Raw genomic sequence first — 144,179 nt, forward strand, 5'->3', positions numbered from 1 at the left:
AATTTTATTAAGTAAAAGTTAATCTATGTTTTAAAAAAAATAGTAAATTAATCCATGTAGCTTCAGGTAATAGCCCTCCAAACCACTGCCCTATTTTTAAGGGTAATTTTGAATGATATTGAAAGTTTTTGCCTAGCATCTCTTAACTATTTCTAAGTGCACTGGTCTAGAATGTATGTGAAAAATCTGGCCTCATTTATTAGGCTCTGCTAAATAACTTTGCTTTTATCAATCATTAATACCTGAGTTTCAATTGGCATTTGAGTTAACAAAGATATGAAGGCAAAAACTCTGGGTAGGTAGGTCGGCTACAGGGGTCCAGGAAGGTGAACATATAAAATAGTCAAAAAGCAACTCTCTTAGGAAGACAGATATCCTTTCTCTGGGCAGAACTGTAGAATGTGATCACACTGGACAGTGGTCAGGTCACCCAAGCCATGCCATCTTATAAGGCTCTTCAGGAGATGGCAGATGACCTTCTCCAAGACCCATATTCTCTTCTCTCTCCATGTGGCATAATGTAGTGGTCAAGCCCATGGGCTCTGCAGCCAGACTCACATCTGAGCTGTATGACCTTACTTAAGGTACATTTTTTTTGTTTATGCATTTCTGCCCCATTAAAATGTAGCTTTCATTGGGTCAAATGGCAGTTCCATTTTTAATTTTCTGAGGAACCTCCATACTGTTTTCCATGGTGGGCTGCCCCAGTCTGCATTCCCACCAGCAGTGTACCAGGGCTCCCCTTTCTCCACACCGTCGCCAGCACTTGTCATTCGTTGATTTGTTGATGGCAGTCATTCTGACAGGTGTGAAGTGATACCTCACTGTGGTTTGAATTTGCATCTCTCTGATGATTAGTGATGTTGAACATTTTTTCATATGTCTGTTGGCCATCTGTATGTCCTCTTTGGAGAAGTGTTTATTCAGGTCCTTTGCCCATTTTTTAAAAATTGGATCATTTGTCTTCCTCTTGTTGAGCTGTATGAGTTCTTTGTATATTTTGGAAATTAACCCCTTATCAGATGTATCATTGGGAAATATGTTCTCCCATAATGAGGAACTGCCATTTGACCCAGTGATCCCACTTCTAGGAATATATCCTAAGAATCCTGTAACACCAATCAGAAAGAATATATGCACCTCTATGTTCATAGCAGCACAATTAACAATAGTTAAGATCTAGAAACAGCCCAAGTGCCCACCAGTGGATGAGTGGATAAAAAAGCTATGGGACATTTACACCATGGAATACTACGCAGCTGTAAAGAAGAAGGGTATCTTACGCTTTGGGACAGCATGGGTGGACCTGAGGAATATTACGTTAAGTGAAATAAGCCAGGCAGAGAAAGACAAACATCACATGATCTCACTTATACATGGAATCTAAGGAACAAAATTAATTGACAAACAAGACAGGACCACAGACATGGAAGCATGAAACAGACTGACAGATCTCAGAGGGAAGGTGGGAAGAGGAGCGGAAGAGATCAAACAAAAAACTTATAAGCATATATGCATAACTCATGGACCCAGACAAAAAGGCTGTGGTCCGTTTACACAGTGGAACACTAGGCAGCTGTGAAAAAGAAGGGCCTCTTACAGAAGATAGGTGAAGGCCTGGGGTGGGGTGAGAGATGGCAGGGGGGGCAAGGGGGAGGATGGGGGACATCTATAATACTCTCAATAATAAAATAAATTTAAAAAAATTTTTAAAAATGTAGCTTTCACGAGGATGGGAACTTTCTTCAGTTCACGGTCATAGAAGAGAGCCTATGCATAGTAGGTGCTCAGTGTTTACTGAGTGAATGAAGTGTTGAACCTCTCTGGGCCTCGTTTTCTCGTTTGTGAAATGAGGACAGTAACGGCACATATATATAGGCGGCAGCCAGGGTCAGCACGCAGGAGCAGGGCTCACCTCGCCAAGGGGTCCCTCATGTTCTTCCCGTTCAGGGGAGAGCGTGGTTTCAGGGCGTGCAGCTGCTGACAGGGGGACAGGGGAAGCAACCGCAGGTGGCTCCTGTTAGTTGCTGTTTAATCGTGTTTACTTGGAAATTCACTCCCCTCTTTCAAGGAGATTTGATCATACAGATGTCCCTTTCGCTCTTATTTTTGTTGTCATAGGCCAGCCACTTATGTTTAATGAAAACTAAAATGACTCAAATAAAATGTGATGGGGAAGGAAGAGAGATGGAAGCAAAACTTTTCAGTTACATTTTGCAGCTCTCATTTGACTTGCACAACTTGGGTGGGAAAATATTTTTAGAAGTCAGTATGCTCAGTTACAAAATAAGTGTGTAAACACTGGTATCCTCCCTGCAGAGGGCTGTGTTCAGTTGGAAAAAAAAATAATGGAAATGTTTTGGCAAAAGCAAAACTAAATATGAAACACCAATGAATAAATGGAGCAGGAAATATGGAGCAGGAAGGCTTATGAAGACTCCTCTGCAACATTACTTAGAGACAGAAAATAATTAAATGAAGAGAAACACTTTATTTCTGGATGAGAAGATTCATTGTTATAAATACTCCCAAATTTAATTTATAAATTTAATGTGAAATTTTCCACAGTATTTTTCCTTGGACCTATTTAAAATAATTTAAAGCATCACTTTTTAGACTAAACTTATAAGAATAACTCTGGCCGGGTGCTCAGTAGGTTAGGGCATCATCCCCATACACCAAGGTTGTGGGTTCGATCCCCAGTCAGGGCACATACAAGAAGCAACCAATAAATGCATAAATAAGCGGAACAAAAAAATTGATGTTTTTCTCTCTCTCTTCTTCTGTCTTAAAAAAAAAAAAAATCAATAAAGAATATCCCATATAATTTAGAAGAACAGAATATGGTTAAGGAAGGACTTGTCCTATCAATTATTTACCAAAACATATTATAAAGCTATAACACTTAAGTGTAATAAATAAGTCTGCAAGTTATGACCTTCTAAATTTATTTCATGGCCTATTAAGGGTCATGAACTGCACTTTGAAAAACACTGGCATATAGATATCAAAAATGGGCAATTTGGTTAAATCTATTTCAGTATAATCATAATACAGAATACATACAGTTATTAAAAATAATGTGGTAGAACTATATTTGTTGGCATGGACAGGTTTGACAATATATTGGTAACTAAAAATTTTTACTAGAATTACCCCATTTTTAAAGAACAACAACAACAACAAAGAAAGCAGATATATATGCAGACAAAAACCATGGACAGATAAATGCCAATATGTTACTAAGAGTTATAGCCCAATTTTCTTTAGCTTAAACCTTATTTCCAATTTTTTACTATTTTAGATAATTTTATGATTACTAACTTCATGAAAAAAACATTTTCCAAATTTCTGATGATGCCTTTGGGATAGAGTCCTAGAAGTAAAATTACCTTAATAAGCATTTTTAAAGCTACATCACAAAGTTATTTTCTAAAAGGGTTGTAGCAATTTTCATTCCTACCAGCAATGTATGAATGGCCACTTTCTTTACCCTTACTTGCATTAGGGACCTCATTTTAAAAAATGAGTAGATACAAATATTAAAACAATATTTCCTCTTTTGATAGGTTAAAATTTGTTCACTGTTGTTTAAGTTTGTATTTCTTTTATTACCAGTGTGGTTAAACAGCTTTCTGTATGTTAGTCATTTGTATTTCTTCTTCTCTGTATTGTTGCAAATACTTTCTGCCTGGATCATTTCCTTTTGAGTAATAACGAACATTAACACCATGATGATTACTATGACACAACTTTTTTCAATCCTAGAGAATAAACTATTACATAATCTCATATCAAAACTCAGGGTCTAAAATCTCCCAGCTAAAGTCCTACCTCGTCCTAAAATGAAAAAAAACTTTTAAGATATCTAAGGACTTATGTGCCCTTAATTTATTATAATTTATTATAATCATTCATTGCCAAAGACATTTTTCATCTATCCTTAATATTGCAAATATAACTCTTAAATTTTCTTTCTCCACATCTAAATGTGCCCCCCAAAGTAATTTAACTAATATGTTGGGCCATTATTTTAACAAATTTTATTTACACAGCATAAAATTTCCTTATGAACAACATTAACTATAAATAAATTAAATTGCTTAGAAAAAGATTGTACTGTGTCCAACAAACCTAAAAAAAAAAGTAGTCGACACTAATTCTTGGTTTATTTTCAGCAATCATCAGAGCTATCATGGAACTTTCAGGACATACTTATAATGCCATAGTGAAGGCCGTCACCATTTTATTTACACGAGTTGGATATTTTATTAAATAAAAACACTTTAGATCAGTGTTTTCCAAATTGTGAGTGGGTCATGAAATAAGTAGGTCAGGCTGGCTTTAAAAGAAGAAGAAGAAGGAGAAGGAGAAGGAGAAGGAGAAGGAGAAGGAGAAGGAGAAGGAGAAGGAGAAGGAGAAGGAGAAGGAGAAGGAGAAGGAGAAGGAGAAGGAGAAGGAGGAGAAGGAGAAGAAGAAGGAGGAGAAGGAGAAGAAGAAGAAGAAGAAGAAGACGAAGGGGAGGGGAGGGGAGGGGAGGGGAGGGGAGGGGAGGGGAGGGGAGGGGAGGGGAGGGGAGGGGAGGGGAGGGGAGGGGAGGGGAGGGGAGGGGAGGGGAGGGGAGGGGAGGGGAAAAAAAGAACACTGTGTGTAATAAAGGTATTACTTCATATGATATGCCAGGTCGCTATGTCTAATGAATCCATACATGGGCTGTGGTCTAATAGAGTTAGAAGCACACGACTTTACATAATAGCCAGTGTTCTTCTCATTTGGAAAAAAAAAAACAAACCTTAATTAACTCTATCTTCACCCCAACAATTAATTACAGGCATGCCTGGGAGATACTGCAGGTTTAGCTGCAGACCACCGCAATAAAGTATCGCAGGAAAGCGAGTGGTAATCTTTTTGCTGCTGGTGGGTCTTGCCTTCAATTTGTAAAAAACTCCAACCTCTGTGAAGCACAATAAAGTAAGTTTTGGCTGTACTCTCCATTAATAAATTTAAATTTGTTTTAAAGAGGATTACTTATTTGCTGCTACCATGTGCTGGGCACTGTTCTAGGCACTGAGGACACGCTGCTAGTGAACTGAGACCCCTGCTCTCGCGGGGCTCCCACAGAGCACGAAGACAGGCGATGCTCAGCGTCAGGGGCTCTACAGGGACCGCGGGGAGGGTAAAGGGGGGCCAGGGACTCAGGTGCAGTTTTAGACAGAACAGTCAGAGAAGGCACGATGAAGAAAGGGACACTTGAGCAGAGTTCAACATTTGATTTTTTTTAAAATGTTTGCCATTGATTTTTTAGAGAGAAACATCGATGTGAGAGAGAAACATCTATTGGCCTTCTCCTGCACTTGCCCCAACCTGGGATGGAACCTGCCACCTTTCGGTGTACAGGGCGACGCTCAGCCAACTGAGCCACACCAGACAGGGCAATTAGAGTTCTTGATCTAGCATTTTTAAATGTTATTTTAAATTTAAATAACATCACAATCAATAAGTGAACAGTTGCTGAGAATAAAGAGTATAAACTATTTTAATTTCCTAGTATGATGTGTAATTTTTGTTCATTTATATATTTAGTCATTTGCTCAAAAATGTTTATTTTGTTTCTACCAAAGGCTGGCCACTGTATTGAGCCCTGGGGATCGATTGAACTGAGAAAAAGATAAACTTAGGTCTTGCTCTGAGAAGTGTCCAGTCTACTGCGGTATTCAAAAAGAAGACACAGGCAAGGGCAATCACACTGTGATAAATAAATAATGGGGGAGTACAGGTTGTAATTCCCTTCTTAGGGGATCAGGAAGAGCTTCCCAGAGGAGTGATAACTAAATTGAGATATAGAGAGTGAAATAAAATTACTGTAAGTTTCAAATTTTTTAACTCACTCTCATCTAAAATCATAGTTGAGGCCACAGGCATTGCAGTGGTGCTTAATGAGAAATTGTGAGTTGGGATGCAAATGCTTTACTTCACATAGCACTGGCTTAGCTGTTACCCTCTTTAAGAGAATACAGAAGGAGGTTAGAAAATGCTCACATACCTGTTTCCATTACATTTAAGTCTATAATGATATTTTTATCTTGTAATCATAAAGTTAGGTTTCTGTCTGTTTACTGAGAAAGGCAATAGGTGTTCCTGCAATATCTGGAGGTGTGTTTTCATAGTTCGAGGGGCTGCTAATCCCTAACCTGAGACTATGGATGTTTGCACTGCAGGACTACATGCAGCATATTAGGATGTCATTGAGGAGAACCTTGTTTCCTCACTCGAGGTTGCAAACTGTTTGTCCTGGGAGGTTTAACTAGCTCACCGACCTTGTGATAATTAACCAGAAAGACCTCATGGATACAGTTATAATGAACTCAACCAGTATAAAAGACTGTGGGTTTTCCCGGCATAGGATAATATCTGAAACTTTTCCTCCTTGCGAAGGTTGTGCAAATAAAAGTAAATAGGTGAGGCTAAACCAATTACAGTAATTTTAAGCACAACCCAAATCCTATTCTTCCACAGAAGTCAGCACTCGAGGTGGAGCAGAGGAGTGTAGTCAAGTGTCCAGATCATGGGAGCTGAGCACCACGCAGGCCCTGGAGGCCGCACAGGCAAGTTCTTCTCAGGCAGCGTCGTTCAGACATGGAGCTTCCAGGGAAAGGTGGAGAGTTCAATAGGTGAGTGAGGTTTCCCTCCCCAATGTAATCTACTATTGCAATACCTCCCCGGGGTGGCGTTTCACAACCACCGCCATCTAATTTTTATCAAAAGTATTTATTGTTCTCTCAAATAGTATATATTCTACCCTTTGTTTTTCTACATCCCCCGCCCCCATTAGAATGTAAACTCATAGAGAACAGGACTTTGGTCTATTTTGCTTACTAACACCCCCAAATAAGAATGGAGATGAAAAACTGATTGGAGTTTCAAGAATGAGGCTTATTAACTTTGACCCTCACTCTAGGTCCAACGTGATATGGGTGGATTATTTGCTGAGTCTCCACCCTCTACCCTCATATTAGTATTTTTAAGTACTTCCTTAAGTACTTTTGGGATGGTCAAAAATTTCCCCAAGAAGAGTCTTGAAGTTTCCTACCTGGAGGGTAAGGTCTGGCAAACTGTCAGATTCTGGGAGCTTAGCAAGGAGAAGGTGGGAGTTTCTGCATTCTATGTATTTTTTATCAACTTTTCCACATTGGTTTGTAGACTCTTGAGAGCAAATCCATGTCCAAGTTAGCTCAGCTCAAGAAACAGAAGCAGCCTGACCGGCGTGGCTCAGCGGTTGAGCATCGACCTAGGATCTAGGAGATCGAAGTTTGATTCCCAGTCAGGGCACATGCCCGGGTTGCAGGCTCCATCCCCAGTCGGGGGCGTGCAGGAGGCAGCCGATCAATGCCTCTCTCATCATGGATGTTTCCGTCTTTCTCTCCCTTCCTCTCTCTGAAATCAATACAAATACATTTAAAAAAAAAAGGAATAGAAGCAAAACGCTTTATCTGTCCTGCCTTTTAATCTATGCTTCCAACTTTTGCCAGTTCCCTTTGACAGTCTCTCTTTGGCCCCATTTATCAACTCGAACATTACGCTATATCTGCTCACTTACCTTAGGTCTTTAACATGTCCCCTGTGCATCTCCCATCTGAGAAATCCCCTCTCATCTTTGCTTGTCCTTCTATGCCCCAACTAGTCACGCCTTCTCTCCTTACATACCTATAGGACCTGTCCTATATTTATTTATTTCCTTTACACAAAGCAAGCAGAAGCCTGATACAATGAGTCACATGTATTTCTGATCAAAGAGGACGAGGTAGAGGGAAGGGGAAGCAAGGGAAACTACCGGAAGGCCAGGAGCATTTTGAGAATGTTTATGGGAACTTGGTGGATTTCCTTTACTCTACCACATGTATATAAAGATTCCAGCTGAGTTTACATGAACTTGATGAACTTCATTTCTCCATGAAGTCATATTGGCAAGAAAAGTGGTCTTCAAAATCAAGTCCTCATTGCCAAACCTTCTATTAATCCTTCTGGTTCCAAGCTACCATGCGCAAATGAGCTGCAAAGACAAGTCAAGTTCAGTAGTTAGCCAGAGTTTACCAAAGGGGACCCTGCAGCTCTCAGATAGATGATGATACCTCCCTCAAACAGAATAACATTCACCTAATGATGGTTTCATTTGCTTTTTTTAACCTGGTAGCCAAAACACTAATTTGCTGTTGGTAATGATGGAGAAATTTTATTCAGAATTCTTCTGGGGGACAGCACTGCACTTGTTTCAAAGGCATGTCTTGGTAAGGCCTTTGGGAGTATCAAACAAAAGACTAGAAACCCATGTGTTCAATGACAAATGAACTGATAAATAAAGTGTAGTCTGTACGTACAATGGAATATTATTCAGCCTTAAGAAGGGAGGCTGAATTACAGTAATTTTAAGCCCAACCCAAGTCCCATTATTCCACAGAAGGCAGCACGCGAGGTGGAGCGGAGGAGTCTAGTCTAGTGTCCAGATCATGGGAGATGAGCACTGCGCAGGCCCTGGAGGCCAACACAAGCAAATTCTGATACATGCTATGACATGGATGAACCTTGACAACATTATACTAAGTTAAATAAGCGAGTCACAAAAGATAAATACTGTATGATTCCACTTGCCTGACAGGGTATAGTAAAAATCAAGATAAGTAGGCCAAAAAGAATGTTTTATTCATCCGTCCATCCATCCATCCATCCATCCAATTCATCCATCCATTCATTTGATATGCTTTCTTACTGGGAACCTAGGCTTAGGAGATTCTGATTGCATAGGTCTACAGTGAGCCCATTAATCTGTATCTCTTAAATGATCCTCAAGTATTTATGATGATCAGATAGGTCTGGGAACCACAAGACTAGAGGGAAAACATTAAAATTTTGCATGGGCTAGTCAATATTTGAGACTAATATTCTGAGGTGATTCTGAAGCTCTTACTAAAAGAATTCCAAGTTTAAAATAGAAGACCCTTGTCAGGAGAAATCCTTACACAAGAAAATTTTTTATAATTCTATTTTCTCTTACTTGAAGATTACAATTACACAAGCACCTTAATTTCCTCCCTCAGTTGTTACAGGGAACCAGTATGCTTACTTCTTCTTACCTGTTCTGCAGGTAGGAAAAGAATGGCTAGTTCCCCTAAACAAGCCATACTTAGAGGATCTAAAATAAAGATGTAGGCAGGGTCAGCTTCCTGAGCCCAAGACCTCATTAGTCACATAGGGCCCACGCTTAGATGAGCCCTGAGATGGGATTAATGCTCTGCTGTTGCCATCTTAAAATTTTAAATAATTTTTAAACAAGGGGCCCTGCATTCCCATTTTACCCAGGGCCCTGTAAATCTAGACGGTCCAGGACTTAGGTCACTGATTCCAAAACGCAATATTCTAGGGTCACCTGGAGGAAAGGTCATGTGAGTAAAGCGGTACTGTCCCTTTTATTCAAGATTCAACATGCTACTTTGTACACAATTTTCACATTGGTTTGGCCATGTAGCTTTGCAAAACTAACAAGAGTATCCACAATTTAAAGAGAATTTAGAGCACAGAATAAATAGTTATAACCAAGTCTCGGAGAGAAATCCTCACAAAGACGAATATAATTTTCTCATAAATATTTACAAGTTTTAAATTCTTGGACATTAGTCACTCCATTTATTTTGATGTTTCCTTGTGAATGAAGTCCATCCAGTGGCTACATCTTATTGGGAAAAATCTGTGAAGCTGATGCAGACAGAAGAACCAAGAATGCCAAAAATAAATGTTTCCAACTTGAGCCAGAGAATGAATCACTTGTGCATTCATATGGTATAGAAAATGTGGTCCCTTTTTCCAGTTTTATAAGGCCAACACCTATCAGAAGCATTAATGCTTATGTTTACCAACTTAGACTAGGTCTCAAAAGCCATAAAAGGGCCGTTCATGGAAATGAACAAAGAATGCATTTGTATCTTTATCTGAGAATGCTTGCCAGAGTCCATACCAAATTAGCAGAGTAACATTTACTTTACATTGGTATGTTTTGGTGAATTTTATAAACCCTGATGCTAACTGACTTTTGCATGTAAAGTAGAGACATAAACTGATGCTGGGAAAGAACACTGGCTATGGGAGAACTGAAATATTTGTGCCTACTTATTAAACATGATCATTCTTTCTCACCAGAAATCACCATGGAGTCGGCTTTCTCAAAAGACACTGAGGTCCAAAGTGTGGGTTTTACTTCTAACTTATCCCTAACAATGCTAGCACATGGAAAGTACCCAGAAAATCTTCTCTCCACCTCCTCTCCATTTTAAGCCTCTCAGGGAACAACCTCCTTTCTCTGGCTAATTTTTCACGCAGATCTGTCCTGACTGGGCAGTGCTTCCAGGCAGCCAACTTTTCGTGTTCTCTCTTTCAGACTTCCACTATAATTTCTTTGTTCCAGGTCCCACGCCCTCTGATTTCATTCCCAAGATGAAAATAATCTAATGACCCATTTGGACTCATGTTTTAAAGAATTAGTAGGTAATATTTTTACAATAACAATCATATATCAAGACAGTGGCCAATGGAGTGACTCTAAAAGTTAAAATTTCTGCCTGGGCAGTTGGGATTTTGAAACATCTTTGAGTCTCATAATTTAGATGGCAGTCTATGGACGGGATTGGCTCTTTCAAAAAGGTACTTATTCATTTCTTTATTTAATCATCAAACATGTAATAAGGCCTGAGCCTGTGCCAGGGCATACAACATCAAACAAGATGATCAGGTTCTTATTCTCATGAAGGTTACATCCTAGGCATGTGGAGAGAGTGTCTACAAAAAATAAAAATAAATATTTAGTAGTGCTATGATGAAAATAATATTGAAAAAATAAGTCATGGTGATGTGAAAAGAAGTGACTACTAGGGTGTGCAACACTCTAGAAGAACATGTCTGGCACAGGGGAAGAGTTAGTGTAGAGGCCAGAAGATGAGAGGCAGCTCTGTGTGCTCAAGGCTATCTGGCCAGAATGTAGGATGCCCAAGGGAGATGAAGGGAGAGAGGGTAGGCAGGGGCCAGTTTGCATGGGATTTGGGGGACCAGGGAGAGTTTATGGATTTTTCAAATGTATCTTTATTGATTTCAGAGAGAGGAAGGAAGAAGGAGAGATAGAAACATCCATGATGAGAGAGTCATTGATCGGCTGCCTCCTGCACGCCCCCTGCTGGGGATCGAGCCCACAACCCGGGCATGTGCCCCGACTGGGAATCGAATTGAGATTTCCTGGCTCCTAGGTCGATGCTCAACTGCTGAGCCACATCCGGCTGGGCTGGATTTTATTCTGAGTGTGACTAGAAGCCACTGGAGTGCTTTAAGCAAGGGCACAACATGTTCTGCTTATGTTTTAAAACAACCCTCTGGCATCTGAGTTGTGACTAGACTATGGATGCCCGAGAGGAAGCAAGGAGGGCAATGAGGACTGAGATACGGCGCTTAGGCCAGGACGGCACCAGCACAGGTGCGAGCAGAGAAAGGATATGTCTTGCAGATAGAGTCCATAGACTTACTGATGTATTACACAGGGTGGGGAGGAAAGGAAAGAGAGGCATCGAGGACGAGGTCTGGGTTTTTGGTTTGAGTAACTGAATGTGTGGCGGTGTCATTTCCTGAGATGGAAAAGCTGGGGCGGGGGACGTTTGGTGAAACAGGTTTGGAGGGGGAAATCGTGGGTAATATTTTTTAGGTGTTAAGTCTGAGATGTCTGTTAGGCATCCAAGTAGAACTGTCAAGTGAGCATTTAGATGTGTGGGTCTGGAGCACAGAGGAGAGGCCAGGGATAAAAATGTAAATTGGAGAGTTGTTGACCGACAGGGGGAAGTTAAAGCCACGGGGCCGGGTGGGATTATCTGAAGCGGAGGGTGAGCGGAGAAGATGAGGCGTGAAGAACGCCACCACTAAAGAGATAAGCAGAGCAGGCAGCGAGAGTCACCGAAAAGGATAACATTCTGGACTGTGTGTGTCAGAAGCCAAGAGAGGGTAGCGTTTCAGGGAGACAGTGTGGAAACTGTCCCACATGCTGCGGGGAGGCTGCACACGATGCAGACAGACGTGTGAGCCCTGGAGGCCGCTGGCAACCTTGACAGGGCAGTTTCAGAGTGAGGGGATTGAAGAAAGATGGGGTGTGTCCCCCCAAAATATAAACACAAGTTAACAGCTGATAGCTCAATTTTGAAAATAAAGTGTGCTTTAATAAACACTGCCTTTATAATTAGTCAAAGTGTGTGTATACATTTGGGGGGCATACCCTACATATGCCACACTCTTCAAGACACCCAAAGCTGTGCTGGCCTAGGAACACACGGCGTTCTCAAAGGTTTTTAAGGTTTTTTTCTAAACTACGTGGCACACAGAAAGCACACAACAAAAAAATGCTGTGAAGTTTTCATTGCCACCTACCTAGCTCATAAATCTTGAGATGTCCTGAAAGAGTTCCTAAATAACCAGTATTAATGATTTTATGGGGTAGCTCTCCAAGACACCATGAAGAAAAAACTAATAAAAGCACCTGTAAAAAGCCTAACAAAAATAGAAAACCTGACTGGGAGTAACTCATGCCTGATGAATGTCTACGTTGTAACGCTAACAAAGCTACTGTAAACACATGGTATTGACGTCTGTGGTTACGGCATTCCCAGTACATCAAATCCCACAACTGATAAAACTCTGTCTACAATTGTGACAGGCTTTTATTTCACTTGTCACAAAGCTCTACTGAAATTGTATCATGTTCCATTTAATTCAACAATTGTCTTTATTGAGCAGATAATATAGAGAAGGGGTTGCCCTTGCTGCTAAAGGGGACACAGATGAGTCACAGGTAGTCTCTGCCTTCAAAACACTAACAGAACTGTCTCTACCACCAGGCTGCCACCCAACAGCGGCAGGGGCCGAGTTTGTCTGTAGAACGAGGCACTTGTCTTAGTGCATTCAGGCTACCATAGACTGGATGGCTCATAAACAACAGAAATTTGGTTCTCACAGTTCTGGGGGCTGGGAAGTCCAGGAACACGGTGTCAGCGGACTTGGTGCTTGGTAAGGGCTTTCTCCGTTCACAGCCAGCCATCTTCTGGCTGTGTCCTCACAGGGGCAAGGGAGCTCTGCAGGGCCTGTCTTATAACAGCATGAATCCCATTCATGACAGATCCACAGGCCCCACCTCTTAATACCATCACCTTTGGCATGAGGTTTTCAATATATGAATTTTTAGTGAGGGACACAAGCATTCAGACCAGGGCAGCACCCAAATCAACATTTCTGAACAAATGAATGACTTCAAAATAGAGAAAAATTAGTATATCTGGCACATCATAGTAGGTGTTCAATAGATATTTATTGAACAAATATCTTAGGATATATTACAAAACAAGTAGGGAAAGCATAAAGGGATACAGGCTTAGGATTGTCAGAAAAGATTCTTGAAAAGATTGTGGCTTCTGAAAGAGGTCTTGAAGGCTAGATAGAACTCTAACAGGGAGAGTTAGAAGGAAAGATATTCTAAGCATGGAAACAGAAATGTTCCTTTACGATTTTTAACCACAAAAGACAACCATTTAAAGATTGAATCAGGTGGAGTATGCTGCTTTGTTATCCGACACTGAGCCGAACATTCTGTAGGGCAACGTGTAGCAATGCCCTGAGCTGTCTCACAGTGAGAACTTAACAGGAAAACCTGTTTTCTATACCTAATACCTACCTCCCCCACCTGACCTTATCTTCTTGAGAAATAGTGGTTTTGGTTAGGTCACCTATAAATTTTAGATGAAGATAATCAGTCATCCAACCTCAGCCGTGCAAGTGGACCAGGGTATTCCACAGGTAGCAGAGCTCAAGCCTCGTGTCCTTCTGACCCACCCTCAAGCACAGGTGAGGTGTATACGGTTAGGGAAGCAAGTGGTTTTCCTCCCTCCCTCCCTTCGTGGGAAGCAGGCTGGCATCGAGGACACCTGCAGGGCTGGCTGGCAAGAGGGGACCCCCATGGACTCTTACGCTGTTTTCCTTTTCCCAACAATGTGAAGGATGCACAGACTCTGGGAAGTGTGAAAAGATTATAAATACGACAAACTCGGGGAAAGTCTCTCTCCTCTCTTCGGCTGGTGCTCTGCCTCAGAAATATCCCAGATGTGTGTTTGAAAGAGGGGAGAGAAGTGGGCAGAGCCAGCTTCGTGGGTGCAGGGACCTGGACAATCACTCGGAGCCCTTGGTTTAATGCCATAGTTTCACTGTTTTGAAATTCTCCATCATTTTTCAACATGGGACATCACATCTTCATTTTGTACCAGGCCTACAAATAGTGTAGCGAGCCCTGGAGTGGGGAGGTGGCAAGAACTATCTTTCAGGGGAAAGCAAGCTCAAGCCTGACTGTCACTGGGCCTTCAACTGGTGCTTCTTGACCAGTTTCTGGTCAAATACTTTCTTTTCCCAAGTATGTCAGAATAGAGGGAGCTTAGACTCACTAATCTGGGTCTGAGGGAAAAGCAGGAAACAGCTCTCCTCAATTGTGACGTTTCTTTGAAGTTTCATTAAAAATTTTTTTTTAAATTTATCTTTATTGTTGAAAATATTACATATGTCCCCCTTTTTTCCCTTTGACTCCCTCCACCCCGATCCCGCCCCCTCCCCAGGCCTTTCCCGCACTATTGTCTGTCCATGGACTTTGCATATATGCTTATATGAAGGCTTATGTTTTATCCTAAAGGAAAAAAAAGTGATATTTGCATGCTGTTCTATATTGTATCTGTTGGATACATTTAAAAAATAAGATAGACTTTCCCCTCCCCAAAAAGTAGTTAAGTAAGACTGACTTCAAGAAAATACACCCTGTTTATCTCTTGGGCATGAGGGTCTTCTGGCTGCCAAATAACCTCCATGCTGTGTCAGTGGGGGCACCCAGGGCCAGGGGCAGTGAGGCCAAGGTCCAGTGCAGCAAATCCCCACTCCCGGGTCTCCAGCTTCTTCCCTGCCTCACGCGGTCCCCTTGGCCTTCACTGGCACGTTATGTAACTCATGGAGCCTGATTCCTTTTCTTCTGCTCTCCTTCCTTTTCCTCTCCCAGTACAGAAAGTCACATTTGCTTGCCAGAACACACCCCTAAAATTGCTTTATATTTCCTCTCTCAGTTTAGAGGCGCCCTGTCCTCACAGTCAGACTAGTTGGCTTCAGGGTAGGCCTCCTGGCTCCTGGTGGGGCTCTGCTCTCCCGGGCTCTACACCACCTCCCAGCCTCCATCCCTCTTCCCTGCTTTGGACACAAGGTTTATTGGTGATGGGCGGGGGGGGGGGGGGGTAGTGGCAGGGCCAATATTCAGCATATGCAATGGGAGCTCTAATAATGGCAATCATCAGACTCTTTCTTACCTCTCAGGTTTGTACATGTAGTGCCTTCTTAGAATGCTCAAGGACTCCTACCTGTCCTCAGGTCTCAGTTTAGATGCCACTTCCTCTGGGGCTCCTTCCTTGGTATAACCACCCCCCGCCCCCGATCACCACCAAGACTAAGCCAGTCCTCCCATCCTACACCTTATTCCCCACATAGGAATCCTTACCACGCCATACTTACCACATTCTTGCTAATTTGCCTGTACCCTCCCCCCAACCCCAATGTGGTCAGGACAGGGACTTGCTTGCCCTGTTCTCCACTGTATTCCTAAAACCTGGCAGCTCCCTCCACCCCCTCCATCCCAAATTATTGAATGCTGTTGAAGGCTAGACATTCAGTGATTTTCATTTATTATCTCACTACAGTCCTAGAAGGTAAGGATTAGTATTCCCATTTAACAGATGGGGAAAGTAAGGTTTAGAGAGATTAAGTTGCCCAAGGTCACATAGTTGGAAGTGGTGTCATCAGGTTGTTGGACATTAAAGAATTTATGTTTAATTCCCTGCACCAGTTGGAGCTCAGTCAGAGAAGCAGTACCACTAGGAATGGCATAGATTTGTTTTAGGAATCGGACCTTGAAGCAACAATTTTTGGAGCTTATTGAGTGGCCCTTTGTAAGGCTATTGATCCCAATCAGTCACGGGGGGCCTGCAATCGCAGGGTAGGTGGTCGGGAAGGAAAGATGGACATGAAGTGGGAGAGAGCAAGGACGACCTGGAGCCTGCGGGGACCAGCTGGTATTTGGAGAATTGCTTAGTGGTGATGAAGAACAAGCCCCCTGTAAAAAGTGGGGGTTCAGGACCTCTTTAGATGGGGAGCAGCTGTTAGAGTTGTAGGGAATGTAGGGGTGCTAGAAATGGGTAGAACACATGACAGTGTACATCTGTTTAAAAAAATGAAACTACTCATTATCTCAATATCGTTTCTAAAGTGTGTAAAGAAATGTAATAAAAACTATATGAGAATGTAAAATAAAACATACTATTCTCTCTGCCAGGACCTTCTACCCTTCAGGTTTCACTTGAAACAGACACATCTTCAAAAAGCCTTCTCTGACCTCCACTCGCGCCCACCCCAACCCGAACAGCATCCTCTGCCTCGGTTACTCTGTCCCATAATATCCTGCCATTTCCTTTCTTAATACACATCAAAATGCTAATTGAGTGGTTGTTTCTCTCGGAGCCTTCCCAAAGGGCATTTGACCTCTACTAAAATGAAGGAGGTTTCTCCTTTCCACCACGGTATTTACAGTGTTTAACATATCACTGGATGTTTAATAATTACTGACAGATTGACTAAACAAATCAATCATGAGGAGACAAAATAATTTGTTTTGGGTGCTGCCTGAGTATATTTATAATTTCATTTGGCAGAGGTTTGTTGAATGGACATGATTTAGGCTGTTCTCAAAAGGATCACTGAAAAAAACAAACAAAAAACAAAACAAAAACACACACAAAAGGATCGTTGAAAAGAAAGTGATTCAATGACCTTACAAGTATCAACTACAGCATTCCCCCTTATCCACCGTTTTGCTTCCTGCAGCGTCCGTTACCTGCAGTCAACCACGGTCTGAAAACATTATATGGGAAATTCCCGAAATAAACAATCCATACGTTTTAAATTGCATGCCATTCTGAGTAGTCTCCAACTGTCCTGCTCTGTCCTGCCTGGATGTGAATAATCCCTTTGTCCACTGCGCATCCATTAGTCATTCAGTAGCCTTCTGGGTTATCAGACAGACTGTTTCGGTATCTCAGTGCTTGTGTTCAGGTACTTACTTCACTCAGTAATGGTCCCAGGTACAAGAGCAGTGATGCTGGCAATTCTGATATGCCAAGGAGAAGCCATAAAGTGCTTCCTTTAAGTGAAACGGTGAAAGTTCTTAATAGGAAAGGAAAAAATATCATATGCAATCCTATCAGATCCCTACAGCCACAAACGCCAAATCATCGATAAGAGCATTATCCCCATTTTACAGAAATGAGTAAGAAAGAGTCAGCTCCCAGGTGATGTCCATGCTGTCCCTGGACCACACTTTGATTCCCTAGGTTCTAGACCTTCGGCCCTCGACCCTCTGCACTCCCTACCTCCATTCTCCGGTGGACTCTCTCCTGAATTTGCTTCCCTCCTACCTACTGTGAACTCCAAGGGCAGTAATTTCAACTATACCTTGCCGCTTCGTCTTTCTGGAACAACCACCCTGGCAATCTCCGTCCCTGTCCTGATAAAACCTCCAGCCTCCAGCCACAGAACCATGAAAGGGAGCCATGGAACTGCCACTGTTTCTATAACAAATGTACGATTTCCAAAGTCAAATCAGCAGTCCTTCGCCTGCGTCCAGTCGGTCCCCTTTCCCATTCTTTACTGTAACTTTGCCTAAATTTAACTAATCTCAAGCCCCATCCCCTTCCTTTCAGGACTCCGCACACAACGATGAAAGGGGAACCTCTTCAAACCATCTAGAGGTCACTTTCAGCATAGTAACTGCTGCATACCTTTTTTTAAAAAACACTCAAAAATCCAACAATATCGTATTAAAATTTTCCAACTCTTAGAAAATTCGGCTTACAGAGGTATTAATTAAACTAGATTATTTCTTGAATCAACACCTCACAGATGTGTGATGCTGCTAGCGTCACAGGCCGCCTCAGGGTCCTAGGAGCTCAGTTTTACAATAGGGTCTGTGACAAACGGGGGGCAGGCCAGTTCTGAACGCACATTTGATTCACCCAAAGCTCTTTAAAAAAAATCTTTCCTGGGCCTCATGGAGAGAAATCCTGTTCAATTCATCTGGGTGGGGCCCTGGCATACACCATTTTTAACCTGTTGAAGGGGAACGTTATTGCAAATCAGTGGTTTTCAAACTTTTTATATTCACAGGACCTTTGGCACGAGTCCCTCATTTCCCCGACAGGTAATGCGGGGCAGGTGTGTGAGGTCTCTGCCCCCACCCCACCCCCACCCCACCCCCCACAAACTGCCTGGGGTTTTGGCGAAGTCCTTGGGTAAACACGGGCCACCCGATCCTCCCAGAAAGAAGCGTCCTAGGAAGAGAGAACGGATCTTGACCCGGGGGTGTGAGGGCGGAGCGTGGATTGACATAGACGCTCTGCTTTCTTCGGTGCGGTTTTCAGTTTTAAATCTGCCTCCGATTTAGTCCAACCTCATACACCGAATTTCTGTTGGAAATTCCCCGGACTCCACACTCGACGGCACTGAACACTCCTGCACGCACGCATTCTTTCTTCAGTCCCAGGCGCACGCAGAACGGGGCTGCGGGGCTGGCGCGGCGGGGGCGCGGTCCCCGCACTCGGGCCGCAGAGACCCGTAAGAGCCGGTGCGGGACTCCGGCACCCCGAGTTCCAGCGGCGCACCCCGGGGCTCCAGGGGAACGGGGGGGCGGGGCGCGCGCGCCGGTCCGCAACGCCCAGAGCGGGGAGCCGCCGAGCTTTTAACATCTCCAAACTTGCAACAGCTGGCGACACCAAACGCCCGAGGACCCTCGGTGGACCGCCCGGGTCCCCGTCATTGGCGGGAGCTGCGGCCGAGGCGAGCGGGGCCCGCAGGGACCCGAGGCCGCGGGTCCGCGCCGCGCGGCTGGAGCGCCCGCCCGCCCAGGTGCGAAGGAGGCGGAGCAGCCGGGCCGCGCGCCGGCCCCGCCTGGGAGGGGCCCAGGGCGCCTGACTGGGCCGGCGGGACGTCAGTCAGGGCACGGGGGCAGGGCCCGGTGCCCCGCCCCCCGGCCGGGCTATAATCGCCGGCCGGGCGGTGCGGCCGCGGCGAGCGGGGTGCGCGCCGGCCGGGGTGAGGCTGGGGGCGCGCGGGGGGCGCAGCTGCCGCAGCTGCCGGGCGGCGACCCGCGGCGGGACGCGGGCAGGAAAGGGGGGAGCGGGGTGGGAGGGACGGCACCCCGGGCTGCCCGCGGTCCGGTGGCACGAACGCCCGAAGGTGTCGCTTCCAACTTTTACCTCCCTGGAAAGCTGGGGACGATAGTGTCAGGGGAGCGGACGCCCGAGCCTCGGTGCAGAAGCTGGTAACGCCCCCCCCCCCCCCCCTCCTGGTCTGGCCTCAGCTTTGCTGTCATTTCTGTCCGTCTCCAGAGCATGGACTTCGCCCGCCTCTGGCTAGGGCTGCTCCTGCCTTTGGTGGCCGCGCTGGATTTCAGCTACCACCACCAGGAAGAGATGGAAGCGTTTTTGAAGAACGTTGCCCAGAACTACAGTTCCGTCACCCACTTACACAGTGTCGGGAGGTCGGTGCAAGGTAGGGTCGGCCCCGCGCTCCCCCGGCCTCGCTCTCGCGCGCGAAACGGCCCTGACGGCGCGCCCCCGCCCCGCGCAGCTGCTCCGGGGGCCCACGCAGGTCCCCCAGCGCCGGGGGGCGGTGGTTTCGTGCTTCTGTGTGTTGTGCTGTGTTGTCTTATTTTGTCAGGGGGAGTCGTTCCTAGGACGACCTGAGTTTCACTGGCCGTCTGCGCTGTCGCTCGGTGTCATTCAGTCCTGGGAGTTACTGACGCCCGCCTTTTGGAGTCTTGCGGACAGGGGTTGCCTGGGTCTTGTGTTTCGGTTCCTTTCCTAAATGAGCTTCTGCCAAGGAAGTGCGTTTGTCCATCTGAGGTTTCCCTTTTAGCTGACTTATTTAAGTATGAAGCGGACTCTTAATATCATGTCTGAAGGTCTCTTTTAAACTGAGACAGTGCAGTTCCGTTGGTGAGATTTCCATGTCATGTATAATTAGTCCAAATGTTTAAAGTGATGAAAGAAAAAAAAAAGTGGCTCCCATACTGTTAAAGGCTGCTTCTATAATTATTTATTTGCACTGCTTCTAGCGTTTCCACATCTATCGTTTAATTGCTTTATTGATTTAATTTAGAAACTATATATTACGTAGACATGTATAACTTTATGTTAAGTAGTTATCATTTTTATAGATGGGGGTGTTGAATCATAAAGATATTCAGTGTTTTGCCCAAGATCACCCAGATGGTAGGTTTTATAACAAGGATGGGCACTGAGATCAGTACTTCAGGACTTGGGCATTTGGGGGGCAAGGCAAATAATTTTATTAGTTATTACTTCTTAACCCTCTTTTATTGCACTGGTGCCCACAAAGAGATTACCGAAAAACTTAACGCTTAGATCAGAAGTATTGTCAAGTTTATGCAGTTTGGATCTCAACTCTTTATATCTTCAAACCCCGCCTGGATTTTAGCTCTGAGCTTTTCAGCCAGTGGGGAGTCTCTTCATGACTATATTCTTATTCTTTCCTCCCAAATTAAGGTCAAGATTTTTATATCATAAAGAAGTATTACATAAATTTACTCATGCGCAATGCAAAATAAAAATCCTGAGCTTACGTGTATAATGGTGCCTTTGTTTTTAAACAACATTACCAAAGACTTGGTTCCAGAATTACTCTATATTGCCCTGTAATCCAAAATTACAGAGGTTGGATGTGTGAGAAATCATATCTCGAATCAGCATATGTATTCAACCTTCTGAGATCATCTCCCCCTAAGGCTAAGAGGAACAATTTTAAAAGATCTAAGAATGCTAATTATATTAATAAAGGAAATATAGAAGACAACTAGCTTGAGTTATCATTTAAACCACAAGATGAGGAGGATGTTGTTCATTTTAAGCACCGAGTTAAGTACTAGATTCGGGACGATTTTATTTCTTCAAACACAAAGCGCTTGTGAGGGAATCCTGGGGACTCTTCTTCCTGCGAGCCAGCTCTTCTCATCTGTCCTGTGTGATATGAGACCATAGACCAGCAGGCTCAATTTTTTTTTCACTCTGTACTCACTCCTGTGGTTAAAGGACTGAGGAGTTATCATGTAAAAATAAAACCTGACACTGGGGGTCAAATGTTTGTGCTGAGTATGTTCTGCATAATTGACTCAGATTAAGAAAAATCCCCACTCTGCTGTGAGGTTCCAAGTGGTGGGTTAAACTATGCACTGGGAGCTGGGCGTCCCCTGCTACAGCACCTCTGCGGGTTCGGTAAGCAGGGAACCCAGTGCCCCTTTGCCGGCCTCTCCCGTAGACGGGCGATTTTTCCTGGCCAACCTGCCCTCTAGTGTAGGATACGTTTGCTTAGCAAACAGGATTCAGCATACGTGATGTTTATTCTTTTTCTGTTAGGAACACGGGCAAACTACCCAGAAGGGGAAGTCATATTTCTGCCTTGCTGAATACACTGTTTAATTTTTGTAAATGCATGTTTCATATATGTTCACTGTCATAATCCCGGGTTCCATTCTGCTTTTTCCCTCATTGCAGTGCATAGTTTCATGAATTGACAGAGCCTGCAGGTGTGAATGGGTTGCTATACAGTATTTTATCTTCTTGATGATCTGAATTTTCTTAGTCATTCACCTCTTTGGGGCATCTGTATAGTTTTGATGATCTTTTTTTATAAACAGTGATGCTATAAAACCATTGATGTATGTCATGATAATTACTTCCTATTATATTGGGTGACTTTTTTCCCCAGTTTTTAAGTGTTTGAAAATCACACAAAAGTTGAATGCACATTATACCTAGATTCAGATATAGTAGACCGACCGTATTTCAGCTGAATCTTTGGAGAAAGCCCACTACCTAATGATATAGTAAGGAAAATCTACATGAAACAAGAGGACCTCCAACAAACAAAAAACCCTAACAACTGAGTTGAGAAAAATCAGTACAAGTACAGTGGTCATTGGTTCATTCCTTCATTCAGTTAAGGAAGCTTCTTCCCCCCCACCAACCCCCCTTTTTTTTCCTAACCCCTTTTGTGTAGTAGGATGCCTGGTACATATTTAGTAATTTATATGTTTGTTTAAGGGATTGAATTTTGCTGAGCAAATGCTGTGTGAAGCAAGCAAAGATGTGTGCCATTTGTTCCCTGCCATCAGGTAGCACGCTTTAAAATACAAATGTATTTATTGTGGGTTCCCACTGCTTGACTCTTCACACCCCCCAAAATTAGTTCTAGGACCATTCTGAATGAGAATTCTAGTCATCTGTTTTAAGAATCATGTCTTGCCTTAAAATGTTTTCTTTATCTGATTAAGGAAGATTGCAAAGGGCAAAGGGTAGATAATAAAAATCCCTGTTATTAATTGTATTAGGTGTTTTAGTACATTATTTCAATCTCAACAACTCAAAGTAGGCATTATCTTCATTTACAGAACAGGTCAAATAAGGCACAGAGAAGTTAACTAACTCGCTGAAAATCACACAGCTGATAAGTGTTAGAGGGAGGATTCAAATTCAGATTCACCTATCTCCCAAGCACATCTCTTTTCTCTTTAAAGAAGCAGCCTGACACAAATTTAGATGGTTACTTGGAGTGGAGGGTTTAAGATTCATGGGTTGGGCACATTTGATCTGAAAGTGTAGCTTCTGGCAAGGATCTGTAGCTGTGCTGTCCATTACAGCACCCATTAGCCACTTGGTTATTGAGCAGCTAAAATGTGACTAGACCGAACTGAGATGTCCTAAAGAGGCTTCGAAGACTTGATACAAAAAAGTAAAATACTCCATAATATTTTATATTGATAAAATGTTGCAATGATAATATTTTAATATATAGGTTAAATAAGAAATACTTAAAATTAATTTCATCTGTTTCTTTTTACCTTTGTTAATATGGTTATGGTTACTAGAACATTTTAAATTGCGTATGTGACTTTCATTATATTTTGGTGGGCCATGCTGATCTAGGGAGAAATTTCATAGTAATATTTTTCTGGGTCAAAAAGAATTCAAGTTCCTTTAGAGAATTTGGTAGATACAACAAAGCACCAAAAAGAAAATTATAATCTCACCATCCAAAGGAAACAGGTGCCTTTCCTCTCTCCCACTGAGCCCCATGTCTTATTTGTCCATGCAAACATGTTATTTAGAAAACTTGATTTTTAATGCCTGCTTTGCATCCTATCAATGGATGTACTATTGTTTATTTAACTCATACCCCTTGTGGACATTTAGTTTGCTTCTAAACTTTTCCTGTTATAAACAATGACACAGTGAACATCTTTGTAGCTAAGACAGCAAATGCTGTCAGAGGACAGGCTTTGGAACCACAGCGCCCAAGTTCAAATTCTGGATTCTTTACTTTGTAGGCAGTGTGACTCCGGGTTGTTAGAATAACTCCTGGCACGTAGTAAGTGCTACATAAGAGCTACTCTTAGGGATACATTAGCAGCTATTAGGAATACATTTCCAAAAAGGAAATTACTGGGTCTTAAGCAGTTTTATGTATTTGATACATGTAGCCAAATTACCTTCCAAAAGGATTGTATTGATTTATAATCTCAAGAGAAATGTATGCTAAGAAAAAAAACCCTCTTCTAAATCTTAGACTACTCATAAATCAATACTAGCATTAGTGGTTTTGAAACATTATGGTAGTATTTATTAAAGGGTACAAAGTTTTGGGTATACAAGATGAATATGTCTTAGAGTTCTATACGGTATAATGCCTATAAATAATACTGGAGTGTATGCTTAAGAATTTCTTGTGTTAAGGTGATGATGATGATAATGATGATGAAAGATTACTGTACTATTAATTTTTCATTATGTTTAATGTATAAGAGAGAATTTATTTCTCATGGTTTTTTCCCCCAAGAACTCTCACCATCATATATTCATTTAACAGATATTTATTTAACTCCTCTGCCAGGAATCTTTATACAATTTCAGATGCTCAAAAGTCTCCCTAGATTTGGTTTAGATTCCTGCCCCTAAGAGGCATGTACTGAGTTCACATGCACGGATCTCTCATTGTCTACTGCCTTTGACTGTGTAGATTTGGGCTGGCGATTTGTTCACGAAAACAACATTGTATGTTAAATATTGCCACATTTAGTTCTCTGTCGCTCTGCTCATTTCTCAAGTGCGGTCATGAAGCCAGTTTGCTTGAGATCCTTTATAAAACGCTCCTTGTAATGTAAAAGAGGGGGACATATTGAGGACTAAGTATCAAGAAAACCACTAAAATCTAGAAATTTCAGCTGTAATACACATGTTTGTGATTTAAAGTTACACTGACTTAGCAAGACTTTCCCCTTCTTTAACTTGAAATGCAAGTTTTTTTGTTTTTTTCTGAAACATCTTTTGGATGTCAGCCTTGTTCTATAACCATTCAAGGTTTTTTAAAGACACTGCTTTTTTTGTTTTCTTATAAGGAAATTATTTAGATTTACCCTGTTTGTAGTATAATTTAAAAGAGAAAATTGAAACAATTTCCTAAAAGTAACACAGAATTTTACTGTTTCTTATATCTAGAAACCATTTTTATTCCAAATCTCAAATATGTCTAAACAGAAATACTCTAGGAGCAGGTGGCATTTGAAACTTAAAAAAAAATATGACAGCCAACATCAAGTGAATTTTACTATTTGCCTGGCTCTTTACAAATACGTTTCGCTTAATCATCTTAACAGTGCTATGGAATACCATTATTACCCTCATATTTACATGTGAAGAATTGAGATAAAATGAATTGTCCGTAGTTTGTAAATGACAGAAGGGTGACTGGAACCAGTCTGTCCAGTGCCAAAAAGTGAATAAACCCTTAAACCTCTTTGCTGTAGAGAAAAGTTTCCTGTTATCTTTTCTCTGTTCTTGTTGCCTCCACATGTTGTCCCTAACCTCTGTGATTCTGAAAAAGTTGACAAGCATCCCCTATATTAAATGTTCATGGGGTTTTGTTGTGCGAGTGATCTGTGGAAATCCTTCAACCCTTTCTAGTATTCAGTTTCATCCAAAGCAATCTGAATTCCATTTTTGGGGTATAAACCGGATTTTTTTCTATATGCAAAACTCTTGGATTATAAAACAGAAGAAGGCAGGGATTCTGATTTACACACTTACAGGACGTACAGGACACCCGTTGGCCAAACTGCCTTCTTCTGAAAACAGGGGTTCTCAGTAAGAGCAGTAGCCCCCTCTAGAGGGAATTTGGGGAATTGAGGGGAGGTTTAGGCCTGATAAGTCTTGGTGGGGATCGGCGGTGGTGGGGGTAGGGAGGTGGGGATACATTAGTTTTCCCTCCTGGTGTATACTCTTGATCTTATTAGCAGTGCATAGTGAAAAATCATCCCCTCCATTTTCTTTTTAATGTTTTAATTGATTTCAGAGAGAGGAAGGGAGCGGGAAAAGAGAAACATTAGTGATGAGAGAGAATCATCCATCGGCTGCCTCCTGCACGCCCCCTACTGGGGATCAAGCCTGCAACCTGGGCATGTGCCCTGACTGGGAATCGAACTGTGACTCTCTGGTTCATAGGCCATCGCTCAACCACTTAGCCACACGGGCCAGGCTGTCCCCTACATTTTCTAATGTCCTCCATAGGGGAAAGACCAGCTTACAGTTACCTGAGCCTAAAACCAAACTCTGTTTCCCCCACAATGTTAACATACACTGAACTTTCCAGGAATGTAACTGTAGATAAAATGAGGAAAAATTTGATTTTGCTTTTCTCTGAACTTGACTGAGAGATATTTCACATTCATAAAATCCTGACACCAGTGACCACACAGCTGAATTAGTCTGCATTTGTAATTGATGCAATCACCGTGACTGTCAGATACAGTCAGCCCTCCATATCCATGGGTCCTGCATTCCTGGATTCAACCCACTACAGATCAAAAATACTTGAGTCCTAGCCAGTTTGGCTCAGTGGTTAGAGCATCGGCCCGTGGACTAAAGGGTCCCGGGTTCGATTTCGGCCAAGGGCACAGACCTCGGTTGCAGGCTTGATCTCCAGCCCCGGTCGGGAGGCTATCAATATGTGTCTCTCACATCAGTGTTTCTCTTTCTCTCTCTCTTTCTCCCTTCCAATCTCTCCCAAAAGCAATGGAAAAAATATCCTTAGGTGAGGAATAAAAAAAAAAAAAATTTGAAAAAACTGTTATATTGTTGCTGATGTATACTACATAGTTAGGCCTTCCATGGCTGCATCTGTACTGAACATATACAGATTTCTGTTTTCTTGTCATTTTCCCCTGAACAATACCATGTAACAACCATTTACCTAGCATTTACATTGTGTTAAGTATTATAAGTAATCTAGAGATGATTTAAAGCATTCAGGAGAATGTGCATAGCTTATATGCAAATATTACACCCCTTTATCTAAAGGACTCGGGAATCCTCGGAGTTGGTATCCGAGGGGGTCCTGGAACCAATCACCCACAGATACAGAGGGAGGCCCCTGTAGATATGAGCGTCTGACATTTTCATTATGTTTTCTACTGGACCGTGCCCAAATTTTTACATACTGATATCACATTTTATTATAAGTTGCTTTCTTTTTATTTCTCCTTTATATACAGTTTGAACATTACATTGATCTTTTTGAAATTGTGTATATAAATGTGTTATGTTTTCTATTAATTTAACGTCAGCACGGTGAAGGGAGAGCTGCAAAATACAGGACATGGAAAGAGTCGTAGGCTGATAGGCTAGGAACTGAGTCCCCAGTCACAGGCAGAGAGCTGATAGCGACCCTCTGCGAATACAGAGCAGCGTCCAAAGGTGTTTGGTTTCTGCTCTTAGTCAGCGAACACGCGTGCGTGGAGGTCCCACAGTGCTGACAGCAGTGTCTGGGGGTGAGGGGTGAGAGCCACCGTTAGCTCGGTTTCCTTCTTTTCGTTTGCGTATTTAGAATTGCCCTTTCTCTACGGCTACAAAGCAAGAAAGTATAAAAAGAATCTTCAGGTAAATTTTTTGTTTAAATATTATATTAAATGCCAACATGCATTTGGGTTAGGGGGAGGGAATTAATCAAATCTTCGTATCTAGTGATCTGAAACATTTGACACGCCTCCTGGCTTCACAGCAGCTCCACGCACTACACACCGTGGAGCAGTTCGCTGAGAGGTTTCTAAGCCCTAATTTGAGAATGTGTTCAAACGGACATGAGTCGCGCATTCAGAATGTTTCCCCCTCTGCATGTCAGCTGTTTCAATTCAGGTACAAATTTTCTGGTCTGTGACCTTTCACACGCGCAAGCTCGCACCGGAGGGCTGTCTCCACCGCGCCCGGCAGAGTGCGGCCAACTTCGAACACGTCGCCCTCAGACGAGCCCCACGGGCTTGTCAGGAATTTCCCCGGAGCTGAAGATAACGCCTTTGTGCTGGGTCTGGAGGCATTACCGATAGCGTTTACCTGTTTGGAGGGCTTCCTTCCCCATCACAGAGTTCACCAGACGAAAGCAACTAAGGAACTCTTCCGTTTGCTTAAATGAAGAGCTTTCGATGAGTCGCTTTCCCAGTTTTTCACTTTCCCCGACAGGAATCCCTCTGAGGAAGCCAGGCCACGCTGATGGAGCACAACTAAGCCGTAGAACTGGCAGCGTACTCAGATGCGTACCCAGGACTCCCCTCGACAAAGCACACAGTTGCATTATGAATACAGCAGCTGAAACTTAGCATAACGTCACATTTTTAGGGCAGGTGGGGCTGTGACAGACCATTTGATCATTTATTCAGTTAACTGAGGCTTGGTTCAAAATGGTACCTCCTCCTGGAAGTCTTTTCTAGTCCGCTGGGCGGTTAGAATCTGCGCTCCTCTTCCTGAGCGTCTCCCAGGAGCTCTATACATGTCACCTGGAGAGCGGGGACCAGGCTTTGTCCCTCTTCTTACCCCAGCCCAGTACGTGCTTATATGTGACAGACACACTAAGGGTCAAAGCTGAAGAGTTTTTCCATGTGTAGTAAATGAAACATGAATGTAAATATACTTTCATACAGTATAGTGTATAGTATGTTATTGTATAAGTGCATAGAATGTATATCCTTATATATACTTTTATATAGTTACATATACTATATGCAACTTTAGTATATAATTTTACATAGTCACACATATTGTATGTAGTGAGTACTTCAGTCTCTCAAGAAAATGAACTTGTTTTTTCACCATGTAAACTTTTTTGGCTGAAACTGTTTCCCAGCCAGTAATGAGGTAACTTGGAGGCAGAGGTGGAGGACCTCGTGGGCCGCAGCTCCAGATTGGTTCCTGGAGAGAGGAGGGGGCAGCAGGAAGTTAGTGTGTTCTGGGCGGTAAAAGGCATCATTCAATTATCCGTGACAAGCCTAAAGTGGTTCTCCCCCCTCCCCTTGGCCCCCCAAACCTAAGCAAACGTGGGTCTAAAGAAGAGAGGGTAAATACAGGATACACACACACCTCCATTAAGAAGAGTTTAAGTAAATATCCCTGGTTTTATTTGAGCAGCACAAGAATAGCTCAGGTGTCTATTTAGAGAATGTAAAAAGAGAGAAATGGATCATGTGATGAAGCCTTTCTCCCAAAAAAGGTAAACAGAGAGTTGAAACCCCTCCATTTTAAGTGTCTTTTCCCCCCTCCACACTCAGGAATGTTGTACAGATTGAAGATGAAGGCAGCTGACTCGTTTAATTATTCTTGCTGTGAGTGGTTCGGAAAGATACAGGTTTTGGAAACACACAGATGGATAGACTGTTGAAGGTATTTTAACTTTAACTTTTAGTCCCTAATATTCCCTCCCTTGCCGTTGTTGGTAACTCAGTTGAGCCCAACTGTTAAAGTTCTTTTTTAAAAAAAATTTTTTCTAAATATGTCTTTATCGACTTCAGAGAGAGGAAGGGAGAGGGAGAGAGAGAGAGAGAGAAACATCAATGATAAGATGGGAATCGAGCCTGCAGCCCGGGCATGTGCCCTGACCGAGAATTGAACTGCGATCTGCTGGATCCTAGGTCGACGAGCAACCGCTGAGCCACACCGGCCAGGCCAGTAACGTTCTTTTAATGTGGGTGGGGACGTTCACTCTTGTGAAAGTGTAGGCACCTGGGGACATGTGGGAAGCACAGATTATTCCAACGTGGTAATTCCACGGGAGCCTTCCCATTATTTTTTATTAGAAAGGCTTATTTACACCTTAATAAAAATACCAGGTGCACATGGAGTTAAACTTCAGATAGAGGTTGCTCCTTTGGGGAATACATTTTATTTTTTCCCCATTACTCTTAGGGGCTCAGATGAACAATCTCACTGTACCAGAGATAACCTAGAGATAAGCCTAGCTGGTCTGTCATTTGTTACTGGTAAGTTCCTTTCTATTTATGAAGAAACAGAAAGATAAGTTGGGAAATACCACCTTCTAATTTTAACGAACATTTAATTGGACTTGGTCATCTTTTGCATTGAGAACATGTACTTCTCAATGTACAGAATGTATTCAGACCCCCGAGCACATGCTGGTCGAGAGTGGAAAGGTGGCGGTGAGCGCGGAGGGCTGCAGGCGGAAAGGTGCCGTCGCCTCGTTAGGAGACCAGAGGAGCTGACGCCCAGGGAGCCGGGAGAGCGGTACCGGGTGGAGTGGGAGGGCGTGCGAGGACCGTCCACTGAGTGCCTCGGGAGCCAGTCAGACATGGAGAGTTTGAATTCTGTTCTGGGAATAGAATTGAAGGGTTTCAAGCAGGGTAATCTGATGTAGGTGTGAAAAAAATAACTTTGGCTGCTGACTGAGAATTACTTCGGGGCAAGTACAGAGGCCGGGGGAATGATCCAACTGGAATAGTCCGGCAAATGTCACGGTGACTTGGGTTAGAAAAGGGGAGAAGTGGAGGGATTCCACTTCTGGAGGTTTGTTTTGGAAATAAAACCAACAATACCTGCTAATGGATTGGAAGGTGGGTGGGCAGGAAAAAAATACAAAATCCAGGATGAGCTTTAGGGTTCGTGCTTGGCCAGCTGAGGGTATGAGGTTTTATTTAGCAAGATGGGAGAAACCAGAAGAGGGCAGCTTGGGGTGAAATCAAGAGCCCTGGTTCAGACAAATTTTCATAAGTTTGAAATCCTTAGTAGACAGACATACAATGGGGATGTCCAGCAGACAGTGGGTATGTGTGCGGAGTTTGGGGGAGAGGTTGGGCTGTAGAAATAAAATTGAGAGTCATCAACATGTAAATGATATCGAAACCCATGAGACTAATAAAATAACCTAGAGGGTGGAGATAAAAGGAGGCCAGGATTAGAGCTGTAGGACAATATACAGTTTAGAGTCTGGTAGAGATAGAAGCCAACAAAGGAGATAGAAAGTCAGCAATGAGGTAGGAAGAAAATGAAGACTGGGGTCACAGACATCAAGGGAGGGCAGCGGTTCAAGAAGGAGGCTGTTTCGGGGTCCCATGGCCACCCACTAGTGAACTGCCAGAAGGACTAAGGACTCCACATAAAGTCTTACTCACAGGCAAGAGTTATTAAGCAAAGGATGCAGTGCAGGAACAGCCGGATAATAATATACAGGGTGCCCCCCCAAAATGTATACACACTTTAAATGATTATAAAGTCAGTGTTTATTAACATACAGTTCATTTTCAAAATTTAAAAGAATATGCAGAAGTGAACAATTTTTTGTCAATGCCTGTTTTCAAATTGATGACGGTTCTGGTCCAGGCCCTGCTGATTACTCGAAGCTGTGGAATCACAAGCTCAAGACCCATTTCATTCGGCATTTGCGTGCCCTCAATTCAACTGTTGCCGGTTTGTACCATAAACTTTATCTTTTATGTATCCCCATAAATAAAGTCCAGTGGCACTTCAGGATAAATTTTCTTCGTTCAAAGCTTAGTCTGGCATCACCCATTATTTCAAGTCAGTTAAACCTGAAAAGGAGTGAAAATTAAGTGCGTGGTCAGCTGTTAACGTGGGGAAGCAGGGCACCCTGTGTGTAGGCAAAGCGGGGCGAAGGCGGCCTAGGCCTTCCTCCCCCGGCGAGGGTCCCGCAGGTGCGCGCTTCTCTCGGGCTGCGGGCGGCACCCCGCCTGGGGAAGCCTGCTCAAGCCTCAGCAGCCCCGAGTTCCAGGGAGCTGGGCGCTCAGCACGGACCCAACCGGGGTGCGGCCCACGCCAGGTCCCAGGTCCCAGGTGCACATCGTGGACCCTCATGTTTACTTTAAACAGCGCCTTCGGCTGGTACGTCCTGACCCACTGACTTGAGGGTACAAAGTAACATCATTAATTAGGGAACATTTCAGGAATTTACTGCTCAGTTTGGTTCAGGGTCGTTGCTGTGACTGCAGGTGCTCCCAGAGATAAGTGGCTAGAACAGGCTGGCCGTGTTAACTCTTTCCTTGCTGTGGTCATGGTTAACCATGTTGAATGCAGCTCTAAGTAAAAATTAATAGCCATAAAGTTAAGTAAAATGTCTCTAAGGATAGTTAAATAGTATTTTTGTCTGGACAGATTGATTTAATTTCCTCAGCAAACATTTGTCGAATGCTTAATAGAGTTTGTGGCATGGGCTGGCATAGGAATATGGAAGTAAAAAATGTGTTCCCTGCCCCGGTGGAGTTGACAGTCTGAGGGGTGGGTGGGTGGAAGAGCCATTCAATAAACACAGATGCGATTGGCCCTGAGGGGGGTGGTCTGTGGCAGGGGTGCTTATCCTGGCTGACACATTGTTATTATGAAATACAACAATTTGTATTTTCAGGTGGTAGGTAATAGCACTGAGCGGGAACTTAATCTTGGTCTCATGCTCTAGGTAAGCTATTCAATAGGAGCAGCAAGGGTGGGAAAAATGAAAGAAAAGCAACTACTGTTCATTGAGTATTATGTGCCAGGCACTGTGCTAGGCCCTTTACAGATTTTCCTCCTTTATGCTGTATTAAAACTCTGCGACATGTTATTTACATTCCTATTTTACAGCCGAGAACAAATAGATTTTATAGATGAAGAGATGAGGGATCCAAAATGATATCTTTGGTGACTGATAGATTTGGGTCATTAACCCAAATTTGTCTTTTTAAATTCATTTATATATTTGTTCAACACATATTTATTGAGCTCCTGCTGCCCACCAGAATCTGTGTGGGAGGATACAAGGGAAAACATGGCCTAGATCTTCTCCTGAGGAGCTAAGGCTGGGAGCCTTATGCACAATCACTGTAGCGGGAAAAGCACTGTGACAGGCCTGGCCTCCGGGGTGCTTGGTAAAGCTGAGAAAGGCTCATCAGGGAAGCTGATGCTTGAACAAAGCTTTGGATGCTAACAGGCAGGTAGGTGAGGGGGTAGGTGGTGCTGCAGGAAGCAGCTGGAGCCCTGCATGCTGAGGAGAGGAACCGCCCTTGTGCAAGTGTCAAGATTGGATGGCAATTCTCATGTATCTTATAGCACAGAGGGGTCTTGGTTTGTGCTCACTGGAAAACACAAAGTTGCAGAAGGATTTGTTTGTTTGTTTTTGTTTATTTTTGTTTAAAATATTACAGAGGCCCCTTTTTCTCCCCAATGACCCGTTCCACCCCGTCCCGTCCCTCTCCCCACCATTGCCTGTGTCCTTGGGTTGTGCATATATGCATATAAATTCTTTGGTTACTCTCTCCTCCTTTACCCCCCCCCCATCCCTCTGGCATTCATCAGTCTGATCCATGCTTCCATGTCATTGAATCTATTCTGTTCATCAGTTTATTAAGTTCTTTAGATTCCACATATAAGTGAGATCATTTGATGTTTGTCTTTCTCTGCCTGGCTTATTTCACTTAGCATAATATTCTCCAGGTCCATCCATGCTGTCCCAAAGGATACGAGATCCTTCTTCTTTACAGCTGCATAGTATTCCATGGTGTAAATGTCCTACAGCTTTTTTATCCACTCATCTGCTGATGGGCACTTGTATTTTTGTTTCCAGAAGGATTTTTGTTATCATGGTGGATTTTTAAACAGATTGTTAGTGATAAATAGGGAAAATATCTGACTCACATAACATCACTAAAAATGAAGTGTTTGTAGCCCCAAGAGAACTGTTTTCATAGAACATTCTGTTCTCTGTCCTTGGGAAAATATGTTTAAAAAGGAATAAAAAGGGGTATTTGAGAATCAGTAATAAAGTTGGACACTTCATTGAATGCTTACTACATACTAGCTACTTTCACACATTATTTGAAATCCTTTGCCATCAGGGAACTAGGTAGTGTTATCCTGGTTTTACATGGAAAACTGAAGCTTGGGGGAAAGGTGACTTGCCCAAGACAACTTAGCTAGAAAGTGGCAGAGCTGGGAACTCAAACCCAGGTCTGGCAGGATTCAAGGCCCCAGGTCTTCCAGTTTTCAAATGCTCTCTAGAGCCTACAGGATACTTCAGTGGGTGAGGAGACTGGCAGCTTGGGGTCCCCTTCCTTAAACCAGAGCAGCTCAGCTTTAACTTTTTACATTGAATTTTCACATAGGACTTCATTGTGTAAAGGTTCCACGACCAGGTGTGGGTAACATGAAAACTGCTTCATTGACCATGGTCCCTGTGCAAGAATAGACTGAGGAAGTGCCATGAGCAAAGCAGTGTGCCAGGCTCTCTGGCGTGTGCCAAGGGGTATCAGTTCCCACCCTTTGGAACGCAGTATTCTAGTGGGACATGTGTAAGTGATGCTTCTCAAAGGTTCAGAACCCTCCGAAATGGATCGGAACAAGATTGTATCTATTAGAAAATCTCGAATATATTCTGCATGTCCAGCCGAATGCTAGGAGCTGTGTAAATAACAGAGTGTCTTGGCTGATCACCTATATGTAGAGTTAGGCAAAAGATCGTTTGGCCTGCCCCTCACCCACATCCTTGCTATGCTCGGGGCAGATACCATCTCTCTAAATATCTCAAAATGCTCAGAAACAGTCCACCACCTGTACTGATTTGCCTGGGCTGGGGAGGTCCCTCCTCACAACTGAGATTCAGACTTATACAGACTCTGTTGATAGACAAGGTGGGACTGGAGAGTAGGAGGCAGAATCTGGCTCTTAGGAAGTTTGGGCTTTACAATGAGCACAGACTAAGACAGCTGAGATGCTGAGGCTGCAGAACCCGAGGGGAGACTGCGCGTAAGACGTCAAGCCACCCGATTGGTAGGACATAGTGCACTCAGAGTCCTTGACATATGGGAAGAGAAGATGACGGTGCCGAGAGGGACATTTGAGCTATGCTGACCAGCCTCAGCTCCTGTGCACCCTACGAATGAGGTGGTCGGGTTAACGGGTAACCATGTCATTCCTCGCCATGGGGGTCCCACTTGCTGGTGGGGGGAAAGCTTTTCCCTGCATGCTAGAGATGGAGCTAGAAACGAATTAAAGCAAGAAAACAAAATAACCTTTTACATTGGGTAAATTAACGGGATCCAGGCTGCCCAACCCTGGGGCATGCTCCATTCATCAGCAGTCCAGACTATGTTTCCTCTAAGGGGCATATTATGAGCTGGCATAATGGTCCATGTGGTTAGTGAGAAACCATTCAATTTTGAGGTGGAAACTCTAGGGAAATAGAGTCAGCTAATGGACCGGAGTGCTGCCCATTATGAGAGATGGTAACTCTCCAAGCATTTGAGTTCCAAACATCTTAAGCTCCTAAGAATCACAGTGTGATCTTAGAGGTCATAAGTGACCAATGAAAGTATAATAATGCCTTTTCTCATATCTGTTCTTTTCATATAGCCACCTTTAAAACAAGTTATCATCTGGCAGTCATTTTAAGCAGATTAAGTGTTTAGCAAAGTAATCTTAATTTTAAAAATCTTGGTAAGAAAGAGATCTTGGTATCAGGTATTAAAATTTGGAGGATTTCAGAATAGGGGAAAATGCCATATTTATACCCACACCCATAAATACACAGATATCTGTAGAAACAATCTAACAGTTTAATAGTGGTTAAGAACACAGACTCTGAAGAGTACAGACCACCTGGGTTCAAATCCTGGTTTTGCTATTGAGTAACTGTTTTCCTGGACCAGTTTCTTACCCTCTGTGTGCCTATTTTCTCTTGTTAAACGGAAATAATAGTATTTACATCATAAGTTTGATAAGAGGATTAACTAAGTTACTAGATGCTAAGTGCTCAAAATGTGACTGGCACACAGTAAATGCTATAGAAGTCTGTGCTACTATTATTGCTGTCACAGGAATCAGAATATTTGGCAACCCAGAAGAGTGGCCCTGACACATGCTTTGTTGTTTAAAATACTTAAAGCTGCCGTTTATTGAGGACATCTTCGGTGTCAGGCATAAGAAAGGCATAATTTGTGCTTTATGTCATTGAATTTCACAACATTCTATATGGTAAATACCAACTGACAACTTTAGATATTGACTTACCAATGGTTAAGAAACTTGCCCAGGGCCCTAAAGCAAGTAGCCGGCAGATCCAGACCTGAATTCCCAGTCTGCAGAGCTTGGCTCCTACCCCCACCATGCCTGCAGGGTTAGGCTGACCTCATTCCTGTCAGCACACCTTGTGACCTGGGCCATACAAGTTATAGCGTCTGGGCTAGAGCCTCCATTTCTCAGAGGAGGAACAGGAGGCCACTTAATTAAGCAAATTGTGAACGTCACCCTCTAATGAGACTGTGGAGTCCACAGTAGGAAACCAAATCTAACAGTAAGGCTGTGTCTCTCTCTGAGGGCCCAGTTGTTGGTGGCAAAGAAGACTCAGGATAAGCTCTCAGATACCTGATTCCATTGGGGTCTAGCATATGTACACTCAGTTTCTGGTTAACAAATCATCTTTTTCTTTTATTGGCTTGTATTTATACATTTGCCAATGTGAATGAACATAGAAAAATAAGAGTTTTTTGTTTTCCCATGTTTGCATTTGCTTTGGGATATCCCTATATTTTTAAGTTTAACAATAATGTAGTAATCTTAGGCAAAGACCAGCCCACATTTCTTATCACTGTTTATCACTGGCCCTCAGCATAGGAGAGCTTTCTATCCTATAGAGAAACATGTTTGTACAAAGTATGTAGATTTATTTATAATAGTAAGACATGAAAATGATAGTTACCTAATTAATGCTATTGAACTGTATACTTAAAATGGTTAAAATGACAATTTGTTATATATTATACCCAACTTTTAAAAACTAATGTAACATACCAAAACCATTGTATATACACTTTAAATGGGTGAATTATATGGTATATGAATTATATCTCAATAAAGCTGTTAAAAAAAACCCCACAAAATCAATAGAGATTTGGTTAGTTCATGCTGCACCCAGCCAATGGAACTTTATACAACCTTTCTGGAAGAATCAGGTAAATTTTTTTCCTTGGCTGGTGTAACTCAGTTGGCTGAGCATCATCTCGTGCACCGAAAGGCTGCTGGTTTGATTCCTAATCAGGGCTCAATCCCCAGTAGGGGGCATGCAGGAGGCCACCAATCGATGTTTCTCTCTCCCTCTCCCTTCCCCTCTCTCTAAAAATCAATAAAAATTGATTGAGGTAGATTTTTATGTTTTGACATGGGAAATGTCCAGAATATATTGTGAAGGAAAAAAGTTCACATCCAAACTTTTTCCTATACATTTACATATATGCACATGAATACAGTTTCATTTTATAGGTATTACTCCGTGCATATGGCCATGCAACTTGCCTTTTTCTCTCTTTGTGTTGGGGGTTGGTACATGTAGCCATACCTCACTGTTTTTAACTGCTTCATACTATTCTTGGCTTGATTTTATCATAGAGTATTTCATCATTTCCCTATTGATGAGTATTTATGGCATTTACAACTTTGAAGTATTTCCAGCAATGCTGGATCCATACCCTTGAACAAACACATGAGCTCAGTAATTTCCCAAGGTAGGCATTGCTAAGTCAAAACGTACAGGCATTTTTGTACTTGGGGGGTACTAGCAAATTTCCCTTAAATGAGATGTATTATTTCATTCCCAACACCACATGAGTATGTACATTTCCCCACATCCTAATTTCCAATCCAATGGGTTAAAAAACATTTTTTTTAATCTCCATTTTAAATTGTATTTTCATGATTAAAAATCAGAATGGGCATGTTTTACACTTATTTCACATTCTATCAACATTGAGGTTGTGCTCTAGATGCTGGCGACATCAGTGAACAAACAACAAGCTCCTGCCCTTGTGGAACTTACATGCAAAGGTGATTGACCATTTATATTTCCCCATGCCCTTTGCCTGTTTCTCTAATTTGTAGGCTTTCTTAGACATTCTTTATTACATATGTAATAAATATTTTCACCCATTCTGTGGTTTGTCTTTTAAACATTATTTTCAATATCTTGTGCCCTACTGAACTTTTTAACTTTTATGAGGTCATATTCATCAATCTTTTTATTTATGCTTTTATGTTTTATGTCTCATTTAAAAAGGCCTTCTTTACCCCAAGGTCATAAATATAGTCTGTACTTTTTTCAATATTTTTATAGTTTTAGTTTTTATATTTAGCACCTGAATCCATCTGGAATCTATTTTTGTGAGTGGAGTGGTGTGTGGGTCAATTTCACATGCTATGGTCTATGTTTTTGAATGTTCACATATTTAAAAATCATGTATGATTTCTGCAAGCAGATAGAGCCATGAAGATTTTGAAAAGACACTGAGAGAATGACCGTCCAGGGGAGGAAAGGTAAAGTAATGGGGAAAGAAGGCTGTGGGCCTGTGGAGTAGATTTGGGTCATTAAGGATCTAGATAGGGACAGACGCAAAAACATGAGCCTGAGGCTGGCCTTGTGTCCTGGTTGCTGCACAGCTCAGGAAATACATGAAACATCTCAAATATACAAAATGTCATAGCTTCAGAAAACAAACTAAAATGAACCAGGGATTGCATTCTGCAGTATTTCTAGTTGTAACAGAATCGTGAATCCATCATCTGGGACAAAATCGAGTTTGGGATAACATCCTATTTAAAAATAACCCAACTCCGATTAATGACTGAGTTGGTTCCCATTAGTTCTGGCTACTAGAGGTTAATAAAAATACATTACTGATGTGTGTAGGCCTGTTAATGAACACCTTTTTAGATTTAAGAAGGAGAATGTTGTGTGGCAGAAATGTGGGTAACAAATGAATGAACCTTCAGTAGATACAATTCTTTAAAGGGAGTGAGGTGAGAACTGGCCTGGGCTAATCCATTCAAAATCACCTCAGCACCTTTCTTTCTTTTAGGACTAGTCCCATCGACCCTTTAGTGTCTGTGTTACACCAATGAGTTTAGAAATCCCAATTCATCTATCAGACACGTTGGCCTGCTCGCTACATGCTAGACCCTGTTCTAAGTGCTTTTCGAATGTTAGCTCATTTACTCCTTATAACAACCCCATGAGGTATAATCGTAGTCTTATTTATTTTGAAGGGGGCCTTTTGTTCCAAGTTTTATTGAGACATAAATCATAGCCTTATTTTACTCATGTGGAAACACCCAAAGAGTTCAATAGGGTGCCCAGGGCCACATAAGAAGTAGCAGAATTACAATTTGGACCTAGGTAGCCTGGCTCTAGGTAAGCATAACCACTGTGCTAATACCTCCACATGGGCTATTTCAGCAAAGACAGTGGGCAGAAAAGAATTCTACTCTGCAGAGCCCTCCTGCGGCAGAGCCGAAACATCTGGGTCAGGAAAAGATGTCTGTACTGCCTCCTTGATTATCTGGCCACCCTGGAAGGAGCCTCTGTGCTGCTCTGGCCCACCTGACTTTGGTTACAGTGTGAGTTCTGTAGCTCCTGGCAAAGCTTGACCTTGTGGGAAAAATGAGCAGCGCGCCTTCTGATACAGGTAGTGGCACTTCCATGCAGGAACAGCTCTGCTTGTGCTTCACTCTGGACTCTGGAAGGCAGTGTTCTCAGTTTGGTTTGCATCACATGATGAAATACTATACAGCCCTGAGAATGAATGATTCACATTTACACAACAGTGTGAATGAAACCACAATAGGGGGTAGTGCCTGGAAGTAGGCTCAGAGGTGCTTCTAGGGTGCTGGTTACACAACTATATGTTCACTACAAAATCCACAGTGAGTTGTACAATCTATAGTTTTCTGTATGTGTTATTTCACTAAAGAGTTGTTTTAATGGTGTGTACGGTAATTAGCTGAGGTGTTGTGAAAAATTCAGACTCCTGAACTCACATCTAGAGATTCCCATTCTGGGTGGAGCCCAAGAGTTTGCAGTTGTGATAAATACCTCAGAAAATTCTGCTGCAGGTAGCCCAGAGAGATGCTCGTAAGAAACACGGTGGTGCTACTGACCTAGTCTGCTGTTGATCAGCTTAACTGTGGCCATCAGCAGGACTACATTAGCTGAGCAAAAGATTTTTTGAGAATGTCTGAACTCTCACTGTAAGACGGAGCTTACATGATTTTTAAAAATGAACAAAAACGCAGAAACACTATATAAAATACCTGCAACAAGATTTCGCTGAATCCCTCTGATGCCTATATGCGAGGCGTGTTAAAATCTTACTGCATTTTAATGGTAAGAGGGTTGATTCCAGGCGTGGCTCTATCCTACCAAAGGTGATCTCCATTAGATAGACGTCATCCTCATGTGGCCCCATCACCATCCACACCCTCCACTGCCTCTTCCTGCCCCTTCCACCCAATTGCAAAAGCCATGGTTAGACTGCTCCTCCCCAGCTTTTCCACTGAGCCTTTGTCATCCCATTTGTCATGTCAACTTACACATGAGTTAAATGGAGAAGGTGCCTTAAACCATACATTGTTATTGGCCTGTAAGAGCGCATCTAATTCTGAGTGAGGGTTGGGCACGCCTCAGGGTATCGCCCTATTAGTAATTCTTTGGCTGGGTATTGCTGATTTGTTGAGCAGTGAGAAAACCCTGGCAAATCTTGCTGCCCATCTTCACGTAAGCATCTGCCTTGTCCTTTCAGCCCAGCCATTTGATTCAGTGCAGTTAAGTGAAATAGGTGAGGCCATGAATAAGGTCCCTGTCTTAAACTCAATTGAGGTAAATAGAGGCACACTGTCAGAAAGGATAAAGGCTGGCCACCACGTGCCGCAAATGATGGGTGCAGAGCTGGGATTGTGAGATGAACCAAGGCTACCTCGACCCATTGTGAGAAAGTGTCTAAGAGAGTTAAAAAGCATCGCTGGAATGGCTCCTTATATTTATTTGTACTTCCCACTGAGGTTCCTGTGTCACAGCCCATGGAAACGTAGGTGCCTTTCAAGAGGCCTGACTTGCATCATACATTTATGTGCATGAAATCAATTCTAGGCATCTGGCCCACTCTTTTTTGAGAATAGTTTGCCAGTGAGCGATGTGCTTGCTATGTGACCAAGCTGCCTCATATCCGCTGTGAAATTGGCAGGGCATGAGTCATTAATTAAATATCTACAAACTAGCAAAGATCAAGATAAGATGCGCCTTAATGGGTGAGCAAGCTCCGTGGCTTAGTAACAGCTGCATTTCCTGATGCTTCTTCCGAAATGGGCATTTTTCCACCCATATTTTCAGGTGGAAGCTGATAGGAGATGAAGCTAATTGTATAGTTTGATGAAGCCTGAGAGTTGGGCTTGGGAGATGTTTGGACCTTAAGATGTTCATTGGTGGTGGCTCGTGTAATCTTGGGTCTGCTCTGGCAGACAGTTCAGAGTCTGAGCATTCAGTGTTGTTCCTTTAGACAGAACAAAAGCTGCAGTTGTAGGTGCAAGATGGCATTGTTAAAGCTAAGGAAAGACTTGTGATCAATCGATTGTAAATACACAGCCGGAGAAACAGTTGGGAAATTTAGCAACTTCCAAAATAAATGCTGGTTCCTTTGTTTATGTGTGCACAGGCCTACTTTGCAGATAACACTGGCTTTGTGTGGTAACCAGTTGGTGTCTCAGAGCTCTTATAGACACAAAAGAAGGTAAACATACGGTGTTCCAGAAAGCATCTTCTCGTTTATGAGTCTAATGCCACTCTTGGAGAGGTGACTTAGTAATAGTTGCTTTTGTTGGGTGGGGAGAGGTACATGGGAGATGAAGCCTTTGTTTTGGGCATTAGAGATGACCCATGAATTTGGGAGTTAGATGCCTCAAGGTTTTTGTTCTCAGAAAGGCAAATATCTATTGTGCCTAAGGGGCTACAGAGGAAGTTCTGTTTAACATTGGAGCAATGTGGAACAAACGATAATCTGAGAGTAAACAAACAAAAAAACAGTTCAAAGCCCACGTTCTCATCTGTAAAACAAGAATAATAACACCTGTCTTACCTATCTCGTAGGGTTCCTCTTGAAGATTAAATAAGATGAAGTGTATGAAAATGCTTTGGGTATTATGTAAAATAGCAGCATTTTAAGCAGATCCTGAAACCTCTGAGTTCTTCCTCAGATCCCATGATTATGATAATATTTAAATATGCTACCCCCTTCATAATGCTAATAATCAAACTCTCAGTGAAATGCTGGAGAAGTCCCAAATCAATGGAAATGCCTACTAAAGCAGCTCACCCCGTAATGCTCCTCAATGAGTGACCACTGCCAATGGGTCTGCTGAAAGCGCCCTTGTCGATCGCCTCATGAGCTTGAGAAATCTGTTGACAGTTTCTGAAGTAGGGTGTTGCAGTGATATGAATGTGTAGGCACTGGTTCTTTTTTTGTTGTTCTTTTTCAAGTAAATATATTTTTATTGACTTGACAACAGGAGGCACAGCAAACTTAACATGCTACTTTGCTACAGAGATTTATTAATTGGCTTAAACGATCTAGAGCTATAATGTTAAAGTATGCTCATATTCTTGGCTATATTAAAAGTGAACACCAACAGAAATGAAGTGAATCCCATTTCCACCACTCCTTTGAAGGAGGTTGGATGGTTATCCATATAGCTCCTTAAGTCTGTTGACTTCAAATGTAGGCTATGACTTTGTTAAGGGATAAACTGAAAGAATCCTTGAAAGCCACAAACATGGTCCTTCACTGATGTCCACTGTTTTGATAAAGCAGGGCTTCTCCTGAGTCCGGGTGCGCAGGCTGGGTGACATCGGGCCCTTCTTTCTCATACTCTCCTCAGGAGCCACTCACCCTGCCTCGCCTGCCCTCCCTCTCCTGTAATAGTCTTGCTGATCTGTTCTAACCAAAGCCCAAAGGGGGTAGTGATAGAATTGAGGCAGAGAGAAAAATTTCAATTTATATTTCTTTCAAAGTCCAATCTTGATGAAGAGATAGAAGTCATGATTAAATTGCCCAACACTCAAGCTTTACTGATTCCTTATTCGTATCCTATGTTAATCAAATGGACTTGGCTAGATTAATGCCTTGGTGACCAGAAGGCTCAATGATCACATAAATCATATAATTTTAAAATATTTTTGTAGGTTTTTTTTCCGATTGTATAAAAATAAAAAATGTCTGCTCTTTAGTCAACATTCACATTTGCATCAGGATGATTTTTCTTTCTCAATATATACGGAGATTTAACCCACTAAGGTGCCTTAGTTTGGGATATTTACATAGTAATTTTTTACCCCTTCTCTAGTATAGTTCTGTGTTTTCAAAGGGAAGAGGCAGCCTGTGAATTTCTCACCTCAGAGCTTCATTCCCTCCTCCATCAACTCTGACTTCTCGTGATCGTGCATCTCACCTTTACAAGATACTGAAGCCAGAAGCCAGTAGATCAGGCTATGATTTTTTACCTTTACCTTTGTAAAAACTCACCACCCCAGCCTTTTATTTTTAAAATTTTCAAACTTATAGAAAAAATTGTAAAAACAGTAAAATAAATATATAGTCTTCATGTAGACCCTCCAGGTCTTACTATTTGGCCACATTTACTTTCTCTCTCTCGTGAGCTCTATCTAGATTTTACTGAACTATTAGAAATGGTAAACAGCATGCTTATTTACCAAATACTTCAGCACCATCTAAAAACGACTCCTTCCTACCTAACCACAGCAACCATTATTAAACTAAGAAAAATAATGATCATTCAATAAACCATTTTAAAGTCCTGCAGTGGTTCCAAGAATGCCTTTTATAACTTTTTTTTCCCCTTAGAATCCAATCAAGGATTGGAAACACATTGCATATGGTGTCATATCTCTTTAGTCTGGTAATCTGGGACCGTCCCCCTGCCTTTTGTTGCCATTGGCCAGCTCGTATCGAGCCAGTTTTATGTCACTGACTGATTCCTAATGAACCAATACTTCATCGACAAGTTCCCAGGTTGCCCTCTTACAGTAATGAGCTGAAATCTCTCCACTGCAGGGCCAGACGGGAAATCTTAACATGGTTAAGCCTGGAGATAGTTAAAATCTACATGATGGCTTCAATCACTTTGGCAACAGACCGTGTAGGAAAATGCTGTGAAAGACACGTTTATGTTAATGTTTCAGCACAATTAGCCAAGGTGACCTGCTTCCAGGCCCAGCACTGTCCTTGGACATTTTGTCCTGGGAATCCTGAATGAGATTCAGCCCTTGGACTTAAAAAGTAAATTCACCTGATATCAGGTGGTATGAATATTCGTGACAGTTTTTGTGCTAATAGAATTTAAGGACATGTTCTTTCAAGGTAGCGCCTCCTGCTTCCTGAACCCACACTTCTAAAAAATCTTCGTGCGTGCAGTCTGTCAGAACTGATCTGCAGACCCTCTGGTACATGCCTTTCTGCTGACTGTTGGCATATGGCCTCTATCTATATTTTATGGATACTGTTTATATTTGAATTTTTTCTTTAATTGCTCTAGTACTGTGTCATCTGCTAGGGCCTATAGTTTGTCATCAGCCAATTCTGTGCACTCAAGCCCCCAAACAAACATGAGCTTACCGTGTCTCTGGCACTCCTTGTAAAGATTGTGAGGATTAAATGAGATAGCAACCCCATAATATGCAGGTAAAATTAATCCCATAACACAGATGAGAAAAAACTCATCCACTCAGAGAGATTTAGCAACTTGCCCCCTACCACGTGGGAGGGGTTTAAAGCTGGCAGTTTGGTGCTAGAGCCTAAACACTTCATCCTTTTATGAGGTGCCACTAAGGGCATATCTTTTAAGAAATTTTAGGTGCTCTTTTGAGGCATCTATTTGAGATAGTGTGCTGCTGAAATACTGGTTTTGATGTCATTACTAAACGATTGAGCCATTTGTGAGATTTAAACGATGGTACTAGTGAGAAGTTCACCTTTGTTAAGTTTAGTTCTTGAAGGAGCCTCATTTTGACAGTGTCAGGGCTTCTCCTGTTATCAGGAGTTCACCATCCTTCTGCCTGGGCTCTGACCTGCTCCACTTTCAAAGGGACGCCTTTTAGGGCACAAACTCAGGGAGTAGGATGATGGAAAGAAAAAGTTTTATTCTCCAAAGCAGCCTGTGAGGACACTAGAAAATAAATTACCCTTGTTTTTTTTGCCACTAAAAGATGAGTCCTATGGTAGCAAAAAATAGGCATTAAGAGTGAGCAGACCTCCAACAGACTGTCTTTTCTTTGGGTCAAATGGATGTGAATTGACGTCATCCTAAATGATAGCCACATGGCACCTGCAGGAACTCATCAGAAATAAAGACACCAACTGGGGAGGAAGAGCCAAAACATCACCATGGGCCAGAATGGCCTGACCAACCATAAAAGAGAAGCCTTAAATGGACACTAAGCGTATAGTGTTAGCTGTAATTGCGGAATCTTTTAAAGTAACATTTAAAAAATCTCTTTAAGTACTTTTTGTACTTTTAGATAAGATGACCTGATTATGTTTGACTTCTCTCCCAAGGGACCAAAAAGGGAAGTTCTCAGCTTTTTATAGTATGAGGCCTCTGGAGGTTTTCACTTCAGGGATTTAAAACCAAGTTTCCCGTCTCTCTATGAAAAAAAAAAAAAAAGACTAGAAGGGAACACAGGAAAATTATGATGTCTGGGACATGAGAATTATGGCTGGTTTTTATAACTCAAATTTTTAAAACTTCTTATAACTTATAGTTTAAAAATTAAAATTTTCAGAGGAAGGGGAACAGATTCATCAGCCTCTGATCTGGGAATAGAGTGGGAGGAATAGAGAGAGTGGAGCTGGCAGAGGGGGAAGGTGGAGGAATTGTCCAGAATCCTGTTTTGGTTGATGATTGGTAATGAATGAGACAAGTCACTCTTCTTCTCTGGGAGTCTTGACTGTCTTGAAATCAGAAAAGAAAATGCATTCCAACTCAATGCATCCTCAGATTTTTCCTTTCCTTTTTTCTTTCTTTCTTTTTTTTAAAAATATATCTTTATTGATTTCTCCTTTCCTTTTTTCAAGTGAAAAAGAATCCCTGATTTAGAAATTGAGATCCCCAAACCTCTCCACTCACTTGTTCAGAAAGAAAGAAAATAGAACCCAACACCTACATTTCTCAGGTACTTAAAAACATCAGTGCCATGGGGGCAAATGTGTAAGCAAATGAAATCTCATCTCCCCATGATGTCGGAAGAGTCTAACCCAAAGCCATATGGTTGGTCTAGATCTTGGCACTCTCTCATACTGAAATACTCCAAGAAGGTGCATTTGCTCTGGAACTGATCTAGAAAATTGAGTCCTATTCAGAGCCCATCTCAGATGGCACTTTGAAGGGTAGCAGCAGACTTTTTCTTTCATCAATACTGGAAGATAATCTAATCTCTGGGTCAGAGGTGACCCCGGATCCAACTGGACTTCCTCAGTTGTCTGTTAATTTATCCACCCATTCATTCACTCACCAGTATTTATCAGTCACCCATGCATGTGGCAGGCATGACACTGAGTGCTGCAGCACAGAGATACGCAATCCCTGCCGGCAGGAAAGCCTGTGGCTTCAGTAAGTGTGAGGAGAGGGCATGCAGAAGCCCTATCAGAGTTCAGAGTACCTGGCTGGTCAGGGAAGGGGCCGAGGGAGGGGAAGGGGAGGAAGGTGTTGGAGGAGGGGGCTGTTGGTTGAGCCTTGAAAAGGCAAGTGGAAGTTGGCCCCTTTGATGGGGTGGACTGAGGACTGTCCATGCAGAAGAAAGAGAAAGCATTAAGATAAGGCAGATAGTTGGCTCTTTATGGAAATACACATAATTAAGAATGGCAGGCCAAGGACCCTGAGTGTCAGAGACAAAAGCCACCGCCACTGAGCCTGATCAGGTCGCTGGGATTCATCCCCCTCAGTCACCGCCCATGAGGATTGAGAGCCATGTCCGCCAGCAGCCTCTTGGAGCAGAAACCAAAAGGTCAAGGAAACAAAGTGCAAAATGGATCTGTACATCAAAAGGTGGATTAAATGATGACGATTCTGAACCCTACTTGAGTCCACAGGCAAGGCCCGATAATGCACATACTGCCAGGTCAGACTCCTGCCTACCCAGTGACTAAGGCTGCAGCTGCATATCCTAAGAGGAAAAAAATGAGTTTCAGGAGAACTAGGACTTTTTTCTTAATTTCACTGTCTTCAGAGGTGATTGCAGACTTGCAGTTTAAGTATTAGAATTTCACAGAAGACATAAGACTTAACTGGAAAATGGGGAAAAAAGAAAAAAACTTAAAAAAAAAATCTCTCTAGGTAGTTGGTGAAAAATGTCCCTTTTATTTTGGCTTTGGTTATGATTTCAGAACATAATGCCTTGATTTTTGTTTGTTTTGTTTTGTCTTTTTACTGTTTTTAGGATTTTAAAGTCTGTTAGTACATTCAGTTTTCTCTAATTTTTAAACCCTTCCCTCCCCCCATTTTGACATTTGCACTTGGAAAACACCTGAGTTTCAAAACTATGGACCTGCTTCAAGAAAGTGGGAATTTGGTTTTTCCCTTCTGAACTGGAAGAACATTTTTATGAAGAATTTTTGTCTTGGAGAATTTAATGGCGTTACCCAAGGTTGTGTCTTGAAGGGTGATTCATTTTCTCTGACCCTTTGTTATCAAAGGAAAGTACTGGGAGTCCTAAGAAATGTTCTGTCCTTGTACATTATAGTGATCGAGTCAGGATTAATTTTACTTCACAGCTAAGAACAGTGGTAAATACTTGTTTATAGAAATGCATTTGGAAGAGAAAAATATTATAAAACATAGTGCATATTTCTTCAGTTTCTTGTTTAGCCGATGAGGAAAAGGCATTGGCTTTCTTTTCACCATTAATCACTTCTCAATAAATGTAAGATCCTGGTGAGCATTAAAAAAGAGAGAGAGAGAATGGGTAAGGCCTGGCATATGGGATTGTGGAGGCTCGGGGAAGGAAGGGACAGTCCATGAGGAGTCTGTGAGCCTTGCTGAGGGCTTTAAAAAAAAAGTTTTTATTGATTTTAGAGAGATAGGAAACATTGATGAGAGAGCAACATTGATCAGCTGCCTCCTGCACACCCCCTACTGGGGATTGTGCCCTGAGTGATGGAACCAGTGACCTCTTGGTCGACGACGTTCACCCGCTGAGCCACACCAGCCGGCAGGCTTTGTTCTATGTTGGCGCCTTAGAGCCACTGCAGGATAAGCCGTGGAGCCAAAGGATCCAATTCACATTTGATTAACCCCCATGTAATGGAAACTTTACCAAACATCGTGCTGCTTTTGGACTTTTTCAAATGATGAAAGCAATGTCAGAAATCCAGAATTCGTGTTTTTCTTGGCAATCGAAGGCGTGAGGGACTTACATTTGTTTCAGCTGACTAAAACCTGGCTCGGGATAGGTAGTGCTTATTTGTTGAATGAGTAAGTGAGGAAAGGAAGAGTTAAGCCTTTGTAGAAGATGGTCGCTTACACAATGGAGATGTATCTGATTTTTTTAAAAATTCATACCCAGATTTACAAATGAGTCTGGTCAGCTTGGGAAGCTGCGTTCAGTCCACGAAGGCTTCAGTGGCAGGTGGCAGTGCCGGCTGCCGCTTTGTTTCGTCCATCCCCGTGGCTGAGCCAGGCCCTGCTGTGCGGTTCCTGATTCCTGGGGGCGGGCGCGGTGGCCCAGGATGCCACCCCATCGCCCTTGCCCTCCGCGTGTTTCAGTGCGTCCCCAAAGGGCCTCCCTGCTCACCTCGCTCCAGGGCGCCCCCTTTACTTACCACGTGGCAAGTATTTAGGTGCTTTTGTTGTCTTTTTTTTTTTCTATTCATGTCCAACTTTGCACTCCTAGAATTCAAAAGCATTACTTCAGCTCTGGAGTCATATCTGTCCACATACAAATACTATTTGATGGTGCAAAGCAGATACAATGAGATGACCCAGGGGAAGATTCTGAGAGATAGGCTTTGCCAGTGCGTCTTACTGTGGTAGTCCCTCTTAAATAGTGTTTTCAGTGCATTTAATAGTGATTCATTGGCTGTCCATGATCAGCCTAGAGGTGTGGTGGATGCGCATGACACCTTCCAGTGCTATGAAAACAAAACTGTACAGCATGTGTAGCAGGTGATAGTTTAGTATAGAATTGCCTTGGGCAAAAGAAACGGCCCAGGCCCCTGCTGCTTCCAGCAGAGCAGAGCACTCGTAGCAGCAGGACTCCCGGGACTCCCGATTCCTTTCCAGACCCCTTCTTGACAGGTTCTTGTGCTCATGAACGAGGTCAGGGGTTCCTGCCCGCTGCACAGAAATAGCAGTTAGGCTTCATGAGGTTTACATGGCTGACTTGGGGGGTGCGGGGGGTGGGGAAGTCATTGCATCTGTCCAAGTGTGGGTTCCCCGCTTTGCAAGCACAGAAACAGGCTGGGTGTTCACGCTGGCTGGCCAGAACCCCTCGACTCCGCACAGAAGCCACACTGAACGCTGGGCAGCTGGCCGTGAAGCAGAGGCATTCGCATGAATTTTGTGTTGCAGAAACAGGGTCTGTAGGCAGCATATGGGTTTTGTCTCTGTCTTTCCTTCTGTTGCTACTTCATCCACCCTGCTTTTTAGCCTCTTTGTAGACGTGTAGCCAAACGTTTTGCAGGGAAAACACCTAGCGGCCAGATCCCCTGAAGTGCAGCCACTCCAGATTCCACAACCTTGGGGCTGGCCTATGTCCTTAAATAGAGAGCAATTTGGGGACAAACTGGTAAACTGGTTTGCAAACCAGTTTGGGTTTGCACACCAAAGGGAGCAACTTCTCAAAGGCACCTCACAGTGTCTTCTCAACCGCCTCCTTCCAGCTCTTCAGTGGGGGGAAAGAAAAATACCTCAGCACCAGAAATGGTACGTAGCAAGCTTGGGTCACATTTCTCTGATTTTTCTTTGATATTTCCATCTCTTAGGTGACTGGAGCAGTGCAGCAGAGAGGTTAAGAACAGAGCAGATTCTGTGGGTAGACCACCCAGCTCCGTTCCTGGTCACAGTGGTTCTCAAACTAGTGCGAATGAGAGTCCCCGGGATTCTTATTAAAACGCAGACTGCTGGTCCTTCCCGGCCCCCCCTTTCTGATTCAGGCCCTGGGGGTGGAGCTCAAGGGCGCACATTTGTGACGGGGCCAGGTGCCGCTGAGGGACCGCACCTTGAGAACCACGGCCTCAGGCCACTTAAGCGTGTCCACCGTGTGAAAGGATAGTCCTAGTACCCACTGCTCATCTTTGTCACTGTTAAGTGACTACACGTGAATACCACTCTGCAGGCACAGCCAACCTGGGAACTTTTGCCTGTGCTTTTTGTTCCTGTGTTTTGTGTGCCAGTATTTGTTTTCTTTTTGTAATGAGTCACTTAGCAGGTGGGAACTTTGGAGGCTGAGTCTATAACTTGACTTAAGTATTGTGCTATTTTCAACTTTTTTTTTTTTAGCGTAATTTATATGGTTTATTTAGAAACTTCATTTTTTTAAAATTCTGGTAAGACTTAATCTAAGACTTTATATGCTACAGAGCTATTTCCTTCCATGGTATTTTTTTAATGAACAGTCTGTTTTACATGGTTGTAGTTATATAATTTTGCATTCTGATTTCTTTCACATGATAAAGTGTTTTTATGTTATAAATTCTGTACATAATTTCAGTGGACATGCTGAAATTGACATAAAATTACTTATTGTTGGACACCTACCAATAGAGCACTGGTTGGGCAAATGGTAGTACATTCATTTATAAAGTATTAAGCAGCCATTTAAAAAGATATAATAGAAGTATATTTGTTAACATAGAGACATGTTCACAATTGTATATAAAATGAGATGGTTTTACCAAAAGATCGACTGCCTGCCAAATCTATCTGGACGTTCACTGCCTCAGTCTCAGCAGCTTTCAAACTTTAATGGACCTCAGAATCGCCAAGGGAGCCTGATACATGCAGGTTTCAGGTTTCTCATCTAGAGTTTGATTTAGGAGACGGGGCTCAGAGACTGGCATTTTTACAAGGATCCAGGTGATTCTGATGTGGGAATGACACTGCTCCCATTTCTGCCTGCTGAAGCTATAGTTAATTTCCCAAGTTTCTCCTACTTTCTCCTCAACTCTATAGAACTTTGTGGCACTCCTTGCCTGCTTTCTTGTCTTGTGGATCCTTGTGAAGCTTTCTGAATGGTAAGACTTCCCCGATCCTCCAAGCAAACCCAGTTGGGCAGCACTGGGATTTGTGCCCAGATACTGAAATATTTGGAATCCAAGTTCTGTTTACCTGTAATGAGGAGAAAGAGACCAAGCATTTCAGAGCTCTTAAGCGCACCTGGTATTAGCAAGAACTTTGGGGAACTTTCCAACCTTGATAGGAAAAAAAAATCTTATTTAAGTTACTCTTACCTTGGCAGTTAGGCTGTGAAACGTAAATACTTTGTCCTTTGTGTATTAGCTCTGGTCCAAGCCAGTGTTCTTTGGAGAGGGCGGTTAAAACCCTTCAAGAGGCTTGTCCTTCCTAAAGCAGTGTGAATATCTTCTGGATTTATTGCCTGGTTTCTTTCTTAGACTCTGCCGTTGAGGTTTATTCAAGGTGAGTTTCTCATCTTGCAGTTCACTTAGGGGCCATTTGTGCTAAAATTGAAGTTGAGTTTCCCATCAAAGTACGTCTTGGTTTTATTGGTTTGGTTTCTCTCTTTGCTTAAACCAAATAACATCGGGTCAGGGTTCTAATGTCTTATACTCTCCTTGGTATAGCAGGCCAGCTGCCGCAGGTGTAGAGTGACAACTATAACAATTGGGAAATATTATGTTGAGATGATATTGATCCTTTCCCCCTTCCTATGAGGGGACCAGATTCTGTACAAACCTGTGCTTATTCTAGCTTTAAAAGCATGAATAGCCGCCTAAAAGAATTCCCCTGAAGGAAACCTGAAGAGCCAGGTTTGATAGCTCGCTCCTCAGAACAAGCTCTTCCTGGCTTCACATGCAGATGTTAACTTTGTGCAGTTCACTCCAGATGAGCTGAGAATTGGTGTCATGGGGGAATGGAAGGTTCTGGTTAATGAAATGGTTCTGGCGGGAGATCTCAGGTGGGTCGGACTTGTCCACGTGGCAAATGCAGAATCATTCTTCAGAACGCTGTTCAGACATCAGATCTAAAACCCTAGATCTGTAAAGTCTTACATGATCCCCATCCTTGGAAAAGGTTGACCATGCCTTTTATCCCACATCCACAACAATGTCTTTCTCACACACGGCTCTATGACCGTCTGCCACAGTCTGGGGTAACTTTACGTTTGCATGTTGCTCCTCTCCACTGGGTCAGAAACTAGCTGGGCGTAGAGTGTGACCTACTTCTCTGGAAGTCTAATCACCTGGTTAAATACCTGGACAGGGCAGCAGTAAGCGCATGTATGAACGAATATTCCGCACTGAGCATGTGCCATCCATGAGATCAAATGCATTTTTGGGTTATTGTCTGGGAATTCTTGCACTAAATTCAAAGCCATTACCCTGTCATGACAAATTTCCTTAAAATACTGTTACACTAAGAATAAATGGTGAAAAAGATAAGTCCCGTATCTGCTTCTTCCCAGATTCCTCATAGCTACTGAGTGTTCCCAGTTTGGGGGACCCCCGATTTAAGGGACAGATCTGAGATTCTAGGGAAACCTGCTCTACATTCGCCCATGAGCTGCTGTTAAATTCCTTTCCTGGGCTCTTGAATTCCACAGAAGGCTTAGATATCACAGATATTTGAGCTTTGTATATATGTGATAGATATGAAACATACATTCCCCAACTCTAATTCTAAAATGCTTGCGTTGAAGAGCCAGGAGATCATAGCATTGAAAGGGAGCTCTTCATTTTCCTGATTAGGAAACCAAGTCTCTCGAGAGACGGGCAGTTTTTATTGGTGGAAGAAGCCCTAGAATTGAAATCAAATAGGCAGGATTCAGGTCTTGGCTCTGGGCTGCAAATCACAGCCTCTTACTGGCTGGCTGTGTGATCATAAGCAGTTTAATACTGTTTGAAGATCAGCGTTCTCATTTATAAAGTCTGGTTAAAAAGCCATCGTAGTGAGTTATGACAAGGGATGGCCTGAGATAATGTGAACCGGGTACCGACTGTGATGTCTGCACAAAGCGAATCCCCAGTGATCTGCCGTCTCTGCCCTTCCTGCCCACTCACACCATCTGGGACACAGTTAGCACGTAGAAGTTCTCCTGGAGGTTGGTTAGGATACACCGTGGGTCCCAGTTTATTTGACCAGACTCCCACACATCAAGGACACTTGCTGCAAAGGAGCTGTGTCCCATTGGTATTTGAATACAAGATTCAGATTTCTCACCTGAAGAACAAACTCCCTCCTGAGTTACCTATTTCCCGGCTGTCGATTTTTTTATTTTTCCACTTTCCTTGCCCTGAGGGTTATGATACCTCCCAGTCAACCATCAACTACAATTTAAGTTTGTGTAATTGTGTGAATTAGCAAGAGCATTTCTATAAAGCACTAGAAGCTCAGAGCAAAGCATATAAGCATTTTGGAAAAATAAGATCTGTGTAGCCTAACAAGTCTTCAGTTTTTAAAGATCACACTCTCAAAGAGTAAGTTGAATATTTGTGCTAAATCGAAAGGGTTTGGGCTGACAGTAAACCGGGAGCATTTTAAGCACAGAGGTATTAGTCATAAACTTGAGTCATCATGAAACGTTCATCAGGTGGGAGAAGCAGCACTGGCTGTTTCCTTTGGTCATCCTCCCAGAGTTCATTTGTCATTTTCAAAGACAACTTATTTGTCGATCTTTTTCTTCCCTATAAAGGCAGAAACCTGTGGGTTCTTGTTGTGGGACGCTCACCAAAGGAACACAGAATTGGGATTCCAGAGTTCAAATACGTGGCAAACATGCACGGAGATGAGGTATGTATGGGGCTTGAATCTGTGAAGTGTCACCACAGAAACTCCCCCTCAGGCCTTCTGAGCTTTGTGTAAATGCCAAGGAGGCAGCATAAATTATAGCAAAGAATCTGGAAAGGTTTTCCTGTTAGGCCTTCTGAGAATTCAGGAACCAGGGCCCAAACAACCGCAGCCATTTGGTTACTTACCCAGTGTCCTGTGAGGATACCTGGAGCTGCTGTTGTGTTGGGGCTGGGAGACCGGCGGTGCCCAGACTCAGCTGCCAGCCGCGTCCCTGGGCTCCTTCCTGGGTGGACTCCCCACCTCCCGGTCAGCGCCAAGGTGACCAGCGGAGGAGCTACATTCGATTTCAACTCGAAACAATCAGAAGATCCTGGGCTACCCAGGTTTGCTCAGTAGTTAGAGCATCAGCCCACAGACTGAAGGGTCCCGGGTTCGATTCTGGCCAAGGGCATGTCCTCTGTTGCAGGCTCGATCCCTGGTCCTGGTCGGGGTCATGCAGGAGGCAACCAATCGATGTGTCTCTCACATCAACGTTTGTCTCTCTCTCTCCCTTCCACTGTCTCTGAAAAGTAATGGAAAAAATATCCTCGGGCGAGGGTTAAAAAAAAAAGGATCCCAAATAGCTACCCAAACTCATAACATCTGGGTTTTTTAATGCTTCTGTCACTTGCCCTTCATCTAATACTCAATGTTTTCAATGCTCAAGTTTAGACAATCAAAGTTAGGGTTCTCTCATACCCACCAGTCTACAAACACTCTTTTTAAAAAAAAAAATAAAAAATATCTTTATTGATTTCAGAGAGAGGAAAGGAGAGGGAGAGTTAGAAACATCAATGATGAGAGAGTCATTGATCAGCTGCCTCCTGCACGCCCCTGACTGGGGATCGAGCCCCCAACCTGGGCATATGCCCTGACCTCGGGAATCGCACCCCGATCGCCTAGATCCTAGATCGATGCTCAACCGCTGAGCCACGCCCGGCCGGGCTCTACAAACACTCTTAAATTCCCTAATGTCTTGCCTCTTTTCCAACTTAGCAGGGGTAAGCTGTATTTTTATTTTGTTTTGTTCTCTGTTACTTATTTTGTATTTTGCAAAATACCCTTTTTCCACTCCTTCCTGCCCTGCCTTTCTTACTAGGAATTTGAAAATGCTTACCACTTTCTCCCCTCACTTCCTCAGCATATTTTTAGAATATGACGACTGCAGTATTTTCAGTTCACCAGGACTCCATACAACCAGGCCATCAAGTGGTGGGCAGAGAGAGTTCCCAGTCATCACAGTAAAGAAGGTTTACATAGGAATGATGCGGGACACCCTGTAAAACACACCTAACGTTAAGGAATGTCAAAGTAATGCATGTCCAGTAAGTCTGGCCGGCCAGCTTGCTAAAACTCCTGAAGGTGCAGGTGTGGGCGCCATGCCCTGATCAAATGCTGAGCCCCCTGCCCTGCTCGCCCTCCCCAAGCCTGGGCTCTACGGGAACAGCACCCACCCGGTGACATCCGCACACAGCCTGCCCTCCCGGCGCACCGCCAACCCGTCCCGCCCCAAGAGGGCACTGCTGGCATCTGGAACTAAGACACAAACACTTGCTTCCAAGAAAGGAGCTGATCTTTGAACCTGATTTGTAGGCGGGTGGAAGTTCAATCCCCCTGTGACCTTTCTGAGCATGACGGGCTCTGCTTTAAAAGACTTAAAATTGCTGGGAGTCTGACCAAAGTTGTTTTTAATAAAGCAACCGTTCATCGCAGATAGCAGCCCAGACTTCCTTTCCCTTTTGCTATCTAGCCCATTGATCAAGGTCCCATGGAACCCATTTTTAATCAGAGACATGTGATACTCATTGAGTTCAGGCATTTATTACTGAATTTCTGGCATTTCAGAGGTTGCAGCCTGTTGCTCAAAAATTGATTCTCTGAACTGAAGCTTCCAAAGGTAAACAAGAGTCCTTTCCCTGTCTCCTCTCTGAATTTGCTCATTCCTTCCATGCACGGTCCCGAGTTTCTGGAGGCTCGCTCTCCGGGTAGTTAACGTGACCCATTAGATCAAGGCTCTCTAGTTCCCTTTGATCTGAGGACTGAGATTAAGCTGGGGAAAGTCCCAGTGTGTGTTGGGGTGGGGACCTGAAGTCCTGTTACCCTCTGTGTGTCCCAGCTGGGAACAGTGTTTGTGGGCTCTAGGGGCCATTGAGAACTTGTTATTACGAATTTGAGATCTTGTATGTTCAGCCTTCCTGGTGCCACTAGGAGCTGAGGAAAGGGGTTACCTTCTATACAGTGCTTTACAGGAAAATGATAAAAATACCCAACATGTATGGAGCATAGACCACAGTAAGTGCTTTGCGGGCATCGCTTCTTTTGCTCACCTTTGCAGGAGGCATGTTTGTTGTACATTTACCTAGAAGGGAGTCAACACTCAACCACTGAGCCATGCCGACTGGGTTATCCCTTTTTTTTTTCCTTTGTAGAAAAAAAAAATCTTATACTTGGATAATCTCCAGATTGTTAAGACATATCTAATTCCTCTCTAATGGAAACACTGAGGTGAGGCCTGACTATGTGCTTAAAAAGTTGGATGCCAATAGATTTAAACTAATCCAGTAATAGGCAAAGTACAGGTCAGAGTCTGGGTTCACAAGGTACCCTTGACCTCAGGGCCCATGGTGGTAAGTAGTACAGGGGTCGTAGGTATTCAATATGTGTTTGTTAAGCTTAATTGAATTGCCAATTCTGATTTATTTTTTTTGGAGATTTTTTTCCAAAAGCTGTTTCTTAAACATCAATGCATTATTTTTACCACAGTGGTTTATTCGAGTATAGACTTTTGAAATATCCACATCACACTTAGAATTTCACATTTGGTGGCATTAATTTGTATCATTAATTGTATTCCAGGCATATAGGTTGAAGGGAAAAACATTTCCTAGATATAGGGACCCCGTTTTTCAACTTTAAAAGATAAATGATTTTCACACACCTTCTAGAAATGAGACAGTTTATGAGATGTAGTTTGTATCTCTTAATGTTTGTATTTAGAGGATATTTTAATGTTTCCATGAACAGTGGGACATACTATCTGAAAATGCCTGTCCTGGACAATCTGGGATGTGTAGTCAACATGCAGAAGGGGCTCCAAACTTAGTAACACAAAACAAAAAAAGAAAATTTAGAGCTTGTCCTTCCAAATGCCACTTCCCACATTTTTCCCCCTATCCCTGTACCAGATGATAGCAGAATGTCCTCAGTTTTGCAGTGTGGCTTTGGATAATTAATTCTTTCTTTGTGGATTTAGACATAACTAATCTTTATTCCAGGTGACCTATCTCATTCCTTTTAGGCATGTATTTAATTCCTCATATAAATATCCTTTTTTTTCCCTTTATCTCCCTTTTGGTAAGGTTGGGCTGGGGTGACCAGAAATCCCAAATACTCGGCATGACCAGAATTGTTAGCCCCACCCCTGTGAAATTTGTTCAATACTGAAAATCCTTCAAATGAAATAACCTGAGCATTTGTACATCTCCCCTCACTAAGGGCCTGAAGTCCTCATGTTTTCAGAAAGTTCCTCCTTGGAGTAGTCTTGACCTTGTAATGGATCTGCCCACAGTAATTTTTGAGTACATGATATGCCAGGAGCTGGGTAAGATACCAGGGCTACAGAGCAAGCTCCTGAGATCTCTGCCCTCCAGGCTCAGCTGGTGGAGGGGGGAGCGGGGTCAGTCAGGGTCCCTCAGGCCATTGTACGTATGTGAGCACTGTTAGGAGGGCACAGTGTGCAGAGTTGTGGGGCCACAGGCAGGTAACGGAACCCAGGTGAACGTGTGCCGGATACTGTCATATTTAGGCTATTTGGAGGATTTAGCTAATCAGTCAGACAAATGAACTAAATCTGTAACACCACTGTGGTGACACAGAGCTGACAGCCTTATTTTCTCCCCAGACGCTGCACTGCAGTGTAGCATTTCCAAAACCAGTCCCAGTGTTGGGATAGCTGCAGTTCCTGTGCTACGTCTCACACGGCACACTGCCTCTGTGCGGATTGTTTCTACAAAACATTTTTACTTGTTTATAAACAGTCTTGAAAGAGCTCAAGCATTCAGTTTTATCTATCCGGCAAATTCCAACATGACTGAACTGAATGAAAACGGATAGAGGAATATTTTCTGCTTTCTGGGTTGTTGCCATTTTAACTACCAGATAAGTCACGAGTGGAAGGCTCCAGGGGCTGGTGTGTTCAGCTTTTGGTTTCTTAATTAGGGATTCTCTTGTTAAGTCCACCCCTCCCAAAGAGGAAGTGAGCGGCTGAATGAAAGGCTGGTTAAGCTACTGGACACTGTTTTGATCACATTCTTTCTTAAAATTTGGACTCTCTAAGGTTTCATATTCAAAGACTTAATTTTAAATGAAGGGAATTTATACATAAAACATGAGTGTTTGAGACATTTATATTAAGGTTGGAAAGAATTAATTTGAATATTATTTGGCAAAAATCTGTTACAGAGGCAGCAAAAATATGGCCCAACGAAAAGAGAGGACTTTGTTTAACTCCCTCTGAAATTTCATCTGTTTACCTCAGCATTTTTAAATCATCTGACTCTTTGTTAGTGCTTTATTGTATTTCCAAGATTTTTATTTACCCTCTGCAGTGAAGAACTTGTGATTTGTTTGGCATATAAAGACAAACAGAAAATATCTTTGTCACATACTTTTTTCTTGAAAAAAGTCATGATTTTTCTTTTTTCAGTAATAGGTTTTCTTTAATTTAAAAGTGACACCAGAAAAATAGGAGGAAATAAAAGTCATTCAGGACATTGTCACTAAAAATAACCATCATTAATATTTGCCAGACATCGTTCAAGACATCTGTGTATTTCCATAGTAAGAAAATGAAAGGGATTAAAAGGATATAAAATAAAATATGTGTCATATTATGTTATTTTTAAATAAATAATAAATATGAGATTTAATTTTACTTGGATTTAACAATAAAACTGAAGTGAAACTAAAATAATTGGTGAACTTGATACATATTTTCTCAAAATAAGAAATTACTTATCAGGAGATTCTTCTAAAGTCAAGAAAAATTTATGAAAAACTTTGAAACTGTGATCACTTAAAATATTTAAATTTTTTGATAGTATCTTACAAGTATTGCTATGAAAAGTGAAAAAAAATTGGCGCCTTGAAAAGTCTTCTCTTCTCTACTTTCCTTGCCTCCAGCCTCTACCCTCTCTGTTAATTATAAATCTTAACTTCTGAAAAATTTTGGCTTTAATTTTTTTTAATTCTCACCTGAGGATATGTTTTTATTGAGTTTATAGAGTGAGGAAGGGAGAGGGAGAGAAAGAGAAACATTGATGTGAGAGAGAAACATCGACCGGTTGCCTCTTGCGCAGGCCCCAGCCAGGGATCGAACCCCCAGCCAGGCATGAGCCCTGACCGGGAATCAAACCTGAGGCCTTTCGGTGTGTGGGACGATGCTCCCGCCAACTGAGCCACATTCCCCGGGGCATAAACCTTCACTTTTATATTCTGTTCTGGACCCATATTACCACAGTTTCTTAGTCTAGTTTTAGAGTTTAATCATAGCTTTTCCCCTCTTCTTTGTTTTCATTTGCTTTTGGGTGAATGAATTTCATTGCCTACCCTGGTCTTGAGTTCTGGCGTGTGTGAGGATGTTTGCTCAGAAGCCGGAGCGGGAAATTCGCACTCAGAACCACGTGGGGATTCTGACGTGGCTCCCCTCTGTGTGCAGCGTGGGACTCGGATGGGCCTCAGGTTTTTCCTGATCCGTCCTTCTAATCGAACTATCGCACAGTCTCCAACCACGTTTGAAATTTTCAGGAGCTGCAAGAGATTCCTGGTCCCTCCCTCCTCCCTTTCCTTTACCTTTTCCCCTTCCCCAGCCCCTTGCCTGAAGAGCTCCTTGAATCAGCCACACTTTCGACTATGTCACCCTTGAAAATTAAAGTCATCAGCCCCTTCTCCGCTGGTTTTAGGGTAGCCAATAAATGGCTCATGGAGGTTGCTTGCAAAACACAGAATTGGAAACCCAGTTTGACTTTTCTGGTTATTAGTTTGTAAGGACTTTTTCAGGGGGCAGTTTTGATTGTAAAAATGAAAATCACAGTAGAGGGAAAAGATAGAGATGAGCAGGGAAAAAGTCAGAATTGAATATATTTCCACCCTGAATTTCATGGCTACCTATGAATATATGATTCACATATGCCAAATTTTCTTAGTCCCGATTACTTTGTGTTTATTAGGATAGCAAATTCATAAAATATGGTCTTTTGCATGCTTGCCAGTGAGGGGCATAAAGGAATTGCTCATCCTTTGTCACAACAATGAATTCCCACAGTGGGGTTGTAATTGACTCTTTTCTTGCCTGCTGTCCCTATTTTATCACCTGCTGCCCGACTTCCCATTTCCTAACCCCCGACAGCATCTGACCTTATGTAAGAGGTGACATTCCTTACTCAGAAACAGACTCCTTGAACCCAGGGTTATAAGAGAAATTAATACAGCCTAGTCAAACCTTTCTATACTAAGGCTGAAATGCGAATTACTGGTTTTGAGGAGTTTTTTAAATAAGAAAAATAGTAAATCTCTTCCTTGGGAATCGTAAAGCAAGATCTCTCACAGGCCTTCAGTTTACCAGTCATTGGTACATAAGATAATTTTAGGTGGATGTGAAGACCATGTTATTTTCATAGTCATGCTTTTATTTTAATGTACATTAGAAACATATACCTAGCAAAATGGTAATGACACCAAGTTTTTCATTAAAAAAATTTTTTGACTTTCAATATTATTTTATATTAGTTTCAGGTGTACAGCATAGTGGTTAGACAGTCATATACTTTACAAAATGTTCCCCTAGATATTTTCAGTACCCATCTGACACCATACATACTTATTACAATGTTATTGACTATATTCCCTATGCTGTACTTGACGTCCCCATGACGATTTTGTAACTACCATCTGTACTTCTTAATTTCTTCATCTTTTTCACCCAGCCCCCCCAGACCCTCTCCCCTCTGGCAATCACCAATCTGTTCTCTCTATCTATAAGTCTGTTTCCATTTTGTTTGTTCATTTATTTTGCTCTTTAGATTCCACAAATCACATGGTATTTGTTTTTCTCTGACTTCTTTCACTTAGCATAATACCTTCTAGGTCCATCCATGCTCTCACAAATGGTAATATTTCATTCTTTTTTATGGCTGAGTAATATTCCATTGTATTTATGTACCACAGCTTCTTTATCCACTGGTCAATTGATGGACACTTAGGTCGCTTCCATAGCTTGGCTATTGTAAATAATGCAGGGAACATAGGGGTGCATATATTCTTTCTAATTTGTGTTTGGGTTCATTCTAATTCCTTTTTAAAAAGTAAGTTATTTACAGATGGGTATTTTTTAAATTAACTTTTAAAAGAACTTTTACTAACAAATAATTTTTAGCACACCCGTGATTGCCACTTGCCAGAGTGTCCATGTGCTTGAGAAACGGTGGCCCTGGTTTTGGTGACATTTACCACGTGCAGAGTGCCTTGCTGGGGAATTTGTGTTTTGGGGGCTGTTTTCCTCTGACCTAGTGATTTCCCTTTTCCCACGTGCAGACTGTCGGGCGGGAACTGCTGCTACATTTAATTGAATATCTCGTAACCAGCGACGGAAAAGACCCTGAAATCACCAGGTTAATCAATAGTACCCGGATCCACATCATGCCTTCAATGAACCCAGATGGATTCGAAGCTGTCAGAAAGCCTGACTGTTTTTACACTAACGGAAGGTAAGGACAGGCTAGTCGATCTTTATTTAAAGGAAAACAAAACAACCAAAAGGCCCCCATGAAAGGGTCCCCTTGGCCCTGTGAGAGGAGTTAGGGAACCATCTCGTAGCCTGTGTGTCACACCATTGCCGTGCTGAAAACTCCTCAGGGCTGCCTGTGTTGCTTTTAGGATGAAAAGTAAAATCCCAACGGAGCCCCCCCCCCATGCCCACCTTCCAGCCTCGTTCGCCGCTGCTCCGCCCTCACCCCTCCTGCTGCTCAAGCAGCAGGTCCGCAAAGGCTCCTTCCCTAACCGCCCCCTGTCAGGTCCCCTATTACACTGTTTCCCTGGCACTTTTCCCTCCCGCCCCATTCTCACTGCCTCGTTTCCTGTTTAAAGACTAAACTGGAAGCTACCTGAGGGCGGGCATCCCGCCCGTCGTGTTCATCATTGTCAAATCCCCGGGCCCAGGGGGTGCCCGGGCCTCCACAATGCCCCCCCCCCCCCCCCCCCCCGCTTCATTAAGCCAGTACAAGAACTAACCAAAATGAAGAGTGGGCCTTGTGGTATCCTTCCTTTACATAAACAGATCCTCAAGATTTTGTCTTCAGAATAAGACAGCTTAGAAGCAAATCACTCGGCCCTTTCTCTTCTTACCTCCTGCCTGTTGAAAATGCTGCCTTGCATCCCAGTGGCCAGCGGTTGGGCTCAATGCATTCAGGCCTCAGCACAACCTTCGTTGTAATTTTAGCCCTTTTGTGGACAACTGGCCTAGTCTGCCCACCTTAGCCCCTCTGCCTCCTGTCCTAAGCCGCTGTCCCTGCGCGTGCAGGAACCCTTGGCCTTCTCACGCTGTGTCACTTTGTGGGGTTGGGGGGTTGGTGCTTCTCACAGAAAGTCCCGCGGGCTTTAGGGGCGCTCACCACGTTTGTGAGAGCGCCGTCAGCATGGAAAGTAGTCTTTCTGGTTTAAACAGTTTATTTTGTTTCAAGCTGCCTCGGGAAGTTTGGAATTTCTCAAATGTCTAATATACATTTATATTTGTGCAACTGAAAGTTTGGTTGCTTTTACCAAAAATAAATAAAATCTCACCGCATGATTCCCTTCAAGTTTTTCTAGCATATTTAAACATGGCCAGTCCCCTTTTCAGAAATACATTTGTATAAACTAGCATGTTCCAGTGGTTTCTGTTATCAAATACTTTGTAACAAACCACCCCAAAATTTCGGGACATAAAACGACGACTGTTTTATTTACTTTTAACTCTGTAAATTAGGAATTTGGGCAGCGCAGAACAGGGATGGCTAATCCCTGTGCCATGGTGTCTGGGGCTTCAGCTGGAGTCTGGCTGAGACAAATAACTTGGGACCATATGTCTGGAGTCTCACCTGGGTTGTCACCTGGGTTCCTCATTTCTCTGTGTGGACTCTCCACGTGGCTAACATTGGGATCTCAGGGTTCCAAAAGGGAGTGTTCCAAAAGCTAAAGCCCCCAAATGGAAACGCTTATCAAACCCCTGCTTACATCCCAGTAGCTACTGTCCCATCGGTGAGAGCAAGTCACAGGAGAGGGGGACTGCATATGGTGTGAATGCCAGGTGTGGTTCATTGGAGGCTGCCAAGGCAGCCATCCACCAGCCCCGCATTCATATTTGGAAAATCACCTGGAGCCCAAACAAAAGGTTTACTCATTGCACGAATCCGCTCCCTCACATACCACCAGTAAACCCTAAAAAATTCTTTCTTTTAAAGGGAAAATAATAACTTCTATGACCTGAATAGAAATTTCCCCGATGCTTTTGAATTTAATAATGTATCAAGGCAGCCTGAAACTGTGGCAATCATGGAGTGGCTGAAAACAGAGACATTTGTCCTCTCTGCAAACCTCCACGGTGGTGCCCTGGTGGCCAGTTACCCATTTGATAATGGTGTTCCAGGTAAGCAGACCCGGGCCGGCGCTGGCTTTCTGCGTCCAGAGGGAAACTGTAAACTCTCTGCTTCTGATCAGGGATCAACTCTCCTCCCCACTTAACTTCTCTGGCAGGGGCGGAAAGAGCCTCGTTTTCTCACCCTGAGCCATCCTGCTACAATTTGCAAACAGTAGATGGCCCGTATGGCTGAATCGACAGGCAACAGCAGCATTACTTGACATTCATCAATGAAATAGTAAAATTGGTATTTAGATGAACTCACAAGAGACAGCCTGGCTAAGAGCAAATAAAACTAGAGCAACCTCCCTTTCTTTGATAATCATGAGTAACAGTTGCCAACTGCTCTTAAAACTCTCCAGGATGAGGTATGTACCAAGGCCCTAAAATAGGACAGTGGTTTCATTTAACCCCTATAGCGCCTAAGGAAGCTCTGTTGACCTCCAGAAATTAGCAAGAGTGACTAAGAGGATATTTAACTGTTAAGCTGATTCAGGAGGGGTTTGGCTATATAATGGCTCATTTTGTGTGATGTCACCTTGTGTATGTTCATTGAACACTAGGAAGGAGAGTGGAGGGAGCATTCACGGACGTGGGTAGAGGACTTCTCTAGAAAATTAGGACCTCTGTGTGATGTGACGATGTATTTGCTAACATGGTATTTATTGCGTGCTCCCTCTAATGTCAACACAAAGGTCTTGGTTTGTCGTTCACATACAGCAACTGGGACATTGCACTCCCGGAGCTTAACCCCTGATGATGATGTGTTTCAATATCTTGCCAATTCCTACGCTTCCAGAAATGTCAACATGAAGAAAGGAGATCAGTGTAAAAGCAAAATGAACTTTCCCAATGGGATTACAAATGGATACTCTTGGTATCCGCTCAAAGGTGAGTTTCTCGTCCTTTCTACCGGGCTCCTCATTGCCTGCACCCAGAGATACCAGCTGGTTTTTGCTGACCCCAGCAGTTGCCGTAAGTGTGTTAGGCACAGGACAGTCCCTTCAATCACAAGAGCAGTGGGGGCGACCGGTCGCTGGAGAGATGCGCAGACACGTCCCTCACTCCCAAGGCTGCCTTGGTCGGCCTTTCTGCTCGCCCAGCCTTTCTCCTGTGAGGCAGGAGCGGCGCCAAGAATGACGAACGGAACACGGCTCTTCACCCCGCGTTTAGTGGGGAAAAGCGGCAAGCAAATAAGTAATTGTAAAGGGAGTATAATTAGCATAAAAATAGGATTTAGAAAAGGTACAGTGTACGGGGGCATAAAGCCCAAATACAATGGGAGGCGGTAAAGACCTGGGAGAAGTTTCATGCTGCGCCTCATCGGGTGGGGACAGCCCTGCTCAGAGCCAGGTGCTTGCTGCCGTGCCCCAGTGGGTCCCAGCATTGCCGGATCTTCCAGTTTGTAAAACAAGCTGGGTTTGTACGTGAAGTCTTGTGATTCTGAAGCCACTTTGCAGGCTAAACAAAAGAGCTCTTCAGGCTGGATACAGTGGGAGGGGGGCCTCTGGTTTTCCAACCTTGTGGATCAGGATGGCCGGGTGAGGGAGGGGAGGTAAGGAGACTGCCAGGTAGGAAGCATGGGGGGGGGTGCTCTTATCAGAAGGAATAATATAAGCAGGAGCCCAGGGATGTCAGAGAACTCGTCCTAGTCTGGGAACTGAGAGATAATAGGAGGGGCCTTGGATGGAAGGATGAGAGGGAAGGACCTATGGGGACCTCGGATGGAAGGATGAGAGAGAAGGACCTATAGGGACCTCGGATGGAAGGATGAGAGGGAAGGACCTATAGGGACCTCGGATGGAAGGATGAGAGGGAAGGACCTATAGGGACCTCGGGTGGAAGGATGAGAGGGAAGGACCTATGGGGACCTCGGATGGAAGGATGAGAGGGAAGGACCTATGGGGACCTTGGATGGAAGGATGAGAGGGAAGGACCTATAGGGACCTCGGATGGAAGGATGAGAGGGAAGGACCTATAGGGACCTCGGATGGAAGGTTGAGAGGGAAGACAGTGGGCTGGAGTGGGTTTCCCTGGCCTCAGTGGACAGTGCCCCCTTCGAGGCTGGCTCGCCTGACCCCCCCGACAGCAAGCTCTGGCTGTCCTTCACACAGGCCGCTTCCCCAGTTGTTACTCTGGGTGCAGAGGCTATCAGTCGTCTTGCATAAGCTGACACTGTTGTGTCTGGGCAGCTTTCTGCCAGCTTTCCAGGAAATATAAATAAGCGTAGACATGAGTGATAGGCGGCAGGGCCAGCTAGATACCACGACGTCCCGGACTTCCCTCTGAGTCCTAAATACAGCCCCCCGCCCGGGAGAGCCGCCCTTCACCTGCACTGTGTGTAAATTTCAAGACAGATCCAGATGTGTGGGAAATTAGCTAGGAACCCAATCTTGTTGTCAGGAATTGTTCCCAAGCGTGCTTGCGTGTAAGCTGTGTATCCTTCTGAGAGGGGAGAAAGGCAGGCAGAGCCAGCTACTCGAAGGAGCCTGAAACAAAGCATCTGGCTCAGCCTGGAGGTTTGTGAGCCAGGCCTGCCTGGCCTCGCCCAGAGGCGCACGCCCTCCACACTCGGTGTTCTCAGTCCCTCCTGCTTTGCACACCTGTTCTACCATTTCAGTCCTATCTACCTGAGACACAGCCATCTGCCCAGTGCTTTTGTTTGTCTCCCCATTTTTCCGCTCTTCTCTTTCATGGTGAAAATGAGGTCAGAGAGAAATACAAAACTCTTATTTAAAAAAAATAGAAAGGACAGAGAAATTCTTCCTGGCTAGAGTCTAGTTACTATTTAATATTTAAATAATATTTTTATTTATTTTGACCATTTGTTTAAGTATAGCATTTCTTTCTACTTTAGTACTTCCCCAATACCCTGATGGAGTTGAGAATACATATTTTGTTAGGCAGATATCAAGAATAACATATTAAAATCTGGCAGAAACTACTTCCTTCAAAGTTACTACAGTATAGTTCATCAAATCCAAAATGGCATTGATTGTAAAATACAATGCACTACCGAGAACGAAAGGAAAAGATTTCCAGCCAGACTAATGACAGTGTTTTCCAGCCATCAAATTTAAGACGCATTGCAATTCAGAGATTTTAAAACATGAAAAGTTTTACACCTTAGAAAATATGAAATATGATTAGAACCCTTTGAAAACAGGCTCTCCGGAGGGAAGGGCTGGACGGCAGGCGTGGGTGCCGGCCACCCCCGAAGCAGCAGCGGCCCAGGGCCCTCCCCTCCCGAGAGTCAGCACAGCCCCGTTTTTCCGGCCCAGAAGCAGTTTGCTGTCATGGGGCTCGAGCAGGAGCCTGTGCTCCGGTCTGTCATCCCCTGGCTGGAATCCCTGAGCATGTTACTCGCCACCTGTGATTGTTTCCTCGTCTGTAACGTATGGGTAATAACTGCTGTGAGATTAAGTGAGCCGATACAAAGCTCTTCAAATAGTGCCTAGCAAGAGCAAATACGCAGTAAACGCTGGCCATGATTATTCCTCCAAATCAGCGGACTTAGCGTTACATAATAAATGTATTTATAAGTGGTTTGTAGGAATATTTTTTAAAGCAATCTCACTGTAGTGTACATCTGTTTAAAATATAATTTAGGAAAGGAATGTAATTTGAAGAATCCTTTTTTGCAATGTATGATTACAAAATAGGACCCTTCTCCTACCCCCTCACTTAATTTTATGCACAGTTGAACTTCAGTAAGCTGTGATCTAGTTACCCATATGGGAATATTTAGGGCTGCCCGGTCATGCCTGGGTAATAAATTGTCAGGCCCTGATTTTATATGCTAATATGTCAAATTCATCTTTTCCTGTTTACATGTATTTTCCGTGCAACTGTCTGATTCACTTGTCCTCAAGGTATGGGACGCTTGGCTCCACTCCAGTTTCAGACCTTAAAAAATATTAAATATGCTTGTGTTTAGGTGGGATGCAAGATTATAACTACATCTGGGCGCAGTGCTTTGAAATTACGTTGGAGCTGTCGTGCTGTAAATACCCTCGCGAGGAGAAGCTTCCGCTCTTCTGGGAGTCTAACAAAGCCTCGCTGGTTGAATACATAAAACAGGTGCACCTAGGTTTGTAAGATTTTCTTATTAATTCCTGTTACAAAATGTAACATCTAGCAGAACCTCTGGGTTGAGAAAGTGCAAGCCCCTACTTGCAACTGTTGGCAGAAGTAACAGTTGAGAACTCTCTGTGCTGGGCCTCTGCAGCATGTGGGCAATGCAGTGCCCATGAGTTCATGGAAGAGAAAGCATGCTGTATATTGCTTTAATGTGGGGGTGTGAAATCCAGAATGTCTCTACTTTCTCATGTTGAATGACCTGGAAACCTGACAAAAGATCAGGAGAACGGGTTGTTGCTGTTGTATCATCTCCCAGTTAGGAAAACCCAGCTTGCTTGTCACCCGCCATGCAAGATCACAGACTCAGAGAACATTGGGTGTGCTGTTTTTGCATTTTTCTAGAACTGGGATAGCAATCGAGCACCATTAGCTTTAACCACCCCCCCCCTCCACTCCGCCAAATGACCTGGCACTGGGAATCTTCCCGGCCCGGTTTTTTGACAGCTGTCTGGACAGACTACATGTGGAGAGAGTGGTTGTTCTCAAACATGAGCAGTCGACCCACTGGGAGGATTTGTTAAAACACAGATTGCCAGGTATCATCCCCAGAGTGTGCTCAGTGGGTCCTGAATGGTTAACATCTTCCCGGTGATACTGATGCTGCAGATTCAGAGGAGCGGCCTGCTGGTGTGGTGGAGTCACACACGGCTAGCTCGTTTGACCAGCCCGTGTCCCTGGGCAGGTGTGGAAGCCCTTTTGCACGGCCAGAGTGAAAGTTACTTTTCTCCATTCAGAACAACTTGGGGGAAGAAACATCGGGAATTGGCACAATAGTTATGCTACTACCGCAAGCCAAAGTGGAGTGTGTGTTTGTGTTGAAGAGGGTTGTATTGTGTGCTGCTGCATAATTGCATAATTGCTGTAATTTTCTGCAAGCTTCACACCTGCGAAAAAGAGATGGGAATGGTGGGAAGAGGGGAAAGTGAGCAGCACAGAGGTACAGGCCTGAGTACAAGCAGAATTAACTTTCCTTAACCACACATCCCAAAACCATGCCCCCCCCTTCACACCTGTGTCCCCATTCCCATGCCCCCCCCAACACAAGCACACAGAGATTGTGGGTGAACTCACAGGGCCGCGCCTGACTGGCCGAGGCGCACGGGGGGTAGGTTGATTCCCTGTGACAGATGTTACAAAATTTCATCTTTCTTTTTCACTAGTATTGTAATAACATTTATTAAGCTTGTTATTGGGTCTTTCGCCTTTCTAACTGTCATCAAGCTTTGTTTTGGGTCCTCTCCTGTTTAATATTCTGGTGTTTCTCCACTAGATTTCCCTCATGAGGCACATACTACTTTAACCTCTCTACTGTCTTTCTACCCGTATCGATCCTTCAGTGTGTGCTCTGCCTGCTGTTTCTACAATCCCTCCTCATCAGCATCAACAGCGGAGGGCAACTGACCATGAAACTGCACTATTTTTGGAATTCCAACCTACTTGTAAAGGTTACTTACCAAGCACTGAATTAAGGCCGACTCTGAAGTATTATGCTGACATAATATTGCCAGTGAAGGAGCTTTGTAAACTGTTAAATAACATACAAACTGTAGCAAAACTATTGTCATTATTAATTTGGAAGGCTTACAAGTTCATTTATACTAGGTTTTATAAAGAATCTGTATCTGTCTACCTGTCTCTATAATTGGATATGCACAACCCGCCTAAAAATATATACATTAGCACATCAACCCTGCCCCCTTGTGGTTTAAGACAGGGGTTTTTTTGCTTTTTTTTTCTAGTTTAATCATGAAACCCTATTTCAAAACACTGATACAGTGTAGTTATTGTTACTTTATAGAAAGAAAGGTTCTCTTCATACTGGTGCCCAGTAGAAAACCAAAGAATATCTTTGTGGGCTACGGGAACAAATACCTCCTTATTGGTATTGTTCTGGTCTAAGGAAATTGTTGATATTTGTCAGTCACATTCACTGGTCCAGTCTCACCACTTGCTAAGATGCCTCTGAATCTCTGAGATTTTGACCTCTGTGAAGCCTTGGCCTATCTTATTTGGGGAGGAAAGGCCTCTTGCTCTAATGGAAGGGCCTGGCCAAGACGACAGGAGCCTGGTAAGGCCCAGGCTGTTTCGTTGTCTGCCCCTGTCTAAAACCTTGAGCAAGCCACATGTCCAAACTGCAGTTTTAGTCAGCTGCTGGGCTCTGTTCTACTCCACTGATCTATATATCTGTTGTGCTGTATTGTTTCAATTGTTATACCTTTATAGTGCAGTTTGAAGTCAGGGAGCAAGATACCTTCCACTTTGTTTCTTCTCAAGGTGTCTTTGGCTACTCAGGGGCCTTCTGTGGTTCTGTATAAATTGTAGGATTAGTTCTAGGTCTGAGGAGAGTGCCATTGATATTCTAATAGGGATTGCAGGCATCAAGGCCGAGGTAGCGAAGAAGGGTGTCTGAGCCGCAGGGGCCCGGAATGATTATCCCCTTCCCCAAGGGGAAGCAACGATGACAAGACACAGTGTTACCTGTTGCTGGCTTCTCTCCTCAAAGCAGATCTGAACCCAGAGGTTTGGGGGATGGCCCACAGCACCCAGAAACCTAAGCAACCTGGCCTAAGAGAATCTGGTATATGCCGCGTTCCAGAAGACTGTGGGACACAGACACAAATCTGTCACCAGATGCAGGATAGGTGGCAACTGTGATCATTAGGTGGAAACAAGGGAGTGAAACAGGCCGCTTCCGAGCACCACCCACCTTGGACTCCGCACTGTGCCCAACAGACACAGAATTCCAGTTCCCACCAGACACGGGCTTTTCATCCATGAAACTTGAGACATTTCCAAAGGAAGGAGGGCTGTACATTTCTCCCCCTCGTTCTCAGGCGGGGCCACAAAATTTAAGTCTCAGATTTTATTCACCTTTGTTTATTATCTGAGCTCTTTTCAAAATTTTACTTTTTGTTCCCTGATGTAATAGTACTGGCTCTCCCTGCATCTCTTTGGGTCTACTGGTCTTTTTCCAATGTTTCAAATTCAACATGTAAAAATAAATCATGTCCTCTGGTAAAACAATTACTTCTCCTAAGTGAAAGGCTTGGTGGTGCCTGGACAGAATATTGTAAAGACATGTAAGATATGGAGACAGCTTTTATTTGGCTGGCTGTATGGGGTTTCCCTCTAATAGAAACTCCGTATTTAGACATGGCCTGTATCTGGGCAGCAACGGTGATACTCAAATACCCCAGCCTTCCCTAGCTTGAAGAACTGTCTCTAGGTTTGGGTAAGGGTCATGTGGAAATGAATCTTTGGATTTTTAGAGGTCAGTTAATGAGGGTCAAACTGGAATATGGAGACTTTTAGTGATTCCTCTAAATCCAAATTGTTCCTCTTTTTCCGTATTGAGGGTAGGCCGACTACAGGTGACCTGAAATCTTTGTTCATTGGTGAAACATACTGATACATGGGTGTCAAATGGGTACCTGAGCCCGTCCAAAAACAGTTCATGTGAAAGTTGAACTCTGTTCTGTTCAGGTATAACCAATTCTAACCAAGAAGGAATTTGCTACCCTTTTTTAAGAACCATGACATTTTCTTTCTTGGTATCGTCCACCAGCTACTCATTATTAGCATCCTGAATTCTGTTTCCGTATTATCTTAGATGTTCAAGGATGGTATTAAGTCAGTTTCAAAGATGGTTTTTATTTTTTGTTTGGTTTTTGTTTTGTTTGATTTAGTTGGTTTTGTAGAAGTAATGAAAAGTACAGAAGATGCCAACAGACACACCACCACCACCACAAGCTCTGTTTCTCACATGCACAGATTTTCTTTTCTTTTTTTTTTTAAATATATCTTTATTGATTTCAGAGAGAAGAAAGGAGAGGGGGAAAGAGAGAGATAGAAATATCAATGATGAGAGAGTCATTGATCAAGCCCGCAACCTGGGCATGTGCCCTGACCGGGAATCGAACCCTGATCGCCTGGATCCTAGGTTGACGCTCAACCGCTGAGCCACGCCCAGCCCGGCTTTTTTTTTGCACAGATTTTCTAAGTGGCGGGAAGATAAGCTGGTTCAGAGGCCTGAAGAAGGAAGGGACACACACAGCTTCTTCCTTCACATACTCCTGCCCTTGGTGGAACGAAGCTGAATTGACATCCCAGAAACTTATCCAGTTGTCTCAACTCCAAACTTCTATAGCTGCGTCCCTTCTAGTCCTGTGTATAGTTTTCCTAACCCAAATAAGAAAGATTAAGAAAAGCATATGGGCTAAGCAAGGCTATTTAAAAAGAAGGGGGGTTAATATTTGTTCAGCTTCCAGTTGTGTTACTTGTGTTTAACCTTCTCGGCCATCCTGGAAGGTGGTCCATATTATCCCCCAAATTACAGGTGAAGAAATTGAGGCTTTGGAATGTTTAGTGACTGCGGAGCTGGGATTCTGCTTGAGACCTGACGCGTCCTTTCTGTCGCACCAAGCTGTGCTGTGTTCACACAATGTATCAAAGGACCTGCTAAGAAGGACACAATAGAAATATCTTTTCAAAGAATAATGCCACTGAAACCCAACAAATAAATAGGGTTACTAAATGATGACTGATGTTTGTAGTTGGGTGCTACCTACTGATTAAAAAGGATATATACCAAGTGGCAGGAATAAATACAAATAAAACATTATCTTAAAGATGCAAAAGAGGAAAACATTACATGAAAGCAGAGGTTTACATAGTGGACCTGTGTTGAAAAACTGAGAAGGAGCTGTGGCATTTAATAATTCTTTCTCTGAAGGGAAGAAAATAAAGAGTTAAGAATTAGGAAAGAAAGTAAAAGGCAACTTGGGTCAGACAGAAGCTTCCTTAATGTTCAAGGTTAACATTTTATGGTGGCCTTGGCCAGTGAGGCTCGGTTGGCTGGCCGCCGTCCCAGGCACCGAAGGCTGCCGGTTGGATTCCCAGTCAGGGCACATGCCTGGGCTGCGGGCTTGACCCCTTGTAGGGGGCGTGCAGGAGGCAGCCAGTCGATGTTTCTCTCTCTCTCCCCCTCTCCCTTCTTCTCTCTCTAAGAACCAATAAAACATTTTACAATTTATCTTTATTGTTGAAAGTATTACAGATGTCCCTGTTTTTTCCCCACCTTTGACTCCCTCCTCCCTGTTCCCACCCCCTCCCCAGGCCTTCACCTCTCTATTGTGTGTCCAAGGGCTATGCCTCAAGCTTGTTAGTCTTTCTCAGATGGCTTTGGCTATTTGGGGTCTTTTGTGGTTCCATATAAATTTTAGGATTGTTTGTTCTATTTCGGCGAAAAATGCCATTGGAATTTTGATAAGGAATTACATGAATCTGTAGATTGCTTTGGGTAGTATGGACATTTTAACAATATTCTTCCAATTCATAACCCTGGAAGATCTTTCCATCTACCTGTGATTTCTTAAATTTCTTTCATCAATGTCTTAAAGTTTTCAGACTACACGTCTTTCACCTCTTTGGTTAAATTTATTCCTAGGTGTTTCATTCTTTTGGATGCAGTTGGAAATGGGATAATTTCTTGACAATTTGTTATTATTGTATAAAAATGCAACGTTACATCCAATAGCCAAGACATGGAAGCAACCTAAGTGTCCATCAATGGATGAATGAAGAAAATGTGGTATATATTTACAATGGAATATTACCCAACCATAAAAAGGAATAAAATCTTGCCATTTGCAACGTGGATGGACCTTGAGGGCATTATGCTAAGTGAAATAAATCAGACAGGGAAAGACAAATACCATATGATCTCACTTATGTGGAATTAAAACAAACAAACAAACACACCCCTGATCTTAAACTGAGAGATACAGAGAACAGATTGGTAGCTGCCAGAGCCAGGGGGTAGGAGAAATATGTGAAAGCAGTAAAAGGTACAAACTTCCAGTTCTAAAATAAGTAAGTCCTGGAGATGTAATGCACAGAATGGTGAATATAGTTAAGAATACTGTATTGTAATTTGAAATTTGGTAGGAGAGTAAATCTTAAAAATTATCATCATAAGAAAAAAATTGTAACTATGTTAACTAGACATATTGTGGTGATCATGTCACAATCTATATATACAGCAAATCATTATGTTATATACCTGAAACTAATATGTTATAAGTTGATTATATCTCAATTTTTTTTTTTTAAGTTTGTCTTCTCAAACATTTTATTAACTCAGCACAGCTATTAAATATTGGGCCTATTTTACTTAAATAATTACAAGAAATTTTTTCAAATGCCATAAAACATAGTATTAACATTTAATTATCTTTTTGTCTTACAGGTGTAAAGGGTCAAGTTTTTGATCATAAGGGAAATCCATTACCCAATGTAATTGTAGAAGTCCAAGACAGAAAACATATCTGCCCCTATAAAACCAACAAATTTGGAGAATATTACCTTCTTCTCTTGCCTGGGTCATATACGTTAAATGTAAGTACACAGTCCTAGTTATTGTTATTAAAATATTACAAAATTCACAATATTTACTCACCCAGAAGGAATCTAAAATAAGTCTGGAAAGTTCAAAAGTAGTACATCAGGGCCTGAGAGAGGTGAGCATGACAGGCACAAACCAAAAAAATCATGTTTTTCCCCCAACTGGCAGTTAATTTTTTTTAATAAAGGCCAAATCCTATTTCTTGTGATACTTTTTATGATAATAAAAAAAGGGAAAAGACCTTATTAATAATAATTAAACAATGTAGTCATAGTACATGTAAGCTTTATGAAATACCATTTTAATGCCCATTTTATAAAACATAATTTCTACTATTAAAAAATAGATTTGGACACAATTTCTTTAGGATTCATTATAAGTAAAATTTACCACTATATTAAGCAATGGACATATTTTACAGTCCTTTCATAAGCAAATGACAGTGAGTTTTCCAATCAATGCAAGTAAAATTCCAGGTTTTAACTCTAAGGTGCATGTTTCTGGGTCATTTCTTCCTGGTAGGAAGCATGGACTGGTTTGAAACCCAAGTAGGTTCATGTAAATGAACTAAATGAGTAAGTACCTGACTTAGTTGGCCAGATTGTCTCTCTTACTCTTTGATGATATAACTTTTCTCTAAGAAATTCAAGGTTCTTCCACTTTGCTTAGTGGGTCTAATGTCAATCATAGAAGTTGTTCTGAGCAGAACTACTCCTAGGAGAAGGTAGTCTATTTTGTAGGAAACCCTGGCTTTGTATCTCATTATTTCATCTTTAGGACATAATAAGGCATGGTTTTCAGTTTATAAAAGTATAGAATTCAGAGCCTCCCTGCTCCATAGTTATTCCTACAGTGCCCAGCAGCGGAGCTCATCGATCTCTCCTCCCACTGAGTGGATAGAGCTGGAAAACCTCAATTCACTGAGACTCTGTATAAAAAAAAGGCTCTTTATTTCCCGGTTATTTACTGTGACATTTCTATAAAAAAGAGGTTTTCCTTGTAGTGAATCTAAATTATTTTATGTAATCCCATAACTATGCCTCACCTTTATAGAATAGTTATGAATAGTTCATTTCCAATTAGACTAACACAGTACATGTTGGCTTTAGCGACTAGTTAAAGGACAAGATTGGAAGGCAAGACTTTGGAAGCTGAAATGCACGGCTAAAATACACACCAATGAATGGTTTTGTAAATGTTATTCTCCATTCTCTCTCTCTTCACCATATATAATGACAGCATTTCTCAGTAGGCATGATCTATAATTAGTTCAGCATTTGTTCTCTTTTTCCTGTTCAGTTCCCCCAACAACAACAACACAAATCTAGCTGAAGATTCAGACTCTAATGAACAAAAACAAGTATAATCAAAGTTTTTTAAGGAAGCAATAAACTTGTACACTTAGATCAGCTGCAAGGAAAATGGAATAAATTGAGAAAAAAATCCTACTTATAAGTAATCTTGCTACCCAGTCAGGATATTAAGTACAGACTTGGGACAAGGGAAACAGTGAACCCTTTACCTTTACTCTCCATGGAAGTGATGGGACAGGATCAGTCTGCTGCTTTCTTCTCCTGACTTACATCTCCAGATAACGGACCTGTCTTTATTTCACTTTGTAATTCTTGGCAACAGCATTAACAACTATGGTTCATATCAACAGACGTTGGATAACTGTTTCAACAAGCAGAGCCGAAGTGGTTACTAGCCTGGGAGGCCTGGCAGATTGTTACATGTGTTTCATAAAGGCTGCATTTTAGTATTTTCAGTGTTGGCACCACAAAACATCTGAAATCATTCAGGTAATTGTTTCTTGTTTCTTCTCAGGTTACAGTCCCTGGACATGAGCCACACCTCACAAAGGTGATTATTCCAAAAAAATCCCAGGACTTCAGTGCTCTTAAAAAGGATATTTTACTTCCACTCCAAGGGCAATTGGATTCTATCCCAGTATCAAATCCTCCATGTCCTATGATTCCTCTATACAGAATTTTGCCAAGCCACTCAGCTGCAACAAAGCCTTGCCTGTTCTTATTTTTAGTGACTCTTTTTCACATATTGTTCAAATAAAGCAAAATGTGAAACTCAACCCCATCACCACCTGGAATCAGGGATCACTCATGCCAGGTTACTGCAAATCTAACTCCCTCCGTGGGACAACTGGACAAACTCCACTGTCCTTCCCTAAGAAGATAAATGGTTGTTTCCAAATCCTGCAACAAGCAATGTGCGGTGATAACGAAAGGAATGATTTAGTCTTGATGATGAATGGAAGACACCCACCTATCCAGTACTGCCCACTTACACTGAATTTTAAAGTTGTCTTAAAAATCTGTAAGAAGTTAAACTTGAGAAGCAAAAATGAAGTTCCTGCAAGAAAAAAAAAAGAAGCTAATTCTGTATAGAGACAGATGGATATAAGCAATGAACGTGAACATTTATTGATCACCTATCATATGCCACACCTTGCTGTGAGTCCTGTATATGAAGAGAGAGTGCCATATATCATAGTTCCCAGGGCAGGGAAAAATGTTGACAGGACTGGGTATATTTAGTTTTGCAGATGTTCTAAGGAAATATGAAAGAAGATAGGCAACCATGTCTCAGTGGCCCAAGAAAATGTGGGCCTAATGGAATGAGAAGGTGGTGCCGACAGAGTCCCAAAACAAGGGGTCAATTAAGTAAGTGTCCCTGCCATTCTGTACCTGAATGCCACAGTCTTGTTATGCTGATAACCCCCAAATGTGTAATTCTTGCCTCTTGCCTGAGCTTCAGACTCCCATCCAACAGCCCACTGGATATATATCCACCTGGATGTGACCCAGAGGTAGCTCAAACTCCTGTCGAAAACTGAACATACTTTTCTCCCTAGACTTGCTCTTCCGCCTGTGTTCTCTCAGTTACCGGCACCACCAAACTGGAAACCTGGGAGTCATCATCCCATATATTCAGTCCATCACTAAAGACTGATGTTAACTATAAGTGCTGATGGATTCTACACCCCCCCCCCACCCCACCCCCCCCCCGGCTACTAACACTGCCACGTTTCGGCCGTCACAGCTCACCTGCACCGCTGTAACGGCTTTCCCCGTCTCTTGCTCCCAGCTTTCTCCTCTCCAGAACCATCCTCCGCACAGTGCTGGGGAAGGGGGTCGCTTTAAAACAAAAATCCACAGCCTACTGCTTGTAGTTCCTACACACCTAATGCCCTGTGTGTCCCCTGTGCCTGGAATGCCATCCTGACCCACATCTTCTTCCTCCCGCCTCCTTTAAAGCTCAGTCCAGGCATCGACTCCTCCAGGAAGCCTTTGCTGACGGTCATCCCATTCCTCCCCATTTCACCCCTGCCCAGTCAATCTGGGGGACCCTCCTCTTTGCTCCCCAAATGAAACTGGTTTCCTCGACTATCGGATTTATGACACTATTATAATCTTCTACTTCCAGGAGGGATTTTTCTCTAGTAGAGTGTGAGCTCTTTGGGACCGGGGGCTATTTAATTTTTTTTAAAAATACATTTTTATATCCTCAGAGAACATATTAGGAACTGAAAGAATGAACAAAGGGTTCCGGCAATCTACTACTCCCTCTCTCCCCCAGAAACTGTAGAGGGCTTCGAGTCATTTAATGAAACTAGATCCCATGCGTTGGCAATTTCCAGTTCCCTAGTAACACTGACTGAAGTTTTTTCATATATGTATCAAGAAATAAATTCAAATACGGTGCTTTCAGTGGACTTTGCATTTATCCTAAGGTTCATAGTAAAGATATTATGTTACCTGTTAACACTATAGCTACCTTTTTTTAATTGAAAAACAAAATTTTTACCATCAGTACTCAACAGGAAGCAATTACTCTCCACTATAATAAGATTAACCCAACTTAAAACATATGTAAGAATTAAGGGGAAATGTCAAACAGAAAATGAACCTATACCGGGGTTGGTACATGGTGAAAGACTGTGAACCATACACAAATGGGAGGTATGTGGGCTTTAGGAGCTATTCTTGTGCCCAGCTTATTCTATCTACACAAAATCATACATGTTTAAACAGAATTTATAATCTTTTAATCACTTCTTTTAAATCTGGTAATAACCTAAATATCTTGATCATTTTTATTTAAATAAGCCATAATTCATTATACTTGAAAGTATATGTTAATATATTGCAGAAAATGATTTGGTATATTACATATAAAAGTAATGAAATTTGGCTTGATTTACCATTAAGCCCTAAGCAATTTTTCAATCAGGCATTATGAGTTCTAACTTTTCCAAGATAGCAATTCTTTATCTTTTTTAATCTTATTTTTTATTCTTTTATTGTTAAATTTATTGGGGTGACATTGGTTAATAAAATTATGATAGCAATTTTTGAAGAAACATGAACCAAAATCTGGATTGGTTCATGAACCATAATGTTAAGGAAATGTTTTTTAAATCAGAAATTTTATCAGAATCAATTATTTAGATATAAGCAAAACAATGAAAATAATCTCCAAACCAAATCTACACCAAACTTGAATTTAATTCAGAGGAGGTTTGGGATACATATTTTCAGCAATGGCTGTGCCCCAGTTTGTAGCAAGGGTTTAGTAAATACAGCTACACCCTCTACTAATCCAGTGAAGTGTCCAAGAGGAGAAACAACTATGGAATTCTGACTACCGTCCCACCAAATCCCCACATCTCCCCGCATTTAAGGCCCTTCCCCTCTCTCGTATGTTCCTCAGATTCTAAGTTCAGGTATAACTCCTTTTATAGAGAAACCAATATGCTAAAGGTTTTCAAGATAGAAGAAAAGATAGCACGTACGTGGAAATAAAATGTTTATTGGGCAGGAGGAGCTCTGGGTTCAAACCCACCCCACATTGTTTCCTTACCTGTAAAATGAAGGCGTCTGCTTGACTGATTCTGTGACTGTCAGCAGCAGTGGTGTGAGAGCCACACAGGTGCTGTTTTTGGTGCTTGCCCAGGTGGAGGAAGGATAATTAACACTCAGTGGTATTTTAAAGGCAATGTAACTTTTCCAGGACCAAATCTTTTGCCTCAGATACAAACAGAATTGGTCTGAAAACTGAAAACATTGTTTAGCTAGAATAATCATTTAATTATATTTAAGGAAACTTTCATGAAGTAACTGATGTACCTACTCAAATTCTGTAAGAATTAGTGAATCTAGGTGGTGGGGGTTAAAGCAATGTTGTTAACTCCCTGCAGATAAGTGTCAGTATTGATTCTGGTGCCTCATTTGTCACATTCAGACAAGCTGTTGAGCATACTCAACATTCTGTTCCAGAAGCAAGGTTGCATGTTCTGCCTTCAGAAAGTAAAAATATCTGACACTTGATTGGAAATATCTTTTCCTCGGGAATCCAGAAAAATGAGCATAGCATATTGTCTCATGGCAACAGCGTAAGTTGCTTACTGAAAAGTTTCTTTGTACACAGTGAAAATACCAGTTAATATCTATTTTATGACAGATCCCTTATATCTTCATGACTTTACATGGGGAGAGAGGGAGAAAATCGTTAAAGAGGAAAAAAATTTAACACCTAAAACAGAAGTTTGGAGAAAGTCTTAACTTTGTTATAGGCTTTTTCTCACTAATAAGCAGGTATTGTACTGTATCGCTTACAAACTGTTTATCAGGCTTTAGCATATGAACTACTCCACATTTATAGATGTTTCACGATGATTTTCAGTTTTCTCGGTGACTTTCTAATTAAGAACTTTAAGTGAGCAAATTAAGACTGTAAAGTTTTATTGGGTATTGGCCATGACTACCTCTGAACTCAGTAAATGTAGACTGTTTCTTATTCTCAATAAATTAATATTCATGTAAACAATGAATGCTGTTTCTTTACATTACTTTGAAAATAAATAGTTATACAAGTGTAACAAAGTCCACATGCTAGAGAACTGGTTACCACTGAATCAAGCCTGGGAAACACCAAATTTAATGACCTTTTATGGAACAATACTACAATAACTCTTCAAAGCCCAGGTAATTCTTTCATAAGTTTATGATATATACTCACATTACATTGCAAATTAATTTGTAGATAATGAAAAGTGTGCCTTCTGGTAAAAAAAAAAAAAAAAGCTTTGGAAAATTCACAATGCACATGAATGTATTAAAGGGTCTGAGAAATCATGCAACAAAGAAATGGGATTTCCCAAACATAGCCATGGAACCATTTTCTTAAATAATTTAGCCTAGTACCATCCCTTTGAACTTGCCTTCCTAGATTTCCAAACACATTTTGGGAAATGTTGATATAGGGAGAAGCCTTTATTCCTAATTGCTAAATAAATAAATGTCCTAAATAATATAGTATATTTGAAACACAGAGCATACATTTAACTTGCCTCCTACAGGAATTAGAAAACAGCCCTTACCCTTCATCAGGGAAACCCAGTATCAAATTTCCAGTCACAGAGAAGTTGGGCTCGAGTTTATGTCTACCCTCTGAAACATGCTAAAAAAAGTTAAGTTTAAATGAGAAAAGGCCAAGTAGGAAACAGCTGAATTACATAAGGTATCAATTTCTAAAAGTGATAACCATTTCAATTTAGAAAATAAATTGGGAACAATTTTCCTATTTCCAAAAGAACTCATTTGCAGAAATGTCCCCGTATATTTTAGACAGACTTCCATATTCAAATTTGCAACTGAGAGCATCCATTTCTCTCAACCCCCCACAAAAAAACAAGGTACACTTTTTAAATCAACTACATTTTAAAATATTAAACAGGGGGAAAGGTAAAAGAAAATGAAGTACAAACAAGTGATTAGTCCATTTTTTGAAATTTTCTATTTACTAGTTTTATAATGAAAAGCAACTCATTTAAAAAATGGAACCCCAAATTTTAGAAGCACCAGTTTACACAATTGCTACACCTTACATATTCACTAAAAATTTTCAGACTTTATACTAGTGATTAACTTAGGTCAAAGTTAATAAATTGATCAAAGACCTTTCAACACTAATGCGCAGTATTTTTATGCATAGTGGGTGTCTCATGAAATTCTGAAGGCTAACTAGTGAAGGATTTCAGGACTGAAATGTGAAGCTTGCTGTAACTGGGAACAGAACTCTCATTTTTCTCTCTAGCCCAGCAATTTCTCCTGGAATATTCTGTCCAAAGTCAAGAACCCAGTGTGGTGCTTCCACCTTGTGGTTTAAAAAATACATAACTAAAAAGATTTGATCTTCACATGCCTCTTTAAAAAAAATGATTGTGATAAAAGGTGAAAAAGTATTTAATAGGGATGTTTTGTTTTTTAAGAAAAGCTTCTCCAATTGTTACTACTCTGACACCTCATCAACTTTTAAAGATAACTGTTTCCTTATTTTCAGGATTTTTAAAACTGCCTTTTTTTCCTGGTGTAAACTAGGAAAAACTGTATGGTTGCTTTCCTTGCCAATCAGTATCCTTTACTGAATGCCTACTGTGCACACAATGCACCTGGGGGAAGGTGGCATGAAAGGATGCTACAATCATCTGCTGTGGCAGGGGACAAAGCGGCATGTCAGTGAAGGTGAAGAGTACTGAGCTGAGACAATGCAGGGAAAAAAGACAGGACTAATTCAAGGTTACCTCAGCTGAGTGTTGGAAGTTGTGGTCATGAATGGATGCAATGAGATTAAACATCTGATTTATTGGAAGTCGTTACTACCTGCCAGACTGAATCCTAGGCTCTATTATATATTTACTGTCTCTAATTCTAAGGGCACTAAGCAAGTATCAGATTTGCTATTAGAACTTAGCCCCTTCCACTCCATAGTATGAAAATTAAGTCTTGGGAGAGTCAGGATGCAAATGAACTTTGTTGCACTACAAAAGGTGAGAGAATGACGAAAAAGAAGCACCTAGAGCTCTAAAAGTCTAAAATGATCAGGCAGCACATTTGAGATAATATCCAACAAGCAATAAAGTTTTTTCCCATATATGAACCAAAAATGGGGGAGACCATAGGCGGTGAAGTCAATTTAGACAGATGTGACTGTGTTCTCGACAAAAGGCCCAATACTAGGTGTGGCCTAGGTTAGGGTGTGAATCAAAAACACACAAGTACTGCCCGGTCAGTGTTGCTCAGTGGTTGAGCATCGACCCACGAACCAAGCAGTCACTGGTTCAGTTCCCAGTCAGGGCACAGGCCTGGATTGCAGGATCAGTCCCCAGTAGGGAGCATGCAGGGGGCAACCGATGTTTCTCTCTATCCCTCTCCCTTCCTCTCTAAAATCAATAAAAACATTTTTTAAAACACACAAAAGTACTAAAATTTAGCTGAGAAATGAAATTCATCTAACATGTCAGTAATGGAAAAATTGAACAATTATGGTTCTCTTATCCCAAACAGTATTATTTTAGCAATACTTTTATATATCATTCCAAATGCATTACCTATTAATTACTGAACTCGTAGGGCCTTCCATCTGCTTTCCACTTCACACTGCTCTTGTTCTATTTTCTTTTGGTTTTTATTAGGCTGGCTACAATCCATTTTACAATTTAACATATTCAACACTTCTGAACACCTTCTAGTGGATATTTATCCTTTTAAAACATCATTTGTAAATGTCAAAAATTCCCTATTACATATAATTGAAAGCTGACTATATCCTAGACAATATGGCCACAATCTAAACAGGTATTTTTTAAGCTGAAGAAATTTTTGTAAATGCTAAATCAAAACCCAGTTCAGAACCCAACCAACCATAAAGTGCCACTACAAACTTCTCACAATACACCTCATAACTTGCAGTCATCGTCACGAGCCTACAGACCCACACTAATCAGTGTCTTTAGAACCCTTATTAAAAATAAAAATCTAAACTAAATGATGCCAACAGCTAACCCTAGTCTGGCTTGGGGGCCCACAGGCTCCTGCTTTAAAGTCAGCTTCAAGACTCCAGTCTCAGTGCTTTGACTCATTCAATAAATTCTTACTGAGCACCTGTATGTATGTGTATCCCAATCAAGAAGAGGTTCTTGACCTCAGGAATGTAGTTTCGTACATGACCCAAAGAAGTTACAGGCAATCACAAGAGGGATTTTTCATGCTGACAAGTGGCACAGTGGCTAGCTAGCCCCTCCCTGCCCAGGCTACATCCCTTCCAGGAGAGACAGTTCACTATTACTTGCTGAGAAACCACATAAGACGACCAGAAAGAAATGTGGTACCATGTGAACAGGATGAGGGGAAACACATTTCATGGCCCTATTAAAATTTAACATTCTCTCAAGTTGGCCTTACTCAGTACCTTGGAGGCTCCCAATTACATCAGGTTGCTCACTGATATGTGTACCTCCAAAGTGGGCAGGCGTGGCCATTCCAAAACCAAGCATATTCAGACTTGTACCTCTGGTTACACAAACAGATGGTATTCAAATATAATTTCTATTTTAACAAGACTCATTATTATGGGAAAATATTAAGTGTTTTTGAGATCCAATAATCACATTCTTTAAACAATTCTTAAACATTTAATAAATCCTTAACTTGTAAATCAATAAATTTAAGTATACTAAACCAAAATTTGATTAGACAATCAAGACTACATTAGCAATGCATAGGCCTGAAAGAGACTATTTGCACAGATCCGAATGTTCTGTAAATAGCACAGTCATTGCATTAACATACCCTAAATGTAGTGTTTATAATCTCATTTTTACTACCAATGTTCTGTAAATAGCACAATCATTGCATTAACATACCCTAAATGTAGTGTTTATAATCTCATTTTTACTACCAACTCTCCTCAGAAAAGATTAATTCTACTTAGTTCTATACTTGAAGTATTACAAATCCCAAATTAATAAAGCTTTACTGTATTTGAGGGCCACTCTATGGCTAAGGTAATAACTGCATCAGCCATTTGTTTCCTACTTGCATGTGTATACATGGGTAAGTCACGTGTGCAGTTTTGTTTTTACAGTTTAATTAGTAACTGGCACAAACTTGCTGTGTGAAATTATCCTTCAGTTCTATTCTACACACAGTTCAGTCGATTTTACTGTCGTACCTCAGGGTGTACAACTGTCATACACGGGAGTAAAACACGGGGACCTTCAATCAAAGTGGTAATTTATTTTGCTAAAGATTCATATTTAAATATAAATCAAGATGTTAACCTATGCAGTTTGAGATAGTTTGGAATCCTTTGTTCTGATCCTATCATTCTTGATGAAACGTGATGCAAAACTTCTAGACTATTTAGAGCAAAGTTATGACATTTCCAGCTGTTATTAAATTTCTTAATTACTCTTTGTCAATTCACTGGTTCCAAAACTGGGCGTAAGCAAAGGTCTGAAACCTACCAGGAACTGTGAAACCCAGCCCACGAAGGCACTTCAAAGTGCCTTAACAATTTTTCAACTTAAACAACAGATTGCACTAAATCATGAAATTAGGTGTGAAAAAGAGCCTGACATATAGGTTAAGATGCCTAGGACAAGTCTACATTGTACTAGGGAGTCTTAAAGTTTTGTCTGTGGGTAAAGGATGGTTATTCTCAAACTGACATTACCACCTATCCTTTACTAAACCAAAGCTGGACAAGAACATTTTTACTGGCAGAGAAAATATAACTGCCAATTTCTTTTTTGTTCGGAGAGTATTTTAACAGGTTCTGAAAACAGAAACTAAGGATCGAAAGGTTTAAGAATATCTAAAATTTAAATATTAAGTCTTTTACACAAACTTTTCTCTTTATATGAAAGGTACTAAGTAAGTTACACTTTAAATGTTCTCCTGAAAGTATTGGGGAGGGGCGCTGTTTTTATTACCAAGTGGTAACCATACAGTTGTAGGAAGTTAAAATAAAAAGTGCATTTTTTTCTTAAAAGATCTTATCAGAAGCAGAAATGTCACAGATGAGACTACTACTGGCTGTCTCTTCAAATTTATCCATTACAAACACCACACCATTTCTTTGAAATGGGAGTTTACAGTAGCATTCTGGCAGTTTCTTCCCCCCCCCCCCTTTTTTTAAATAAAATATGCCTTTTTTTTTTTAATCCTCATCAGAGGATGCTTTTATTGATTTTTAAATGGGTGGGGGAGGAGAAACATTGATTGGCTGCCTCCCGCGCTGACATGAAATCGCATCTGCAACCTAGGTATTTGCCCTGACCAGGACAAACCACTTTTTGGTGTACAGGATGATGTTCCAACCAACTGAGCCACCTGGCCGGGGCTGGTGGTTTCTTGAAGTCAGTCATTTTCTCTCTCAGTCTCTATGTGGCTTCTTCTAAGTCCTTGGTTATAAAATTTCTGTTCAGCTAAACTTTAGCTGGTTATTCAGATTGTTCTACATTTTAGTTATAATTCCAGTTTGGTCCTGGAAGGTGAATGTAACATCCACCTTGTCTCCCACCACCTTGGATCTCCAAAATATTTTTTAAGAGATCAGACACTGTACTTCTCATTTAAGAGAAAGTGGAACTTATTTTTGTATGCCCCAGACCAGGGATCAAGCCCACAACCCAGGCATGTGCCCTGAGCAGGAACTGAACGGAGATCGCCTGGATCCTAGATCAAAGCTCAACTGCTGAGGCACACTCAGCAGGGCAAATCTAGGCTACTTTTCTAAACAGTTCAACTAGGAGAAATAAGTTAGCACAATCATCTGAATTGGTTGTCTACATACTGGACAGGGCTTATTTCTTTTTTTTAGCTTCTTTGCACAGGTAAAGCATGCCATAAGGTGTCCTGTTTTGCCATGGACGATGCAACCATTTTTAGGTCGGCCTTGGCAAATCACACAAGGTTCAATAGCATTACTGGGAAAATTAGATTCCACACTTTCTTCTTTGTCCTGTGTTTCTTCCCTCTCAAACTCTTTGACATCTTCTTGGCTGCTATAAATGATGCTACTAGAAGTCGACGGCTGAGAATAGTCTTCACTTTCTTGGGACTGGGAGGCTTGTGTGATCTTTTCATCATTTTCCTCAACACATGATTCTTGGGAATCACACACTGTACTTTTTTTACAATCAGGGACATCAAAACCTTCTTCTTCTTGTGTTGAGTTTTCTAGTTTGCTTTCCTCAGGCATGTTTTCTTTTTCTTTCCCTTTGTCTTCAGGAAGCCAATTCTCACGAAGGGCCCAACATCTGTTGCAATGTGATGGAAGAGGAGGATTCATTTCATTGCATGAAGTACACTTCCAATAGTCCTTCAGTGAAATAAGACAGAGTTAGTTTCTGTAACCCTTTAGTGACTAGTCATATTAACAGTAACATTAATATGTCTAAGGTAAATGTATCACACAGCTCAATTTTCAGCATTACATGTTTATATAAAACATTCAACAAGTAAACAGTCTTTCCTCAAGTATGAGATTTTTAAGTACTTTTTCCTAGCTAAACTCTTAACCATGCACCTATAGAGTTATCTGTTGGAGGACACAGATACACAGCTGGTTCAGTGAGTTAAAACAAATGCTATGGGGTAAATCTATTCTGTAATGAGACTTATACCCACTCCACTCCCTTAAAGCCTCAACCCTGGACAGTGCCCGAGTCCACCCAATCAATCTAGATGAAATGACCACTCAATCGGCCATTGACTCCTTTAGAAGTGGTCTAAACCAGGGCTCTCCGCTGAGTGTTCCCTAACTTCACCCACAAAAGCAATGCTGAAACATTCTTCAACAATCACTGCCAGCTAAAATCTGTCATCCTTGTCACTATCCAAAATGTATGCCCCTTACTTGTCCAGCCTTCCCCATGTTCTCAACTCTGTAAGTGCTCATTGCTTTCCCTATCCCAACTTACTTCTCAAACCTTCTCACCATGCAGTCTGGATAAGGAACTACCCTAACATCCCCATCTCCCTGTCTTAACTGAATCACGGTTCTTGCCTGAGGATACTATACGTAACACTTGCCATAAAAGGTCCTGCCTATCTTGCCATGAATAATGTAACCATATCTAAATTGCCTAACAAATGACATAAAACATTAGCAAGAAACGTTGAGAATGTTCATTCTTTCACATTGGTTTTTTCAAGCTGAATTAAGTTTCTTATAACTGATAAAACCAGACAAAGGTCTTGTAATATCAGGGGTTGGGGGTGCTTCCAAAAGCCTCAAAATTTGCAAAATCTGTATCTGAAACACTGCACTCAACTTGACATCAAATGAGTCTAATTACTTGAATTATGTTCTAATATAGCAAAAAAATTTTCAGAAATTTTACAACTTCACTTTTGCATCTGGATAACTGTTTCAACTCAGAAAGAAAAGTTAGATTTCCTATTCAAATATAAAAGGCAATATTAACAGAAATTAAAGCAAATATTCCGTTAAAAAAACTTCCAATACCTCAGGAACCCAGTGAAGCATGTAATATTAAGTCTTAATTTCTTTAATGGCATATCTAATACAAATAATATAAAAATGTTTATAATCAACAAGACTGGCAAATTTTGGTAACTATTAGAGGCTGGTGATAAGTATACCTGAGCTATTGTGTATGCTGTACATACGTGACGTTTTCCATAGTAATGTTATGTTTGCTGCTCTGACTGGGCGTTTTCTTCTCCCCTGTCTTCCAAATCCGTGACTTGATCCTCACCATCCAACCCACTGTTTATTCCTCCTCATGTACTCTTCATTTCTGACGCGTTCTTCTTTACGGTTTCTGTGACCTTTTTTACATTGACTGTTTCTTTGGTTAAGTTCTCATTGATTTCATCCATTATCCCCCTAAGTGCCCTGAGCATTCTTATATCCATTGTTTGGAACTCTGTCAGATAAATTGCTTACCTCCATTTCATTTCGTTTTTCCTGGGGATTTCTCGTTCTTTCATTTGGGGCATGTTTCTTTGCCTCCGCATTTTGGCTTCCTCTGTTTCTGTGTATTAGGTAGATCTGCTATGTCTCCTAGTCTTAGTAGGGTGGTTTTATGTAGTAGGTGTCCTGTGGGACCCATTGGCGCAGTCTCCTTGATCACCTGCACTGGGTGATCCAGATATGTCCCTTGTGTGGGTTACGTGGGCTCTCCTGTTGTAACTGACTCTTGATTGCTATTGGCCCATTCATGTGTGCAGTCAACCCTCAGGTTGGCTGACTGTGAGAATCAATCCCGACCACAGTGCACAAGCTGCTGTGCAGGTGCTGACCACATGAAGCAGAATTCAGCTCATCAGTGTTTGGTGCCTGCCAACATCTTTCGGATATGCCACTTGTGAAGCTTAATGGATCCTGCTCTGATGTTGTCTGTGAGGCCTCTTGGGAGGGACTCTGGTGCAGATCAATGTCAGATGCTGTCTATGACTGGCCCTGGGCAACCTGTTTGGAGCTGCAAAGTGATCCATGGTTTGTGGCTGCCTCTGCTGGGCCTGGGTGTGTGCAGGAAGGATTAAGTTGTGTGCCAAGGCTTGCTTTTACCAGCATTGGACCCGGGGGCTGGTCAGCAAAAGTCCCTAGAAACCGCAAGGTCCGCCTCCGCCTGCCTCTGCCTGCCGGCTACCTGTTAGCCTCAGCCACTGAAAAGAACCTCTGGCAGTCCTCCAGTTGCATGCAATAGGTTCTGAGTGCCCAGGTAGGGGCAAGAAGCGTTGTTCTACATATCTATATGGGTTCAATCTTGGTGCCAGTGCTGGGTCTGAGACCACTCAGCAAATGTCCCAGGGTATAGTAAGTCTAGCTGCCACCCACTGAGTCCTCATACACCTTTGTGGTGGGCAGGGTCTCAGGGAGTAGTCAGGGTGAGGAAAGCAGAGTTTATCAGGCCTAAACAAACTAAGATTTGGCAGTGTGACGGGAAGGCTCTGCACTGGTTGGGCATGTGAGAGAAAAATTTCCTGAGAACCACACAACTCAGGTCTTTTTTCCTAGATTCTGCCAGGAGCCTGATCTCAGGAGGAAGGGGCTGCTGGGAGTCCACAGAGAGGGAGGTCCTGGTCAGGTGTGGGGAAAGTTGGGGGGTATGGTCCTCACCCCAGAGTCACACAACTCACTGTCCAGGATCATGCCCAGACCTTGACAGGGTGGAACCACCAAGAGTCAAGAGGGTGGGGCCATCAAGAGCGAGGAGAATGGGATTATCGGATCTACAGTGAGGGGAGGCACCAGTCAGGATCACCGGAAAGTGACGGCAACAGTCCCTGCCCCCAAGTCACACAACTCAGTCACTGACATACCCTGAGTCTGCCCAGACCACTAAGCCCCAGCCCAGGCTGCTGACTCCTTAGCAGGGCAGAAGCTCCACAGGGTAAGCCTACCAGGAGAACAGAGGGTGGTGCAATTGCTTTCTCCCAGGCAGATGCTGCATGGAGTGGCATGCTCCACCCAAGAACGACAGGGTTTGTGATGAGGAAGAGGGACTCAGCACAGGAGGTCCCAGCGGTTGTCCCCTTAGCTCTCACCCCCGTCTTCTCACACACCTCTAGTCTGCTCCACTCTCCCTCCTCCAGAGTCCAGGGTGAGTGGCTGTGAACAAAATTTTGTGTGTTGGCCCTTTAAGAGGGTGCCTGAATTTCTAGCAGAATCCCACCTCTCCCTGGCAGACAGAAATCCCACTGCTTTTCACAGCCAGATGTTATATGGGCACCTCTTCCTGGCTCTGGTGCTCTAGGCTGGAGGGCTGGTTTCGGACTGAGACTCCAGCTCCTAAAGGGGAACCTCTGCAGCTGATACATCCCTCTAGACTCTCAGCTGCGGCCCATGGGAGCAGGGCCAGCCCTTTTTGCATCTCCGTCCTTCCTACCAGTCTCAATGTGGCTTATTCCATAAATCCTTGGTTATAAGACTTCCCTTGAGCCAGTTTTCAGTTGGTTATTCAGGTTAATTGCTCTATATTTTAGCTGTATTTCCAGTTTAGTCCTGGGAAGAGGTGGGTGTACCTTCTGCCTATTCTACCGCCATCTTAGATCACCTTCCATAATAATGTTCTTTAAAAGTTCAAATTCCATCTCAAAAAACTAAAGAAATGTAGCAACAGATCCCAACATAATGAATAAAAGAACAAAAATGCTTTCAATCATTAAAATTTTAAAGATTTTAACTTTATAAAAATTGCCTGACGGGGAAGTAGACTAGACATATTCTAATCTTGACTTCAATGTAATTTTTTGACACCTTAAAAACAGATGTATACTTACAGCTAAGGAAATTTCAGGATCATCTTCAAATGAATCTGTATCACTCTCTTCAGCATGATACACAGTAACCTGATATACCTAATAAAATAAATCCATTATTTTTTCTACCAAGAAGGCTTCTTAGTAAGTTCTAAAGAAATAGCATGTACTACTATATATAAGAAATTCTGAGACAAAGGTCAAATGGAATGAGGGAATGTAAAAGGGGAGAAATGGAGATTAGGGAAATCCTGAGCCAATATGGTAAAAAGTCACATAGGATATTTAAAATGAAAGCAAAATACTCAGTACAAGCATCTTATTTTGTAAACATTATTAAATAACAATGAAACAGCTAGAAATGTAGGCAACAGATCTAGAGATACTATGTGACTTTATATAACTGCACGCATGCTTCACTTTTATAAAAAGTAAATTAACACTAATAGAGGGGAACCAAATTAAGTATTTTTAATGAGCAGACTATTATAACAATGCTCATTCAGGTCTACTTACTTCTTGGCATATTTATAAAAATATAAATCAGGAGAGATTAAAGACAGCAGCAGGCTGAGTGGAAGCTACACTGACTCCCAGGACCAAACTGGAATTACAACTAAAATATAGAAAAACCATCCTGAATAATCAACTGCAACTGAAGACGAGCTGGAGGGCACCATCGTAACCAAGGAGGAAAAGTGGAGACCACATAGAGACTGGCAGGAAGTGTGGAGGTGCAAGAGGGATGGCTGGGCTCCCACAAGCAGCAGCTGAAGGTCCAGAGGGATATCTCAGCTGTGGGGGGTTCCCACTAAGGACTCTGGGGCCTAAACCCCAGGCTGTGCTTCCCAGCCAAGAGCACCAGAACTGAGAAAGGTGCCCACATATAACATCTGGCTGTGAAAAACAGCAGGGTTTTTGTCTGCCAGGGAGAGACGGCTGGAAATGCAGGCACTCTCCCTCTTAAAGAGCCAATGCACAAAGTTTTGTGTGCAGCCACGCACCTTGGGCTCCAGCAAAGGACGGGCAGAGTGGACTGGAGCTCTGTGAGGAGAATCTAGTGTTGCAGGCTCTGGAGATAGAGCTCAAGGCCACCCCTCTGGATTCCTGTGCTGAATCATTCTCCCATACTGCAGAGGACATCTTTCTCAGGCAGACATTTACCTTCCAAGCACCTTTTGCCTGAGGGAGAAGCAATTACCCCACCCTGCTGGAAAACCATTCACCCTACCCCTGGAGTTTCTACAGCCTGAAGCTCATTAAGAGAATCAGATTAATCAGCCTGCAGGCAGAGGCAGACTTCAGAGTGCTTTGAGTCTTTGCCTGATCTGCTTCTGGACCTGGGCCTTGGAAAAGCAGACTGTGGTGTGCATCTTGATCCTGTCCAAATGCACCCAGCCCCGACAGAGGGGACCTCAAGGCCAGTCACAAACAGTGTTTGACATTGGCCTGCACCAGAGACCCTCCAAAAAGACTGAGAGTCCTAGCAAGCCTACCTAATATGTAGAAACAAACCCAAATAGGCAGGCAAAATGGGGAAGAAAAAAAAAAAGCTCCAAATGAAAGAAGAGAAGTCTCCAGAAAAAGGGCTAAATGAAATGGAGATAAGCAATCTATCAAATACAGAGTTCAGATTACTGATTGTAAGGATGCTCAACAGCATGAAAGAAGATAAGGAAACTATGAAAAATGACCAGTCAGAAATGAAGAATGACATAGCAGAAATAAAGAATACATTGGAAGGAATAAACAGCAGATTAGAACAAGCTAAGGATTAGATCAGTGAATTAGAAGACAGGGTAGAAAAAAAAACACTCAATCATAGATCCAAAAAGAAAAAACAATTAAAAAAGAGGACAGCCCAACTAGCGTGGCTCAGAGGTTGACCACTGACCTATAATCCAGGAGACAGAGGTTCAAAATTCCTGGTCAGAGCACAAGTCCTGGCTGCAGGCTCAGTCCCCAATGGGGGGCACACAGGAGGCAGCCAATCAATGACTCTCTCACCATTGATGTTTCTATCTCTCTCCCTCTCCCTGCCGCCTCTCTTTTAAATCAATAAAGCTATATATATTTTTTAAAAACTTCAAAACAGGACAGTTTAAGGGAGCTGTGGGACAACATGAAATGTAACAATATTTGCATTATAGGAATGCCAGAAGAGGTTGAAAGTAAGCAAGGGTTAGAGAACCTGTTTGAAGAAATAATGGCAGAAAACTTCCCTAACCTGGTAAAGGAAAAAGTCACACAAGTTCAAGAGGCACAGAAAGTCCCAAGCAAGAAGAATCCAAAGAGGCTCATGCCCAGACACATCATAGTTAAAATGCCAAAAATTCAAGACAAAGAGAATATTATAGGCAGCAAGAGAAAAGCAACCTTTTACCTACAAAGGAGCTCCCACAAGGCTGTCAGATGACTTCTCATCAGAAACTTTACAGGCCAGAAGAGAATGGCATGAAGTATTCAAAGTAATGCAAAACAAGGATCAGAAACCAAGACTGCTCTATCCAGCAAGGCTATCATTCAGTCATTCAGAATAGATGGTGAAATAAAGAGCTTCCCAGACAAAAAAAGACTAAAGGAGTTTATCACCACCAAACCAGCATTGCAGGAAATGTTAAAGGTACTGCTGTAATAACAAGAAATAGAGAAACACAGGCATAAAGAATTAAAATGGCAATAAATAAGGACCTATCAATAATAACCTTAAAGGCTTTAAGGAAGAGATCAACAGCAGTACAGTCATAGTCATGGACTTTAACACCCCACTGACTTAACTGGATAGATCTTCCAGACAAAAAGTCAACACAGAAACAGTGACTCTAAATGGCACACTAGATGAGATAAATCTAATTGACATTTATAGGACATTTCACCCCAAAGCTGCAGAATATACGTTCATGCACGTGGGTCATTCTCAAAGACAGACCACATGTTAGGACACAAAACCAGACTCTATAAGTTCAAGAAGAGTGAAATCATATCAAGCATCTTAGATCACAATGACATGAAATTAAATATCAACTATAGTAAAAACATTCAAAAACATTCAAACACACGGAGGCTAAATAGCATGTTATTAAACAATGAATGGGTTACCAATAGGATCAAGAAAGAAATAAAAAACTTCCTGAAAAAAAATGAAAATGACACATGACAACCCAAAATCTATGGTACACAGCAAAAGCAGTCCTAAGAGGGAAGTTCATAACACTACAGGACTACCTCAAAAAGCAAGAAACATTTTTAGTAAACTATCTAACCCAACAACTTAAAGAATTAGAAAGCTCCCCTGTGAAGCCATCCGGACCAGGGCTTTTGTTTGCTGGAAGTTATTTTTTTTTTTACTGCTTCCATTTCATCAGTTGTTATTGGCCTATTCAGGTTTTCTGATTCTTCCTAATTCAATTTTACATGGTCTCACTCATATGTGGAATCTAATAAACAAAATAAACTGAGGAGCAAAATAGATCCAGAGACATAGAAACATGGAACAGACATGAATCTCAGTGGGAAAGCAGGGGTTGGGGAGTGGGTGAGGAGAGATTAATCAAAGAACTTATATGCATATATGCGTAACTCATGGACACAGACATTGGTATGGTGAAGGCCTGGGGGGGTGGATGCAGGGTGGAGGGGATCAATGAGGGGGAAAAGGGATATCTGTAATACTTTCAACAATAAAGATAAATTTAAAAATATATATATATCAGACAAGAAATTACAAAGCCTGAAGTCCACGTAACAATATTCTAGTTTGAACAAATCAAGCTCAAGTATTTAAAGTGAAATCTGAATATATTATTTCAATGTCATAAGTCAACAAATATGAAAAATACTTTAAAAATTTTAGATAATAATTACAGAAAATAAAACTACCTCATCATCTTCATCTGAGAGTTCTTGTCCTTCTTCACTGAGGTTATAATCTTCTGAATTGAAAGACTCAACTTCAAATTCTACACTGAATCGATCTGAAACTGAATCTTGATCCATCCAATCACCGGATGGTTCACTTACACCAGCATCAAGATCCTAGAAACATCGAGGAAAAAAAAAGTGACATTGTACATTATTTGTTGGCCTCTGTAACAGCTTCCTAAATCATCCCTGTGCCTAACTCTTCCTCAGTTCTATCCTGCACACTGACACTAGATTAAGATTCTGGGTCATTACTACATCATTTTCCCTGTTCAAAACCTCATTATAGCCCAGCTGGAATGGCTCAGCAATTGAGCATCGACCTAGGATCCAAGAGATCATGGCTCGATTCAGGGCACATGCCTGGGTTGCGGGCTCAATCCCCAGTAGGCGTCGGGCAGGAGGCAGCCGATAATGACTCTCTCATCATTGATGTTTCCATCTCTCTCCCTCTTCCTTCCTCTCTCTGAAACCAATAAAGATTTTTTTTTTAAAGAAAGACTGAATTTAACATTTTGAAAAAACACCTCATTTAGGAAAAAGGGCAAATCTCCTTGGTATTCAACATATAATACAATATGATTATATTAACATTTTCAGCTTATCTCCAACAAGACACTCCCTTCCTCCCATAAATATTAATTATCAGCCAGATCTAGGTTGTTTCCTCAACCAAACTTGGCACTTCAACTTCCACCTTCCCTAACTGCGTTAGTTTTTAAGACCTGTTCATCCTTTTTTGCCAAAGTCTCTGTCAAATCATATCTTAAAAAACTCTATGAACATTTTATTATTTTTACTATTTTATTATTTTTATTATTTTACTTTATTTTATTATTTTTACTACTTATATATTACTTATTATATTTCCCCACACATATTACGTGAAACATAATTATGAACACTTGTTTCTTATCTGAATTATGCTCACTTTAAGAGTTAAGACCATGGCCCTGGCTGGTGTGACTCAGTTGGTTGGAATGTCATCCTGTACACCAGAAGGTGGTGGGTTCGATTCCTAGTCAGGGCACATACCCAGGTTGTAGTCGGGGAACATGTGGGAGTCACCTGATTGATGTTTCTCACATCAATGCTTCTCTCTCTCAAATCAATTAAAAGACATATCCTTGGATAAGGATTTTTTTAAAAAGTTGCCCTGGCTGGCATGGCACAGTGGTTAGATCATCAGCCTGTGGTGCATTGGTCTTAGGTTCAATTCCCCATGAAGGGCACATACCTGGGTTGCAGGTTCAAACCCCACCATGGGTTGGGGCGTTGCAGAAGGCAACCAATCAATGTGTCCCTTGCTCCTCTCTCTCTCTCTCTCTTCCTCTCTCCCCCCCCCTTTCCACTCTCTCTTAAAGTCAATGAAAAAAATACCCTCACTCCTCAGGTGAGGATTAAAAAAAAAGTTAAGACTGTGTCTTAATCATTTTTATATCTTCAGATTGGAAGGATGCTAGTAGCTACAACAATAATTATGAGATTTATGTTTTATAATGAACTCTGAGAATTTCTTTGGAGGAGCTTTCAGAAATAATTTTTTGAAAGCTATTTCAAAAAAATTTTCAGAAAAAAATTCTGTATCTGCCAATGTGATCCCTCATTTTAGGTCTCTAACTAATAGTGTAAAAACTTCCTTTCTGCTGTAGCCCTGAGTGGTTATTGTATAAATGGGCAAGTTTATGCAACCCGGGTCAGATGTGAACACTGATCCTGTTCCTGGCCAGACGTGAACACCGATGACAGCACATTAGACAGCCCCTACAGCCATGCTCTGGTGGCTGGAATTGACTGCTGTCGCTGCAAACTGACAGCTGCCATGGGCAAGAAGAAAACTGCTAGCAAGACAAAAATCAAGTCTTTTGTGAAAGTTTATAACTACAGTCACCTCATGCCCACAAGAGTACTCTGTGGGTATCCCCTTGGACAAAACTGTTGTCAACAAGGACATCTCCAAAGACCTTGCTCTGAAATGCAAGTCCCAATGGGAGGCCAAGGTCAAGTCCGAAGACCTGCAAGAACAAATGGTTCTTCCAGAAGCTGTAGTTTAAATCTTTTTTGTTTCAGTCATTAGAAATCCAAAAAAAATTTAGACTAGGATAAGAACCTAATAAGACCTTCAGTCTAAGTATTTGCTGTCAGTGGCTAAGGGTAGGAACACATGCAAAGCAAAAGGCTAGAACTAGACAAAGTATATAAAGTCTAGGAATTAGGATACATACATTTTTATTCTAGGTTTGCCACTAAGTAGCTATTAAACCTTGGACATATTTAACATATAAAGGCAACAGTTACTTCATCTATGAAAGGAGTTTAAATTAAATGATCTCTAATAAGGTTTCCATCATTTATAAAAACAAAAACAAAGTATATTGTTTTATTTTATTGATTTTTGAGAGAGGATGTGAGAGAGAAACATCTATAGGCTGTCTCCAGTACACACCCACACCCTGACTGGGGCTCAAACCTGCTACCTAGGCATGTGCTCTGACCAGGAGTTGAGCCCACCACCTTCTGGTGTATAGGACGATGCTCCAACCAACTGAGCCACAATGGCCAGGGCCAAAGTATATTATTTTATAACCACTAAAGTCAAAATACTGGTGTGTTTTTTTAAGTGAGGTTAAGAAAGCAGTAGTAAAAGCAGCATTCATCAAGTTGCAGTTCTAATTCCTAACAAGGGCTCTATTAACAATCAGGATAAAATCAGAAGTCAAGGTAGACTACAATATCTTTAATAAAGTAACCCAACACACTGGATACAGTATTTCAATGAAGTAGTCTTTAGTACACTAAGTTTAGAATAAGAGGGTAAATCACAAGAAAAACTAAGTCCCAGAAAGCATCCTCTATGGCAGGAATCAGCAAACTGGCCCAGCACCCATCTATTTTTATAAATAAAGCTTTATTGATCACAGCAATTTTTATAAATAAACTTTTATTGATTACAGCAATGCGTATTTATTTACTTGTCATTTATGGCTGCTTTTGCCTTATGGCAAAAGTTGAGTAGTTGCAACAGAGACCATATGGCCTACAAAGCCCAAAATATTAGTATCTGGCTCTTTACAGAAAAAAATTGCCCACCCTGGTTCTAGGGCACTATGAAAAAAGTAATATTAAAAGTTTTTAAAAGTTCTGGCTAATGTTCTAAAGAGAATGACCCAGAAACTTTAAATACTGTATATTTTAAAAGCACCAGACAGGCTTGATTTAGAAAGATATTACATTTTTAAGTCAGAAATCCCTGGTTTTATCTGAATTCCACTTGTGACAGTTATTAGTTAAGGGATCTTAAATTATTTGAAACCCCTGAGTCACAGTTTTCCCATCTCTAAATAAAGTTTGAAGCTGCTGAGATAATAAAATATCATGTAAACTGCCTGGTATAGAGCCTAGAATCTATAGCCTTGGTTCCAGAAATTTGTTAAACTGTAAAGAAAAGATGGGAGGGAAATACATTTTCCTTTAACTGCATTTACAAATTGGTAAATGATGAGACCAAATGATGACTATAACATTCTTATATGAAGTAAAATAAATTTTAAAATTGCCCTACCAAAAGCTTTCACAACTAGGGACTTAACCTGAAAAACAAGATTTCTAATAGAAAGGAACTTTTGAAGAAAGTGTAGGATAGAAATAACAAAACAAAAGGAATTGCCTCTACATTGCTTTGATAAGGCAGTGGTTCCAGGTAGAAAGCAACAAGGACTTTAAATATCATTTCTCAAACAACTTTTTAAAAAACTAAGTTTAATGGGACATTGTAAGGAATACAATTATCCGAACATGAAGTTTGTATACACATCAAGTTTTCTTTTAATGGATTCAATTTTCAGATCACACATATCTGCTTTCAAAAACCTTTATTTTTTCACAGCATTTACTAAATGTTTTAATTATTTAATTACTGATGGTGTATCTCCCCAAATGGAACCTGGCATAGAAAAGACACTTAAATATCTACTGAATAAACTTGCTCTACCCATGCCATCTAGTGGCCTACATAAGTAACAGCTCTACTAAATACTAACTGAAGTGTTCACATCTATATCCACAAAATAACTGCTTTGGAAGAGAAAAACAAATACAAGCAACAAGAATACATAAAAAGAATAGGGTTACTATCACAACTGGTTCAGTCCCTTACATCTTCTAGAGAACTAAAAAATAACCACTCAGATCCAGAATAAGGACCACGAGGCACTGCAATATCACAAATGTTCTCATTTTAATAAAATTTTAAAGACCAATGTTTAATGACAAGAAAATATTCCATTTTCCAAGTACTCTTATTAGCAAAAACTTCACAGAACTCCTTTCAGTGACATCTCTTAAGAATTTTACTCCTGGCTAATACTTTGGAATTTTTATCAGTCAAAAAGTACTGGTATCTGTCATCCATGCAATAATATACCCATTTCACAGCACTAGTAAACGGACTTTCCTGATGTCTAGATCTACATATGGCAAATGTGAAGCTCAGACTCTGCCAACTTATTTGCTGGCAACTATAGTAAAAATAATATTTTTATTCTAAATAGTCAAGACAAATTTGCCTTAGAATCCTAAAATATCTAACTGAATCAAATTTTCATTTTTGTTACCTTATTTTTTTAAAAAAAAAAAACTTCTAAATTCTGCCCTGGCTGGTGTGGCTCAGTTGGTTAGGCATCATCCCATGCACCAAAGGGTTGCCAGCTGGATTCCTGGACAGGGCACATGCCCGGGTTGGGGCTCAATCCCGGGTCAGGGGTGTGCAGGAGACAACCGATCAACGTTATACTCCCATACCACTGTTTCTCTCTCTCTAAAAATCAATTTAAAAATCTTAAAAAAAACACACACACAAAACTTCTAAATTCTCAGACTACCCTATACTCTAATTTATTTGAATTTACTACTAGTATTGTGGCCTGCAAGATTCTCCAATATATAGGGTGACATTAATAACTATTAATATTGGTACTAATTTTACCAACACATCTCAATGCAACTCCACTACCTTACACCATTCTCCCCAAACCTGGGGTTGGGATAAAGATCTACATATGTTTATTTGGAAAAAAACTTACCAGGAGCATTTGAGATCTTGCTCCCTGGCATATTGGCACCAGGTTGGTTTAAATCAACTTTTATAAATATTAAAAAAAAGAAAAAAGAGGAGAAAAAAATGTACCACTGTATACAGTAGCAACTGCATATCATATATGTGCATTCTACCTGAATATTAGAACTGCCAAACTTAGATTTTAAAAAATAGTATTATTAAAATAAGTCGTTTTATTTAAACAAGAAGATTACCGGATTTGATGGGGTCCCTGTTGATTCACTGCTACTGCTTCTTTCACAGCGTATCTCCCTTATTACACACAGAGCAAGGCTTTCATCAAAGGAAAAGGAAATACTATCAGATCTGTGGCGCTTTCTTTGACGTTCACCAGGTAATTCATCTGAGTTTTCTTCTGGATATGTAAGGAAAAACAAGTTAATTGCTACACAGATTTATTTAGAAACTGAGCTGTCATGAGATACCTGTTTGTACTAAAATTTAGTTCCAATAAAATTAAACTGCTGTTTCAAAAGTCAACAATGTTTCATTGGATTTGTCCAGAGAACTATTTTTAAAAGCCTTTTAAAGTTCTTTCAGGGCATTATCTCCATTAAGTCACAATTTAATCTATCCACAGTTTATATTAAACAAATAATCTAGGATTTCTGTCATAAATCAAACTTTAAGATACAAGACTTTTTTTTTCTGAAAAATGCTTAATATACTTAGAAGGTACATCTGGAATTCACTTCAGCATAAGTTACAAATACAAATCGAATTTTCCCCCAAATAACTAACCTTTTTGTTCCAGCCCCATGTACTTAATAAGACATCCTCTGTCCTTATGTACAAGATTCTAATCTGGGTTTCTCTACGTCACTGATCTTCTTTCACCTGATTCATATAGTTTTAGTTATGATGACTTCTGATTAGGCAACAGCCTCTCAAATTCTCAACTATTTTCTTTATCTTGTCTTTATTTCTAAGACGCTATTTGCCGTTTTCAAACTCACTGATGTTTTATCATTTATTAGAAACAAATACTTTAACTGCTAAGGTGACTAAGAACAATGAGTGAAACAGAGTTTATCTCCTTGTCCTCTGTTATCCTGACTAGGAAGCTGGCTAACTATAAAATCCAGGGGGCAAAGGAAACCATGCCTGCTGTGGTCAACCAGAAAAATGTTGCCAAGAGAGCAATTTTTAAACCAAATAAACCACATAAAACTAAGAATGAAACTCAGAAATTCATTCACCTAAATAAAAATAAAAAAGCACAATTTCATTAAGCCTAAATGTGCTAATTTCATTAGAAAATGAACACTAAAAAGCTGTCTGAAAATGACAAATATTCAAAAATACCTGTCTCACTAATTGTTCTCCTTCTAGATGAGGTAGATGGTCTAGAAACCAAATCTGAAGATGAAGGTTTCTCTTCCTGCAGCTCTTGCACAGAATCCTAAGCATTCAAAGGAAAAAAGACACACATCTTAACTTGTAACACCAGAAAGTTAATTCTCAGTTTTAGTAACCTTTCCAATTTCCAAGAATCTTACTAGAATGAATTAATTTCAAAATTACCTTTTGATTACTCCCACCTTCAAGGTGACTCCTGTTTTCACTCACAGATGTGCCTAAATTTGATGGTTCTGATAGAAAATAAAAACAGAAAAGCACAAACTAAGAAAGGGCTACTCAATAGATAGTCCAGGACAAAATGTTCACACAATTTAACTTTTCAACAAACATTAAATATGTGTCTCCCAGGTGCCATCGCTGTGTTAGACTCTGGAGATGTACATAAGATAACCACTTTCAATATAGAAGATACATGAGAATAATTATAAAGTATAACACACACAATAAAAGTGTAAGATAAATCAGTGGCGAAGAATGATTTTTTGGGAGGGACAGGACGGGGTATGAGGAACAAGGAATCAGGAAAGGTTTCAAAGAAGGTGTAGAAGTAGGATGAAAACTGCAAGGAACACTCATGCTGGCAATCCCGCTTCTCCGCACTCTTTCCAGCTGATACTTCAGAATCTTCCCTAAGGTACTGTTGCAACCACTCCCCATTAAAAAGGTATAATCCAGCCCAGCCGGGCGTGGCTCAGCGGTTAAGCATTGACCTAGGATCCAGGCGATCAAGGTTCGATTCCTGGTCAGGGCACATGCCCAGATTGTGGGCTGCAGCCGATCAATGACTCCCTCATCATTGATGTTTCTGTCTCTCTCTCTCCCTCTCCTTTCCTCTCTCTGAAATCAATAAAGATATATTTCAAAAAAAAAAAAAAAGGTATAATCCAAAAGATAAAACTGACTTGCTAGTGCACAAGTATTTTATCCAGAGAGCAATAAAGAACCCCTAAATGGTCTTTTTAAGCACAGGCAAAATAGAAAAAGAGCGGAGGCAGGAAAACCAGTATTGGACATTAACTACAAAAATACCTAAACTAAGTATTAGTTTAGTATTACTAATGAAAAAGTATTAAAACCTAAACTAAGGCATGGAAAAAAGATCAATTCCAGAGAAATGAAAAAGGTAAAAATCAGGGTGTCTGATATACAAGGCAAGGGAGAAAGGCATTAGAGGATTCCAAGATTCTACCCTGGGTGGATAAATGGGTGGTACCATTCACCAAGACAGAAACTGCAGAAGACAAACAGATTTGAATGAGAAGATATTGAACTAAAGTGGATGAAACCTATTCAGGTGGGTGAGTTTAGTTTTTAATTGGATATACAGGCACAGATCTCAAAAAGTCAAAGTTTTAGGTATACAAATTACTAAATATCATAATCCAATGTGCTTTACTGTTCCCTCCGAGACATTTTCACCTTAATGGGAAGTCAGGCCTGAGTATTAACAATTTGAAATTATATACAATGTCATAATAGTTTATTTCTTCTGTATGAGGAAGGTATTACACTTATTTTAAGTTGTACATATACATATTTTTAGTATAATAGGTATTACAAAGCAGATGTAATGAAAAAGGAAGCACTTAGGTGTGACAAGGTTTAGAACACTATGAGTTCTAAAGCTAATGCTACTAAACTGAAACCTGAAACAAACTCAGAATGGAAATAACATAAGTAATCTACAAGTTGCCATCTCATTACCATAATTTTCTTAGTAATCTACCAATGTTTGTTTATTTTTTGGTGTTTTTCAAAATTCTACCAAGGTCAGTTTAACTGAATACATCAGAGATAATACTTCAGAAAACTGAAAAAACTACTACAGATACTATCTATAGTTGTTTATTTGCCTTCATTTGACTTCATAAAGAGCTTTGTAAAATAATAAAGTCACCAGACTAATAATCACCGATGGTGATGCCCTTTTCTGGGTCTTAAATCCTAACTTTGGAAGAATAAGTACTCAACACATTTACTAAACACCGTATTAATAAAACACTGTACTGTGTGTATGTGATGCAGAATGCAGACCTGAACAGGGCATAAGAAAGAAATATCTCTGGCTGGTGTGCCTTAGTGGTTGAGCGTTGACACATGAACCAGGAGGTCACCGGTTCGATTCCCAGTCAGGGAACATGCCCGGGTTGTGGGCTCACTCTCCAGTTGGGGGTGTGCAGGAGGAAGCCAATCAATGTTTCTCTCTCATCCATGTTTCTAACTATCCCTCTCCCGTCCTCTCTCTCTAAAATCAGTAAGAACATATTTTTTTTAAAAAAAGAAATGTAAACAATTGTAACAAAGCATTATAACAAAATTTAAATACAGAATAGTAGGAGCACAAAGGAGTGGTCAGTACATATTGGGTTCTGGGAAGTAAAGCTTCTGAGAACAGTTCTTTTTCTTTTTCTTTTTTTTGAGAACAGTTCTCAACTGACTTCCTAGAATGGGCTTTAAGGAATCTGTGGTGTACTGGAGCCAGCTCCTAGCATCACTCAAGCACACACTATGCACATCTCTTCCCAATTCTGTATGTTTGTATCCTACAAATGGCCATGGTGGGAGTATTTACAACATGGAAATCAGCAACCACTACAAATCAGGCCTTTTCCCCTGGAGAATGGGTTGTTAAACATTTACCAGCATACCACTATATATGTGTATCTTTCTAGAATGAGAACCCAGTGCTTTTGTCAGATTATTAAAGGGACAAGTAACCTAAAAATAACCTGTTAAGAACAAGTCTTAAGGTAGGAAAGTAAAATGCCACTTGCCTAAACAAATTGGTAAACAAAGCTTTGTCTATTATAAAAGTAAAAAAAAAACAACAAAAAATACCCATCCTTTCAAATGGTCCTACCTAGGTATATATATTACTTCCCAAAGCCTTTCAATACATTTCAGGTTTGATCACTTCTCTACTAAGCAGGAACTTTTGAAATGATCTACCTTTCAAAACAAATTCTAACTCTAATATCCCAAGGCTTAAACTGATGTAAACAGACATTTGACCTTACATATCGTAAATCTGCATTAGAACCTCAGGGTTATGTTGTTTTGTTCATATGTATTTCCTGTTAAATTTATCATATTTTTATTAAAATTAAAGCAACTTTTAAAGAGAATTATAATTATAAAATGACTAAACATACACAAAATGTCTTAAAAATATTTTCATGATATATGTTTATGGTATTCAAAAATTAACTTACCCTGCTGATTGACTATTACCAAATTTCTGTAGATCATTGTGTATATTTTCCTTGTAGGGAGAAAAAAAAGAAATGTATATTTTAAGATAAAAATGTACTAAACCGGAGTTAACCAGACTTTTAAATGCATTATATGAACTAGTGCACACAAACCAAATTTTAAATCACTGCATTCAAATTACATCAAGCTTCTAGGTCTTAAAAAGCACCATAATCAGTTGCAGAATAATTAAATACAGCTACTTTTTACAATCACTACTAGGGTCCCTCTAGCTGAAAGATTTTGTCTCCATTTCCTGAAATGTGCCTTGTCTGGACTTTAACAAACCGCAGAGAATGGGTATAAACACAGAAGGCGGGTTAACATATGTACTTATTTTCAAACAGAAATTGTCTAGCTCTGTGTTTAGAAGTAGACTACCTAAACAAAGTAGTGCATTATAAAAAACCCACTATAGGAACTTAATTATGACTTTCATCAACCTTGGATCAGTCATCTAATGGATTTTCTTCCTTGATCTTAAAATGTATTAAAGATAAAGCAGTATTCCTTCATTTCATAAATACAGACTGAGAACCTACTATACATCAATCACTGTTCTAGAAACTGGGGGAAAAGAATAGAACCAAATCTCTGCTCTCAAGGAACTTATATCCTAATAGGAAGACAATTCACTTATTCCAGTATTCACTGATATCATGCTATGTTTTTTGGTCACAAGATATTATTTCTAATTCTCAAGGTTAAGGGGGAAGTGCCAAATCCAACTATTTCTTTTTACCTTTGGGACTGATGATACAGCTCCTTAAACTCACAAAAATAAATATTCCTATTCATATCCTTTTCCAAGTCAATAATTTCCCTAGTATATAACCTCTCAACATATCAGAATTCAAGTCAAAGATAATTTTAATACCAAAAATTACATCTCCAAACAATAATTAATAAATAATAATACAAGAATAAACTCTCTTTCACATACAACTGTAAACCTACTTTGGTCCCACCCTGTATGCTATACTGCTAAGAAATTAAATTTTAGCATCTTTTATATGTAACAATTTTTCTTTGACAAAAGGGAATGAGAGTGGAGGTAAACTCAAACATTTACCCAGCTGGCCTTTTACAATAGACTAAACTGAAAAATTTACCTGTGTTCTTTCACAGAGAAACTTGGTACTCCAAACAAATCCCCTAGAAGATCATTTGAACAATACACAATATGCTGTTGCTTCTCATCATATAATCGTTTATTCATAATATACTGGCCAAGATAAAATATAACCTGAAATAGAAATATGATTTCTGCGCATTAAAGAAAATTGTTAGTTTCAAATACATTCAATATTTACCTGAAGAGGGTTAAACCAGCAACCACATTCACAACTACCTATACTAACAACCCTTTAAAAAGCTGCTTTCAAATCTTTTCCTTTTAATTTTATGGAGGCAGGGGCAGTGCTTCTGATTTAGTTAAATAAAACCTTAAAATGTATTTTTTCAAACCTTAACTCTGCCCAGATATCTAGGTACTACATATTAGGAAAGGAAATATAATAAAATGCTAGTAAGACATTAGTTATCTCATTAGCTCTTAGTTCAGCTTACCTCTTTCATAGTATAAGTGTCTTTTTGTGCACCAACAGATTTTAACAACTTCAAAAGCAATGGCTTTGGTCTAACCTATGAAAAAAAATTTGCTATTATACTTCCAAAATTATTACAAAACTATAAGCCCCACTGCAAACATGTCCATAATTTCAATAAAGGTAGCAGACACATTTAACAATCTCATAAGGTTATCCTTCAAAAAATAAGTCATCATAAGTTACATAATGTTTTCACTAAATGTAACAGACTATATAAACTGAATACCACAGACCGTCTAGGGAGTTTGAAAAAAAATGCTGGGACCTAATTATTATCCAAATAGTCTTCTCAAGTATTAGCAGTTGCCATCAAAGCCAGTATCCATGCCAATGCAGTGAAAATTACGTTTTTTCCTCCAGCTATTTGTCATCTGCTTCCTACCTTACAAACTCAGCCATAAATGGAATATTCCAATGAGCTTACTATAAACTAAATTACAAAATCCAAGAAAAATAAATAAATCTTTAGTGTGGGGCCTTTTGCCAATCTTTTCCTTCTACAGATTAGGTTCCTGAAGAATGAGAATTTAAATAACCAAGCCAAGGTGACAAGATAATTAAGAGCAGATCTGAGACTGCAACTCATGTCCCTCAATTACAAGCCACAATTTTCTTCCTACTATATCATGCTGCCTCTTAGTTGGTCTCCATTTCAATTATCTACTTGATAAACATTTATTGAGCTTCTTCTATACCATGCACCAGACAGTAAGTGATAGGTATTGCTAAAAAAAGAAAAACAGCCTGACCAGGCATGGCTCAGCGGTGGAGAGTTGACACAGGATCCAGGAGATCGAGGTTCCATTCCTGATCCCAGCACATGCTGGAGTTGCAGGCTTGATCCCCAGTAGGGGGCGTGCAGGAGGCAGCCGATCAATGATGATTCTCTCACCATTGATGTTTCTAGCTCTCTCTCCCTTCCTCTCTCTCAAATCAACACAGGTATATTTAAAAAAAAAAAAAGAAAAACATATGACCTGTATTCCAGGGCCACCCAACTAGACTAAAGGGAACCAAAGTTTTGCTATACTGAAGCTGCTTTTTGGGATACTGATTTTAAGCTGTTTATCAGGAAACAAAGGACTCAGAAAGAATTTCTGACCATTCCTCCCCACCCCACCTTTCCCAAGAGATTCAGACAGAAAAACCTGCTTTAGGAAGGAGATCACAGGATGTCGCCTTAGCCTAATTTGAATTAAGTATGATAAATAGTAGGCCTTGCCGGGACCAGTTAGCTAGATACCCTCTGCCCCACTTCTGAGTTGCCTAGCACGAATTTTCCTTCTAAGTAAGGAAAAATAAGTAAGTTTTGTTATTCCTCAAATACCTGTAAATTGCCCCTCTCTCATTTCTCAAATCTAATACCCCATCCCCGCTTTTCTCCTGTCCAAAAATGTCTTATACATCCAATGTTGCCTCACTGTCTTTGGAACTTTCATGATTATGTGAATTACCCATGCCCACTTATTAAAACTTTGATTTTCTCCTGTTAATCTGTCTGTTAATTTATTAGCCCAGCTAGAAGAACTTAGAAGGTGGGAGGAAAAATTTTAATATTTTTTTTAGCCCCACACTGTTAATGATCTTTTGGTGAGCTAGCAAGTTACCAGTAGCAATCAAATATATATATAATTTAAGACCCATGAGTTAGCCTATAAAATCTTTTTTACAGAAATATTTAAGTAACACTTGTGTTAGAATATATGTACAAAGCAGCACTATTTGTAATACTCAAAAACTAAAGGCAATTAAAACAGAGTAAAGGCATACATTTTTTTAAATGGCATACTGTTGTGAAATACTATGCAGCCATTAAAAACAATTCTGTAATTTTATTTGACATGGATGTACTTATGTTTAATCTCATTTTACTAGAACAGAACAATAACATTAAAATTCACATGTCCACATATATACGAGGGTATATACATTTTTTAAAAATTTAAAAGACAGTCAAAAGACTAGAATTTTCACTTTTTACTTTCTACATTTCTATAAGCATGAATTACTTTTGTGACTTTTAGGAACCATTTAAAAAGTTAAATGCTAACCAGTCAAAACAGAAAAAAACTGTCATATAATAAACTTCAGCATCCAAGCTTAAGAATGGAATGGAACTCACTTTTAAATCCAGTGTGGTGAAAAGCTAAGAAAATACTGTTTCTTATAGTTAACTTTGATTCCACAGTTATGCCTGAGTAGCAGAATTTAAGCTATGTACATACAATTTCACTTAAAGAGCCATGCTATGATTAGGGTGGTCAACGGAATTCAGTTGACTACATCATAAAGTAATTTTTTTTTAAAGTTACACTTTGAGACAAAATACCAACCAAGGTCTCTTGTTCCGCAGCAGGAATCTGTGAGGTGCTTACAGCACCATCAGGAGACATAGACATGTTGGTATTGCACATCTGCCTAAGGGTGGGGAAGAAAATAAAAAAACGATAAAAACTTAAAATAATACCTTTAAATAAAGCTGCGTTTACTAAAACTAAAGCCATTTGCAAATGGGTCCTTACCTGGATCACTAGAGAATGGTTGCTGTATGCCTGTTACCACAGTGAATACAGCTGGCAAAAGTCGCGGTTTAAATAGCCCAGCTGGAGACAAGTCAGGGCTTAGCTCCTCTTACGCGGACTCAGAACGTGTCCGAACTTGACCAGCCCAAGAGGAAAAGCTGAGTCAACCTGTCCACAGAACCAGCCCGACCTCGCCCAGACTCCGCGCCCGCTTCCGACTGGCTGCGGAGCAGACACCTGTCATTATTCCAGCCCCAGCTCGGAGGCGGCCCGGGCCTCCGCGCCCCTCGCCCACGTGACCTCCCCCCAGCTGCGCGCAGAGCCCTCCGCCCGCCCGCCGGGAGCGCGCGCGCGGGCCCGAGCCCCGGGCGGTTACTAGCGCCCCTCCTTCCAGCAAAACCAACGCGAACCCTTTCCACAAAATGCACAAAGCCTCCGCGCAGGGAAAACGCTGGAAGCCCCAGCAAGCGGAGAGACCCAAGTCACCGCGCAAACCCAGAACTGCCCACGCGCTTCCCGGCCGACAACTGCTCCTCACCAAGCTGGGTTTTCCGCGCCTCGAGTGGGGCGGCGGTTCCCCCAGGCTGCCCAGTTCCCCTCACGGGCCGTAGCAGCGCTCCACCCAGGGCTTCGGCGACTATTCTACTCGCGGGCCCCGGCCCCTGGGGCGCTCGAACTTACTATGTCCGGAGTAGGCTCCTGACGTAGGAAGCGGCAGGACCTCGGTCAGAGGGCTTAGGGCTGCCCGTCATCGCCCGGCTGCTTGCTCCATTTCCCTTCGAGAAACACAAGCCCGCACATGCCCCAGAAGGAGCCGAGCAGGACAAGGGCCACCGAAATCGCGACCCCTACCGCCCGAGGGCAGCGCGCCGGAAATCGCGGCCCATCCGGGCCTTTGTGTGCGCGCGCGCGCGTCAGAGAACCACGGCCTCGGCCAATTGGGGCGGGGGCTGAGCCGCGGCCTCCGCGAGGGGCGGTCCGGGCGGCGGGCGCGCGCCTCCCGGCAGGTGGGGAAGGGGCGCTGGGCGCGCGTGACTGGACCCCTCGCGCCGCGAGTTCCCCCGGGGGCTCCGGCCTGCCCACAGCCGCCTGGTTTGCGCGGGATTTTTGGGACTTTGCCCGTTGTGCTATTTTTTGTATTTCTTGTGTTTACACTTCCTTACCGGGATGGAAACTGCAAGCAAATGAGTATTTAAGCGCCGCTACCAAAAAAGAAACCAAAATTAACAGCTGTGCGATATATTAAGCCTGCACCTCCAGCCGCGGAGTCGCATACGAATTTATGAAGACTTTTTTTTTTTTTTTAAGTAAGACTACAAATAGCGCAATGTAGGCTTGTATCGCGGATGCATGCAACTGTTCTAGTTTCAGAAATAAAAGACTGGTGGGTACAGAAGAGCGGTTACGTTTCCCTATGCTTCTAGAATGTTTGGCTTTGTTTATGGAACATAGGCATTCATTCCCTTAAAAACATACAGGTATTAGGCGCTCGACACTGACTGAGGGACTTGCCCCTTTCTGGCAACAGGCGTGGCAATCTCAAAAACGAACAGGGGCGTAGAAGTGCGTTGGCTCAACCCGCAAAGCACCGTCATTGGGCACGACCAGCTGCTGCTGCGGCCAGAAGCGCTCGGTTCCGAGTGAACAAGGACCGTTTTATATCTTTCCCTTCTTCCACGCCCTAGCTTTCTAGAAAAGAATCTTTCTTAAACATAGTCAATTGATTTAATTAGCATTATTCAAGGACGATTCTGTTTGGTTTTTTTAAAAAAGCTACAACAAAAATAAGCGGGGCCGCAGCCGGTGGCCCAGGTGGTGGGAGCGAGTCCCAGGCCCAGGAAGGTTACAAGGTTGCGGGCGGGTTCCAGGGCGGGGCGCTTACCTGAGCTGCCGCCCGCCTCCGTGCGGGCATGCGGAGGAGGCAGCCAGTCTGTCTGTCTCTGTCTGTCTGTCTGTCGCTCAATAAAAACATATCCTCGGGTGAGGATAAAATAAAAATTAACAAATAAACAAAACAAACTCGGGCAAAGAACAAATTGGCAGTCCCCAGATGGGGGGGTGTGTGTGTGAAAAGGGTGAACGGGATTAAGAAGTACAAATTACCTGTTGTAAAAATAGGCACAGGGAGGTAAAGGTATAGTCAATAACATTGTAATAACTTTGTGTGGTGTCAAATCGCTAGTAGACTTGTCGGGGTGATCACTTTGTAAGTTATATAAATGTCTAATCACTCTATTGTACACTTGAAACTAATGTATGTCGACTGTAATTGAAAAATAAAAGTTACTATTTTAAAACTTTTTTATTAAAAAAATTACAAACTCTCACTTTTATCACAATAACCCAGGGCCATACAATGGTGTCTAAAGAACCAGAGGAGTCAAGTAATGATACTGAATATTGCTGGAAGTAAAAGAAAAAAAAGTGAGAAAGCACACTGGATCTGCTCACTCTAAAAACAGTTCTTGGTATTTGTGACTTTAACGTCAAGAAAAGATGCAGACCAGCTGCCGTTGTTTCTCTGCATTCCACAGTTATCCCATGTCACTGCATTCCACAGTTATCCGTGTCACTCTGCCCTTGTGCTTACTCAAGGCTTTTCTGGGGGCAAACTTCTGCTAAATTTTTTAGCAGTATGTCGACATCTTCCTTTGTTCCAAGACATGGAGATACCTTGAGCCTGTTTATCTTCTATGGGACCTAAACTCTGTAAACACATCCACAATAAATTTTTATCCTGGTACGAAGACCACATATTTGTATTTATTAAAGACAGCTAATCTTTAAAGAATGGTAAAAAACAACAACACGATTTTATCTCAGAAAGAATGGTAAAAAACAAAAACATGGTTTTATCTCAGAAACAGTGTTTAGAATGTTTAGAATGCTGAAAGTTTAACAATTTTTATGAAATCATCTAAAATTACAGAAGCAATCCAAATTCCAAACATCTAGAGATGAATAGTGTTACTTAAAAAGCAAGTCCCAGCAAATAGTGAATATAAACACAGGCTTTTTGTTTCTAATTTTTTAATTTATTTTTATTTTACTTTATTTTCAACCACAATTTACATTTGATGCCATTCCACACCCCTTTCAGATGTACATTTTGTTTCTGTTTTTAGAATCAAATAACTTTTATTTTGACACGTTTAAAATATGCAGAAGCATTCACAGAACAATTCATATCCAAGGTAACCACTGCCTAGAATTCACATTTGTCGTTTCTGCTTCAGATATATTTTAAAAATGGAACATGTGTTTTAAAGTTGATATATAAGACATACAGGTGGCCAAAAGATACATGAAAAGATATTCAACATTCCTAATCATCATGGAAATGCAAATTAAAATCACAATGATCTGTCACTGGTAGAATGGCTAATATCAAAAAGACAAAAAATGGCAAGGATGTGAAGGAAAGGGAATCCTTGTGCACCCTTGGTGAGAATGTAAATTGGTGCAGCCACTATAGAAAACAGCATGGAGGTTCCTCAAAAAATTAAAAATAGAACTACTATATAATCTAGCAATCCCACCCTGGGCATTTATCTGAAGAAAACAAAAACTCTAACTCAAATAGATATATGCACCTCTATGTTCATTGCAACATCATTTATAATAGCCAAGTTATGAAAATAACCTAAGTATCCATTGACAGATGAATGGTAAAGAAAATGTGGTTTATATAGATATACGCTTGAAATTATTCACCCATAAAAAGGAATGAAATTTCACTTCCCATTGTGACATGAATGAACCTTGAGGGCATTAAGTTCATTGAAATGAGTCAAACAGAGAAAGACAAATACCGTAAGATTTCACTTATATGTGGACTCTTAAAAAAAGAAAAGAGAAGAAAAAAGCTTATAGATACCGAGAAGTAACTGGTGGTAGCTAGAGAAGCAAGGGGTGGTGGAGCGGAGAAAATGGGTGATGGTAGTCAAAGGGTACAAACTTCCAGTTACAAATAAATGTAAATCATGGCAACTATAGTTAATAATACTGTATTGCATATTTGAAAATTGCTAAGAAAGTAAATCCTAAAAGTTTTCATTAGAAGAAAATAAATTCTGTAGCTATGTATGGTGAGGGATGTTAACAAGACTTATTGTGGTGATCATTTTGCAATATATACAAATATTGAATAACTATTGTTTACCTGAAACTTATATGATGTTGTATGTCAATTATACTTCAATTAAAAAAAAAGTTGAAATTCCCCTGTTCTAATTCTTAACCTCAGTCCCCTCCTTCTCTTGAGACAACCATAATTATGAATTTGATGTATATCCATTGAGTCTATGTTTTTATGCACGGACTATAAATTTATAAATCCATAAACAGTAAGTACAGTAGGCTACATACATACAAGAAAAAGTGCTGGGCCATATGGTATTAAGCTGTATAGTCAGTTGCAATATCTAATAGGGAAACTCTCCTTATCTTTCTCAGTATTGTTTTGGCTGTTCTTGGATGTCACCTTTAGAATTAGTCTAATAGATAAAAAAGAATCCTATAGAGATTTCTATTCAAATTTCATTGGGTTAATTTGACATCTTTTCAATATGAATTTTTCCTCAGAAAAAAACATAACATATTGCTCCTTTTTTTTTTTTCAGATTTCACTTTAAACCTTTAATAATATTTTATCACTCCTCCTTAAAGCTCTTGTATCTTTAGCTAGTTTTTAAAGGAAGTAATTCATAATTTTTATTGCTATTGTAAATTATTTCTTTTTAAATTTCATTTCTATTTAGTTATTTCTGACATATGGGACAATTATTGATTTTTGTATTTTGATCTTACAGCCAGCAATATTACTGCATTTTGTTTTATAAATACTATTAGTTTTTCACTAGCTGCTCTTGAATGTTCTATGTAAATAATATCTATAAAACCATCATCGCGTACATCAAAAGGTGCAGGTTTGATTCCCAGTCAGGGCACGTACCTAGGTTTTGGGTTCTGTCCCTGGTCAGGGTGCATATGGGAGGCAATCGATCAATATTTCTCTTTCATATCAATGTTTCTACCACTCTCACTCTCCCTCCATCTCCAAAATCAATAAAAACTTATCCTCAGGTGAGGATTAAAAAAAAAATCAATTTGTCTTTTCCTTTCTTATATCTTATTTCATTTTCTTGTCTTGTAACCATTAGAATAATTATTATGTTGTGGAGTGGTAGCAATGATTGTGGGCATCTTTGTTGTATTCCTGACTTTAATAAAAATGCTTTTAAAGTTTGATGTTTGCTGTAAGTTTTAGGTAGATGCCTTTTATTATATGTTTCCTTCTATTCCTGTTTCTTTGAAAATTTTAAAATATGAATAAGTATTCAGTTTTATCTAATGCTTCTTTACGAATATGGAGATGATCAGGTGGCTTTTCTCTTTAATCTGTTAATATGGTAAGATTATAGTGATTGGTTTTGTAATAGCGAACTCTCCTGTATTTACTGTAATAAACTCTACATAGTTATAATGGGTGTTGTTTTTTTAAGACACTGATGAATCAAATTTTTAACAGAATATGTAATAGGATGGTATGGAGCATAATTAATATCATATCCTGTCCTTAGAGGTAATCAAATATTTCATGGATTTCTTTGAGGATATTGTCCTGTTGAAAACAGTTACTCTGTTCTTCAAAATTAAGTTCAAATTAAACCAAATTCTTAGTCTTACACTCTGGTTCCCACAAAGGTAAGATTAAACTCAACAGGTTTGATGACTTGTACAGCAGAACTTTTTAAGGGAGGACCAGGAGCAATATAGGTCACCTTTGGAGGAATGAGGAGTTTATAACCTCCCATTTTCCCCAACCAAATCTGACATGTAATCATGTAACCTCGGAACCAGCTCCAATGGCCCTATCCTGTTCAATGAGACACTGGGTTACTTTTGGGAGACAACAGACCAAAACTGCAAGTCATGCAGCCAAAGCATCTGCAGAGGGGAGAACTTTGATCTCCTGTAGCCAGGAACCAAAGTCTTGCTCTACCCCCACCCCCAGTGGAACCAGAGGACCAGGACATAACCAGACCTTGAACACCATAAGTTTCAGAAGCAGAGGGTCCAGTTGTCCAGGAAGATCCTGTGTTGACACCCCTTACCACGAATGACCAAGCTCCCAGGTCCTCCAATAAAACTTGCCCCACCAATGCTTCCACATGCCATAGTATTCTACCTAGACACTTAAAAATCCTTCCCAAACCCTGGATCAGAGAGTTTAGGCTTTTGAGCATTAGCTTCCTTTTCTGCTGGGTGGTGCAATTCATAATAAAATAAAATGACCAAGTTTTTTCCACTGCAATTCTTGAGGTGTTTAGTGTTTGCCTTTGCTAGCGCCAGATGAACAAACTCTTTCTGTCCTGTAACAATCATATATTGTATGAAAGTTGCTGAGCTACTTAACTGGCAGAACAGACGGGTGAGGTTGGGGAGCACTTCACCCTCCTTTGGTGTGGAAAGGTTGCTAGAGTTCCCTGCAGGTCAATGGTCCCAACAGCAAATGGCAGGGGTGTAAAGAATTTTGCTGGTAGCCCCAAAGCTTGCCACTGCTTTGATAATAGAACCCGGGCAGCAGCAGTGGTTCTATTGGATTCTGGCATTGGAATGTCTATTGGTGGAATGTGCTGAGCTGGGGTATAATTTCAGCTTCATTCACCCCCGCCCCAGTGTCCTTCCTCTCCTGACAAAGAAAATATAGTACAGCCCCGCCGGGCGTGGCTCAGCGGTTGAGCGTCGACCTAGGATCCAGGAGATCGGGGTTTGATTCCCGGTCGGGGTGCATGCCCGGGTTGCGGGCTCAATCAATGACTCTCTCATCATTGATGTTTCTATCTCTCTCTCTCCCTCTCCTTTCCTCTCTCTGAAATCAGTAAAGATATATTTTTTGAAAAAGAAAAAAAAAATACATAGTACATGCTTGATCAATTTTCTACCTCTGACTTTTGTGGTACTGGATAGAGACTATAAGCTCCACAAGGGCTAGGCCTTGTCTGTTTCTGCTCACTTTTGCACCTCCAGCACAGGCACAGTGCCTGGCATGCAGCGTATTTTCAATGATTACCTGTTGAATGACTGAATGCTTAAATGAGTGGTTAAACTGGACACATGGAAATAGACCTATGAGTGTAGTGAAACCTTTATTCATTCACTTGGTCTTTTCTTCACAAATATTTACTGAGTACTGATTAGGACAGACACTCAGTTAGATGCTAGGAATACTTGATCCCCCGGTGAAATAATCTAACCAAGGGGACTTTCCCTATTCAGCTGGTAGCAGGATTTAAGAGTCCTCTGCATGTAGCACACTGTACTAAAGCCAGGAAAGTGGAAGAAATGAAAGACATTTCCCTTCATCACAGAGCCCTCAATCTAAAGTCCAGAGAACACAACCATATGCAAAATACTGAACTTTTATGCAATGACACATTCATGAACAAGAAAATATTAATATATCACCAGCTGAACCAAAACGCTGAGGCTGAGTAATTCAGTGATTGTTACTCATAGTGTCTGTCAGAGTTTCCATCTGTTTGCCAAGCTCACCCCACCCTCTGCCAGGATAACTCCCTCTCATGTAGATCTCATGGAGTCTGTGTCTGCATCTACATCTGCAAGCTCCTGTTAGTCTCTCTTTTAAGGACCCAGTTATTTTCCTTCTGAAAATACAAATTGCATTTCCTTCTGAAAATACATTTTAGAATTATGTATTTATTTGTTTCCAGTCTTTCTTTACTTCGCTACAAGCTCCAAAAGCAGGAGGACTTTGTTTTGATCAGACTATCTTTCAATTGCTTTGCACTGTGCCGATAAATATTTGATAAAGATATGAATTAAGGATCACAGCCATATTCCCGCTTAAAATATATTGATACTGGTCTGAGAGGGCTGCAGTGGTGTTTCAAGAAACTCCTGATGTGACTGGTCACACAGAATTTACCCTTCCACACAGAGCCAAATGACTATTTTCACCTACGCTGGGCAAAGTTCTAGATTCCAGTTTGCTTCAAAAAAACCCAAACAACACTTTATTTATTTATTTATAATTGTGATAAAGACTCTAGTCTGTTTTTTAAAATTGATATTTAAATTTTAAATGTTTTCTTTTCACCTTTTAAGTGATATTGGCTTTACCAAAATTTTAGGAAAAAATATTTTAAGCATCCATTGATTTAGAAAACATATCACAAATCAAGTAAATTATATAATTATATAATTATTATATAATAAATATCCCTTGGTCTTGTATTTAGTTTTTTTTACTTATTTTTATTGAGATGTAATTGACATATAACATTGTGTAAGTTTAAGGTGTACACCATGTGGGTTTAATACATTTACATGTTGCAGTATAATTACCACCATAGTGTCAGATAGCCATCACCTCACATAGTTATCATTTCTTTTTTGTGGTGAGAACATTGAATATCAAGTCTCTTAGCAACTTTGAAGTACATAATACAGAATCGTTGATTGTAATCACTATGCTCTCCAGGCTTATTCATCTTCTGACTGCAAGTTCTTACCCTTTGACAAATTCTCCAATCGCCCCAGCCCTACTTTTTAAAGACAATAATTTAATTTTAAAAGTTACTCTATTAATTTTTGTTCCTATTTTAATGTGGTGTATTTGTGGATTTATGTCTTTAAATAACTTACACATGACGAGGACACTTTTAGGTAAGGTAATGAGAGAAAACATTTAGCCTTTACCGAGATTTTTAAAAACGGACCATAGCCTCTAAACTTGAAAACAAAACCACAGTTAGATTGTGTCATATTCTGGTCTTTAGTGGGAGCCATTGCTACCATTGGCCGCTTTCTAAATCTAAAATTCTTTTATAGAGAAACTTCTCTTTTGTTACCTTAAAACTAAAGCCTCTTGAAAGTGTTTAAATCATATTTTAGCTCAGTGACTTCCCTTAAATGGGAACCATCCAAAGAGGTAGAAAGGAGTAAAATAAGTAGTCAATTGACTACCATCGTAAGGTACCGGAATGCCGCCTATTAGAATTTGAATTCATTTTTAGATTTTTTCAGAGAGGTTTAAAGTTCCTGCTGTTTTTAGTAACAAGACAGCCACAAGTTAGCAAACTAGGGAAGGAATCTTTTAAAAGGAAGGGTGGCCAGTTTTTCAGAGTCAGAGCCTTAAGACGGTGGTGAGTTAGCACATTGCAACACCTGGGTTTCCCTTAAAAAACCACACACACACAAGAACATTCTCTACTGAGTTCTCATTTTGGCCCCAGTAATTACTTCTCAGCCTATACTTGTGCTTGCTCTTTAATTTCCTCCTCTGATGATAAAGGAAGATGCAGTTGCTGAACTTTTGAACTGAAAACATCCAACAGGACAGCTGCGCAAGAAAACGGACAAGCACCGGCAGAGCAGAGAGAGCCCGCGGCTGTGCCCTCTCGCTCCTGCGTTTTCCTTTCTCCGGGGGTTTTTTGTTTTGTTCTTCATTTCTTATCATGTTACCTTTTTTTCCTTAACATTTCCTGCCACTGTTTTTCCTCTCTGTCACCAGTGGAGCCCTGGAGAACGCTTTCTACTTGGACCCCAGTGGTAACTGCAATATAATGTAAAGCGTGTTCCTTTCTCTAGAAACACAACCGACAAGTTTTTCTAACTGATTAAAAGAGCCGAGAAATAGAAATTTTTAACCTATAAAATTGTCAAACATTTTGTTTTATTTTTCATGGAGACCTATATACATCCATATCTTTCCAAATTTAGTATAGTCAAGGGCATGTTAAAACAAGGAACCTCTGCCCGGCCAGCGAGGCTCAGCCGTTGAGCATCGGCCTATGATCCAGAAGATCGCGGTTCGATTCCCGGTCAGGGCACATGGGCCCCATCCCCAGTGGGGGGCGTGCAGGAGGCAGCGGTCAATGACTCTCTCATCATTGTTGTTTCTCTCTCTCTCTCTCTCCCTCTGTTCCTCTCTCTGAAGTCCACAAAGACATGTTTAAAAACAAAAACAAGTAGCCTCTTACATTGGTCGCAGCACTGTAAACTGGCATTCCCTTTCTTTGATCCAGAGAATACACTTGCAGGAAGCAGTTGGTCATAAGGAAGTTAAGATATACACAAGGGTTTTTGTCCTGGGACGTTTATCCCAGAACTATTGATAATAGCAAAAAATTGGAAATCACCTAAATGTCCACTAGTTCTTGGTCCAGTAATCTTTATGATTCCCCAGTCTGGAAAGGCCTGGGGTTTTTATTGTGTTCTTGACACCTGAGTCTCAGTTTGACAGGTGAAACCCTGGAGGTCACGCACCTCTCCAGTTAATGACTGCTCATCTTCTCTTATTTCTGAGTACAAATGCTTGATTTTCCCTCCATTTTAGACCTGCTGCTTAGAACTTCCAAATACTTGCAATTGCAACCCCCACTACTAATGTAAAAAGCTATTTCTTTCAAGCCCTGGAAAGGCCTGGAAATTTTTATGTATTTCTCTAATGAACTGATTATTCCCATGCCAGACAATCATTATCAAATTCTTACTGTTTAATTTCCCTTTTTATATACTTCCTGTATATAAACATAACCCACCTTTCCTATATATTATTCCAGACAAGCTCTAAAATAACTAAGTTACACTTTTCATGTTAAAGACAAATCCTGCTCACTTAGATAAGTCTGGGGTATTTGTCCAATTTCGGCAGCCTATGTGTAACCTTTCTCAGTGTGGGTGATTCTTGCAGATGGCTAGTTCACCCAATTTAGGAAAATACTAACAATTCAGTAAATGGCATTGGGACAATTGATCATTTGGTAAAAATAAAGTTAGATTCTCTACCTAACACTGTTCACAAAAATAAATTCTGGAGAGTTTAAGGACCCAAACATAAACTATAAAACTCTAAATATATTAGAAAAATATATAGGGGAATATGTTTATGACTTTGAGAAGCTAGAAGTCATTGTAAACCAGACTCTAAATGCAAGAGACATATAGGAATAGATAAGTTTGACTCCATTAAGACTGATACATTTGAACAGCATGTAAAACTTCTCTACTACAAAAGGCATCATAAGCAAAGTTACAAGACTGATCAATTTAAATAACATGTACAACATGTTTAAGCAAAGTTAAAAGACAAGTAACAGATTAGGAGATAATATTTGCAGTGTATATAACACAGAAAGAACTAGCATTTAGATCTATAAAGCACTCCTACAAAAAAAAAATGGCAAACTCAGATAAACCAATGGGAATATAGGAAAATAATAGGATAAGTTATTTATAGGAAAACAAATACAATAAAAACATGATAGCTGATCCCCACCAAAAACTGATTATATATATTTTTTAAATTTTTATTTATTGATTTGAGAGAGAGAGAGAAACTTCGATTTGTTTTTCCACTTATTTATGCCTACATTGGTTGATTCTTGTGTGCGCCCTGACTGCAGGATGGAACCCGAAAACTTGGTGTATTGGGACAACGCTCTAACCAACTGGGTACCCAACCAGGGCAAAAATTGATTCTATTTAGAACACTGAGAAAATTTTCAACCATTATGTTGGCAAAAATTAAACACATTAATAAAATATTGGTGTGGGTGTGGGGAAACATGCACACACTGCTAACGGGAGTATAAAATAGATACAGGCACATTGAAGGCAATGTGGCAATATTGAGTAAAATAAAAGTACATGTAGGCTATAACCCAGCAATTTCAGATACCAGTGCCTGCTTTTGAAAAACACTGACATTTGTGCACAAGGGAACATGTACGAGCATGTCCATTGCAGAGTTTCTCGAACTGGAAACCCTGAACCATGAGCAGAAGAGTGACTCAGAAGGGGCGCATTCAGACGCTGTGCAGTGGTGTGAGGCAGCTAGAAGGATGCGGCAGGGCCGCGGCAGGCTGGAGAGCTCTCCACGGCGACCCGCTGGGCCAAGACACAAGTTACAGATGTATTGCTATGATGCCTTTTATGTGAAAAGAAAATAAAGGCCACCACAGAATGAAATGACATTCCTTCCTAAGGGACCCATGTAAATGCGTGTAAATGTTGAAAGAAGCACTGAGAGGAAGCTAACCTAATTGATAACCCAGATTTCCTTTGGGGGAGTGGGGTGGGGCTTGAAGGGGATTTGTCCTAAGCCATAATGTGTGGGGGCTATAAAATATGAATACTTTTCCTCCCGCCTAATTTCTTCTGGCTGGGCTAATATAAAATTAACAGAGACAATTAGCAGGTTTTAATACATGTTAATAAATCTAGGTTTTAATACATGTGCATGGGAAATTCACATAAGCATGAAAACTCCAGTGATAGTGAGGAAACATTGCACATATAAGCCACTTTAGAAAGGGGGGAAGGGGGCTTAGGTTTCAGAAGTGAGGATGGGAGGTTTACTGGTAGTTGAGGGAGAGCAGAACACGCGGCAGGGAAGTTCTTCCCAGGCAGCTCAGAAACAGTGAACTCAGGGGTTATCTAAGGTCCCTGCGGGAAGCGCTCTATTTACCATACTTGGTTCTAAGCAGGCTAAGGGGACATCCTAAGGACTCCTTCCTAAAGTGGGTTTCTCTGTCTGACTCTCTTAGGCAGGAGAGGGGAGAAGGATCGGCGGAAGTTCTTTCTGAGTCTTGTTTCTTAATAAATAGCTTAAAATCAATATCCCAAAAAGCAGCATTGGGATGGCAAAACTTTGGCTCCCTTCAAATGTCACTCTTTTTTCACAAGGAGAATTTATGTTTTACTTATTTAAATTTTTTTTTAAATTAAGTCCATTTTCTGGCCAATAACTGATATAGATGAAATATGTATATTCCCTTTAAGCATATAAAGATGCTGAATAAAATGTCAAATAAAATTTAAATAGTATAAACTTGTAAATTTAAGTATGTACATATATATGTGTATGGCATAACTTTAAATAGATATTTTCTTTTGTACCAGAAATGCAAAAGGAATGGGATTAGACTTCATTAGTAGGGACTGGAAGGTCACCTGTGGGCTGCAGCGTCAGAAGCCAAGAGTGTGGGTTAACCTGGTAGAAAAGGGCCATCAGGCTGGAACAGGGATGTGAGCAATATGACAAAGAACAGCACATGGCTAAGAGCAGCCCCCACCCCAAATTCTAGAATGCCCACTTAGAAAAGCAGGGGATGAGATAAATATAAATGAAAGACTGAACATTCCTTCTTATCTATCTATCATCTATCTATCTACCTGTCATCTATCATCTTTTAAAACCGGAACATTTATTACACAACTAATTATTGAAATCCTTAAGATAAACTGTTAAATATCACAAGTACCTATGAACATTTCTATTTAAAAGAAACTGGACACTGTCTAAATGGACTGTTTAAATGATCAGATTCAACCAGATTTAAATAGTATTGGACACAGTTTTCTTACTAAGCTCCAGGTTCAGCCTCAGGAATAATTATAGGCAAAATTAAAGTCTTCTTTTTTTATTTGCCTGAGTTGTAACGAGTTGAATGTGCAACATCACATCATTTCCAGGAGCTCAGAGCAGGGCTCCTGGGTGAGCGGAAGCCACAGGCTACTCCAGGGCTGAGGTACAGATGGCGAAACCCTGAACCGAGGTTAGTTTCCTAGTAAGGAACGCAGCTCTGTCGCAACCGAGAGCAATCCAGATGACAGTGCGGACAACCAGGAAGTAAGACGGGCCTCCTTGGTAACTTTTTGAGCTAGGTTTGACCCTTTACCCGGTGCCTGTGGATTGGCACTCAGTGTGACAAGGGTGAGCTCATTGTCCTCGTTTGGGTGAAGGTTGCACCTTCCTACCAAAGCTGACAGTTAGGTCCCCTTACCTGTGGGGTCTCAGGTGAGGTTTGGTCCTAGAGAGAGAATTACACAACTTTTGCCTCCCTGAGTATGTTAGCATAGGTAACTAGTTTGTATTAATAAAGGGAGTAAAGGAAACCAGACATTAAACATATACACTAGAAAGCTGGATGGGACAATAAGTCCCTTCATTAGGAATTCCCATCATTCGCAGCCCCCCCAGGAGACCACTGCACCCTCTGCTCTTAGTGGTCAGTGGCTGTAATTAGCAAGGGAGAAATAAAAAGAGCAGGAGGAGTTCCTCTGCTGGTCACACGCTCAGTAGGAGCCCAGATGGCCCCCATAAGGGGTAAGTGTCTAGCCTGGGGAAGAGATCGGATTGGATAGGGGACACAGAAGCCCATGGACATCTAGGAAATGGACTGGTTAGGGGGAGGTCCCAGCACAAGCCCCCAAAGGATTGGGAAATTGGTTGGTTTGAGAGAGCACCTGGTCCTTCCCAAGACCCAGATAATATGAGCAGAGCCTAACAAAGGCAAGCGCTCAAGCGCTCTCTCTCCGGCTAACCCGCATTCAGTTGCGCGTGTGTTCTCTCCGGAGCAGCCGTGCAGGCCCCCAAGCGCAGGCCCCAAGCCTCTGTTCCCTGGAGTGCAGCAGGGGACAGAGGCTGAGCTAGCTGACTGGGGACAGAGACTTACCTGGACCAAACCAGTGGCACAATGACATTCTTCTGGGCTTGATGAGGACAAGACTGGACTTCTTCCACAGTGCGATGGACAAAGATGAGACACTGGGAACGTGGGGGCAGTCTTTTATTTCTATTCCAATAAACCTTACCACTACACCTCAACCTCCCATGTGTGAGTCCCCAGAAATGTTTTCCTTGTGACTGCATGAAAGGACCCCATTTTTATCAGGAACACATAGACTTGGCAGTAGGGCATTATCCAGGGTGGGTCAAAAGTAGGTTTACAGCTGTTTGTATGAAAATAATACAATAATTAATAAATAATAATACAAGAATACACTGTGTTTCATGTATTCACAACTGTAACCCTACTTTTGCCCAACTCTGTATTTTTGTAACCTCTCATCCCACCAGCACAAAAGTTAGATAAGGAACTCAACCTATACAGTGCAACTTGTCACAGAGTAGACTGTTCAGCTTCACAGCTCATTGCTCTTTTTTTATGTTTTAGTTAGAGTAAGACAAAAGCTTCATAAAGAATCAATGCATGGGTGACTGCTCAAGTTGAAACACTTTTCAGGGAAATTATTTGGAGAAACTCCTTTCCACTGAACATTGGTTATTCCCCAAGTGATATAACATTCAGTTCCCCAGACCCAAAGTAAAAAGGGATACATTAGATACGGCACACACACACACACACACACACACACACACGCACACACACGCACACACACATATGCTTTTATATGCACTAACAAGGAAGTTTTTAACCTAGTGAGTGATTGTTTCCTCAAAAAGAGTCTCTAAATATTATAAGTACAGGTTCTATGGCCAAACTATGTTGTTGTTCTAGCTGACACCAGCTTTCCTATTCTCTGTATGCCTCAGTTTTCTCATCTGTAAAAGGGGGATAATAACAAGATTATTGCTTGCATTAAACAAGTTGATACATATACTGTTATCATTTTTCAGGACAGTAACATGGAATCCCAAAATAAATTTTAAGGGCCATAAAAAATACTGACCTGCCCTGGCTGGTGTGGCTCAGTTGGTTGGAACATCACCCTGTGCACCAAAGGGTCTCGGGTTTGATTCCCAGTTGGGGTCAGTACAGGAGGCAACCAACCAACGTTTCTCTCTCACATAGATGTTTCTCTCTCTCCTCTCTCCCTCTCTCTCTCTAAAAAGAAAAAAAACAACACTAAAAGTACTGCCCTTATCCAGACCTGACTATCCCCTTTCCCCCATCTCTCAAATACCAATTCCTGCCTCAGGGCTTTGGGCTTTGCTGTGTCATGTTTCCAGAAATCTCTCCCACATGCTCCTGATGGTAGATATCCTTTCATCACTGAGCTCTCCTCTCAGATGTCACCACCTCAGAAGACCTTCACAGAAGCAGCCCCTCCTCTATCCCTAGTCATCTGTTATTGAAACTGGGCAACAATGGGTCCGGGCAGCCTGTCATCATTTGAACCAATTAATCGTATATGAGCATTTATTCCAATATTGCCAGCAAACTGGGAGAGCAGTAATGGTCATCCATGAAAATCTGCCCTGCCACCCCCTCCAAGAGCCAGCTGCTTATATTGGCTAGAAGGACAAAGATTACTTGGGAAAGTAGGAATTACAGGCACGAGGAAATAGGCAAGGTAGGCTGGGGGCCTCAAAGGGCAGGCGCCACAGGGACTCCAAGTGGGTGCCTCAGGGACCAGATTACGAGCAATGTGGGCTGGGGGTTGCAAAGGGCAGGTGCCTCCGGGATTCCACTGTTTCGGGAACAAGGTTGTTAATCTTTCCATGATGATAAGCAGTTCTCAGAAAAGGAGAATGGACTGACAGCATTCCAAGGGTAATCCCATGTCCCAGGGCATACAACTCCCAAGGGTAATCCCATATCCCAGGACATACAACTCCCAGCCATGTTAGAAAGTACTTTTTCTAATTTGAACAGAACAATCACAGTTAACAGAACATGGTTAATATTTCTTATGAACTATAGCTAACAATCATGGTCGACAGAGCATGATCAATATCTTTTCCCCTAACACTATCACTGCCCTTGTTTCACCTCTTCATGGAATTCATGACCTCTGAAATCACCTTGTTACTTCTCTACTTGTTGATTACCTACCATCCCTAGAACTTGAGCTCCGCCTGGGGCAGGGACTTTGTTGTTTCGTTTACTGTGACATCCTGAAAGCCTAGGGCAGAGGATTTCAAACTGTGGCCTATGGATCCCATAAAAAGCTCTTGTAGAGTCTAAATTCTTTTCATAATAATACTAAGGCTTTATTTGCTTTTTTCACCTTGTTGACATTTGCACCGATCGTAGGTAGAATTGTTACCGTCATAACTAGCTGGCTAATATTAAAATAGAAAGAAAGCCAAAGGGGAGGCCAGACATTATAAGCATGGTCATCTGGGCAGCTTCACCAGGAAGCTGCAACTTTACACTCCCCAGGGACCCTCCAGTCCACTCCCTGCAAATCACTGGGGAAAGGGGTCCAACAAAGGAAAATGGGTGCATTCACAGTGAAGTCAGGGTCACGTATGGAAGGCACTTGCTTGTCAGTCTAGCCTGAGGAACCATGGGTTGGCTAGAGGGATGGAGCCACTGCGTGTGAAGTTCTAAAGGATTCACTGGTTAAATTCCTAGTTGTAACCCCGAGACACAGAGCTCTTGCTCTCTTGTTTGCTCTTGTTCCTCTTGCCCCCTTGCTTCTTGCTGGCTCCGTGACCCACATGCGGATGTGCTTTCTCCACAGCCACACAGTCCTAGAGGGTGCATGGCCCGGGGCCATGCGGCCTTCATACGCAATGGACTGCAGCTGGGAACACAAGCTAAGCTAGCCAGATGCTGGACTGGACTGTGCTTTGATATGGAGCGGAGACTCTGGGCCGTGGCTTTAATTCTAGTTCTACTGGAGACAAAATGGGATTTTTCTCACTGCAGAATGGAGGGGAATGGGACCTTGGAAGGGGACTCCCTTAATGCTGCATCATCAATAAAACTTTCCATGATACCTCACCCACCCGTGGGGGCCTCAGGAAATTCCTGTTCCTGTGGCATCCCAGGAAGCCCACTTCCACCAGCAACAGGTGGGGACATAGAAGGGACCCGCTGATAACAGAATGGTTGGCGTCTTGGCATGAATCAAGGCTGTGGCACCGGCTGTACTAACGGCCATGTGTTATTCTTCACCGACATGCACTCAACAGTAAGAAAAGGGAAAAAAAAGACACTTTCCCTTACGAATCACTTAAGAATGTCCCTGAAGAACCAGTCCAAATTATTCAAATTATTCATTTTACTAAGTCTTGACCCTTGAATACACAACTTGCCAGTATTCTGTGTGATATAATGGGAAGTAAACATAAAGCTTGCCGCTGCACACCGACGCATGTAGGGGTCATCTCAAGGAAAAACTTTCCTCTAAATGTGCTGTGAGCTGGACTAAACTGCTTTTTTCATGGGACACCATTTTTACTTGAAAAAACAAAAATGAACCATGGACAGGAGCACAGAAATGAGGATGAGATTTGGAGAATTATCAGCTCAGAGGTGCAACACTGTTTCGCCCACTGCTGACAGGCGAGTTAGACCAGTTTTCTGCTCTTGAGGAGCTTCTAAGAAAATAAACAAAGAGCAGAGGTCAGGATAGAGTTTTGCTGAATATTGGAAACCAGGGGCGAGAAGAAGAGAGAAAGATAAAAATGAAACCACTTTGGAAAAGCATTAATTAATAAAAATGCCTCTGCAAAGTAGTATTTTTATTATTAGTGAAACAGAGTGGTTATGGGTTATAGGCCAAAAACGTAGAAACAATCCTCTTATAACTGTGACTATAATGGGTTTATTCAACAAAATGAGATTCCACTGAGGAGGCTAAAAAAAATATTAATACTTTTCCTCCCAGCTTCTAAGTTCCTCTAGGGTGGGCTAATAACCAAATTAACAGGAACAGATTAACAGGAGAAAATCAAAGTTTAATACATGTGCATGGGGAAGTCATATAGACATGATGAATCCACGGAAATTCTAAAGACAGTGTTGCAACATTGGGTATATAAGACATGTTTGGACAAAGGAGTGTCAGTGTAAGAAATGTCCAAATCTGTAAGAATGTTTATGAGTTCATTTGAGCCAAATTGTGACAATTGCAGGGAAGCAAAATCTCAACAGACTGAGAAAATGCTCCGGAAAATGGCAGTTTTACCACTTATTTTATACATCAGAATCAAAGGGAAAGATAAGGGGGTTACATGAAATCCACTGGTGATAGATTAGGGAGGTGGTAGAAAGCAAAGGTGGGGGGCGAATCTCTGGGATTGGATAAAAAATAAAAAGAGTAGGTACATACTTCTTTTACATAGGCAGGTATAGAATAGTTAACAGTTGACAATTAACATGAGAATAATAACAATGAGGGGATCTGTGGTCTCTGCTTTGGTGAGGTGGTTGTGTTTTAAGGGATTCTGAAGACACAGGAAATTACTTTTATATTCCAAAAGTATGTTATCATAGATGCAAAAAGATAACAGACCTGCTCAGTTATCTTTGTCAGGGAAAAATACAGCCCTAGGACGTGACTACCTGCCATGAAGTCCTTTTAGTTAAAAAGTTTTAATTTCAGCCCTGGCTGGATGGCTCAGTTAGTTGGAGCGTCATCCTCCACACCCAAAGGTTGCTGGTTTGATACCTGGTCAGTGCATATATGGGAGGCAACCAATCAATGTTTCTCTCTCACATCGATGCTTCTCTCTTTCCCTCCCTCTCTTTCTCTAAAAACCCAATAAAAACCATATCCTCGGGTAAGGATTTAAAAAAAAAAAAAAAGATTCTTTAAAAAAAAAAAAGTTTGATTTTAGCCCATCCTATGTGATTCCTCTTGGTGTCTGAGTTTGTGAGGCCGCCATGCAGGCTTCCCCTGAGCTTGTCAGGTTTATCCTGTGCCCCCTTTTCCATCCACAGGAGAAAAGGGCAGAACCGGGTGTTAGATTTCAGAACTGAGAGGAGCAGTTTACAGGCAGTTGAGTAAGAGGGGAACACACATGACAGAAAAATTCCTGCTAGGCAACACAGAAACAATGGGACACAGGGGGCATCTAGCTATCACACTCCTGTCTGAAGCCCTTTATTTACCATATTTAATTCAAATTAGGCTAAGGTGACACATAAGATCTCCCTCCGGGAGCAGGTCTCTCTGAATTAATCTCTAGGGTAGGAAAGGGGGAGGGTCGAAGTTCCTTTCTGAATCTTGTTTCTTTAATAAACAGCTTAAAATCAATATCCCAAAAAGAAGCTTTAGGGTGACAGAATTTTGGTCCCTTCAGCCTTGCCTTTGAAACTTTAAATAATAAAGTTTCACATTCCAGAAGCTAAGTTGGTAGATTGCCCCATATTTCCTTGATTCAGTCATTCAGTCCTGAGAATAAATCAGTTCAGTCAAATTGCTGAGTCTCATTTCATGAGGCTGTGATGCAGATGGGCTTCCAAAGTGGGGCTTCTGTTGTGTAAGCAAGCAACCAGGTATTTAATAAAGGGCATGTCTATGAAAGCAGGGGGGGAAAACAACAAAGGTTAATGATCAGAGCAAATCATGAACCAGTTTCTGTGTCTGTAAGGCTGCCAGTTGACATGATTTCTAGATGTGGGCTCAAAGCTTCTTTTGCGGAATAAAGGCAGACAGTGACAGCTTTATAGATTCTTCTGGTCTGCAGTTTAGTGGTTTTTTAAAAATACGTATTGATTTTTGAGAGAGAGGAAGGGGGAGAGAAAGAGAGAGAGAAACATCTGTTTGTTCTATTTATATATGCACTCATTGGATGCTTTTTGTATGTGCCCTGATACTGGATTGAACCTGAAAAGCTTATGTGTCGGAATGATGCTTTAACCAACTGAGCTACCTGGCCAGGGCCTGGTCTGCAATTTAAATGTCTCTGGTGATGTCATCAGGTGCTCAGGTAAATTGTATGGCTTACAAAGCATCGGTCAGTGAGGTTAAGTGTTGTGGTGATTTCTCAAGTTTACCTCATGTCCTTTAGCTGTAATTTGCAATTGCAAGGCTCAGAAAAAAAAGTTTTAGTTCTCAATAATTCCAAGTCAAAGAATGGGAGAATAATTAAACATTAGTTCAAAGGGTTGTATGCAAATATTTAAGAAAACTAGAAAAATTCAGGATCCAGTACAGTTAATAGGTGAAAAATAAAACTTTAAAGAAAATTAACAACTAGACTCTAATAGTCACAACTGTGTATTATAATTTCTATTGAAACACAATTTCTCTCCCTAAAATCACCTTCATTTTAATCAAAAATAGCCAAATTAAAACTAACTTATTTATTGCATTAAGTCCAGTTTTAATTTGGCCTAATTTTTTGCATAAACACAAGAATAGCAACTGATCATAAAGGCTCTCTTAATGACCTCATAAAGAATCTGCAGATTGAACTTTAGCCTCTCCAGGCTAGGAAGCCAAGCCACACAGTTGCCATCAGGCTTTGCCTGAAACACCTATAGCTATTTTGCTTGTCTGAATCTCTTGGGCAGGAAAGGGGGGAAGGTCAAAGGGTCTTTCTGAGTCTTTTGTTTCCTAATAAACAGCTTAAAATCAATATCCCACAAAGCAGCTTCATGGTGGTCCCTTCATTACTTATATTAATAATTTAAGATCTTGTTTTTCCTTTAAAAGAGAATCTTTGTTCATCCAGAGAATTTTCAACATGAGAACATTCAGAATTGATTTGAAAGTGGCAACACCACAGATATTCCTAACTACAAATACTTTGTTAACTTTACAATGAGAATGGTAATCCGTTTTTCACCCCTCTGTCACATTTTGCTGTATTCATCCCCAAAGTGACTTAAGTTTATGTTGCAATCACGAATCTTATACTTTCAAAAATAGTGCCCTTAATAAACTCAACCTGAATTTTTCTTCCTCAAAGACATTCACCACAACCGTAGTTTAAACAAGACTTTTCTTCTTTCTCCCCTCTGTGCTGGGACTGTGCATTCATTCTGGGTTAGCCCAGAGTCCAGGTTTGTTCCCTCTGAATTCATACTCTGTCTCGGAGGTACATGCTGGAGAAGACAAGTTTCCCTTTCACACGCTGAGAGTAGTAAAGTACATTCTTTCAACTGTAGGCCTGATGAAAGTTTTCCAAATTAAAAAAAAAAAAGCAAGGCTCTCAGAACAGCATACAGATTTTTTTTTATTTTAATAAAAGCTGTGACTTTAGAAATTATGTATTGATATTTTAAAAGAAAATTATAGGACTAATTTAAATAAAAATGTTAGAGCAGGTAGCTAGATATTAATAAAGGAGGAGAGCAAAGGCAATTAGACATCATTAAGCATAATCAACTAGGGAGCATAAGCCTGCTTGCTTCCCCAGGAATTTACTCCCCAGGGAACCACCACAGCTGACTGAAGGACGGGATAGAACAATAAAGGGGGAGGTAAGCACATGTGCAGTGGGAGCTAAAATGGCACCATGGAGGCCTGTCAGTTTAGCCTGGAAAAAGGGTCAGATTGGATAAAAGACACAACCCCAGAAGATCTAGGAAATAGATGTTAGGGGGTGGACCCACCAAAAGCCCCTGAAACTTGGGAAGTTGATTGGTTATTTTTTAAAAGCACCTGGTAATCCTGGCTGGTATGGCTGAGTTGGTTGGGTATCGTCCTGTGCACCAAAAGGTGGCCCGTTTGATTCCCAGTCAGCGCACATGCCTGGCTGCGTGCTTGATCTCTGGTGCAGGGGGTGTGCAAGAGGCAGCCGATTGATGTGCTACTCTTGCATCAATGTTTCTCTCTCTCTCTCCCTCTCCCTTCCTCTCTCTCTAAAAATCAATTAAAAATTAAAAAAAAAATTTTTAAAAAAGCACCTAGCCCGCCCGGCCGGGTGTGGCTCAGCGGTTGACCTAGGATCCAGGAGATCGTGGTTTGATTCCCGGTCAGGGCACAGGCCCGGGTTGTGGGCTCGATCCCCAGCAGGGGGCGTGCAGGAGGCAACTGATCAGTGACTCTCTCATCATTGATGTTTCTCTCTCTCTCTCTCTCTCACCCTCTCCCGTCCTCTCTCTGAAATAAAAATAATAAATAAATAAATAAATAAATAAATAAATAAATAATAAATACATATAAATAAATAAATAACTCTTGCCTATAGTAACTGCCAGGGCCTCCTTGAAGCCACAAGATCACCGGGTTCAATACCTATACCCCTGAAATGTAATCATTCAATATTCTAATACATTCTCAACATGGATCATCTTAAAACAATAAAAGATGGTTTAAATAATTTTTATAATTTTAATAAATGTACAGGAAACAAAAAACTCTTCACTTAATTAAACCTACCAGCTACTTATAACATCATCTCTGTTCATTTTTACTGTTGTCAATGTTCCAAGAGCTTTAAAAGGACGTGTGTTCTCTGCTTGTTGAGTGTCAGGGTCCTCCCTACACCTAATTAGACAAGCTCACTAACTTTCAGGCTGCGTGCTTTATCAATTTCTGATAGGGGTGTGTTTCAAATCTCAACTTTCCTTTTATTAGTTTGCTATGTTATTCATGATGATGTTCTTGGTGAAATGTCCTTTAAAAAATGACCCTCTTTGCCCTGGCTGGGTAACTCAGCTGGTTGGAGCGTCATCCTGCTATGTCAAGCCAATGAGTCACTCCATAATTCTCAAAGAACTCCGTCAAAAGAGGTTAGTTTTCTTCTAAACTCCAGGCAAAGGAAGACCTGGAGAATCTGACCATTGCTGTAGTGACCCCTGTTTTAGAGATCCCAGGAGATCTCCTCGGAAGGCTAATATTTTTTGAGCCTCCCACCTCTTGGGTTAAGGTCCACCCATCACGCTCCTGCACCAAATGGCTGGCTATAATTTTAAGAAAAGGGGAATTGAGAAAACAGGAAGCTGACTTTTGGGGGAGTATATGAACAAACAGGAAAAGGAAAATGATGACATTTGGTTGATACGGATCATTTGATGTTAAAAGGAAAAATAATCTCTTATGGGTAACGAAAAATTTCAAAATTTAGAAATGTATGTGAACCTAAAACTCCTCCTAAAAAATAAAGTCCTTAAAAAATGCATATCTCTGGCTGGTTAAATAATTATGCAGGCTTGTTCTTGTGGCGTACATGGTATTTATGAGATATTTTTAGTTAAATAGAAAAATGTGAATTATTATGGTTTGGGTGATGCCCTGTTTCCCAATTAAAAACAGCACAGCAAAAATTATAATTAGTTGACTTGGAAATAATTCACCTCCCAGTGATTTTATATGACATGTGAAGCAGCTTAAGTCAAATGAATCAAATCATGTCTTTTAATATAACAAATATGAAAATAAGTCACATTTAATGTTTTGTATATACTTTCTAAAAACAGAACCCATGAGTAAAGAAATGTCCATGAACAAGAAAACAATCCTTATAAGGGTCGAATAAATTCTTTCCCATTTATTTAATCACATCTGCTCTCCATATAAACAAATGAGAAATTATAAATTTAGTCTGAGAAAGCAGAACCAGGGGATTTCATAGCTGGAGGGACCCCTGGAAATCATCTGGATCCAAGCTCTCATTTTATAGATGAAATTGAGAACTGTAAGTCAAACGACTTGCCTAATGCCAAGGCTATCCCAGTAAATGGCAGAGTCTGGACTGGATGCCACAGTCCTGATGTGCAGGATAGCCCCCTACCACTGCACCACACTGGTCCCCAGGCTGACACTGGTCTTTTTCTTGGCAGGTTTCTCTTTCTTTTTAACCTGAGCAATACTAGAAATAAGAAAACGCATGACTGCATCAGCCCTTAGTGGGCTTGCAAAATTGTTTTTCCAAAGTATCTGCAGTTGACAAAAGTAACTGTTGACTTTATTAATAGCAATCCACATCACAAGAATACATTCAGGAGCTCAGGAGCCAAAAATATAACTTTCCAGAACAAAAGATCATCAGTGCTACAGAAGCATCTGCACTGTTTCTAAGGGTACACAGGATAGTTGGTGCTTTACAATTTTAATCTGTAATAATAAGTTATTACAATGGAAGTCTTAGACTCACACACAAAAAGCCCCCTGCCCACCCCGTCGTGTCAAGCAGCATTCAGGATTGCTTGTAACACTGCGTGTTACATTAGCAACAGAGTTGTCTAGACCCTTGGATCCCATATCCTTACCTCTCACACCGACGGCTCAGCCCACTCCAATCTGCTCTTTGCCTCCATCACTCCACTGAAACAGCCTAAGGTCACCGGGAAACTGTCAATACAATGGCTGTTTTTCTGTCCACATCTACCTTGATTTCTTGGCAATATCATCACATTTGTCCACTCTCACTCCCAGTAGCTCGCCACCCTCATTTTCCTCCCACTCTTCCTTCCTTCTCAGTTTTCTTTGCAGAATTATCTTCCTCTACCAGCATATGCTCGAGTGCCTGTAGGCTCAGCTGTAGACTATCTTTTTGCTTTATACCAAGCTCATCTTGGTCTATGTTTTCATCTTTATCTGGTATACTCCAGAAACTCTCCAAGTTTTATCTCCACTCTAAGTCAAAAACTTCCTAACTCCTAGACCCGTGTCCCTGATTACTTGGTTAGCATCTTTAATTGGGTGCCTCAGTCAAGAGGGCTACGTATGGGCTCATCCCCTTCCTCCTGCCGTGTGTCCTGAGAGAAGGGCATCATTCTCTGTCAGGCTGTGTGAACCAGACACGTGATTCTCTTCACCCTCTCCCGTGCCCTTCATTTCCAATCCATCTCAAGCCCAGCGATCCCATCTACTAAATCTTCAACTCATCCACTTCTGTTATCTCACCACCACCTTTCCAAACTCTCACATTTCACAACAGTCATCTCCCAACTGGTCTCCTGGCATCTCTGGTTCACCTTTGTTTCAAAACAGCGGGGTTGACTGTGACATGGCTCAAAACACACCCTCTTGCTCTTACTAGATTTCTAACATAACCTACCAGATGTTCTATGGACCGAGGCCAGCCTGCCTTCCCAGGCTCTACCTCCCCCTCCCCCGTACTCCATCCCTTTTGCAGTTCTTTACACTCATAATTCCTCCAACCAGCGGGCCTTTGTATGTGCTATTCCCTCTTACAAGAAATGCAGTCCCCTGCCGTTGCTTAGCTAACTTCTATGGTTCATCAGATTTCAGCTCAACCAACCTTTTTCCTCATGGACACCTTCACTGACAGCCAGTCCTGGGCCACAGTGTTTGGTTATATGCTCCAGAGAACCAGGCCTCTTTTAGCATAATAAACTCACTGTTTTTATTTAATTAACATCTATCTTTTCTGCCGGACAGATGTCTCTTGAGAACACAGGGCTGTCTTTGCACCAAAGGCATGCCTTTGCACAGTGCCTAGCACAGTACCTGGCACATAATACACATTCGGTAAACATTTGTTGAGTGAATGAAATTATTGTGTTCCTAATGTCAGCAAGTATAATCCAGTTCAAGTTTGGAAACAGAAGTGCAAAACGGAACAGTTAATAAACTTGATCTCCATTCTTTTCAAAGACTTTCACCTTTGGCGATTCTGCATATTCACTCACCCAACACCTACTGACTGACGGAGGCAACGTGGATGCCTGGTTTGCGCTGCTGCTCTTAAGACAAAGAAAAAAAGATGACCAATGATTTAAATGTAGCGATGTTTAAAAGGTATTTCTAAAAACAAAACGGGAGAAAGCTTGGTCCTTTCTGTTATTTTAAAAGGGACAAGAGGAGTTTATTTCACTAGATTCTGCATATTTGGGAGCCGGACAGGCCGGCGTTCCTACTGCACAGAGATGCTTTCGTTCTTCCGCCGGCTCTAATACGCAACACAGAAGTAAAAATATCAGGATCTCTTTATTTGTACAGGTAAAAACTGAACTTCAGTCATGTAACAGGATAAAAACCCAGTCAGTCGCATCTGTACCCCGGGGCGCGTGCCTCCACATCACCGCCTTTGCGGGTTGCCTCCGTGGCTGGTCCTGGCCATCAGGGACATTTCCCCAGGAATTTCCTTCTCAATGCGAAGATCATCTTCAGGGCCAAATCTGTTTATCAGCCTCTAGTTCCAGCAGTATATATTTTATTCACTTACATACAGGAACCCCATGCTATCTTTCTCAAACCTTCCCACTACATTCCTATTGACATTAGCCCTTTATCATAACCCTCCCCTAACACTTACATCTCCCCCAGTTGTATTTACAGTTGAGAATTTGTACATGGCACAGGTTAACTGGGCTGTTAGTGCCCAGACGTCACATAATCCTCACTGTGCTGAAACTCTTCTCCAGCTTCAGGGGAATAATTATATGTTAATTTAGACATACAGAGAATGGTGGTGGACGGACAATGCCCGAGGCTCATCTGGTAAGACAAATTGTTCTGTAGTCTTAGCACAATAAAATATATTTTTGGAAACTGAGAACCAAAGTATTTAAAACACAAACAGAAAATCACACATATGAATCACATAACAGATTGACTGATACGTTGAAATTCTGTCAAAATGGATTTTCCTTGAGGCTTTCATTTCAGACAAGTCAGGGGGGAAAAAATCCTAAAAAATCCACATGGCTCTTTGTCCTCTTAAGAGTTGCTTTCTCATTTCAAGTTTAAAAATAATATTTAGAAAAAGAATTATTACAAGAGGGTTTCTCTGTCTCAGTCAATTTACTGTGAGAGGTTATCAACAACTGTTTTTAATGCTCTGTAAAGAAGTTAGAAGGCAGAAATAAAATTTGCAATTAAATACATGTCACTATATATTTCCTTGGGTGAGACTTACGTATTTTCCCTATACCCTAATGTAAAAAAAAAAAAAAAAAATTATTCCTGCCCTGGCTGGTATGGCTCTCAGTTGGTTGGAGTGTCATCAGGACACATACCCAGGCTGTGGGTTCGATTCCTGGTCAGGGCATGTGTGGGAGGAAACCAATCAATGTTTCACTCTCTCTCTCCTCTCACCCGTTCCTTTCTCTAAAAAAAAAAAAAAAAAATCAATAAAATTTAAGCCCTGGCCAGTGTGACTGAGTTGGTTGAGTGTCACCCTATACACCAAAAGGCTGCGGGTTTGGTTCCTGGTCAGGGCACATACTTGGGTTGCAGGTTCAGTCCCTGGTCAGGGCGCATATGGGAGGCAACCAATTGATGTTTCTCTCTCACATGGATGTTTCTCTCTCTTCTTCCTCTCTCTAAAAATCAATGAAAAACATATTCTCAGGTGAGGATTAAAAAAAAAAACCCCACAGAAATTACCAACATGAAAGGCTCAAAGAGGTCAGGAGACAGTTACCAAGATCATAAGAAACCTGTTCAGTTCCATCTATAATCTTTCTTTTTTTTTTTTTTAAAGTACCTTCTTTTTTTTTTTAAATATATCTTTATTGATTTCAGAGAGAGGAAAGGAGAGGGGGAGAGAGAGAGAGAAACATCAATGATGAGAGAGTCATTGATCGAGCCCGCAACCTGGGCACGTGCCCTGACCAGGAATCAAACCCCTATCGCCTGGATCGTAGGTCTATGCTCAACTGCTGAGCCACGCCCAGCCGGGCCATAATCTTTTCTTTGGGCTATTTGAACATGGAGCTACTTTGTTTTTTAACTTCACACATGTTTCTAGAGCTCACCGAGAACTCCAAAACAAGAGAATATCTATAGAAACTGTAGGGTTTTTTTGGATAATGTATAACTTCTGACCTCAATTTTCCACTAGAAAAATGGTACTCTTGGAACTGGATTTTGTTTTATGGCCTTCTGTACTACACTTTGTTTTCTATAAATTATATTTCATTTCTATAAGTGAAATAAGCAGGAAGTTATACTAAGCCAACTAAAATAGAAATGTTAGATTTAAATTCTGACTTGAACGGTGGATAAAATTACAGAGCTCACATTGGGGACCATCCACGAGCAAGTAGAGGAGTGCTACGCTCCTTCTTTGGAAGAGTATGAACACTTAAAAACCTCGACACATCTGTAGCTCAGTGATATGAAGTCCTCTGCCGCTTTTACAGAACTTTAATTTCATGTACTTCATTTGGTATAACCAAACCATCCTGTGTACTTCATACAACCATCACCTTTGAAAAGAGGCATGAATTAAGTTCTTCAAAAAAGGTACTCTAAAGGAAAAAGTCATACTTATAAATAAAGTTTCCTTTGTGTTACTCCTTGGAAACCATCATTCCATGAATTATGCAATGTAATTATTTTTCTTCTTTGAAAGCAACTCGTACACTTAACATTTTTAAATCTTCGGGTGACTTTTCTCCACACACACAAGAAAACAATTAAGGACGCTGTACCAATTTACTCTTACTTCCCTCCTGTTCACTGAGTTTAAAATGGGTATAGGCAAGAATGCCAAATAATGTGCACAGCATGCCGAGACCCTGGTTAACTGACAGCGGGTCCTTAAATAAAACATAGCCTCCAAATAAAGTGATGCAGAACTTGAAGTGTCCAAACATGTTGTAGCTGAGGTTTCTGGATAAGGCATAACAAGCTAGACGTTATATCCACACAGTCACACTCACGCGCGGAGCAAGAGTCTCCCGTGGCTGGAAGGAACTGCATGACTCTCTGGACTATCCCCAGCTGAGACCCTGAGCTCCTAGACTTGTTCACCCAAAACTGAGCACGTGCTCTTCCTCCTCGCCCCCAAACCTCAGCTGATGGCAACTCCATTCTACCTGGTGCTCAGGCCAAAACCAAATGAGTCAACCTTGTTTCCTCCCATATTCTCCACATCCAGTTTGTCATCAAAACCTGTTGGCTCTACTAAAAAATATACCCAGCCCTGGCCGCTGTGGCTCAGTTGGTCCGGCATCATCCCATGCACCAAAAGGTTGCTAGTTCGATTCCTGGTCAGGGCACATGCCTTGGTTTCGGGCCTGATCCCCGGTAGGGGGCGTGCAGGAGGCAGCGGATCAATGTTCCACTCTCACACTGATGTTTCCCATGTTTCTCTTTCTCTCTCCTTCTCCCTCTCTCTCTAAAAAATCAATAAAAATATTCAATTTATATCTAGAATACAATCACTTCTCACTATGTCCACTGCTACCATCCAGGTATCAAGCCACCATTATTTCTAAATTAGAATATGACAATGGCCTCTTGACAGTTTCCCTTCCTGTCTTGCCTCACTTAAGTCTAGTGGTTCTCAACCAGGGATGATTTTGCCACCTGGGCAAAGTCTGGACACATTTGTGGTTGTCATCACTGGGGAAAGGGAGTGCTATGCATCTACAGAGGCCAGTGATGTTGCTAAACATTCTGCAATGCACAGGCGCCTGCAACAAAGAATTGGCCAAAAAGGTCAAAATAGCACTGATTTGGGAAACCATGCTTTAGTCTGTTCTTGACACAGTGGACCAGAGTGACTCTATGAAAACATAAATAAAATCATGTCATTTCTCTGCTCAAACTCCAATGGCTTCCTTCTCACCCAGAGTAATAGTCCTTAATAAGAGCTCTGCTCCACCTGGCTCCCCGTCGCCTCTTATACTCCACCCTCTGCGCTTCCTGCTCTGACCACACAGGCTCCCTTGTTCCTTCGGGCTTCTCACCTGCTGGTCCCTCGCCTGAAATGCTATTCATCCCGGTCTGCATGGAGCAACCTCTTTTCCTTCAGGTCTTTACTCAAAAGCTCCCCTCTTGCAGAGGCCCTCCTGCCTTCTCTCCCTGAAATCTCACTCTGTCCCCAACATTTCTCATCCCCATTCTGCTTTATTTTTCCTCCTCAGCACTGCACACTATCTAACATTACTACTTATATTTTCTTTTTTTGTTTCTTTACAGTCTGCTTAAGCCCGTGAGAGCAAAGATTTTTGTCTATTTTGTTATATTGCCAGTGCCTGACAAACAGTAGATATTCAGTATGTAAATATGAAGTCAATGAACAGTTCATAGTGGGTGTTCAATAAGTGTCTGTTGAATGCATACATGTTCTTAGTAAGGGCACACACTTGGATGCCTTGACTGGGCAGCACAGTGCAGAGTTTGGGGACCAGACTGCATGGTTTGAAAACTGGATACGACACTTCTCAGCTGCATGACCTTGAGTTATTTAAACTCTCTGCACCTCCATTTCCCCCTCTGCAAAATAAAGTAATAGAATTTACTTTATTTACCTCTCACAGAGCTGCTGTGAGAATTAAATGCCTAATATATATAAGGTGATTCGAAAAGTACCTGGCACAAAATAAACATTTAATAAGTGTTGTTCTTTTAAAAAATGATTATCATTGTTGTTATTTATTGATAGCTGGCAAGTAAGCTGCTTTTTTACTTTGATGACATCAGTGTTCACCCATTTATATATATCAGTACACTCTGACATAACATTACTAAACTACCTCTCTGATGTAAAGGAATCTGTTCTTTGTATTTGCCTAAGAGTGAAGCAAAGTGAAATGAGAAGAGAAACAGAATGACAAGCAGAATGTTAAGAATGTGCAAATGAGTTTGATTCAGACCTTCTGGGTATGACTTCATTTCTTGAAGTAACAGTGAGAAAAACAGGCACACCCATATCCACATAAGTATAAAACCATACCCAGGATTCTGAGGTCACTTATGTCAATTTCAGAGGTCTGATTATATTTTGTTATGTGGATAACCAAACCTCTACCTTATTACTATAAAAAACTGAGAACTGATTGACAACGCAAGCATCCATCTCATTCATTATTCACTCCACAAATATTTATTTTACCCCACTATGTGCAAGGAATGGTTCTCTACGTTAATTTTGATAAGGGAAATGGTCATCTGCGACTTAAGAAAATTCAAAACTGTTCATGATACAGAAAGCTAATCCACTTTCCCAGTTCATGTTTCTTTAAATTTCTATAGGCTCTAGTGTGGAATGAGATGATTAAAGATAAAAAGTAACTCACTTTACTCAATTTAGGCCATGCAATAGTAATTGTCAGACTCAAGGAAATTAATGTGATGGAGTTTTAAAAACTATAAAAGACTGTGCGTTTGTTACGTCATTAGAAAAAGGATACGTGACTGGTGACGTGTTCCCAATGATCCAATAAATCGATAAGTTCACCATGAATGCTATTACTCCAGAGAGCAGCACCATGAGCTACAAGTAAACCAAAACAATCATTAATGCAGCTTCAATCATTATAATCACCAAATAAATATACAGTTCATTAGGCATTTCTAAAAACTCAAATATCAACCATTAGGTACAAGATTTTAAAAAATAATCAATTTGAAAAAAACAAAACAAGAATTGAGGGTAAAAGAACAGAATGAATAATATTCCAAAATGTAATTTTGTCTAACAAAACTCAAAGGAAAGTTCTCCAAGAATATCCTGCATCTCAATGTGAATATCTACGTTCATTTTTCTTATCCATCTGAAGAAAAATTACTTTTAAAATAATTTCTTACTATAAAAGCAATTCATGTTCATTACAGAAAAATCAGAAAATAAAGATAAGCAAAAAGAATGTAAGTTCTTATAATCCCAACCACCTACCATTATTAATACCTTAGCACATATCCTTCAGATCTTTCTTCTATTGAATTGCTCATATCTGTTCTTATTTAAATTAAATCAACATATATTCATTGGATATCTACAATCGAGGCCATGCCTTGTGAGGAACACAATATATTCTTGTCCTCAAAGAACTTAGAAACTACTTAAGGACACAATCAAAGTCATGACAATCATAGCTTATACTTACATGGCACTTATTATGTACCAGGAATTGTTCTAAATGTTTTACATATATTAATCCATTTAATCCTCACAAACACCATGAAGTAGTAAAATATTATCCCTTTTTATAGATAAGAAAACAGCACAGTGAGGTAAGTAATTTGCCTGAGGTCACACAGCTAGGAAGTGGCAGGGCTCAGACTGAAACCCAGCAATCTGGTTCTCGAGTTTCTGCTCTTAACCCACTCTGTTGTACCACCTTTTAATCACATGAAAGTGAGTGCAATGCAAGATTTCTGACTCAGGCAATAAAAGAAAAGGAACTACCTCATTTATAGGCAAACAGACAATAGGTTCTATATGAATCTTTAGGCAGGACACGCCCTTTTGGGCTGGGAAATGTCTTTGGATTTCAAATGTATGTATACATTGAAGAAAAAAGAGGGGGTAGGATTCCTAGCAGAGGGAACAGTAGGGGCCAAAGCACGGAGGCATGAAAATACAAAGTGTGTACATGGGATAGTGAATTAAGACAACTTGGCTGAGAATAGGGACAGAGGGGATGTACCACTGCGTACACATACAACATTCTGTTCAAACCTATCTCACAACTTTATTTAAAAAGTCATAAAGTCATTTTCTATTTCTAAAATAAGAGTTTAGATAAAATATTTGTTATGATTTGAATTAATAAGTTTACATTCCAAAGAGATAAATAAGTCATATTTGAAGATTCTTTCTGTCCCATGTGGGTTTTATCAGTTTTCACATCAGCAGTCATAAGAGGACAACCAGAGTTGGATTTGTGTCCTATTTAGGTAAAAAGAGTAACACGTCACTTGTTTTATAAAAGTGAGGCCCATAAAATTGTCAACTAAGAGAAACTTGCTCCTTAAAGATTTTAAAAACTGTTTCTAGAAATATATCACTGTTAATTGTATTGAGTTCACAGAATGTTACATACCTACTTCTTGATGACTTAGCATTAAAACTACAATTACAAGCTCTACTTTGAGGCAATGATGCCCTCTAGGGACAGTAAAGAAGGAAGGCAACTTTCTCTTATTTAAATGGCCTCGGACTGCTGTGCACTATGTTTCCTTGACTCTATGGCCTTTCTGCTGCTCTCCTCTTTCAAATCTGTCAGAGGATCTATTGCAAAAAACCTCTGCCTTTCTAATTTAAGGTGTCTAAGTTGCAATGGTTTGAAGACCAGATAACTAAAGTGGCTAGAACTTTTGTAAAATTAAGAGGAAATACCATTTGACAGATGGTCCAGTGATTTCTACTTGGGAAAAGAGGGTTTATGCTAAAGCACTGTGAATTTGAAACAACTATCAATCTGCTCACAGGCAGCACAGAGGGGTGGTTAACAATATGGGCTTTGGAGCTAGAAAGCTTGGATTCAAACTCTAGCGCCGCTTACTAGCTGTGGGATCTCAAGTCAGTTAATTAACTCTCTGTCTCTCAGTAAATACAGGGAGGGAATAGCATGGATCCACACAATAAAATTATCAGGATTAGGTAAGTTAACATTTTCAAAGTGCTTAGAATAGTGCCTAGGACAGACTAAGGGCTATGTAAGTTTGATAAGTTAATGCTACCAACAAAAAAGACAGTTTTACTGTCTGTGTTCCAAAGGTTAAAGTTACAAGAAGCAGACATTCCTTCCCTAAGTGGGGGATTATACTAACTTAAAATGTCTCCAAAGTACGTATCCCTCTGATCTGGCAATTCCACTCTTAGGATTCTACTTCATAAAAAAAGTACCAGTTCATGAGGACACATGTACAAGGATGTTTATTGCAACACTGGTCATAGTGGTCAAGATCTGGAACTGGAACTATTATACAGGCATTGCAAAGAATGATATAAAGAGACTTTCATGAGGTATTAAGTGAAAAAAGTCAGATACAGAAAATCATGTGATATGATCCCACTTTTGTAATAGAAACAAATGTTTATTTATGTATATAAACATGTGTGCGTGCATGTGTGTGTTGTTTATGTTGATATATGGGTATGTACACCATGAAGAAAAATATGAAAGAACAAACACTAAATGTTGACATGACTTACTTCAAGGGGCAGGGATGGGGTAATGAGATGTGGAAGTGTGTATGGGTAGGAGGACTGGGGAAAAGGAATTCATGATAAAAACAGCATATATGATAAAGTTCCATGTATATAAAATTATACATACACACATACAAACACACATACATTCGTGTGTCTGTGCATCTGAAAAAGAGATCCATGAAATAATCACGAAAATGATAAAGGTGATTATCTTAGTTTAGCAGGATTCTAAGGACCTTCACTTTCTTTATATTTTTATGTATGTTCAAAATCTATACAATGACCATGTACTATTTATATTATTAAAACAAAATCAAGCAGCAAGAGAAAGACAGTTTGTTACTTACAAGGGAGCTCCCATAAGACTGTCAGTTGATTTCTCAACAGAAACATTTCAGGCCAGAAAGGATTGGCATGAAATATTCAAAGTGATGAAAAGCAAGGACCTACAACCAAGACTACTCTGCCCAGCACGGCTATCACTTAAAGTTGAAGGAGAAATAAAGAGCTTCCCAGATAAGAAAAAGCTAAAAGAGTTCACTGCCACCAAACCAATATTACAAGAAATGTTAATGGACTTCTTTAAGAAGAAAGAAAAAAACCCCAAATCAATAAACCTATATTTTCACTGTAAAAAAGTAAAATAAAAATAGATGCCTGAATTATTTGTGAGCTATAGCTTGGTGTGACCAGAACAGTAACAAAGCATCAGCAGACCCGAATTTTAGGCCTTGTTTTGCCACTGACTACCTGCCTGACCCTGGGCAAGTTTCTCAACCTTTGTGTTTCAGTTTCTTCATCGAAAAAATAATCCTTACCTCGCCTCCCTTAAAGGGTAATTATGAATACAAAATGTCAGAATGAATCTGAACTAGTGATCTGAAAATTAAAATTGCATTAATAATGGAGGGATTATTATTATCTTATTTCTTAGACACCAAAACAATTAGAACTCACCAAAGCAGAAACTGACCAGGGGCTGAACAGTCCTCCTTCTCCAAACAGTGGCTCAAAGAAGGGCACGGCAACCAGCAACATGCCCGATGACATTGGAGCCTGGTAGTACAGCAGCTGCATTGAGTTAACTTGCAATTCATGCTGTTTGGCTCCTACCCACTGAAAATTAGGAGATAAAACCAGTTACGCAGAAAAAAAATAGCATTACTTAATAAAGGAAAGATGCAATTCTAGCCACAGAGATGGGAATGTGGGGCACGGGGCTGGGGGAAGAGGAAATGTCTAATTATTCTACAAGATTTCAAAGATCAATAATATATATAAATGTTCCTAAAGCACGCTAGATGAGAGGAGCTTTATAAATTCAATGTCTGATTGTGTATTTTCTTCTGAATTATAAAGAAGAAGAAAATCCTCTCTTCCCTCTTGATCCTAGTAAATGGGGAAAGTCCATGCACACAGGAAGCCACAAGCCTAAGAGAGCTCAGGAAAAAATGACAGGAATGGAAATTTGGGTCATTAGTAGGAATACAGATGCAGTGTCAGACTTGATTTCTTTCTAAAATGCCCCCCGAAAAGACTGGGGGGGCAGGGCAGACTAATTAGAGACTGACAGGAACCTCAGTTATCCCAGGTGGCTGCCAATGTATGTGGCTAGAAAGGTATGTGAAGTCTTTCGACTCACTTTAAAAAACCCCAGTCAACAGTAAAAGGAATTTTCCTCATTATGGATGACTTTCCTGTGGGTAATCTCCCACCAATACACCTCAAAAAATGAGATGATCACAAACCCTAAACAACTATGTCACTCAGTAGAACTGACACCTCAAAGCCTCAAATCCCATCAGTCCTCTAAATGCTTCACAAATATGACTATTTAAAAAAAGCTCGATAGGATGGTTTGAATATCTGGCAATAACGGCCAGGCCTTTGAATAACTGCTCCTACATAATTCTTTTTCTTGTAGGTCTGGGTATCCTGTTACATATACTCTAAATCTATAGAAATTCACCAAGACAAAAACGGAAGAGCAGGAAATCTGACACATATTCCTGCCAGCCTTAACTAACAGTCTTCTGTGAGTATGAAGGACAAAGAAGTGATTCTTCTGCGGCTGGCTCCTTGGGGCACTGCAGTGAGCAAAAACATGCAGAGTATATGCCTGTCCCTCTGTCCCTTCAGCAGCCTCACCAGGCAGCTGCATGTCTCTGACACAGAACTGCCTGGAATCATGGTGAGTCAGGGCCTCCACTTCCCCTTCCTGCAATGCAGCCTGGCTTCTGCTCACCACCCCTCTAATGAAGCTGCTCCCCAAAAGGGCAACATCATCTCCAACAGTCATATCTGTAGGACTCCCCTCCACTGTCCTGCTGGAGCTCTCTGTAGAATCTGCAAATTTCTCTTGGAAGAACTTGACCCCTGATTTGCACTGTTTCCCCACTCACCTCTTCCTCCACTTTCAATTTTTAAGGTAGATCTCTGGCCTTCCTCTTTTA

The 144,179-nt window shown here is 41.1% G+C and overlaps 3 protein-coding genes across 10 annotated transcripts in view; 1 reads left to right on the plus strand and 2 right to left on the minus strand.

Annotated features, from left to right (window-relative positions):
• Nucleotides 1–19,532: 19,532 nt before the first annotated feature.
• On the plus strand, nucleotides 19,533–76,599 carry CPM (carboxypeptidase M). 3 transcript variants are annotated; one of them, XM_016199456.2, is made up of 8 exons: nucleotides 19,533–19,692; nucleotides 53,230–53,327; nucleotides 60,957–61,129; nucleotides 62,861–63,045; nucleotides 63,757–63,927; nucleotides 66,974–67,126; nucleotides 73,424–73,572; nucleotides 75,407–76,599. In XM_016199456.2, exons 1-8 carry the CDS (start codon nucleotides 19,533–19,535, stop codon nucleotides 75,647–75,649), a joined length of 1,332 nt encoding a protein of 443 aa, XP_016054942.1. In that variant the 3' UTR covers nucleotides 75,650–76,599. The 3 variants fall into 3 exon arrangements, with proteins under 3 accessions (XP_016054942.1, XP_087670677.1, XP_087670678.1); XM_087814551.1 differs by lacking the exon at nucleotides 53,230–53,327 and having other exon boundaries at nucleotides 19,606–19,692; XM_087814552.1 differs by lacking the exons at nucleotides 53,230–53,327; nucleotides 62,861–63,045 and having other exon boundaries at nucleotides 19,606–19,692.
• A 5,998-nt stretch (nucleotides 76,600–82,597) lies between these two features.
• MDM2 (MDM2 proto-oncogene) lies at nucleotides 82,598–108,377 on the minus strand. 4 transcript variants are annotated; one of them, XM_016199464.2, is made up of 12 exons: nucleotides 108,141–108,374; nucleotides 107,460–107,681; nucleotides 107,271–107,355; nucleotides 104,897–104,971; nucleotides 104,440–104,573; nucleotides 103,288–103,337; nucleotides 100,238–100,305; nucleotides 100,019–100,115; nucleotides 98,908–99,068; nucleotides 93,556–93,711; nucleotides 89,698–89,775; nucleotides 82,600–85,765 (listed from the first exon to the last, which is right to left on the minus strand). In XM_016199464.2, the coding sequence occupies exons 3-12, from the start codon at nucleotides 107,349–107,351 to the stop codon at nucleotides 85,190–85,192; spliced, it is 1,476 nt and encodes a 491-aa protein (XP_016054950.1). In that variant the 5' UTR covers nucleotides 107,352–107,355; nucleotides 107,460–107,681; nucleotides 108,141–108,374; the 3' UTR covers nucleotides 82,600–85,189. The 4 variants fall into 4 exon arrangements, with proteins under 4 accessions (XP_016054955.1, XP_016054950.1, XP_087670679.1 ...); XM_087814553.1 differs by lacking the exon at nucleotides 107,460–107,681 and having other exon boundaries at nucleotides 98,908–99,065; XM_016199460.2 differs by lacking the exon at nucleotides 107,460–107,681.
• A 25,421-nt stretch (nucleotides 108,378–133,798) lies between these two features.
• The window catches only part of SLC35E3 (solute carrier family 35 member E3), a 14,192-nt gene continuing 3,811 nt past the window's right edge, over nucleotides 133,799–144,179 (minus strand). For 2 of the 3 annotated variants that reach the window (XM_016199484.2, XM_016199482.2), the window contains 3 exons: nucleotides 142,684–142,842; nucleotides 138,977–139,059; nucleotides 133,799–136,439 (listed from right to left, as the gene is read on the minus strand). In XM_016199484.2, the coding sequence (XP_016054970.1) occupies nucleotides 136,253–136,439; nucleotides 138,977–139,059; nucleotides 142,684–142,842 (429 nt within the window). In that variant the 3' untranslated portion in view covers nucleotides 133,799–136,252. The remainder of the gene's footprint in view (nucleotides 136,440–138,976; nucleotides 139,060–142,683; nucleotides 142,843–144,179) is intronic. The other variant, XM_016199487.2, reaches the window with a different exon arrangement.

The sequence above is a fragment of the Miniopterus natalensis genome, chromosome 2, assembly GCF_054644295.1.
Source record: "Miniopterus natalensis isolate mMinNat1 chromosome 2, mMinNat1.hap1, whole genome shotgun sequence".
NCBI classification, from domain to species: domain Eukaryota; kingdom Metazoa; phylum Chordata; class Mammalia; order Chiroptera; family Miniopteridae; genus Miniopterus; species Miniopterus natalensis.

What these genes read in the sequence shown, in the direction of transcription:
- CPM (XM_016199456.2), top strand. Translation starts at nt 19,533, where the DNA reads ATGGACTTCGCCCGCCTCTGGCTAGGGCTGCTCCTGCCTTTGGTGGCC. An exon ending in ATTTGATAATGGTGTTCCAG is followed by an intron (nt 63,046 to 63,756) that starts GTAAGCAGACCC and finishes GTTCACATACAG; the next exon opens with CAACTGGGACATTGCACTCC. An exon ending in CTCTTGGTATCCGCTCAAAG is followed by an intron (nt 63,928 to 66,973) that starts GTGAGTTTCTCG and finishes GCTTGTGTTTAG; the next exon opens with GTGGGATGCAAGATTATAAC.
- MDM2 (XM_016199460.2), bottom strand. Translation starts at nt 107,351, where the DNA reads ATGTGCAATACCAACATGTCTATGTCTCCTGATGGTGCTGTAAGCACC. An exon ending in TTCTCTGTGAAAGAACACAG is followed by an intron (nt 103,338 to 104,439) that starts GTAAATTTTTCA and finishes TCTCCCTACAAG; the next exon opens with GAAAATATACACAATGATCT. An exon ending in AAGGTGGGAGTAATCAAAAG is followed by an intron (nt 100,116 to 100,237) that starts GTAATTTTGAAA and finishes TTGAATGCTTAG; the next exon opens with GATTCTGTGCAAGAGCTGCA.